The sequence below is a fragment of the Melanotaenia boesemani genome, chromosome 20 (assembly GCF_017639745.1).
Source record: "Melanotaenia boesemani isolate fMelBoe1 chromosome 20, fMelBoe1.pri, whole genome shotgun sequence".
Taxonomy (NCBI): domain Eukaryota; kingdom Metazoa; phylum Chordata; class Actinopteri; order Atheriniformes; family Melanotaeniidae; genus Melanotaenia; species Melanotaenia boesemani.
The window spans coordinates 17,665,212-17,781,896 of NC_055701.1; the positions used below are offsets into that span (position 1 = coordinate 17,665,212).

The window sequence follows — 116,685 nt, forward strand, 5'->3', positions numbered from 1 at the left end:
CAACCCAAAATAACTACTAAATAAATAAATATTGCTCTGTACATCATCATAATGCTCAATAATTCATATTTTTACTTGGAGTTGTAAACATGCAGCTTCTCCAGCAAGAGAAGCTGATTTGGGGCATGTAGGCGCCTTGTCACAGCAGAGAATTGCATCCTCCAAAATCCAAAGCAGTTAGACCACAAAAGAAAGAAAAAGAAAATGTTGGATGACATAAAGGCAGGCACATCAGTGAAAATGATCTGTTTGGCTTTGGGGGTTCTGCATTTGTAATAAAAGGTATTATGTTGCTTGCCTCTTTTTACATTTTTAAACTGCTGCTGCTGCTTTGACCAGGAGACGGAGAACTTTGAAAAATATATTTTAATCTCAGTGAGGTGTTTCCTGGTGACATGAAGATAAAAAAAAAAAAGAAGCTTTAAATTTATTATGAAGACTACATTACGTGATCTCTTATTTGGCCTGTCTTGGGTAATTACAAAGAAACAGGTTGTAGCTAATTACTTAGATGACCTTACTGTACTAGTTTTGCTGAGTGTTTTCCTCTGTTGTTTGCATCTGCCTCCATAGGGTGGCAGTGTTGTACTATTACCTGAAAAGAGTGGCGCATGATGAGGTCAAGTAAACTTACAATTTGAGCATAGTCTTCACAAAGTCTACTTTGCTGTGTATTCAAGAGTTCTCCAATGATTGTGTCACTTTTACTATCAATAATTATTTTATCAGTGAGATGAGATTTATTAAAATGTTTTGAGCTAGCGCTGCTGTGATTGTGTCTCTTTCTGGATTTTTTAAAATCCCCATCTGTATGTTGAAAACTGCTGATCTTTGACCAATTCCACATGGAGAATTTCTGCCTTGACTCGTGTTTTTTTTTCCATCTACAGCAAGTGTATATGTTTCATCATGACTGATTGGAGAAGAAAGTGCAGATTGACAAGAGCAGTGTGTGTGTGGGCAACAAAAAGAGTAGGATTGTTTTCTATTCTGGTTGTCGATGTGCCACACTGGTGTGTATTGATCAAGTCATGAAAACGTTCTGTTCTCTGAATCATTGTGTTTCCATCGCTCTCTGTATCCACGATCAGGGCTTCATCATCAACTCGGTGTTATTACAGTATGATACGGCTCCCTTCATTTCCTGTCTCAGCAACAGCACTGAATGCAACAACATGGGAGGTGGGGGTATGCTAGCTTTTTTATTTTTCTTTGTTGGCATGCATGTGTGTGCACACGGTCAGTTAAATGACTGCGGATGAGGCAGCACAATATGCTCCACCCTCAAGAAGATATTAAACAAATAGGATAGCATTTCTGTTAAAATGGAGAATAGCAATGGCATGTGGGATACTTGTTTTTCTAGTCTTTGAATAAATAGATTTTGTTTTCACTGCCCATAAGAATACTCTTATTACCTTTTTGCCTGTCTGTTCATTAAAGTTATTCAAAATTTTCAACAAGCACTGAACCCTTTTTTACACTGATATTGTGTAGAAGAGTCAGTGAAGTGAGAGTTGCCATAACACAGGTTTGTTCTATATGAAAGCTGGGCTGCCAGTGGGGCTAATGAGCGGGGCAGTTCAACAAGAGCTTGTTTATTTTTCCAGGAGAGAGTCAGAGAGAGGCAAAAATGAACAGCTTGTTAGAGAAGAACAAAGAAGAACCTGAAGGTAGCAATGACTTTGTTGACTGTAATCACTGTATTGTGTGCCAGGTGCAAGATCAGAAATGATAACACTTAAATGTGTATTGACTGCATCACCACTTGTCACACTCAGGCTAACAGCCTGTTTACCTCCTCTCACTATTCAAAGGAGTTGCGGTTGCATGTCAGAGGGATTTACAGAGGTTTTAATTAATTAATCTATTTATTTATTTGCTTATTTGCACAATCCTTTGACTTAATAAAGTAAATTGTCAGTCTTTTAAAACTTGGGTCTAATGTTTCCATAACTGTGGGTACAAAGGTATTAATCATAAAAGGATAAATATCTTGGAAATCTGACCTTCCTTCAGCATTATTCCTATTGCCAATGACTACTGCTGGGCACTCCTAGGGGGGAAGTTATACCACATCAGAGTAAAAGGCTTGTTTTGGCTGTTACAGGTTCACATAAGTAACTAAATGGTAAATACAGAAATTAGCTGCCCAGAGACCGTTCTCGTTCCAATAAATGAGTTCATATAGACTGACCCAGATCATATTGGTGTTTGAAAAATCTAGAGGTAATGAGAGAAACTGTCCATCCATCCATCCTTCCATCCACCCATCCATCTATCCATCCATCCATCCATCCATCCATCCACTTTCTATAACCACTTTATCCTCTTCAGGGTTCCAAAAATCTGGAGCATTTCCTGGTTGGGATTGTTCAGAGGCAAAACACACCTTGAACATGACAATATCACTAATTCATGTGGGTAATATTGGAATCATGTTTTATGATGTAGTTTTAAATCGGCAACGCTTACATTATATTAAACAAACAACAACAAAAAAAGGCCTTTGACAGATTTTTTTTTACACCAGAAAACATACATGGTCAGATGAAAACTGTTGTATTATTGCTTAGTGATTAATCAGTTTTGATTATGAGTTGTGTTTTATTTTCTTAAATTATAAGCAAACAGCAACCAAAGCAAATTTAGTCTGTGTAGCATTGCAAGAAGAAAAGCTGGTATTTTGGGTTTTGGCCTGCTTTGGACTTTAACTGCAAATATCAGATTTTCTTGGACAAATCTGGTGCTCTTAACTAAAACCCTAACAAAACAGTTTCCAGTCATACATGAACTAAATCATGAGTCCATTTTGGAGACCAAATAAAACTTTGATATCCTTATCATGATGCCATCACCCCTGAAAGAGACAAATTCACCGTTGCTTTGCCGTCTTATTACTGGGTAAGATATCATTTAGTTTGTGAGGGTCAGCAGGGGCAGTAAGGAAGAACTGATTTATTGTGCTAATGTGTTGTTGTTATGCATGATGTAGAACATTTGTTTCCAAACTTTTTGAGCCACAACCCCATGCACTGGTGTTTGCCACCCTCATCCCCACACGGCAACTTATTGATCAATTGTATGATGTATCAAATCGGTCATCTTGCAGCATCCTGTAAATGTAAGGCTGGAAAGCTGCCAGAATCGTCATAAATTAGGAGGATAAAGTGGTTTTTGATGATTTTACCACTGTGACAAAGTACCTACATAGCCCAAAATCAGCATCTCTTGTGGAGATAATGTCAAATTTTGATTTTTAATATAGCATGTGTACTAACTTTGTTGTTTATGAGTTAATGTGCTAAAAAATTAGTTGATAATTTCAAATATTTATCTCTTCATTAATGGTTTATAGTAAAAATCACAAATTTATTTGAAAAATTTAGGCTATATATTTTTCGGAATTATCTGGCGACCCCCATGAGGGACCCAACCCCCAGTTTGAAAACCACTGATGTAGACTACTGGGTGATGATATGTCTATGTTTAGCATTATTCAGTGCTCTCAGTCTGTATACAGAGATAGTATCCTGCTGACCTCACCTAGCAGATGGCTTGTTTGATGGGGCTGAAAAACATCATGTACCACCTGCTGCAGGAACATGCTCCTCCATGCTGCAACCTTCTAGTTTCTAAAGGTGACTTTATTACCTTTTCACCTGTGGTTATTTTCTACTGTCTAACACCCACCTCACGTTTCCTGACAACTCTACTGGCTTTCATCTCATTTGTTTTGCAGCTAAAAACAAATGCTGTGTCAGCTTCACCTCCTCTCCCTTTTCTGCAGGGAGTTGGATGGCGTTAGAAACTGCTCCTCCCCGAGCTCTGCCCTTTGCATTTGATTTCTGCCATTTACGAAGGAGTTCTCATTTAAGACGCCTTTTATCTGTCAGCTTGAGAACTTAACATAACTTTTCATCAAGGAAATGCCTAATTTTAAGAAAAATGAAAGAAAAATCTTGGCGTCTTCTTCATCTGAAACAGCTGACCCACATATTGGTGCCAAAAATAATTTACTGGAAGTGGAAGTGGCTGAACAGCAAACACAATAATGTAGATTTTTAAACCATGTCATTTTTGCATCAGATAATTAAAAGGTAAACATATTAGGTACTATACATGCAACATTTTTTTCTTTTATTTTCTCATTATGAAATTAAGGTCTCACGACAACTGTTAAAAACATATAATAGTTACACAGTGGTGTTACAACATTTTTAAATCTGATTAATTAATTATGTTTCTTATTTCTTGTTAAATAATGTCAAATGATAACATAACATTCCACTAGTGCACTCTGCATCACATCAAACATTCCTTTACTTTTTTGGTTTACAACCAAAAGTAAAAAGAATAAAAGAGGAATGTATTACATGTTGATGAAAGGGGGCTGCATGGCCGTGTAGTGGTTGGCACAGAAAATCTCTCGTCTGAACCTTGGCTGGGGCCCTCTCTGTGGTGTTTGCATGTTCTTCCTGTTGCAGCACATCTCTCCTGGAATTCTGCTTCCTCCCAGTGTCCAAAAATGTACATTTTACATTAATTGTTGTTTTTAAATTATCCTAAGGCTGAGTGTGAGTGATTGTTTGCTGGCTCTGTAATAGACTGGTGACCATGTCAGAGCGTACCATGCCTCTCGCTTAGCTGCTGGGGTAGGTTCCAGCCCCCCTGCAACCCTGCATTAGAATAAGTGGGTATAGAAAATGGATAAATGAATGTTACTGAAAGGTTTGAGGTATTATTTGCAAATCCGTTAACACTACAATTCACTAGTAGAACCATGAGAATAAAATAAATGTTAAATATATAAAACATTGAACTGTCTATAGCTGAAAGAGATGTGCTTATTGTGAATCTGAGCACAGTAAGTTGTTTAAAAGAGGTTGACGAAGACGTATGTTTCCACTGTGAGGTAATGTTTCACAAGGGGTGTATTTTCCAATCAGCACGTCACTGTGGTTTATGTGAAAAAGTCACTTCTAATCCATAACTTCATTAACAACAGTTACGCCAACCATTGAGCTCTGAAACACACTAAATGACTATTGATTGGCTGACTTCTTACACTTTGATTTTTCAAAATATTAAGTACCTCCTTGTAGCTGCAGCCATTAAAAGCCATTTTCAGAATGAAACAGTACATTTTTCCCCGAGCCAGAAAAAGATAAGTGATAGCTTGATCAGCATTTCGGCTTCTAAAATCATTAACAGTAGAAGAAAATATAATAAAATAGCAACAAGAAGTCAAAACATTTTTTATTTGTTTGGTTTTAACAAGCATACACAGATCAGTGCAATGCTTGTTGTTTAATGAATAAAAAGTCCAAATGTCCTCACAAAGAGTAAGAAAAAAAATAAATGTTTTTATTAAAAAGGCTTTCTGAGAACTGCAAATGCTTTCAGCTTTAGGCCTTTTCTCATCTTAAGTGCATAGCATCTCTCTTCATCTTTTTAGATTGTGGGAGGTCAGAAGAGCCTGCCTTTGAAGTATTTTTGTATTTTTATTCTCTTTTCTCAGAGAGCACAAAGATATTGCACACAGAAATAAAAATATAAATATAACAACATATAAAACATCTATCATATATAATCAGTTTGGAGTTAAAGTTGGCTGATGTGTATTACTTTATGAATGTTGCATCTAATACAAATTTGTTTGATATTTCACTTTCTTTCTACTGAGCTCTACTTTGATTTAAGTGAAAAAATAATCATACCACATATATTACTTTTATTTAGTCTGCTGGCAAATTTGTATCAGAGATAATAGTAATGTTAAAAAAAAACTATGTTAAATCTTATCTGCTTGTAAAGGACTAAATGTGATTGTGTGTGCATGCTATAAACATATAGACTTCAAATAATATGATACTGACACAAACTACACAAAAATGTATAAAACCTTCTGGTGTGTAAGTGGCGACAATGTGTCAATTGTTACAAAAGGATAGTTCCATCTACTGGATGCATATTAATCTTTCTTTTGCCAAGAGCTGAATGAGAAAATACAATCTTAAATCTGTCAAAGGATTCATTTTACGCTTAAATCCAACATCTTAAAGCTCAACCTTTATCATAGATTCCACCTCTAGCTCATGCTGATCATGGAGTTTATTTGTTGTTTTTTTAAGGGAAAAAAAGGAAGACAAAGAACCCAACTTACTTCTGCTGTCATGTATTTGTATCTGACTCATTCAAAGAACTTAATACCCTTACATCCACATTTGAGCTGAGCCACAGTTGGAGTTTGACCTGGCAAATTAGTTGTGCTGTGTCCCCCTTGTATACAAAAAGATGTGATTACTCAGTGTTGTTACTGACTTCTTCTTTTATGTACCAATCTGTTTCATTATTTTCACATTAAAGTGTGGGACTGGAACTGTGCGGCATTTGCAACAGTGCCAAGTATTGGAGTTTGGAGCATGCTGGAGTAAAAAACCCTCAACCACATTATCTTGATGGGCAAACTTTTATCTAAGTAAGCAGTACCAAGCACATCAAAAATGAACTTTCAGACCAGAAAATACAAACTCTAAAGAAAGAGGCACATCATTTTGCAGTTTGTACAATATCTGTGCCTCTTATTTCAAAACCACTTCATTTATTTATTTACACTGTGTTTCAATATCACTTGCTTACATGTAAAATAGACGATTGGTGAAAATTTTGCAGAAGGATGTTGTTGTGGATTTAAGTAAATAAATTAGTCAGACATTAGGAAAATAGATAAATAATCTAAAGAGATAAAACCCAGATTGCTACTGTTCCTGTCTGTGTACTATATAAGGAAGCGGATGAACAGGTTATCCAATAGAGGAGGCAATATTGCATTAAGTTCTAATTTAATGTCTTATGGAAATATATTTTATAGCAGCGATTTTCACCCTGTGGGTCAGGACCTCTAACAGTGCCTATAAAACACCTTCCAAATGTATATTCACAATGTAACTGAACTTGCATCAAATAGTATAAAAGAACTAAGTTATAAATATAATACACAAAATGAAACTGTTCATATAGATTTTCAAAAAATAAAAAAAAATAAAATAGAGAAAAGAAAAATTAGTTATACACTGATAAATGACGATGTGACTGTCCTGTCGTCTTTTGGTTCTAACTTGATCAATATGCTGCTCCAGGTGTGCCAATCAACAGGCCCCTGGATGGAACCGTGAGACTAAGCTGCTTCACAGTCTGCTGGCTGGCCTGTCGAGCCTCCTGCAAGGTCTCAGACATCTTTGACATGTCATGGTAGCTGTTGTTGGCATTAAATGATGAACTTGCTCAGATGTAATTATTTCTTAAAACCAGCAGAGATGAAGGAGTGTAGCACCTAGCTGTATACCCTCTTGGTATACATCACACATTTCTAATATGAGATTTGTTTAACGGGTTAAGTTGAAGCTGGCACAACAGGCAAAACTCGAGTGTGTTTAAGTTTTGGGAATGCATCAAGCTCCATCTTCACAGCCTCTGTTTTTCCAAAATTAAACCTAGCAGAACCTTCCCACTGTTTGTGGGAAGAGGAGAAGGTAAGGATGGTGAGGATGCAAAAAGAAATCCAGAGTGGGACCTATTGCAGGACTTCACGCAAGAGTTGTAAAGTTAGACAATATTTATGATGTTCGACAGGCAGTACATTGCATTCTTTTTCCTTTAAATGTACCATGACTGTAAATCATGCATAAAGCTGTAAAATGAAGGATTTTGTGATATTTTACTTAGAAGTAAATATAAGCAAAACACTGTGAATTCAAATACTGAATTGACTTTAATAAATTTTAAAGGAAATTATAAATAATTGGAACTCTTTTGCAAGCTTCTTACAGAAACAGATTTCACACAGCACATTTCTCTCTTCTCGCTCCTCCCTGACTACACTTTAAGGAAGTCCATTTGCCTGAGCCTCTTTCTGAATGGCTGCTTGGCCTCCTCTGCAGAGAGTGCAGAGGCCAGTAGTAGACAGGTCTGCTGCAACAACAAGGGGTGGAGTATGAGCACAGCCCCTGGAGTACAGCGACTATTAGATTGTATCACAGCCAGGCTGTTGCAGTCACACCACTAGGCTCTTCTTCCTGTTGCTGGATCAGTGGGCTCTTCCATTTATTTTCCCCTTTTTGCTGATGTTGAATTGGCTGATGATAACAGTATCAGTTCATCTCTGACTGATGTTACAAAGAACCAGCTTTACTGGTCCAGCATGTCTACACAGGAACAGCAATCACAGAACCAGGAAACACGAGGAATCAAATAGATGCAAACACTGGAAAAAAAAACTGTGTTGCGCACAAACACAAACCTATAAACTCTCAAAATTAAAAGGTGTTCTTTTCCACTCTTGGGAGATTTTGAGAAGAAAGGTTCTTGCCTGCCCGCCACTCATTGATACACAGATGCAATATTTACACAAGATATACAAGAACCAAGCAAGCAAAAAACATCTATTATAACACAGTCACCTCTCCAATGGCACACACCAGTGTTCTCCTTGTGCTGGTCCCGAGCCCAGATAAGGTTTGTCAAAACAATATGCAAATCAGTGCTTCATCTCCAATGTCTCTATTTCCAGTGTCTTGTAGATGGAGTCAGATGATTCAGTGTGGCGACTCCTAAGTAAACAACTGAAAGGTAAAGATGAAGAAAAATCCAATGTACTCTCTGAACAAAACAGAGCAAAGCACAGGTTATCTTTTTGTCAACTTATTGTGGTGCTGAATATCTTAGTTCATGTTATTTAATTTGGAATCAACAAAAACATTTCTATATTTACAAGCCAATAAATAAATTTACCAGTGACATCAAGGGTGAGAAGAAAAATGCGTGGTGTGTGACAGTGGCTCTTAAGAAAGTCTTTGTTCTGAAGAGTTTCTTGCTTTCATACATTTAATCAGAGATAAATTTTTTACTGAAAGATGTGCTTCTGAAACGAAATACCAGTCTGTCCTTCACTCAATCAGCAGTTGCTCTGACTCCTCTCTTCTGCACCTATGACTCTCTCAAAGCGTCTCTTCTCTTTCTTTGTCCAATCACAGTTCCTCATCCTCTCTCCTCCTCACTCTGCTTTATTCTCTGCTCCGCTCCACTCTGCTGGGGAGTTACTCGGGTCAGAAAACGGGCCGGCTGCCTGCGCTAATCTGAGAATACAGGTGGACAGAGACAGAGGCTGACATAAAGGCCAGCTTTGCCATGTTGATAAAAGACTGTGCTCGTGCTTCAAATCTGATACTATCCAACTTGACCTATAAATGTACTTGACCTGCCACAGTACAAGAAATGCATCATTTTTAAAGAGGCTCCATTGGCAGACATGAAGTTTAAATCACCCTGAGGAAATAAAAAACATAATTTGGCATTTAAGACCTCAGAGTGATTGGTGGTTTTAAAGGTGGTTATTGTTGTATTACCCTCTAGGGAAAAATAAAGTTGTCTTTGACTGATTCATGTTGATAGAAGAAATATTGTGTATTTGCTGTTTGGAGAATGAACAATGCATACCATCGACAGAGGAATAACACAGAGTATTTTTGTTTTTAATATAATTCGTAAATAAACAGCTTTTTTGAATGGGTAATTACATAATAGTACTTTACAGTATGTGTGGGAGTTGAGAATTTCTAATGTAAGTTTTGTTAATTCACCTTTTATCACCTTTTATCCCAGCAGTGATTTTTAATGTTTAGTGTCTCAGCTCTAAGAGTAGCTGTAAAACTTTAAAGAGGGAATCCTGCCAGGTATTGATTCACATAATTAAGCATTGATTTAAATATGTTCAGAAAAGCAGGCTTACTTCTTTCTTTCCACACTAATTAACCCCTGTGTTACTTTACAAACATTTCAACTTGTAAGAAAACTGTTTACCATTTGATGTTTTTTCATGCTTGAGTAGAAGCTCTCTGTGGAGATGGGAAATTAGCATTAAATCGTTTAAGAAAAGTTTAAGAAAGGCATTTCTCCTGGGATTTTGATGCCAGCTTGTGTGTGTTTTGGTGAGTTTGCATTTACTTTTTAAGCAATTTTTATTGTAAATACTACAGTAAAGTTAAACTTTTCATTTCTATAGTGATCTATTAGCTATACCAACATCTAGCCAATGTTAAGTGCCATAAAACCTTGTTCAGGTTGAATCAATCTGATGCTTGAGTAGATGTGTTTCTGTGCAACATCATCACAGAGGAGTAAATATAAACCTTCAGGGCAAAGTCAATGTGACACAGATAAACACATAAAAGACTCCCGCTACCATTTGTTGATGACATCCTATTTGCTGATATGTGGACTGCCATCAAGTTTAATCATTAATTCTATGGGTGGAGATTTCAACTTTAAAATCTGTACAGCATCACAGACAGCCTCAAAAAGGTGAGGTTTAGAAAGTTTGCATATTTTAGAATATCCAGTAATTTACCACCCAAGGTTTGGGCTGTAATGGAAAGAATAGGATTGTAGATGGAAGCATTTAAAACGAGTTTCCTCTGTAAAGTGCATTGGCTCAGCCTTAAAAATCAGGAAATCAGCCATCCATGTGAAGCCCAGAGCATTTGCTCCTGGCTTCCCTCAGAGAAAGCCAGCTGAGGTAGTTTTGGCATCTGATTGGGATGCCTCCTGTGCACCTTTTTTTGAAGGGTTTCCAGACACATCAAGCTGGGAGAAGGCCTTAGGATAGAACCCAAACTTGTTGGAAGGATTACATACTATATCTCATCTGGCCTGAGAACATTCCCCCTGGGAGAAAGTGAAAAGAAATTGCTAGGAAGAGAAATATCTGGGATACTCTGCTTAGCCTGTTGCCACTGTGTGATAAGTGGGGGAAAAATGGATGGATGTTGTACACTGAAGGCCTGATGGACATTTTGTAGCCTAGGATGAGCTTTCTAAAGGTGCAGGAGCTATGAAGTATTTATTGAAGCTGTCACTGGACAGCATAGGAGGTTATCTGTGGTTGGAAAAGTCCACACAGCTGTGCAATAGCAGCCAGGATGTCCATCTGTATGAGAATTTGAGCTGAAATTGAAGGAGCTATTGCAACATAGATAATAAAGCACAATGATTTACTAGAATCCAGAATGCATACACTTTAGGATCTCTTAGCTTTGATTGCCCTATAATTATAAAATACTGAAGTATTGCACATGTATAGCATGAAAGGAAATTGCCTCTGATCTTCTGATTCTCCAGATCCTCCAGATATAAGTCTTTCTTCCCTCCTCATGAAATATAAGAACACATTAAGACAACTGTGTGTATATGTGTGTGTATTATATCTGGCCTGTGAGTAAATGAACACTAATCCACTAGTATTGGCTATTTATGGATAAGCGTCAAAGCTCAATTCTTGATCCACAGACTTTGAAGACATCTGTTTTCAATAATTTGAACAATGAATTCTTCCCTGAATAAAGATGATTGCCATGCCTCATTCCATGTGAGTTCAGCTGTGGTTCATCTGCTCTAAACTAGATGGATCGCTGACTGGAACAGACAACCCCAGGGCTGTGTGTGCTTGTGTGTGTTTCTGTCTTAACTTTCCTCCATCCCCCCTCTCTTGTCTCACCTCAAAACAGTGCATTTTGTCAGCCAGAAGCTCCTCCGCATGGTTAACATTGTTGTTGAGTTGTTATGGCAGCCATTTTTGTATGTTCTTATATTTCTGTCTGTTTCTATTTGTGTTGCTTGTCTCCTTGGGTAAAAGTGTTCATGTATAGTATGTATTCGAGTCTATTCCATGTCAGTGTCATGACGATTCAATTCTCAATTATCTTGTATCTCTTATTTTTCCAACTCTGTCCCTCACATTTACTCTTACTGAGTAAACAAGAATGCATGTGTGCAAAAGAGGTTTAAAGGTTAATTTGTTCTTCTAAAGTGACTGCCCATTTCCTTCATGAAAGGCTTTACATACCTGTCATGTTTTTGCTAATTGCTGAAGCCTCTGTGATCAAAATGTTACAGGGACCCTTTAATATCTTGACCTTTTCCTGTGCAGCATTTCAGACTCATTCAAAGAAGAGACTATCAAAGGCTAATTATGACATGACAATGCAAAGGCTGCATGGCTCATACTCAAACTCCCGTACCCCTTCAAGTCTTTAAGTCATTATATCATAGTAATCTTAGTTCTAATCTATACTTCAAGTCTGACTTTTGATAAAAAAAAAAAATGCACCCATCTTCAAATGAGTTGCCACTGACGTGCTTGTTTCTTACTCTTCTTTTCTTTCTACATTCATCCAGTATTCAACATTTATTTCCAGCACCATATCACTAGGATAGGATAATGCTAAACTGCATCAAAGATCAAATGAAAATAATGTTGAGAGACAAATAGGAGACAAAGAGCATTTTGAAGAAATGTTTTCTAACTATTTAGTTAAGAAGTTGTGGGTTTTAAAGGTCACAATTATATTGCAAACGGGCCCTGAAAAGGTTTCTTTTTCTAAATTAAAAAAAGAAAAAAATCCATCCATATATCCATCCATCTTCTATAACCATTTAATCCAATGCAGGGTGTTGGTGGATGGAGCCCATCCTAGCTGCCAAGTGTAAATTAATAAATAAATAAGTTCTGAAATTAAAACAGAAAACAAGGGATGAAATATCTATGATGAATATACAGCATATTCCTATCTGTACAGTGATGGCATATTTACCAAAATCTTATGGCAATAGTGTAAACACACTGGATCTCGTTGAGCTAGTACCTGAGGAGATTTGTCTCGTTCACCAGTTAATTTTTTCACATCTGACACTTAATTACATGTGAAGTTGAATGTGCTACTGAACATGACATCACATAAAATAAAAACAACCTTTGTGCAAAAAACTGTTTTTACCATTTAATGATTATTATATAACATCCGAGAGATGCCACTGCTGGTTGTTCTGCATCTTTATAATATACTGCTCTATTGAAAAGCTACCATGGCAGCCATTCAGACAAGAACAACTGTTTATAACCAAAAGAAAGCTAACAGCAAATACCGCTAATGGCTGGGAATCAATAGCTAACAATTATAGCCAACATCTGCATTTTTGCTGAGCTTGCCTAAGACCAACAAACCAAATCCAGGACTCAAAAAATATTTTTGTTAGCAGTTAACACTAATTTCAATGTCACCTCTGATTTGGGACAAGAAAGTTCTGCATTGCTCAAAGCTAACACACAAAAAAAGCAAAAGAAGTACATGCTTTGAAGTGTATTATTGTTTGACACTGATTTACTCACTTCTCAGTTTGGCCCCTGATGCTATCTTCATATTTTTTAGTATCATGTTGTAACTGCTTTAGTCTGCCAACCAGGCTGCCCTGCTGCACAGAACTTTTTCCTCTGGCTCCATTTTCTTGCTTGGTTAACCTCCAGTCCAGTCTGCAACTTCTAGTACAGTCAGTGAAAAGTGCTTTCTCAGAGCTTTCTCAGAGCTCTGTGATGCTTTCTACAATATTCCACCCTATCATATGACGATTTTTAAAATCAACATGATGTACTATCATCTGTATATCTTATGGTTTACATTATGCATTCTGCACTACTGAGAGCTCTCTGGTCAATATGACAGAGGTTTGCAGAAAAGTTGCAGAGGTTCATGTGGTTTTCGCTCATGCCTTGCTGTTCTGGGTTCATACATTAATCATGAAGTCTGAAGCTTTGTTTGAAAAATGCGTTGGCTGTATTAGATGCACACAGGAGAGGGAAAATAACAAACAAGAAAAATAAATCTCTCAGATGATCCATCAACATTTGTACAGTTTAGAATACTTATACAAAGGGACTTTCAGGATTCGCTTGGTAAACTGATTCTTTCATCTTCCCTATTTAAAAGTATTTTACTAGCAGAGCTAGTTTATATTGAATAACAGTTTTATTTATTCTTCTTCTTGAGTAGTTTTATTATTTTTTATTTTTTTTCCTGGAAGAAAGAAGAATCCCATAAATCTTTATTTGTATTTAAAAAGCACCATGAAAACGTTTAGAATTAAACTGGAAGTATACAGTATATGAGTATGTTTATGAGTGAATATAGTATGTATGCCATAGATACCACACTGAAGATGCACATGTTTTAAACACGTGGATCTAGTGCAGTAGAGGGAGGCTTGTCAGATCACATCGTGTATGTTAACTGAAATGTCAGCTAGTTGTGCACAGTACTCTCTCCTAACTGCATAATTAAAATACAGTATCCTCTCTTTCTAGTCTGCAACACATCTTTTTCTCAGACTAGAGAATGTCAGGAATGATCATTGGAAAGCGTATCTCCAGCAGTGTTTGCACTTACAATGATTAGATCTTTGAGTTTTGGGGAACAGTGTAGCACAGTCTCACAGTTTATCATGGAATCCGGAGAAAACAAAAATCCTTTTATCGTTGCAGAATTGTCCTCTTCTTTTGTCGTTGTTGTGTGTCAAAACATAAAACAAAAAATAAAAACTTTAAGAAGTAAAGCATTTCTTTGGGCGTTGTTTTTAGTTTTATTTTTCAGAGAAAACTGGGATCATCATGTAGTAAGCCAGAAAAATGCAGCACATTGTTATGGTGTCAATTTCAAGGCAAGCCATAACCTGACAAATACATTTAAAGCCTTATCCTAACCATTAATGCTATCTCACCAACCAAAAGTGACAGAAGAAGTGATTGAATACAAAAGTGGATTTTTAAGCTATAAAGTGTGTGGCAAGCTTGGATGGTCCACAAACTAAAATTCAGCATGTTTGCTTTTTTAAAAAGAGCTACAAAGTAACACACTAAAACAGCAAACAATATGATGATCCCTTTTCATTTACATGTATTAAATCATTTTTAAAATAATAACAGATTATATTTATAAAACTCTTTTCATTGGATGACCTGCTCTACCACCTGAACCACTGCCCCATATTAAAGATGCATTTTGTGACTCTGGACTCGTTTGATAGCACGGTGACATGGTGACACAGTCTCTTTTTAAAATGTTAATAAAAAAAATTAAATTATTTAAACTAATATTTAATTTACATTAGAGCAGTCAAACACTGAAAGTGCAACATTTTACTATTTCATGGTAAATATTAGCTTTTCTTGAAGAAACAACATTTTTAGAAAAAAGTTGGGATGGGACAACAAAAAGCTGAAAATAAGTGGAAGATAAGTGGTCCTTATGGAGGAACTTCTTGCATCAGATCAATCTCATGGTTGGGTAAAATAAGTGCACTTTAAAGAGGCAGAGTTTCTCAGATATGAAGAGGTTTTTAGAGGTTCAAAACGCTGCCTCTATAAACTATGGATGAATTTCGGAATCATGTTCCCCAATTTAAAATTGCTAAGACTTTGAAAATTTTATCTACAATACATGATAAAAAAATTATGAAACTCAGGAGACATTTTTAGTTCATGAAAGAACGGCCGAATATTGGTGGTGATCTTTGCACATTTAGATGGCACTACATGAAAAAAACAGGCATTATTCTGTCTTGTAATTCCCTAATTGTTCTCAGGAACTCCTCTGTCAATCATTGTCAGTAAAGATTTGTCACTGTGTTATCCAATGCAGAATAAAGCAAATTTTTTAGCACTTCAATTGAAAATGTAAATAACCAGAAAAAATAACTAAATATTTTGAAGGTACTACACCTTATGTAATTTTATATTTATAAATGGGGAAAAAAAGGAAACTTCTATATTTTGTAACTGTCATCCTTTGGCTTGTTCAATTTATAGCTATTGTGCATGTTGCATATTGTCTGTCTGTATAAGATACTCTCTACCATGTACCTACTGGTTAGTAAAGTTTTTTTTTAATGAAAAACGAGAAAGAATAAAGCTATATGGACATGACCAAAGAAAAAACACTATGTTGTCTTTTCAGGCTAAGGCTGATCTACAATGAACTGGAGGAAAGTGGAAAAACTGCCTTCCCATCAGAAGATTAAAAATGTAAAAATTCTGTTTGGAAATCACAGACAGCCTCCAAACTAACCATAAGAGAGGCCGTCTGTATAAAAAAATGAGAGCACCATTCTTCTCACCAGCAGATGAAATGCTGCTGATCATTCTGTACGAAGCATACAAACATATTTTTACCAAAAACAGGCAAAACTAAGTCATAGATGGCAGAAAACTGACCACATGCATTAGTTATGTATATACTTTGTGACATGTTCAGTGGCAAGTGGTTCAGCAGGTGGATTAGTCCCTGGATGACCCAAGTTCAAGCCCCAGGACTAGTAACATAGGCTTACCATTGTGGGACTGGCATTACAATGTGGCAGCCCTCTCACTTTGATGGGTCACAATTATTGAAATAAGTAGGACTATCCCTTAATCCTGCCTCCGATCTTTGAACACTGAAAATATTTGGAGCAACAGTATGGCAACAGCAGTTGTAAATATGTCAATCAGGCAGTGCATATTAAAACATTTATCCATCCACACACCTGACATATGACATGTGGCATATGTAGAGGGGGGCTTAGGTCTTGATGGTTTATCAAACATTTATATCCTAGAATTCTTTCATTATAACCTTATGCTTAGTCATTAGAATGAATAAATCTCAGGTTTTATAAGAATTTTAGGATATTTTCAAGGGTGGGATAAATCTGTCTGCTCTGCTTGATAATTCTTCTGGCTTAGAAAAGCGTTGTGTGTTTGAGTTGTACCTTATCACCCTTTATCATCACGAACAGCATCTCTGGTACTCTGGTGTAATTATGTTTGTTTGCAGAACTGTCACTCACTCCATTCAGTTACCATCTTCTAGCATTTTCCTCTGCACCCCCTTTCAGCCTTCCTCTTTACACAAGTTGGGAAGTGACAGTTCCCATCTCATGAGGTTAAGTGCATCCTGACCTTTTGGTGTCACTGCTCAAGACGGCCTAATGTTACCTGGAGCATTCTCCAATCCAAGCTGATCTGAACTAACAGAACTGCTTTTGTCTTATTTTCTTCTTTGTTGGGATAAATTTTAGCTTTTCTTAGAATATAAAGGGGAGAAAGAGCAACCCGAAAATTGATTTCAACTCAAGATGTAGAGATTGTGTGGTAGGCTATTTGTCAGGCCAGCTAAACTGTCAAAAGGCTTTGTTTAATCTGACTTAGAGACTTCACTCTAATATCTTTCAAATTTTACTCTAGATACCTGGATAACTGGAACACATTTGCAGTTTTTAGTGATTTCCAGAGGCATAAATCAATATTTGGTTGTATGCCAGTGATATATTAAAAGCTGTATCCTGAATAATTTTATTTTTTTTTGTCTGACACTATCAAATGTGAACCCCCTATAAATTTAGACAGCAAATTCAGGCTTTCTTCAAAGTGCTTGGTACATTCAGTTTATAAGTAATCTGGCAATGTGGAGAAAACATTAGCCTTTTACAACAGCAGTTGGTGATTGATTTAAAGCATATAGTATTTTGAAGGAAAAATATACTATAATTAGTGGTCAATTTGCCACTGAGTAACATGTGAACTGTAGCTTACAATAACACTTAAACTTTTTCTTTCAGAGCATATGTTTGTGTATTTGACATAAATTTTTAGATTATTTTCTGTAGTATTAACTGGGGGTGGGATTTCAATTAATTAATTATAATTAATTCACAAGGGCAGATTACAAAGCATCTAATTAATTATGCAAATTTCTTTAATTGAGTCCCATCCCTACTATTAACAGAAAATTGTCACCAGCAGCTGTAAAATCTAATGGATTTAGGTGGCAAATATGCTGATAATGCTCTACCAGTTCTTTGTATAGTCTTTTATATCCTTTGGAATCTGACTTCTAATCTGAGTTCTAATTCATTCATTCATTCATTCATTCATTCATTCATTCATTCATTCATTCATTCATTCATTCATTCATTCATTCATTCATTCATTTTTCCAGTCAGAAGAGGGACATTACATTTTTTCCAATTTTCACATCTGCATCCTACTATCATCATAAGACCAGACTAAAAAAAGTAGTTAAAAAAACATAAAAAGCTGAAAAATGGGACAACAGTTGTGCCCAGGGTTGTGGAGCCAATGTGTGTCAGAGGAAATAGTACATACCTATTTTTTATCAAATCACCAGGGAATTACTAGTCTTTATTCCTTTTTAAGATAGCAGAGGAGGGATTTCAATATCTGAAATGAAAGTTTCCTTCAAAAACTTTCATTCATATGAAAGGTGGATCTGAAATGGTCCATTTACCACCTCTCTTTTGTAGGTTTAAAGATATTTTGATTCACATTCCTATGACGTTTTCTAATAATCTGACCTCATTTCTTTGATATTATAAACCTCCACATCTAAAGAAATCTACTCTCCAATCTCCTAAAACCAAAAGGGGGGAACGTCTGCAGCTCATTCTGGGACTGTAATATCGCAATGCTCATATACTGGGCACAAACAGAATTCCCTAATGCTTGTCACCCTGGGTTATTTTTGGGGGGGAATTGTCCTTGTTGCCCTTTTCTTTGTAATCAGTGGCTTGCTCAACCCATCTCTGAGAATTTGATTTCACTAAATCCAGTAGGCACCAACACTATTAAAATTTGGCTTCAGTTGAAGACTGAAACATTACGGCCTGCACAGAGGCTCAGCTTGCACTCCCATTCTGTACCATCTTCTTTTAAATCCTTTTCTGCCTTTAGAGTGTGGTTTTCCAAGGGTCTTAAGACACTCAATGACCTATACGATGAAGGAGTAATCTCCTCCATCATATAGTTTTCCCAACAGCCACCTGTTCTGATATTATCAGGTCTGACATTTTGTCCAAAAATTAATGCTGCACTTCCCCCAGAAACAGAGATAGATCAGCTCTTTTCTATGAACCCAGACCAGAAAAGGTTAGTCTCAACACTGTATAATAAGATGAATCTCTTCAATCAAAGCACAGTGAATGAACTCAGAGAATCTTGGGCTCGGGATATAAAAGACCAATATCTGACAGCAGGTAGAACAAAATCTTAACACAAGTTCATTCCTCCTCTATCTGCACTAGACATGGCTTAATGCAGTGTGAACTACTGCAGATGGATCATTTAACTAATGCCAGACTAGCAAAGATTTATCCTAATCACAGTGACACTTGCAATCAATGAAACTAATCACTTGCTGATCATTTGCACATATTCTGAAGCTGCCCAAAGTTGTCATCCCTTTGGGTTTTTTTAGACTCTGGAGCAGGTGTTTGGTATTAAAATGAACCCTGACCCTCTGACAGCCATATTTGGTCTGACCCTATCCAAAGACACACCAATTTCTGTGCAGTGTGTCATAACCTTTGCCACCCTGCTAGCCGGGCCATTCTTGTTAAAGTATTAAACTAAGTCAAGTATTTTTCTATCAGTTTCTTTTGTGGCAGTCTCCGCTTAGTTGACACACGATTACGCTGTGGTTATATTCATGACAAGAAGCAGAAGGATGATCTTTATTTTTGTTTGCTTTACTTGATTTAAACATATTTAGTTTCTTTTGCATCCACTCATCTTTAGTTGAATGGGAGACACATCCACAGAGAGCCATTAGGCTGCAATCCTGAATCAAATCATGACTCAATCAGTTAAAGACAGCCAGAAATATTCATTTCCATGTTTATCATCAGTATATTCCCTGTTAATCAAATGCATGTTCCAATGACACTTTCTCATATGAAGGTAAAATAAGCAGAAAGCAAACAAACATGTTAAATCTCTCCCATTATTCTCACTTAACATTCAATACCCAGTATATTTAGCCTTGTCTTATTAGCTTCAGCACATCGTCTTGCAAGAAATTTAGGGACAGCAGTTGTTGCTATGACATTGTGTAATATAAATATTCAGAAAGAGAATTTTGTTGCCCATTTCAGTTTCTGTAATGAAGAGAAATGCTTCACTGGAGAAAAGCATGTAGAAATGTAAAACACTTGACTACCTTCCTTTCTCAAAACAAGCATATATTACAGTAAGTATATCTAACACACACACACACACACACACACACACACAGCTCCCTCATGTATAATTTCTAATGGAAACAGATGCTTTAGAGTTTGTTGTCTTTCTAGTGAACTGTACCATGGATACATATGGGAGCAGCAACATACCATATCACATAGAGATTATGAAAACATTCAGTTCATGGCTTTTCATTTCCACAGTATTGACTTCAATCACTCTGAGTTTGCTCTTTTAACACAGTTACACAAGTTCTTGTTTGTTTGCAACTGTTGCATTCATCCAATAAACAACGGAAATAGCTGTTGTGACATGTAAAAGACTTCATCCCACATTAACTGTCCTTTGTGACTCTGAGTTCTACAAGTCATGTGAAAGACTCTTTAGGGATGCATGCTTAAGTCTTGGTGATGGATGTTTGAAGATCTATGCCACATAGAATGAAAATACATTCATTTTAGTAAGTGTAAGATGAGACAGTCAGAAGTTTAGGACTTTTATTGTCACATATTATCTTGTTTTGTTTGTTTTGTTGATTTTCTGTTTTCCTGTAGATGGCAGTTTAAATCAGTTTTAAGCTTTCAGAAGTTTCTTCTGCACTTGATGAGTTTTTGGAAGGCCTGCTTGAATTCATCATTGAATGCCGTATATATGACAGGATTGATAAGAGAGTTTAGGTATCCCAACCAGGTAAATATATCAAAGAGAACAGGATCAAACCAGCATTCTTTACATATGGCCATGACAAGTGTGACGACAAAGAACGGGAGCCAACAGACAATAAACGCTCCTAGGATGATGCCCAGAGTCTTAGTCGCTTTCCTCTCCCGCGCTGCACAAAGACGTTTCTTCTCCAGCACGCTGTCTGCCAGCTTCACTTTCACACTGTTCATGAACAGAGGTGATCCTCCCCCTCCACCACCTCCTGCACTGCCAGAGTGTAGGTGTGGGTCCTGGTGGGAGGAAGAATTAAGAGAACAGAGAGAGGAGCCTGCAGAGGTCTGGATGAGCTGTGCAGTTGTGAAGCGCTTCCCAGATGACGATGGGGTCTTAAAAATGCGAGATCGGGCAGCAACATAAATCCGTCCATAGAGGATAATAAGAAGCACTGAGGGAACGTAGAAGGCGCCGAAGGTGGAGTATATGGTGTACGAGATCTGATCTGTATTCACCACACACTCTGTCAGCTCCTCGTGGGCTTTGGCTTGCCGCCAGAAAAGTGGAGGCATGGAAATAGATATAGAAATCACCCACACTACCCCAACCATCATCCCTGCTCGGCGCATAGTGCGACGTTTTGAATACTCCAGTGCATCTGTGATGGCCCAGTAGCGGTCCAGTGCAATCACACACAAGTGCAAGATGGAGGCTGTGCAGAAGGTGATATCAGATGACAGCCATATGTCACAAACAATCTGCCCCAGTGACCAGGTTTTGCTGACAGTGTAGACAATGCTGATTGGCATGACCAAAATAGACACCAGCAGGTCTGTTACGGCAAGAGAACCTATGAGAAAGTTGGCAGGGGTGTGGAGCTTCCTGGTCAGAAAGATGGTTGCAATAACAAAGGCATTTGAAAGCACAGTAGCTAGGGTGACTACAGCCAACAGTGCAGACAGGGAGACCTGGAGGCTGAGGAGTGTGCCCTTACTCCAGGGTGGAGCTGCACTGCTGTCAGGAACCTCTGTGAAGTTACTGGTAAAGTAGTCCAGTGAGTTGTTATCCAACGCCATCTCACCAAAAGTCCTATAAACCTTTTTATATACAGTTTAAACCGGACTCATAATTATCATCTAATTGTATGTGTGGATCAGTTTATGATATACACTGAATAGAACTTTATGTCCATGTGGCGCCAATGTTGAAGCTTGTTTTTTAATCCTCTTTTTGGTGGCTGTAAAAGTTTATTGTTGTTTATTCCACTTTTTATATGCCTGTTTTTGTAATCAACCAATAAACATCAAATTCCATCATTTCAGTTCAAAACTGATGATCCTGATGATTTAATCACAGGCTTCAGTATTGACTGGCTTCTCTCGTGCAGCTGCTGGAAAGCCAGATCCTAATTTGTGTTTGGCTCTGGAGATATAGGCATTCTCTCATCTCACCTCCAACCAACAGCCAGCAGGCAGCCACACCTTCAGACCAAGCTTTTCTATCTATCAAATGCTTTAATGGGCTCCTCCTTTTCAATAAAGCTAAGCGGGGAGCTGCATGTAGGAAGACGATGACAACAGACACAAAGGTTTTCTTGTTTCTTTCTTATTTTTCCTGACGTCCACATGAGGCCATCCGAATTAAAGTCTTTACTGAAACTTGGTTGTGCCTGCTGTTTCTGATGATGCTTAGAAGGTAAAACATCGTAGTTAAAGGATCAACATCAAAACAAGATGAGGAACAATTGCAGTTATAATTTCTGCTCAGAGATAATTGCCTAGTGTCCAGGGGCTTTTTTAGGCAGTCATACTGAAATTTTCTTAATTGTGATGACCAGCAGAAGAATCTTTCTCAGCTCCAAGTGGTTTTCTATTAACTGTTCCTCTTCACAGTATTGACTCAGGTTCAGTTGTAGAAGTCAATGAGATTATAAAGTTAAATCAGAGATTAATCCAGCGTCCTCTGATGCATTTTCATCCTGCAAGAGACAAATGAGAGAGAAAGAAAAGAAGAAAATATTAGATTTATTCTTTCATGGCACCACCATCTGCTCCCCTGTACAAAAAAACCAACCCCCTGTATGATTCTGTCTACAATTTAGGAGAAATTAATGCACCTGAGCACAAAGTAAATTAAGTGTGTCTACAAATTGACATCACCATTTTGAAAAAGTTTTGGACAAAGTATCCACACAGGTCCTGATTTACTTCAGTTTTTTAAACGCAATTAAATTCCTAAAGATAATGCAAACTGAAAAAACTTATCATTTTGGAAAATTGCAATCAACCTGTTTGTTTTTCTTATTTCTACAGCTTGAAATGATCTGCAACACAAGCTCTTTACATAAAAATTCAGTTTAAATGCTCAACCCACCCAATATTCTGCCTTATAAGTATGTTCTGCCTAATATTACTTCTGAAAGTATTAACTACATGGAACTGGAGCAGTGACAGTGAGTCGGTAAGACACTGACAGTGTTGCCTCCAGGTTAGAGTCAGAAATTATTAGACTCACTTTCAAGTACAATGGAACAGAATGTAAGTGTAATGTGAAAATGTGTCATTTTTCACCCAGAGGGGAAGACTTCATGATGTCTACTAACCATATAAGACCCTGTCCAGCTTTACATCTTTATATTAGTTATTTATATATATATATATATATATATATATATATATATATATATATATATATATATATATATATATATATTAGAGCAGCTCAATGATTATTAACAGCGTATACTGCAGATATTTTGCTTGTTAGATATGTGTTAGCATTGCATAGACATATAATATTGGTATCAGCTGAAACACAACTTGTTGACTGCTGATGGAAAATAAGTAAATTGATAACATTAGCAGTTTTCCAGGAATGACCTGACGTGTCCTGGTTGTGTTGCATTAGCCTGCCCCTGAAACTTATTTACATTTAGTTCACATTAATTATTCTGATGGTAATGGTTTGACCAAAAAGTCTTTTGAAGCAGCTATTTTCTGAAGCAAGGCTAAACAGTTTGCCTGATATTAAAGGGCAAATAAAACAATCTGTATCAGCTGATTGGTCTGAATTTCTGTCAAAGCGGGACTCAAGTTTGCAAAAGAAATGGTTTTCATAAGTACACTGAAATCTAAATAATCAAATAGAGTAAAGTTTTTTTACTAGAATAAGATTTAATTAAATATTTGACACATTTGAAAGATATGGAGGGATGGAAAGTACCAAAAAAAAAAACTGTTAGAGTGGTTTTACCACTAATAATGTTTGCCCTTTCACACTTAACACATCCTTCTGCCAGCACATTCTGAGTGATAAGATTTCCAAGTGTAGGGGTGTTTCTGATACAACTGTGCAAATCACCTCCATAAATTGAAGGCTTGATTGACATCTGGGCTCTTGAGAGGTAATTATTGTGCTATGAACGTGACAATATCAAATCATAGCTTCAACTAAGAGATGGCTGCATGCGAAAGGCATATTAGACAGTTTATAAAGTAGTATCAGATGAAAATGTACATGCAGTAGAGTATTCATTTGTAAACATTTGAATTTTAGAAAGTTAGTATTGATTTGTATGCTTTTATAAAATGATAGTTTTTTTGAGAATCAAATTTAAGGCACTGGTTTGTTTTCAAAAATAATTCAGTGATTTTGACGTCTTAGAAAAAAATGAAACACCATCTGAAGAATTTTACGAGTTCCCCTCTCAAGGTGTTCCAAGCAGGATTTGTGGAGCTCATCAATGATTACTGGAAACAGGTTTGGCATACAATCCCTGGCCACTTTATTAGGTCCACCTTGTTAGAAGGTCCATTGGAGTACAGTGAACTCAGTGTTATGATCTGAGCTTAGTGACAAAATGTATTACCCTCCAGGAAGTAGCCATCTGAAGATGGGTGCACTGGTAATAAAGGGATAGACCCAGTCTATACATGAACATGTGAACACAGCAATCATCCGTTCCACAATAAGTCTTCCTGTCAAAACAGCATGTGCAGCGTGTTGGTACTAAGGAGCCAAAAGTACATCAGCAGCAGCAGCAGCATGAACTGTTGATCCCAGGTGGGATGGATCCATGCTTTCATGTTGTTTATTTACAAAATTCTGACCCTGCCACCTGCAGCTGAAATGGAGGCTCATGAGACCAGGCAATGATTTTCCAATCTTCTACTGTATTATTTAATTTTGGCGAACTTGTGTGAACTGTAGCCTCAGTGTCCTGCTCTGAGTTAACAGTATTGGCACCCAGGGTAAAGTTTTCTATTGCTGTAGCCTTCTGCTTCAAGGCTCAAAATGTTGCACGTTCAGATCTAATTGGGGGTTATTTAATTACGTTTTTATGTCACTAAGTGCATTGAGTTGCTGCCATGTGATTTGCAGATTAGCTTATGTGTTGATACGTGATTTAACAGGTGTACTTAATAAAGATCTGATCTTAATGTGAAGTTTCACTAGCTTTAAATAAATAATTTTGACTTAACGCCAGGTTTAATCCTGATGAAGTTAACAGGCTTTGCTCTCCCCTTTATTTACAACCACCAATCAAATTATTTAGGGCAAAGAGTGGCCAATAACAGTCAGTACCTGATCCGCTGGAGCACCCTTAGATCCCTCATTAAAATGAGATTTAGACTACTATAAAAGATGTGACAGATGTATGTCTAAGATAACACAAACATCAGCATGCTTGCATCTTCACAAAGCCAATAACAAAGTTGTCATTATGCTGATCATCTAAGTGGGCTATAGGGTGCAAATACTGCCAAGAAGCACTAAACAGATAACAGCTTAAAACCAAAGCATTAAGATTAATTTAATTTAAGCCCAATAATAGTGCCAAAAGTCATGGGATCAAATGTTCTAAGAAGTGTTAACTTGTGTAAAACATCCTTTAACAATCAGATGTTTCACTAAAACCACAAATTTCAACGGCATGGTTAGACATTGTCTTAGTGTAACAGACCCTGAACCCTTCCAACCCCTCACCCCGGCATTTGAAAGTGAGCAAATAAATTTAATAGAAAAAGTGTCAATACCAAAAACAAGACAAACCCTTTGCTGGATAATGCAAGCAGTCATTTTGGAAGCTCAGGCTCTATGTCTTACTTCTAGGCAGAGACAGTTTTCTAATTTAGTCATGTGAGAGAGCCAAGATAAGACGTCTTACACAGGAAACCACAGGAAGGACAATATTTTTCTTAGTCTCTTCGCACACCAAGATCAAAATGATCTGCACATGTATGAGCAGCATGAGACACAAATAACATCAGAGATTAAGGCTGGTGAAATTATACAGGTATAGATATTATGAAGCTTTATTTGGACTCTGAGGCTAGGAACCTTTGGAAAGTCCAATTTCCACTGCTGGGACCATGTACAAAATGTCTTACGGAGGTAGATATTTTAACCCCCAAAATACCCATGTTGGGAAATAATGGTTTTGTGACTACCTAAGAATTTTTCTGCTACAGCTCTGAAAATGTATTTAGTCTAACATACTGTAAAAGCTGTATTTGTTGATTAATCCAATCAAAGGAAAAACTGACTGTAACATAAGTCATGACAATCTGTTTGATATTTGTTGAGATATTACATACTGGACCAGTGGAACCAAATAAGACTAATATAGCTACAGAGTAATAACTTGGCTCAAAGGGAAACACTGGGAAGCATCAGGAGTTGTATTGACTCTATTGTGAAGGCTCAGTGTTTGTCTTCGCAAAAACACACCACATTTTAAAAGAACATGGTTTATCATTTTCTTTTTGTAGCCTACTCACATAAAAAGAAAATGTTAACTTAACCTTGGAACATGCTATTATGTTTCCTTTATCATTAGGCCAAGAAAACCGTAGCATAGTAATAATACACAGTTAGAAAGCTCAGCTCAGCTGTATGATAGGAACAAGTCTGATCATTGGATAATAATGCCGATTTTATCTAATGCAGATAAAATCTTTAGATACAGAATAATCTAAAGCCTTCTCACAACATTAAAATTAAAACATACATTATTTACTGCTTTATTCTGCTCCCAGTTTGCACTGTGGCATTTAAATGGCTACTGGCTACCCTCCATCAAAGACCTGTATGTACTGTTTGACAGCAAAGAAAAGGGCACAGGGTAGTGACCATTCCCACTCAGGTAAATGCACATAGAAAGTCTTTGAAATATACAAGTGTTGGTCTATCTGAGCCTTGCTGAACTGAACTGCAGTTTAATTCAAAATTAAAAAAGGTTAGTTTTATATGTTATGAGTGACACATTTAAAATAATCCTCAATTAACAGCTCCATGAAGGTGTTTGGTTTTGGGTGCTTTTTTTTTTTTTTTTTTTTTTGTTTGTTTGTTTTGGTTGGACTGAGATTCTTTTGCTCTCTTTTCTTGTCTGCAAGTAAAAAAAAAAAACTGCACACCGTTTTTGCTTACTATGAAACCACACATGAGCTATAAAAAAGTTACTAAAAAATGAAAGCAGTGATGGTGAAAATTTTATTTTATTATAAAAAAAATGAGAGACCACATGACATGTCATGCTAGGTCCAACTACTACTATATGGAATATTACAATTACAATTCATAAAACTGCACTTCACTGTACATCCATATACTGCTTTCTTAGAAATTAATCTCATGAAGACCACCAGTGATGACTAGGGAATGAAAAGATGGTGCATCCTTAGCATGCACTGCCACTTCATCTATATATAATTTGACTGCTGTACTCATTATAGTTGTTTCTGTACATTTAAAATTGCAAAACACAATATCATGTATCAGAGATGACTATGACCACTGATGAGTGAACGTCACACAGTTCACATTGCATGACTAAGCCACACTACACTGAGACTGATAAGTATCTGTTAAAAGTGCTCAGTTTTATTACTGAATGCCATGCTGTCAGCTGGCAATAAGGTTGTCGTGGATATCACTCATTTATTCACTCACTTGTCCCTGTTGTGAGCTGCTATCCTGTAATATGATTCTAGTGTGCATGACCAGAAATGGCTGCAGTAGCACGTTTGATAGATGGCTGAACAGTTTATCTGTTTACACATCAAAGAAGTCAAGACCAAGGCTTAACAAGATCAAATGGTCTGGTTTAAAGCACAATGAGTCACTGAGCCTCATAATGAATGGATAAGAGGATCAGATTTATCATCAAAAACAGGTGTAGACTAATGGGCTGGATGCTTTTAGTATGAAATATGTTATGGATACATCTGGCTTTGCACTTGAAGATCTAGTGATCCCCAACCTTTGTTCCCAAGGCCCACTGTTCTGTAGGTATTAAATGTTTCCTTGTTGCAACACACCTGATTTAAACTAAATGGATCTCTGACTAGCGCTGCACAAGTCTGCTACTGAGCCATTAATTTGAATCAGGTGTGTCAAAGAAGGGAAGCATCTAATACCTGCAGGACAGTGGGCCTTGAGGACCAGAGCTGGGAATCCCTGTAAAAATACAGTGAGGTTTGGCTCAAGCCACTACAGTGATATTTATCAACCTTACTAAAAGTGGTAACAACAAAGAAAACATGCACAAATCTTTTCTTTGAATTTCTCGGGTCTGAATTTCCTGCTCAGTAGATCCCATTGCATTATACACCATCCACTACAAATCCAATTCATTCCTTTCAGGTATAGGCCATATCCAAGTAGATGCTGCTGTGAGTGCAGTAGCCTGGTTGTTGGTCTGGGTGAAACAGTAATATCCTCTGAACTCAGCAGGCCCCGGTGGAGATAGGATAATTGAATCAGCTTAGAGAGGCAGAGTCATCCGCTGTCAGCTAATGACCGATGTTTACTAAAGCATGCTGTAAATGGTAGGTGAGCATGTATGAGCTCTGTGTTTGGATGGGGTGGAGTTAATATCTTTGGAGATGGACTGTGGGCTTTCAGGTTAATTTTAATTCTACAGTTCCTCTGGAAGTCAGTTATGTGAGATGACCTGAGTTGATAAAAATGTGAATAGGCTCATCTCAGTTGGTTGCAGCAAATACATTTTCCTGACATGAGATAACAACAACTGAGTGGGAGTTAGTGGCTGTATAAATCCTACACACTCCTTTATGAGGCTAAATAGGCATTTGTAAGCTTGTTTTATGTGGGTTAAAAACTTTATTTTTACTTAAATACTTTAATCGGTTTTAATGTCTAGCATGATTTGGAGAAAGTTATAGCAGTTAAGCACAGATCAACAGATTTCTTTTTTTTCTTTGAATTGGTTAATTGAATAGGTTTCATTTCATTGTTTAGTTAAGTTTGACTAACAATTTTCTTTTAATTCCCACTTTTTAAATAAAAAAATCAAGACTCACTGTTTAAACATCAAGTCCTAGCAATGGCTAGAGAGGGCTGGACTAAAGGGCACAGATGCGCTAATTATGGTAGCACAGGAGTAAGCCTTGCGTATCAGGGCAATCGAGGCCCAGATCTACCAAACCAGGCAGGATCTTAGGTACAGGCTGTGCAAAGAGACCCCTGAAACAATCCAGCACCTCACAGCAACTTGCAAGATACTGGCAGGCAAAGAATACACAGAACGCTATAACCAAGTAGCCGGCATGGTGTACAGAAACATCTGTGCAGAATATGGACTGGAGACTCCTAGGTCACAATAGCAAACACCTTCCAAGGTGGTGGAGAATGAGAGAGCTAAGATCCTGTGGGACTTCTAGATAGGCACAACAAAATGGTGGTGGCCAACCAACCGGGCATAGTGATCATGGATAAGCAGCAAAGGAAAGCCGTAGTGATCGATGTAGCCATCTCCAATGATGGAGATATCAAGAAAAAGGAGTACGAGAACCTGGAGAAATACCAAGGACTCAAGAAAAAGCTGGAGAAAGCCTGGAAGGTGAAGGCAACAGTAGTACCAGTGTTTATCAGAGCACTGGGGGCCGTGTCCCCCCACTGAAGAAGTGGCTCCAAAAGATACCTGGAGATCAATCAGACAGATCCATCTAGAAGAGCGCAGTCCTAGGAACAGCTAAGACACTACATAGGACCCCAAGCCTCCAGGACATTTTTTTTTTTTTGCTTGAGATGAACAGTGTACCCAGTCTACCTAGGGAAGATGGGAGGTTAGGTGTGTGTTTATATTAATTACCTGTTAATATTGATCAGTGGTCATTGGGTAGAACTAGGTAGAATGCTTTGAGCAGTCTTGCCAAGTTACCAATGCAAACTCCTTAACCTTAGTCTTAACTTTAATGCCATTAGCAAATCCACAAAGCTGTGCCCATTTATTTCACAACATCGTGTGAGAAAAATCAAAATTATACAACACAGATAATTATAATTATTTATATTTTATCATATTTTAAATAAATCTTTAAGCTAAAGTTCAAGCCTCCCAAATCTAATCAACAAAAATAAATAAATAAAAAAAAGCATGACTATAAAGATTATTATGAATAGAAACGTGTTTCATGAATTGCTGACATGTAATGGCAGCACGCCAGCATGTTATGCTGCATAAAGTAAATTAAATCATATAATTTCTAAAGGCTTTATTGATTTATCATTTTTCTGGTATGTGCAGCTTCTGGAGAGCATGAGAGTAGGTATTTTTGTCAAGCTGCGTGGGCTGCACATGCACAGAACATACTCCATCTGGACCACCCTCCAACCATATACACAAATAATTTGTACAAAGCAATTGGTTCCTAAATGAACTGGCTGTGGTGAGTGCTGGACTGGCTTACATGTTTCTGGGAATGTATGGTGATTAATTCCAGTGCAAGAAAATTAAAAGCAGTGGGAAGAAAAGGGATAGAAATTAACCAGTGGTAAAGGGACAGTATTCAGCTCGAATTGCAGGAGGTGTCTGCTTCTACATCAACAGTGGCTGGTGTACGGACATGACAGTGATCGCTCAGCACTGTTCTCCCTCTCTGGAATATTTTTTCATTCACTGTAAACCGTTTTACTCTCCCCGGGAGTTTGCCTCATTCATACTGGCCGCTGTTTACATCGTGCCAGACGCGGACGTGCACGTAGCTCAGTGTGCACTTGCGGACCAGATACTGTGCATGGAGCGGACATACCCGGACTCTCTCATCATTGTTCTTGGGGACTTTAATAAAGCCAACTTGAGCCAAGAACTTCCCAAATATAAGCAGTACATTAAATGCCCGACCAGAGAGGAGAACACATTGGACCACTGTTACAGCACGATCAGCGGAGCTTATCACGCAGTGCCCCGCGCTGCACTCGGTCTTTCTGATCACGAAATGATCCACCTGATCCCCGCGTACAGGCAGAGGCTGAAACTCTCCAAACCGGTGGTGAGGACAATAAAACAGTGGACCAGCGAGGCTGTGGAGGAGCTCCGCACGTGTTTGGAGACTACAGACTGGGACTCAATGAGGGCTGCCACGGACAGTTTGGATGAGTATACGGACACTGTGACCTCATATATCCACTTCTGCGAGGACAGCATTATACCATCACGCACCAGGGTGAGTTTCAACAATGACAAACCCTGGTTTACTCCTAAACTCAAACAGCTGTGGCTAGAAAAGAGGGAGGCCTTCAGGAGTGGGAACAAAGACTGCTACAAAGAGGCTAAATACAGGTTTAGCAGGGAAGTGGACACTGCTAGATCACAGCACTCTGAGAATATGCGACAGGAAATCTCAGAGAACGACCCGGCCTCAGCTTGGAGAAGACTTAGGCAAATGACCAACTACAAGCCCAAAACCCCCCACTCCACTGACGACCTGCGAACAGCCAACCTCTTAAATGGATTCTACTGTCGCTTTGATGTACCATCAGGCAGCCCTCACACCTCCACCAGCCCCAGTCCCAACAACAACAAAGACTCTTACCCCCCCTCCTACCCCGCCTCAGAGGAGAATGCATCATCAAGGACTTCCACAACGCCCCCCTCCTTCCCCACCCCCACAACCTTTTCAATTTTGGAAGAGCAGGTTAAGAAGCAGTTCGAACGTGTGAACCCCCGGAAAGCCCCCGGCCCAGACGGTGTCTCTCCAGCCACCTTGAGACACTGTGCAAACGAACTGGCCCCAGTGTTTACGGACATTTTCAGTGCCTCACTGGAGGCGTGTCACGTGCCGGACTGCTTCAAAAATTCCACTATAGTTCCTGTCCCCAAGAAGCCAAGGATCACTGGACTTAATGACTACAGACCTGTGGCACTGACCTCTGTGGTCATGAAGTCATTTGAGCGCCTGGTTCTGTCCCACCTCAAATCCCTCACGGCCCCCCTCCTGGATCCCCTGCAGTTCGCCTACAGAGCCAACAGGTCTGTAGACGACGCCATCAACATAGCCCTGCACTTCATCCTGCAGCATCTGGACTCACCGGGAACCTACGCCAGGATCCTGTTCGTGGACTTCAGCTCTGCCTTCAATACCATCCTCCCAGACCTCCTCCAAAACAAGCTGTCCCAGATGAACGTGCCTGATCCCATCTGCAGGTGGATCACTGACTTCCTGACGGACAGGAGGCAGCACGTGAGGCTGGGGAAGAACATCTCGGCCTCCCGGACCATCAGCACTGGCACCCCCCAAGGCTGTGTACTTTCTCCCATGCTCTTCTCCCTGTACACCAACTGCTGCACCTCGAGCCACCAGTCTGTCAAACTTATTAAGTTTGCGGACGACACCACCGTTATTGGACTCATCTCTGACGGGGATGAGTCTGCCTACAGGATGGAGGTTGAACGTCTGGTGTCCTGGTGCAGCCACAACAACCTGGAGCTGAACGCCCAGAAGACAGTGGAGATTATTGTGAACTTTAGGAAGCACACAGCCCCACTCCCCTCCATCATCCTGACTGACATCCCCATCACCACTGTGGACTCATTCCGCTTCCTGGGTACCACCATCACCCAGGACCTCAAATGGGAGCCCACCATCACCTCTGTCATCAAGAAGGCCCAGCAGAGGATGTACTTCCTGAGGCAGTTGAAGAAATTCAACCTGCCAACAAAGACAATGGTGCAGTTCTACACAGCCATCATCGAGTCCATCCTCACTTCTTCCATCACCGTGTGGTACGCTGGAGCCACCACCAGGGACGTACAGAGGCTACAGCGTATCGTGCGCTCTGCTGAGAAGGTGATCGGCTGTACTCTCCCATCTCTCCAGAACCTGTACGCCTCCAGGACACTGGGCCGTGCGGGCCGGATCGCAGCCTACCCTTCTCATCCTGGTCATGGACTTTTTGAGCCACTCCCCTCAGGCAGGAGGCTACGGTCCATCCGGACCAGAACCTCTCGCCACAAGAAGAGTTTCTACCCCTCTGCTGTTGGACTCATGAACAAGAACTCTAGGCCATAAACGCTCTGTCTCAGTCACAGGACCTGTGCTTCATGCAAAAAGAGACAAACATACCAAAGCTACTTTACTGTCACTTTAGCATACTTTCTGGATTATGCTCTAATTCCATACCCATCCTGTATATTTTGTAATTTTGTGTTAAAGTGTAGAGACTTTATTTTGTTTTAAAATTTTTATTTTATATTTATTGCATGCTTAAACTTATAACTTATATTGTTTTTATGTCTGCACCAAGTACCGCAGCATTTTCCTAATGATGTGAACCTGTTCACTCATATGGCAATAAAAAACCTTTCTGATTTCTGATTCTGATTCTGATTCTCATTATATAGACTGAGAAGGATAATCTCAGCTGTTCTGTAAGCCGATAGGAAGGGAACAGATTGTTAAAAATGGGAAAGTGTAGCTTCTTAGCAGAAAAATGACAATCTTCTGTTAATGGAAGATCCCTAATTTGTAGGAGTTTGCCAAGTTATACGACAGCTTGTTAAAAATGGATTAAATGCAGCTTCTTATGTCTTTTTGTCTCTTCATTGCAGCCAAAAATAAACTTTATCAACACATCAAACCCTACTTCAGACAGGCTTATAGCTTATAAATATATCTTTTTACCACTCCATTGTAGTACACTCCTCACTGTGTGTTTTTGACTCTGAAAGCAGAAAAGGTGCAGTGCATATCAAGAACACCTGAGAGATTATCTGGCACAACCTGCTATGTGTAAATATACATGAGAGTAAGGAGGAAAGAGGATACTGTGAGAACCAGACAGGACAAGTAGAGATCTGGTTTAAATCTAGGGAGATGATAGAAAGGCTTGTCATAAGAACACTGTTAGTGCTTATTTATTGGTAAAACAAAAGATAAAATTTAGGATACTGGTGGAGTTTAACAGCTGGAGATTTTCTTTCCTCCAGTGTCAACTTCACGAATAGTGCATATTCACAGGCTTTGTGTTGTTTAAACAAACATTTTTATTCCAGTATTTAAAGAGAACTATCCAACCTTGCAAAGACAGCTTCTCTCAAGGGAGAGCAGATGCAGTACGATACAGTAGTCTGTGCAAAACCACCATGAGGTTTTAAACTGTATTTTAGATATAAAGAAATGGATAGCAGAAAATTTTCTGAAGTTCAATCGGGAAAAAACTGAAGTTGTAATTATCGGTCCTGAAGACAAGTTGTTAATGTTTATAAGTTTATTTAATATTGTTTTTACTTTTTAACTCCAGAGTTTTCCTCCTGGGGATCCTCCACACCTGTAACTCTACCTGCTCTGGCTGCAGGGTTGTTGCTAGGTGACTGCCTTTGTCTTGGTGGCTGGGGGTCCCTCACTGCAGCCCTGTGGCTGTGGTGTGGACCCTAGCCTGCCTTGATTTGGGTGGTTCCTGTGGTGGCACCCTCTGTGGTCATGGATGGGCTGGCTTCTGGTGTAACTGGATGCCCAAAATACCATTTCCTCACAGCAAAATACACACTTTGTTTTTATTATGTAAAGCACTTTGTGTTGCTTTGTGCATGAAAAGCGCTTTAGAACTGTAGTATGTAAAGGTAAACCTAAATTAGGTTTAGATTTTATTGACAACGAGACAAAGAACTCTTTAAAAAAAACTCTCCAAATTGTCCAGAAAAGGATTTATCATTATACTTAAATATGTGTTTTGGCTGTGGTTGTATTTTATCCACATAAAATCCGATTTAAAGATGCGTGCCTTCAAGCAGGATTAGTAATATCACAACTACCAAGTCCAAACACACTCTCAAACTCCTGTTACAGTGACTCACTTAAGTGATTTCTATTCACATTGCTAAGAAAAAAAAAACTATCCCCAATATTTTCACTTGATCGTCTGAATTTTGGTAAGTTGCCTGCAAAACCCTTCCACAAGTGCATGGTCTTTGAGACACAAACAGGAGTGACCTAATTTCAAAAAGGCAGAAAGGTAAAGATGAAACACTTCCTTAATATTTTAAGTAAGATTACTTTTTCATATCCATCTTTTTTTTTAGCTTTAACCATCCTACCTTTACTGCTTCTTCGAGTTGTTCAGATATGGCAACCAGAATCCTTTAGGATGCACTTAGTGAGACTGTGCCTTTGACAGTGTGATTATGTTGTTTAACAGACACCATTAACTTAAGCATATCAGGGTCAAATAGGTTGGACTTAACGAGTGCAAAGAAAGATACTGAAGTGATGAAAAAACTTGTCTTTTTATTCAAAACACGATTCTGGATGAGTTCAAACTCAGGGCAGAGGAACTGAAAAACCAGTAGTCCACTGACAAACAGACAAGACTTTGTGGCACAGAAAGGAAGGGAAGGCAGCTTAAATAGCCGGGAGGGAAGGAAGACAACAGGACACAGGTGAAGACAGTTAGGCGGGGAGGGAATCACACAGAAGGGAAATCTGAACAGAGGCCAGTACGACAAGGCGAGATTAACAAACCCCAGATACCTCTCTGTTACCTTGATGGGAAGAGTTGACTTATCCAGATATTCAGGATTCAGGGGCTGGGGGGTGTTTTTGCCATTAGAGCTTCTAACTCAAAAATAATCATTGGTGTAAAATGTTCTAGTTTTCAGTGAGTTCTTTAGAGGCTCAGCACCCGTCTGTGAGCACATTTGTGTTGGAAAATTATTTCCACAATGGCACAAGTGGTTGTGCGTACCATAAATTCATAGTTCTGCAGATCTGCCATGTTCAGTGCCAAGGCTTTCTTCATCAAAAGGATGCATCTATACCTAAAAACTCTTTCTTTTCTGCACACCAAGGTCAACAGAATGGGCAGAATACTTGTTGATCTCTTATCCAGAACATAACCAGCTCTGGAGCAGGTTAGCCGTTCAACATAAGTTACCATGGTGATAGTAAGAAGATAACCAGCGTCAGAGTATGGAAAACCCCCGGTTAACCCTGAAGTTACCTCGATAAGAGAAAGTCCAGCTTTGTCATGCAGGCCTCTGGACATAGGGAAGAAAGATATTTCAAAATAAACAACGTTACAAAAAATAAAAGTTGTTGAAAGCAATTTTACAGATAATGTTGGCATCCACGAATGAATAGAATCCACTTTCTAGTGGCATGGAACTGTTCCCAGTGCAACTGGCTGCAACACAAGCCCAAAGCAACATTTTCAAACTAATCACACCCTTTTTCAAGGATGCATGAAAGGTTGAAAGGTTTAATTTTCTATTATTATGTTTATAAAATTATAATGTATTGTCTTTGTGTTTAAAAATCAGCCCATCTAATCTTATTCCAAGAACTACATCTCAGGGAAAAAAAAAAAAAAAAAAAAAGCTAAAAATAAGTTTTTCCACTCGTTGAGTCCTCATGCTGGGTCTAACAGCATGTATGCTTTTAAAAAGTTTGGTATCCTAACAGAAACACCAGTAACCTTGATGTGTGGCCAGTCACTAATATTACATAAACTGGTGGTATGCCTCTGTTAAATTTATAGAACACACAGTAAAGACAGAAACTGGGAGAGAGACTGAAATAGGAAATAGGATCTACAGATGAGAACAAACAGGGGCGCTTTCATCTTTATTGTATAATTTTGGTTGTGTGTGTGTGTGAATCATGAGGTGGAGGGCCAGTGAGTCACCAGAGGTTAGGAAATTATGATCCATCCAGAAGATAACAGCATACTGTATATTTGACAGAAGCCCTGATGAACATGAAAGTCTATTATAAGTTTAGTTGTCTGCTTACAGAAGCTGATGATGCACAGGTGAAGAAGTGAAAAAATAACTTATCTTAATATAGCAAGTGCCAACAATTTTTATACATGTATTTTATAAACATGTGATAGGCTATTAAAAAATTTATTTCATAAGTTCATTGAATAATGTATTAAATTATCAGAATATGAAACAGTTCAGTTACAAAGTTACCATTTAAAAAAAAGTCCAGCAAAAAAAATACAACCTAATTTTCAAATTCAATTAGTCTGGATCTCTTCAACAAAAAAAATCAACAAAAACGGAGCGTACTCTTTAACAGTAATCAGGGTGGCAGTGATATAACATGTGGAGATTCATTAGCCTAAGGTTAGCATGTACACATCAGATCAAAAACTGAACCCTGCAGCTCTCCGTGCATTGTGAGAACAAGCTGCATTGGTAAGAAATTCTTATGTAGCAACAGCAGGAGATGATTATGTGTTTGGGTTTTAATAGACGTTTGCTGGAGGCTGAGCCTGGAGCAACTTGTGCAGATAGTGAAGAAAATCTTCTCACTGTATGGTTTGTGCCACATGCACAAAACATGTTGTTTTGTTACAGCATTAAACAAAATGACAGGGTTTTAGGACATTAGGACATTTAAAAATGTTATTCAAATGAATCAGTTTCAGCTAGCTTTGATGTTTTTGTGCTAAAATTTCTACTCCTTGTACATGATGGATACACATATTAACACTTATTTTATTAGATTTTAAGCTTAACGCTTAACTTAACGCACTGTGATTAGACTGATGCTTTCTTGATTCCTTAGTAGCATTTAAAATTGCGTTGTTTCTAAACTATTTCATATATATATGGACATGGACTATGGATTTTGAAAATTAAACCAGTTAAGAGTCAAACAGTATTGCTGAACAATTTTGAAAATGTGTATTATTTAAGTTATTAAAATAGTAAGAACAAAAGATGCAGCTGTCAGTTTGCACACTAAGCTACTTTAAAAGTTTCAGAGAGGATATAACTACTCAGTGTTCAAAGAAAACAAAACTGTATACAATGAATAAAGATCCTATAAAATCATAACCAAAGCCACTCATTAAGGTCATTTCTCTGACCTTTGCAGCCTTTAACCTTACAAGAGTCTTCAAATCCGAGAAGGTTTTACTTTCTTAATTCATTTTAAATTTGCAAGTTTCCATTTAAGGAAAGCTATATATCTGCATCTACAGGGTTTTATTGTATATTGTCATTTAAAGTAGGTATTTATTATTATTTATTTATTATATTTAAAAATATTAACAAAACAGCCATCATAAAATGCCATTACAGCAGCTGAAACAAAATGTAACCAAAATATAAGCTTTTTTTGTGCCCTTTTCATTCTTTCTCTTGAAATAGGCACATAAATCCTAAAATATAGGACAAAGCATTTTTAAAAACTAATATAGATGTAATTACTAGTTTTAAGAGGTAAAAGAAAATCTTTGACTGTGTCACAGTGTGTGATAGTAGTGCTACACATCCAGGAAACCAAAGACCTACCTTCTGTTTAACAAACAGCTTTAGTGGAGAGAGTGCACATTGTAGAACCAACTTGTTAAAATTTTGCCTCCCCAAAGGAGAATGGGCCTCATTCACCAACCATTCTTACGAACAAGTTTGTTCTTAAATCCTACTTAAGAACATTTTCCAAAAATTTTGGTAGTCACCAAAATCTTTGTATCTTCGTATCACAAACACTCAGGAGTACTTTTATAAACATCTGAGTGCCGACATGTTTAAACAAAATCAGCATTTGTGTTGTTTTCTGCTGTTCTGTTCATTAAAATAATAAAACTAAAGCAATGTTTCTGTGAGATTTTTAAATAACTTTTGGTAAAGTACAAAACATTTTATTATTTAAGATAAATCGCAAGATAATCCAGATTCAAACCTTATGATTTCTTCAAGGAAAAAATGAACAATTTTTTACAAATTAAACTATTTTTCATCCATTTAATTAATTCACAAGTCACAGAAAAGACGGATCTAATTTTGTTGCTGGTCTTCCTAACACCATCAGTGCAAAAGACTGTACACATGCCAGATCTGATGCCTCTACCACAAGAATATCCCTCCATAATGTTCAAGTCACCTGTGACTTCCAGATCCACCTGCTGAATGTGGTCTTTAATACTTTACTACAAAGGTGTCTTTTATTATAATATTTTTTTAAGACATCAAGGATGTTTCCTGGTTAATAACACCTATCATACTTACCAGATGATTCATCAGACGCACCACTCTGCAGTAGGTGAACCTCATCTTAAAATGATGTCACAGCAGGTGGAAATCTGCTTCACAAACTGTGGAAGGTACAGTAGGCTGTGTAATGAAATTTCATTCTACAGTGCACTAACGTCTATGCATCTTGATGCATTCATGGGCCAGACTGCAGGGTGCTGTCCAAGTTCTGGAGTAATTAATAACCCATTTGTAAAGAAAGTCAATTTTATATTATTTGAAGCTCACCATGTGATTATATTATATATATAATCAAGTAAATACTTTAAAAATTAGGAAAATCAGGCCTAATTGCACATCTTTATTATTATTTTTTTTGTCATTATGTTTTTTTTTATTTTTTTCTCCTCTGTCTCATCTCTGTCTGTTTGCACAGGATCGAGAAATCTTGATCTTTTATGGGCATTTTTTGGGTGTTTACCTATGCAAAGTAGGACCGGCTGGTCCGTCCTTTCAGCTTCTTAAAGACTGGTATTCATCAATCAAGATACAAACATGTCCGTGAATTTCATGGTGGGTTTTTCATAAAAAAAACTTTGCAAGTACAACCTTAGAACAAATTTAAGAAGATTCATAAGAAGATTTTGGTGAATGAGGCCCAATGTCTTTAAAGGCAATGCTTCTGTGCTCATGATACCAACATTTCTGGTACTTTAGCCTTCCTGGCTTGAGGAAATGTTTACCTAATAATTCAATGCATAGTGGTAGCTTTGCTGGCTCTGCATTGTTAGTTTTTTGGAGAACTGCACATCTGTCTCTTTGAGTTGAAAAATTACCCAAAATCCCTCAGTTTGTGGGCACTGAGAGCTGCACAGATTGTTACATAGAGTACGACTCTCAGGTGCCAACAGCTGAGAAAAATGTTGTAAAAAACTACTTAAGCTGCATGAGGTCTTTAAATTTCATGAACCTAAATTATACTGGTGTTTTCTTTTACATTATTTCATAGTAAAAAGTGATTACTGTAATAATGATTATAATAATTCCACTGAAATTATTATTGATCATTAATTGTGAGTTTCTTCAGTATTTTCATTCCCTCTCCACAACAGCTGTCATCACTACATAATAAATACATAATTGCCTTTTTAGAATATTTAGGTTGTTAAACCCTTCCTGATACATCACACACTGTTGTATAAAACAAGCTAAATGAGAATTTGCAAATTAAAAATGTGAGATTCTTATAGTAGAATCTAAAACATCTACTTGCCTTAAGTGTTTTTTTTTTCATTCATTCATCTAACCTATCACCTTCACAGGCTTTTAGTCAACACATGGCAGATTCTTAAACAAAGCAATGCAGTAACCTCCCTGGGCTGCCTTCAATAAATGGAAATAGAAGCATCTTTCAACAAGTAGTCAATCTTGAAATATTGACCACTAATAGCCTGAGAGGCTACCGCTGTGAGCATGAGGAGAATAAGCGTGTATGGATTCAAATATGACCCCAAAATATTTCTTTGGATACAGCTCTAATTATAACTGCCTGACTTAAGATTAGTCAGAGATGGAGGCACACTGCAATGAAAAATAAATTAAATTCAAAGACCAGAAGATAAAGCGAGAAATGGGAAATGAGAGTGAGGAATGAGAAGAGAAGCCTAGGAAAGAATTAGAACTGATGGAATGGATGAATGGTTATAAAAACTAAAAAAAAAGACACAAACCTCAAGTCTCTGTGGTTAAATCACCATTAATTTGCAGAGAGAAAGAGTATGATTAGAATTTCCCTGACACAGCGCAATGTAGATGGTGGTGAAACAATAGTGTGAAAAGTTAGAAAAGGCAAGACAAACCTGACACTTTGAGGGTGACAAACAGCTTTCCTACATTAAGTCCAATCCCTGAAGAATTCTACACTAAATCCAATGGGATTTCCACCGATATACTCTCTATTTTCTGGTTGTGTTTAATTCAGTTAAGAGAAATCCAGCAGCATGAAGAATGACAAGAGAATCTGTGGAAAGAAGCAAAGCTTACAATAAACTACAGACCGAGTTGGTTGCTTGTATAGAGCCGTGTGTGTGTCTTCATGCATATTTACATGCACCTTCAAATGTTTATCTTCCTGTGGAGTCAAACTAATTGAGCTGAAGTTTCTCTTGTAAATTGTATTTTGGGAATTTTCACATTATATAATTCTATGTTGTCTGAACTTTAACTTTCAGGTTTTGTGCATGATAGGCTGCAAACAAAGAATGGGTTTTCTCCAGATTTCTCCAATAATGAAATCTGCAACAGAATGCACTGCAGGGCATAATTTTCAGAAAAGTTCATAAAATAAAAACACTCAAAAAAAACAAAAAAAAAAAACAAATCCAGGCTGGAAGATGAGCAGAAAAAAGAGCAGGTAACCAAAATGGTTGTAGGACTGATTTGGCAATGAACATATAAATAGTGAGAAGCGTAATAACCAACAAAAAATGCAATCACAAACATGGATGGCAAAACCAGCTGCAATGCACGAAGGAAACACGGTGTCAAGATTAAATGGATGCACAGCTAACTACAAAACATGAAAATCCAAAACCCAAATAAATAAAGTCAAAACAAAAACAAGGATCACAACCAAAACCCACAGAGCATGACAGCTGTTCTCTGAGATACTCGAGGAATCTTGTTACCCTGCCAGTTTTACTGTCAATATTTGGCACTGACAGCAAACATAGCCAGTGTTACACTGTCTGGGCTACCAGGCAAAAGGCAGGACACACCCTGGACAGGTATCCAGTCCATCACAGGGTCAAAACTTAAGCAATTCTTGTTAAAATAAACATGAAACAGGAATGATATTGGATTTAAGGAACTAAAATTAATATATGAGTATGAGGACTATGATTTCTGTAACTATCTTTTACAATGACTCATTGTATTAGACATAAGAAACCTTTAAAATAGCATTTTCTTGCCATAGATCTTAGATTTAAGGTCTAACACCCACTAATAAATTGATAGAGGCCAAACTTGACTGTAATGAAAATTCTGTTACATAACCAGTGAGGTAAAAGTGTTGGGTCTGATGCAACACCCAAAACAATACATACAATACAATTTGATCTTCATCAAGAAACTGAATCTACTTTTACTTTATTTAGCCATGCCTTGATATAGCGCTGTCTCAATTTCATCACCAAAAACTCTACAAACTGTATTATGACTAAAAAAAAGCACAGTTTATGCATGCTCATAGTGAGATCGCTAACAGGAAATTAATGCTCTCAGAGTAAGATATAAGATATACATTATGAGTTCTGTAATGCTTGCAGTAAGCCCAAGATCAGAAATCAGGATCAAGAGTTAGAAGATGTAGATCCCTCGATCCTTTATGCCTAACCCTAACCAACCGCTACTGACAGCAAAGTCAAAAGCTCAAACTTGGTTCATATGTCACAGTCTAGACATAATATAAAAAAAATCTCATTTTAAGTACAAAATATTTCATGTTGAAATAAATTATCCACACTTTTATTCCTGTTATTTTAACGTAACCCACACAGCTCTTTTTCACCTTACATTGCTGATTACTTATTGTACAGCTGTCCTGAAATGATTGCTCAGCCCGTGAGTCATACAGATTTATTTGCAACTCATGTCATTAATTAAAACAAGAGTGTCACATATTAATTCCATCCATCTTGATAAGGCTAAATTAATATGTCTCCACTTCAAAATGCTACAAGGGGAGCTGGATGAGACGACAAGCTCCCTAACAAGCTCTAAGCTTTGCATGTTAAGTAACTCTTACTTTCACTTGAGTTGTTTTTACAGCTTTCCAAATGATGTTAGCGTTGTTGTTTTTTTCAGAGGTGTCACATTATCTCATTGTGGACATGCAGTAAGATTAGTTTTATTTGTGTTCTGCCTGTAGTCAGCTGCTTTTCATGTCAGTAGTTGAGCCAGTTAATTAAGATGTTGTCAGTGCATGTCTTCCTCATTGCACTTCTAGTATTTCTAGATTATTATTGACAGTTCTTTGGTACTTGAGCAATCACCCTGGGAATATAACTTCCGCTGATACTTCTTAGGAAAGAGTGTTTTACAGCTGAGTGGTAAACTCATCTACAAAGACGCTGCCCTACCATCTGCTCTGCTGGGATGCAGCTTACAGCCAACTCACGTGCTGAACAGTACTATAAACGGTAGACTACAAGGCAAACAATGCTACACGGACTCAGTGTTAAATTAGCTCAAGTATTTTTGTGCATTTGCTGCATTATATCTTCTAGAAGATCCTGCAAAGGTGACATGCTAGAACAACACAGTTTATGTTAAGTAATGACAAATAATAAATTGTGGAACAAAGCTGTAATTTAGCAACAGATCTGCTTCTTGTTCTCTCAGTTTCAGTCCAACATATTGGCCAGTTACCTCCAAGTCTCACACTCATGAAATTCCTGACAGGCATTGCCAAGCCCAGGTAAACATGCAGAACATTACACAGACCGTGCTTTTCATTTCTATGGTACTGCCTGTGGATTAGAATAAAGATGCTTGGAGAAATCAGCTGTTCATGTCTTACTGTCTACACTGACCTTCAGACATGTTGTGTAAGTCAAAATTTGTCAACTATTTGCAAAGTTCTCACTTATTTAGCTGTAGTTGCATCCTTCTGTTGTTGCAAAACAGTTTTACAATGACAGGTCTGGTATAGTTTCCTCTCCAGTCCCCTGGAGTTCTAAGAAGACATAAATTAAACCCTAAAAACTTCTAAGTAAATAACAACAAGGATGAAAGCCCCTGAAGATAAAAAAAAAAAGAGTTACCAAGCTAACTTTGACAAATTCTAATGTTGCACTTAACAGCTGAGACAGTAATACAAAAATAATTTCATTCCCAGATTCAATATTTAGCATAACATTACTTCTTAAACAATGTGAATTGTTAAAGTTTGTAGTTTGCAATAAGGCAGTCCAACATATTTTTAATTAGTGTAAATTAAGCATTAAAGCCAACAGGACAACTGTACTAAAATGTCGCAAAGTAACATTGCCTTTCTCATGTTTGTTTTAATTGAAAGAATATAACACATTAATGTCCACTGACTGAACCAAGAGGAAACTTTGTGTTTACATTAAGAGTGAGCTCCATATGGTGACCCTGTGTAAGCAGGAAAGTCCCAGATTGGGGCTGCAATAGGGCCAATTTAGATGTGTAGCATGGCTGAACATCAGTGTGTACGTGTAGGGGTATCTGTTAGAGGCAGCAGTAAATTGCTGATGTTGTTGTAAGGATTGATTCTTATTACATTTATTTCATATAATCGTAACCTTAGGCATCCCTTTACTTATGCCTGGATTACATAAGTGATAGCCCCAGCATGGGGCAAGGATTCCAGTTTTAGCTCAATATTCTATAGGTGAAACTTAGATTCCAAGCACTTGAGGTTTCTTTTTATTTTTTTTCAGTTTTTTTTTTTTTGTTGTTGTTGTTGTTTTTCCTGAGTGCTTATATTCCCGTATGTAAGATCACATGTTTATAAGCTGTGTTTCTATTTGTATATTTGGTGAACCCTGAAAAGCATCCGATATTAATTGCGTCCTTCTCTCAGTTAATATTTTCTTTCTTTTAATACACTGCATATTTTAGCCACAACGGAGCCATTTTTATGGCATGTCTGAGGTAAAAAAGAAAATACCATTAATGTAAAGAAATTTACTAGTTTGATCAAAACATTATATATATATATATATATATATATATCACATGTAGAATATATTAAGTATTAAGTAGATATTAATATTATTATATGAAGTAGAATATATATATATATTCTACTTAAGTCACAGTTCAGAGGATTTGATTGCATTTCTGACATTTTAATAAGTCATTGATTCTATTCCCTGTTTACAGTCCCACCCTGGTGGTTAAGGTGTGTGCGAGCTACTCTGTGTGTGTCTGTGTGCACTTTTGGATGTGCAGAGCAGCTGAGTGGGAGAGTATGGGAGAAAAAAAGGTGTCAGTGTAAAAAAAAGCAATGGAGGTAACGCTTCGCGTGTGAGCCCTCCACGGAATTGGAGGGACAGTGTTAGCAAAAAAAAAAAAAGTAATTTTCATCAAAACACTGTGGTAGTGATTCTAATTCATTTTGCTTCATGTCGCTAGCATCAGTCAGCTACTTAAAGCGTAAATGCAGCACTCTCTCTGAGAAGAGATCCCAGGGTGGGTTTCTGAAAAGCTTGAGTGCACAGAAAACAAATCCCTTTCTTTCCACCAATTCGAAATGGACTGGATAGGGATGTTCACCTCTCTTCTTCACCTAATAGCAAAAGAAGAGTCTTCTTGTTATGCTCAAAAATTCTTCAAACTTTGGCAGACTACTTTAAATTATGGAAATATTTGCATGTGTTCATAAATATCCAGTTTTGGAATATTACCTTATCAATGCACAGAGTTCCACAGTCAGTTTGATGCTAAAATAGGACAGTATGTTCTCTAAATGGGTCCACCCAACAATGCATCACTTATAGTAGTGAAGTATAGTCTCTGTGTTAAATGAATTCAGCGGCATACTGTAAACTCCTGAAGGTAAAGATCCCCACTTGTCACCATCACAACCTGTCCATCACTAGATTTTCTCTTAATCCCCTGAAATGTTTATTGTGGCCTTAAATGACCAGTTTAAGCCCTTAAAATATATTGTTAAAAATCCCATACTGAACTTGGAGGGTAACACTGATGTAAAAAGCCTGTGTAGTTTGGCATTACAGAAAAAGTAAAGGGCAGGACTGTAAACATTTAGGAAGTTGTAATCAGTGAACAAAACAATATGCTCTAAATGATCCTTTTGAGACCATAAATCTTGAGTTTCTCCATCCTGTAAATCAGATTTGGCACAGTGGCGCTTCATACAGGCTGTTCTTTTTTATTTCCTGATGTCTCAGTTATTATAATAAGCAATTTTGTTTTATTTATTTTATTCCATGATCCATCTGCCACATCTTCACCCCGCGCTGTCATTAAAATAGACACTGTGGACACTGAGGCAGTGCCAGTGATGATACTTTCACACACAGTTACATATTACCTGTACGGATCGTTTTAAACCAAGTAAAACTTGTTTAATCTCTCTTATGTAGTTATTTGGCTTGTTAGGCTGAGATATTTGAGTTAATCGAGCTTTTCTTATGAGGAAAAAGATTTAACTAAACTGTCTTTCTTTTTTGCGCCCTAGGATCCGTGCGTAATGGTAACTATCCTGGCGCTCATGAATTTACTTAGAAAATGAAAATTATGCTAGACTTACCATGTTTGTTTCCTTGGCTGGCGATACTCTTCCCTTCTTTATTTTGTTACAGACCACAAGACAAACCAGGGAATTCAGGCAGTGGCGTTCTGCATTTACGCATGTCCAGTGTAAACACACGGATTGTAGATTGGCTTTATTCAAAGCGTATCAGTCTTGTGCATGCGCAGCTTTACTGTCACCTACACACTGAAACTGCTTCACTTTTTAAATGTCTAGAAATAGCGTTATTCCGATCCCATGAGCCGCGTTCAAAACCAGCTGTCCTGCAAACTTGAGCAATTCGAAAGTCGCAGCTTGTCGTGGGATATCTCCAGGTAGAAAGTCCGCGGTTCTGATCCCACGCTGCTCCGATATATACATATTTATACATACACACACACATATATATATAAATATGTCACAGAGATATCAACAAGGAGCGTTCAATCGTCATATTTAGTTTTAGAAACCTGGGAGGTCACACGTTGCAAGCCCGTCTCTCCGGACCTACAGACCACCAGACACACGCGCTCAGAAAAAGGGAGGCAGAGTGAAAAAAAAGAGAAGGGAGGGAAGGAGGGGGGAGGGGGGTATGCGATTCTTAACGATCGTACACTTTCATCTATACTCTACAGCCGTACAAATCCTTACTGTAAGAGCATTTGCATGCAATAGATTTATCAGTCTCAATATTTTGAAGCGTCACTGGAACATCATTCCTCAGCAATGCTGCTGCAACATAAACTGAGCATGTTGATAATAAATATGCATGTGAACAACATATTCACTTTTATAACTAAACATTACTAATTTAGCAGAAATCTGTGTGCCAGTCTTTATAAGAGTGTAAACTGAACAAACCAAACAACAAAATGTCTTTTTCTATTTGTTTGTGTGTATGCTTGTGTGTGGTTTAAAATCAGTTTAAAGCCACACTACTAAACTTGAGCAGATTATCAAAGTGAGTCACCCCCAAGGCATCCATCTTGCATCCCACCTCTACTCTGAGCTCTCTCCAGCCATTAAAGTCAGTCTGATGTTGACTCATCACTTTTTCTCTCTTCTTTCTCGCCTTCTTTTCCTTTCTTTCTCGATGACATCCTCTTGTGTTTCTTTGATGAACCTGTTAGATGTGCATTCAACGCGTCTAGTATGTTGATATCCAGTTGCTAGTGTGTGACATGGTGCATAAAGCAAAACTCAAGTTTACCACAACATAGCGTCCGAGAAGAAAAGTTGGGAAGTGTGGTTTCTCAGCTTTGGGACACTGCCATGCAAAGGCAGCTTCAGGAATGTGCATAATAAACGTCACTGTGCCATGAAAGTGAGTGAGTGAGAACCACATACTTTTAAGTTCAGAAAGTTACATTGTGCTGCTTTAAGCAACTCATTTAAAGTTAATCTGAATATTAAAATATTAACTGTTAAAGATGCAATCATCATTTAACAAATTAAGATTAAGCTTTTTGTGATGCTGCAAATGAAAAAAAAAAAAGTGAAATTATCATTATTATGTCCATTTTATTTAAACGTCCAAATCCAAAAGTCCAAACTGTGTGATAATTCCACACAAATGCAGCAAGCTGCAATTTTCAGCTCACATGTCCCCATCTTCCTCTTAAAGTGGGAGCTGTTCATTCCTGAGTCTGCAGTAACTTGGCTGTTAATGGATATTTACCACTTTGCAATAAACTCCACTTTTTTTTCCCCAAAAGTTGGAGAACAGGAGAAAAGAAATCATGAATGTCACAGATTGTTTAGTAAATGTGCATCTCAGCCAGTCCTAAATTAACTTTAGTACAGTGCTGTGGGACAACAATAATGAGCAGTCACAAAGAATAAGCAGCTGCCAAAAACAAACAATGCTTTGTTTGGATAGAATGAGGTACTGAAGAAAAAACTAACTTTACATGCAGCTATTGCACAGTCACAAAGTACACACAGTGCATGACTCTTGCCTTCACTAAAAGGAATCAAAACAAATTTACATAATGATATGTAGTGACCTTGTGAATTACCACCATGCAGTTTGATAAGTTTTAAATAAAAGCATTGCAAGGGCTGCATTTAAGAATTAAACATGTCTACATTTGCAATTCTAAATTAGCCTCTCTTTATGATTAATATTATGTAGACGTTTCACTCAGATATCAAATAATTCATCTCAACTGACTTGAGAGCTGCTTTTTAAGAAATAGTCTTAATAAAGTTATTCTATATGAACTATGAAGATAACTAAAAAGTGTTTTAATTAGTTCATTAAGTAGTTTGATCAACAGCTTTTCCCCTATCTTTATTCCAATAAATGAACACTAGCTCCTTGAAAGGTAATTAGGAAGGTCTTAGGAAGTGGTGAAAATGTTAATGGAGTATAAGATATGCACAAGTTTCTTATCTTCTTTTCTGTTTTTTGGCTTTTTCCTGTGAATGTTTTTGATTGACATGACCTTGAGGTTTGCAAGAAGAGCATTTTTAAATGAACTAATTGCTAAGGAAAGGTGTCTCAGTGCTTCCTTTCACATCTTAAGAAGCATCATTGAGGAAAGAAAAGGACATCACTATTCCACAGTTGCTTGTGATGCTAAATTATTATCATGGAGCACTGTTGAATGGAAAATAAGTAACTAGTTTTTCCATTACCTTGATTCTGAAGAGCAGAACATTCTTACTTTATTACTGCAGACAGTGTGAACTCAAGATATTTACCATTTTGTCTTGCAACTTCTTTTATCAAATGCATCAACTTGTGTTTTTTTTTTTAAAAAAAAACATTAAAACATTGAAGTTTATTCACCTTGCAGTGTTGTTGTTCTTTCAGATAAAACTTAAACCATGTTCTAGCATAAACAGTACTAAGAAATGAAGCACTTCATGTTTTTGTCTTATGGCATAGATAGCTGTTGTTAGGTTTGCTATTAGATTTTTTTGTTTCAAAATTCTTCTTATATTATTTGCTTGGTGCCGTTAAAGACTGAAGGCAAGCAAGTCCAATGCCCATAACCTCTTCTTCCTCATTGTGGCCTTGTAATGTGTGCAGAAAGTAGTTAAAGTATTGAGTTGTTAAAAAATGCATGAACTTCACTAAAAATATTTTGAATGCAGTAAAAACCTCAATGTTTTATTTTTCTTCTTTTGCATTAATGTGCTTTTTTGCATTAAGGCTGTTGTCCTTGTTGTTTCTGTCGAGCTCTTTGCCAAAAGCACTCATAACAAGCCACATAACAAATGACTGTCTTTTTGGAGACAATGTAGATGGCCCATTTCATCTTTGGTCTTGAGTATTTTGAGACTGTAGAGCAGCAATAAGATTTTAGACCAACATATGCAGTCTCGACACGTTTTTTTCAGGACTGTTTCATGCATTTTTAACATGGCAATACAAAACTATATTCTGCAGACATTACAAAGGTTTTGCTGGGAAAGAGGAGAGTGCAGTACTAGGTTGGAAGTTTGGCAAAGGGCAAAAATAATGACTCCATACTGATGCACACCTTGACTGCTGTCTGTTCTCTTAAGCGTTACAGCAGGAATGGCACTATTATAAAGTGGAAAAAGGTTTACCGTCTTGCCTATTTTTGGAATGCGTTGCTGACCTGAAATGCTGAAATGGATGTATATTAGAAAAGATTCTCAACCCCACTTCGTCACATAATGATGCCCGATCATGCTCATGTTTTGACTTCAGGTGTATCTATTTACTGTCATACTTCCACAGATAAGAATGTCCTGCGTGCTGCCAGCCATCCTTCTGCAGCAGTAAGTGATTTACTATCTGCCCCAATTATTTAAGGCAAAAGTAAAGCATTACTCTATGGTGTTAGCGTCTCAAAAAGAACTTACATAAGCATGTTGGCGCGTAAAGCATAAAAAATTATGTTTTGGAAAATGAAACATTGGGCTTCAGCTAGGTATTGGTATACGGCAAGTTAGAAACTGAGAACAAGTTCAATGAGACATTGAAGTTAAAGAGACAAAACATGAAATATCTTGAGTTCATACTCTACAATTAAGCAAAGGTAATAATCAGTAATAATCATTTAGTTTTGGGTTTGTTAGTTGTTTTTTTTTTGTTTGTTTTGTTTTAAAAATTTAAATTTTCACACCACACCACCTTTTTTCTGAATTGGAGTTGTACCAAGCACATGTGCAGTAACAGCCAGGTAAAGAACACTCCTTGGTGATGTCCATGGGTTGGAGTCACCACAAAGTATTATCAACAAGGTTTACTTGGTTATTATTATTTTAACCTCAGCCAAGGCGGCAGTCATGTTTTTCGACAGCATTCATCTGTCTGGTGAATCTCCAAAAATGATTGACAGTTCGACCGCAGCAGGACCTTCATCAGCTGTGGATGATGATGATGGTAGAGGCTGTGGTAAGCCACACTGCTTTCACATCACCGGGTTTTCTGAATAAAGAGACCCATTAAACCCAGTCTGATCTACATGAGCCAGTTAACAGTGAACATGCTAACTCTGTACAAAGTTATGGTGATGTAATGAAAACAAGCCAATAAAACAGCTGTTTTATTACCTGGTTAACTGGTTGTGTCCACAAGTTTGCTGGTTGTGTTCACTGGTTGAAACAGCAGATCTTAAATTTAGCTCTTCGATGTATTTCTGAACTAAATTGTCTTATTGAACGTGAAAACATTATTTTCTTGCCATCATTCATCCACATTAACGAGACATTTCAGAGTTTCTTTATTAGCCTATCTGTTATCCGTTGTGGGCTGATAGTCAGATACTTTTAGGTCAAAATGTTTTAGAGACAACTTCTGTGTATATTTTATGGACCATATACAGAAATAAACACTTATTTATTATTATTTATTCAGCCTACCCTTAAGTCCATATGTTAATACAGATTATGCCGTTTGTTTCTTTACCAGAAAACACAATAATTCTGAACTTGACCATTATGATAATAATAATCATAATAAAAAAGCATTCAATCTTTAGTTAAACTTGACTGAGATAACATAGAAGAGGAGAGCAGGCAGCAGACACAGAGACACTTTGTTACAACCCAATATAAGGGGTATGTTTGGGCGTAACAGAAAAGAACGTTTAGGACAGATGGTTAAGTAAAATAAGCACACTGTTATAAATAATGACACTGTTTCTAAACTTTAACTGTTTAGTTTTCATCTGATCATCATTTTTCATGTCTGTTCTTTCCATTTTCTTTCTCCATCAAACACACAGTTGGACGAATGCTGCTCTAACATCCATCCATGTGCTGGAGTAAAGATTTTAATTTTATTAACATTTACAATTTTCTGGCAGTATTTAACATGTCTACTCTCACTGATTCCTGCTAACTCACTGCATAGTTTTAGTGGAGCTGCATGATTGATATTCACATTTAAGGAAGTTCAAAGAGTAGTGGTGTGATTATGGGCCAGTCGGCCAAAATATTATAAAACACAGGAATAGACCAACTTCTGGTTACAGCTTGGGATTAATACTGCCTCAGCATCTTCTCAAGGATGTCTACTTCTAACTTGGTCCTATTGTAGTAAGAGGAGCTGAACATTTCTGCCCCATCTGAGTCTTTCTCATTCATTTGTTGCAGCAAAGCCAAAGATTATTCTGCATTTATTTTTCTGCTTCAGTTAATTTTTTTTTACCTCCACCAAGTCAAATGTTATGTTTTTGGGGGCGTACGTTTGTTAAAATCTGGCATATTGCTATTCTGGATTTGGTGATCTCTGGTTAAATCTTACACCTCTGGTTAAACTCTTCTTCATCCTCATCCTCCAGAACGATCATCTCTGCTTTACCATTCAGCAGTCTAGCAGACAAATGATCTGTTTTACCTTAGTACTGAGCAGCAGCTCAAACAGACTACTTTTAGTCACTTTAAATTTGTACCTTTTGCAACAGTAGGAGGGACTGTGATGCTGTACACATCACTTTTTGGTTCTTTTAAATTTAGAAAGTCCAAAACCACTAAATGTTTTAAATTTTGTAGAAAAAATACACCAGACATATGGAATAAACAGCCAATCTAGCATTACTATGACTATGCGTTAAGCTAATGACAACAAATGTTGCCTTACATTCACTCTTATGTGATCAAAATATCCATGCAAGCATGTAATTCTCATATAACTATAGTAGATCCTTTAAAAATATATCCACAAACTGCACATGTACAAAATGTTATATCCATTTATTATGGTATTTTACTTACTTTCTCTTTCACAAGTTTGAGGCAAATATCTCCTTCCTGAGGTTCAGACAGGATGTCAAGATGCCTGGTCATGTGGTCATTCAAACAAATTACATGAAACTAGAGCTGCAGCTGTCAATCATTTTTGTAATAGAGCAATCTAGCGATTATTCTGACAATTAATCGAGTAATCTGATAAAGAAATTGGACATTTTTCAGTTATTTACTTTTAACTACTTAAGCTTTTTCTAAGAGCTACACAAATACAAAGGGGAACATGATAATTAATAATATATACAACAAATAAAATTCCTTTAAAAAAATATTTTTATTACTGTAACATTGAAAATGCATGCCTCTGAAAGCTGCCTCTATGGTGAATTTTCCATTTCTTATAAATAAAATGAAGTACATTGCCACTGGTTAGTTATCCATGAAAAGCAGAAAGTAATGCATTTAAGTGCAAAATTACAATTTCTTTTTGGCAAAAACAAAATAAAAAAAAACACATTTCACCTTATAGGATATGCATCAAGCCTGCAATGAGGCATAATAATGAACATTGCAAACAAAAACTAGACTTTCTTAGAAAACATGTTACCAAAGTTATTCAAATACACCTTCCAAAATGTCTTGCTCCACTATGTCTGCTCACACATGCTTAAGGAGCTGATGGTTGCAATGGAGGAAAGTAAGCGTATCAACTTGCTCACAGTTGAGGTTTGCCCTGCGCTTTGAGGCTGCAGAAAACAAGCACTCTGATGGTGTAGAGCTTGTTGGAATACACAAGAAGGTCTTTGCCAGCTCTGCCAGTGTGGGATAATGTGCTGCATTGACTTTCCACCATGACAATGGACTCTCCTTCCTGGACAAGGCATGCTCTCCAAAGTTCATCAAGACCTCCTTCTGAACAGTACCATTCAACTGCCACTCTACACCTTCTTCATCGCTGGAGCTGGACTCTGACCCCAGTGTGTTTTGAATAAATGATGCAGCACTCCTTGTTCTGGCTTGCATCTCTTGTGCTGTGTTGGGAGCCTTGTTTTCATTTGCATTGCTCTGCCTTTTTGACAGTTAGTGCCAAAATCTGCACTGTGTTTTGCACCGTAGAAATATCATCAGGAGGAAGAAAGTTTAGTTTCCGAAACCTGGAACTACAGCAGCAGCAAGTAGGACAATGTTTGAGGAATCAGGTTGAAACATATATAGTTTTTTTCACCTTGCTGGGATTTGCTCGATCACATCAGTTTTATATGATTGGACAGGTGCAGTCTCCAAAGCTGGAGTCTGGATGGATTTTTTTAGGCTTTGTGTGAGCTGTGGAAGTGCAGAAATGGTGATATTTTGTTGCCCCCTTAAAAATACTGTTGTACAATCAAACAGCTCAAGAGCCTGGTTTAGCTCCTCAACTATATTCCACTGCTCAGACCTGAGATCAAGGAAGTTTTTTCCTCTTGGTGTAACTGCCGGGTCAGATAAAACAGCAATTACTGGCCATCTTTGCTCCACTAGTTTGGACAACATGTGGAAAGTGCTGTTCCAGTGAGTGCTGACATCTTGCACAAGCATGTGATGGTGTGTCCATTAACTACTGTTTACTCTTTAGTTTGGTGGAGGACAGCTCACTCCATTTAAAATGTTCAATAAGGCAGAAGCCACACACTTAGAGGCTGGTCTGGTTTTTATTTAAGACACTCTGGACAACTAAGTTCAGATCATTTACCTCGAGTAATTTTAGCTATGGAATTGCTCAATTTATTCAAGTAATCATTTCAACCATACATGAAACTGCTAAAATTTAAAGGAGACATTTAGAGGTTCCAGAAGCTAAAAAAAAAGAGACTGGAAACAAATACTGCCAGTCGGATTAAATGGGTTAATCAACTCTGACAAAGAAGAGATAAATAACTTTAACAGCAGAATTATAGCTTTTATTTCCTGACGAGTAGCCAGCCCCGGGACCTGTAAGTATATTTTGTTGACTTTAAACAGACTTTAAAGCTTTCAGCCAGGCTGAGCCACTTTGTAACCTAGTTTCTAATCATGACTAAGCAAAATTATAGTGGTTACATGCTTCAGATTTATGTTGTATTCTACATTCCAGACAAACAAATTTTTATGTGATTTCCACGAGAATATACTTTGAATACTTTACTGAGTATGCATGCAATGCAAACTCCAGCCTGCAAACATTCAGCAGGATACCGTCAAGCATTTTATTTTCAAGTGGGTGAAGTCTAATCTCCTTCTTGGTGAAGTTGTTAGCATAGCACTGTGAGTTAACAGTGAGACTGCAATAAATCCTGTCATATCTGTATTTGACAGAGATATATAGGCTATGAGTGGATGAGAAATGAAGCAAGATGAAAGCACACATTAGTCTTCTGGAGATCTACCAAGAAGGAACCAGATATCTTTATTGCCTCTCATATTTAAACAGTCAAAAGATCAGTCTTACAGCCCCTCCCTGTTAGTAAAGCACAGACCAGAAGCATTATCATGTTCTTAGCTATTTCACAAAGCAAAACACAATCTTCATTGCAAACTGCTGACACTCATACAGATTCTGATGTTAAAAATATGTAGCTTATTTTTTCATGATGTGAGTCATAAAAAGGAAGTCAATGTTTTAAATGGTCTCTCTTTTGGTTCAACAGGCACTGACATTATTGGAAAGAGTTCAGCTTTCATTATTTAGTTGCTTCCCCAGGATTGTTTTTACACTTTGTCTGACCAAATGCTTAAGATTAAAGCCAGGATTTCCCCAGCACATTTTTCTTCTTTTTGTTCATTTTTGGAGCAAAACTATTTTGCTCCTTGTAGAAAACAAAACAACACTATGCATGTGACAGGAAAGATTTCAGCATTAATGGGTTTGGGGGAAAATACAGGTGGGGGCGCCAGAAAGTTTTGACAGATGAACAAACTTACTGTTTGTTTGGTTTTGTTTGAGATTTTTTGAGAGTAGAGACAAATATATTCACAATTCCAGCAATTTCACATCAGCTACACACATTACTTTTTGCAAAGTCACAACTACATATCCTCTGGAGAAGCTACAACTGATAGCAGACTAATGGCAGTGTGTGTCAGCCACTGAGTTTGCTACTCTTCGCTGTAACCTTGAGGAAACTCACTTAAATGGCAAACAGTTCCCACTGTATTCCTCAAGGAATACTGATGCCATCTATTTTATTTATTTATTTTTATTTTTTTCCTTTTTATACCATGATGGTGCTTCTGCAGAGGCCTAAAACATTAGTGTTACCTTCATTTGTTGTTCATTAGGTCTCAACACAATCATTACTTTAAAATATATTTAGAAAGATATTTCTGTACGAATCAAAAATAGAAAAAAAGCTCAACAAACAAACAAAAACATACAGACACAGATGTACACAGACACAAACTCTCACACACACAGGCAGAGAAATGCAGATAACAAACACAAATTAATCTTTGCATTGTTTCAAGGACATAAAGATGTATACTACTGCATATCTGTTGAATATGGTTGACAAATGTAGGCATTTATACTCTCTTTACATATGTAAACAGATTTGTCCATTTCAAAGCACAATTTGACTTCTGAGTTTCAACAACAGTGTCAGAAAATAGCAAACATGGCAATGATAGAGGAGCTTATGATAATGTATATTCTCAGAAAGAGACTTAAAAGAAGCACACTCACAGAAAATGCAGTAATTGTACCTTTAGGAGTACAAAGGTTTGTCACTGGGTATTACACTCAAAGGTGCTTTTATTTGGACCTTATATAGACCAATATTGTACCTCTAGGAGCTGTTTGGTCATTATAAAGTTTAAACTGCACGGGAGAAGGTACAATAGCAGTAGGCACCACCGCAGTGACAATTCTTTGTACCCCTGAAGATACAATGACAAACTTTTTTTCTGAGAGCGTAGCACAGTAGACAACAGTGGTCCATAGAGCCATCAAATAAATTGCAGCTTCTTCTTTGTTTCTTTCACTGGTCACGCATGAGCTACATTTATGAATTATCTTTCTAAGCATTCAGTTATTATCAACTGTGAAGAGGGCTTTAAAAATGGAAATCAGTACTAGGCTGCCTTATAAAATATAGACAACTTCCTCCCAAACACTACCTTGGCTCATTTTTCACTTTTCCAGGAACTACACACATCATAATTTATTTTTTTTTTTTTCAATAAAAGACAAAGCTTGTTTGTCTTTACATAGATGCTCCCGATGATTGTCAGCTTTGTTTTCTTGCAGATGTTGCAGGTGGTTTTCTTACTATTGTAGCAGCTGGTTGTCTGTTTTTTACTGTTTACATTGAACAGCTGATGCTGTTACTTTCTGTCTGGTGTGTTGTTGTCTATTTTTCTTTCTTTTTTTTTCTTTTTGTTATTGTTCTTTTTTCTGTTCTTTTTACTTTCTCCTTTCTTCCCCCCCTGTCAGGTCTGGCATTCATATGTAAATTCAGCAGTAGACAAATCTAATAATAAATAAAAATACCTAAATTACCAAGAGGGGCCTTATATACATAAAGATCCCCTTGGCAAAGCAAATTTGGCAGAACACAGCAGCCAGACCATCATTCTGTTTTGCTATGATGTTGGACAGGACAACCAAAAAAATTACAATAAAGCATGACCTCAGTGTTGATGTGATTAAAGTTGTCACCACACTTTTTTTATACATTCAGGGACATAAAATATTGTATAGCATGCAGTGGCAGAGCTGGACTTTTTACACAAGGTGGTCAAATGATGAGCAGGAGGGCCATATAGTAAGAAAGCATGAAATTATTTTCAGCTTTTCTCTAACACACTTTTACATCTCCCGAAGGGGTGCAACCCGATAACCACAGACATCGTATATGGATAAAATGGTACATTTCTTTCATACACCAAAGTGTGAAGATTTAATAAAACCCATGGAAGAGGAAGGGATATGTTGTTCCAAATCAATATAACAAAAAAAGGCTTAACTCAAAAGCTACACTGAAAACCAAAAACAACAACAACAACAACAAAAAAACAAAAACAAACTCACCTGGTCCCCAGCCTCCCACTGCATACCTTTTCAAAGCTCAATTTCACAAAGGCACAGAGTAGAGAGAGAGAGAGAGAGAGAGAGGAAACTGGCTTCTTACTTTAAAATCAACAACCTGCCTCGCTAGCCTCCTGTTTAAATTAAACTGGATCCTGTAGCTCCAGCTTAGTCAGCACTAAGTAATGTTGATACTGAGGTACTCTTCTTACATTCCTCAGTTTATTTTCAGCTCCAATGTTAAAATCTCCTTTCCCATAATAAACTCACTAAAAACTAAATATGACACAATTTCCCCTCAGTATGTTAAAACTAATCTAGTTGCTGTGTTTTCTCAATGTTATCAATGTGGTTCTTTGTCATGATTTTGCTTTTGTTATTGTAACACAACAGAAAGGGCAGCCTTTAGAGTTTCCCACAAAAATGGTTGCTTATCCAAACAAAAACCCTGTATTTCAGTGTTGCTTTTGCCAACTGGTCCCTGGATAGAGAGAAAACACACACTTTAGTAAACACTCTCAAATGGTACAACACAAAGAGATATGCTGGCTGACATCTAGTACCACATGATCAGCACATGGCTGACCATGGCTTCAGAACACCATCACAAACACAGAGAATGGAGACGGATTAGAAACTCCCCACCGCTGCACTATCAGTCTTGTCTGGCACTATTTCGTGAACCATTTTATCCACCTTTCCCCCTGTTGTTGAGCCAGAACTACCCCCCATCATAATTTTGTGAACTACTATATCTGGTGTTTTATCATAGCACTGGGGATTGTTGAGGGTTTTCAATCCTCTGCAAATGCAGCACCACAGAGGCAGGCCAAACCGTGAAGGAAAATGCTGCTAATGCCAATACATTTGGCTGTTTTCAGGAAAATATCCATAAGATGAAGTAGAAAGAAAATTACAATCATAGTTTTAATTTGGTTTAAGTAAAAAAAAAATCATGCATACACAGTGTCAACTTATTGTGTTATATTACACATAAAACTTTACTCTCACTTACCCACTGCATGTAGATCAACATTTAATGGGATGCTTAATATGTGCAATTGAAAATCATAAACCATGGCTACCATAATCGGGCAAGTCATTAACTTGAAATAACATTCAGATTACAAAGTATTTTGTTATAGACTACTGACATTAACACTGACAAACATCATAGACACAAAGAATCCTAACATCCATGGGCGCCGTTAGACTTATTTTAGGGGGTCTGGAGCCACTCTAAAATGTTCTTAAGCCCCATTATTGACTATAAAGATTGTGGTATTAGCAATTTTTGAGCTGTGTTCAGTAATGTTGGGAACACAGTGCAGTGAAGTTTCCCATTTGAAGTCCCAACCAAAGCTAGCTCCACATTTTCATTTACATCTGCATGTAACACCATCAGTCCTTTATTGAAATGTATATATAGGCGGTTGTTGTTGTTTTTAAATAATTAAAATAAGTACAACTAACTTCAGCTCCTTAACAGCAATAATTTCATTGTTAATGATAAAACAGGCACTACTTGAGAGCTCTGTTAAGTTAAAATCTAACAGCATGAAAGATAAAGTTTCTCATCTTTGTTCTCTGGAGATAAGAACTTTATGTAGGTTATAGTCATACAAAATGGTTACAGATTTAACTCAATCAAATCAGTTCATTGCTTTGGTTGCTGAAAACAAACAAATTGTATTATACTGAGCTAAAGTCACACAGATGCTCTCCAGCTCACAAAGAATTAGACAGTTTATCAATCTGAAAAGGCCAGCTGTCAGAGCAGTTGTTCTTTGGCTTTATGCTTCAGTAGCTGAGGATTGGTTTTACAAAATAGTATAAATTAACCTTTCATAATCTGAGATGCTCTAAGGAATCTATTGAATTAAATAAGAGCAGACAATAGTAAGTTGCACAATGTAATGGTATTAATATATCTACTGTTAATGCATGTGTGACTGTGACTGCAGACATGCATTGTTAGAGCTGTCTCCAAAGAAAAGCAACTAATGAGTTTTCTTTGATAACAAAGAAAAACACCTGCGTTGCTTGAAACTTTCCACTTATAGTTTTTCACTGCTCTAAACTCCAAGTGAGATTCTCCTCCCTCCAGTTTGCCTCAGGATAATGTTGTTTCCACATGAGTCACCTGTCCAATGTAGTTAGCTCTGGAGCGTTCACTCTTTCATTTGCTCATGCATATACACATCTGGTGCACTCTCACACAAATATGTGCACATACTTTACTTAGACATTAAGTCGACTATAGTTTTCTTTCCTTGCTGTTGTGTTGCATGGTGGAAATGATGAAATCAGTATCAGCTTATTAATCCTCAAACCACATGCCACTGAAAGCTCCTTGAACTTGGCTGCTCATCTAAGGGCTCTCAGATCAAATCCCCCCAAGCAGACAGACCTTTAAGTGCTGACAAAGGATTGGATGTGGGCACAGCTAAAGGGGGTCTTGTTAAGGATCATTGTAGTGGAACTTGTGGCAGAGCTGAGCAGAAGACCATGTGAATGATTTTGACCCAGAAAACAAAAGGGAATGTCTATTTTGTCTGTGCTGCTGCCTTCATCCCATTTATGTGTCAGAGAATACATAAACTTATAAACTTATAAGCTTATAAGCTATGAACATAAACTTTTCAGGTCCTTCAAGGAGTTACAAACAGTTTCAGGTTCAATGTTGTGCAAACTGGCTTATCATGCATCAAAAGGTCCATGTCATTTTCAAATAACGTTGGTACATTATGCTAAATATGAATGCAATGATTTTCTAATCATGCATTTAAATGAAAATAATACAAAGGATGTTAAATGTTGAGATTGATTAATCCTATTTTGGACACACTTTTGACTGGTACTGTATATATAACTGTGGTGCATCATCTCTTCTCTCTCTTGCATAACACACATGTTATGCAAGTGTTTGATGAAGCTATATTTTTTAAAATATTAATATTTTCTGTGGGTGATGGATCTGACAAGGAGGCAAGCCATTTTTGCATAGATTATCTTACAATGGAGCTTAGTTGCTGTACTTTTTTGCAAATTGTAGTTTAACTTTGTATTGTCCAAGCTGTAGGAGTGAACTGTGCACTGACAATAAGCCAGATTTATTTCTGTCCCCTTTTGTTTGGAGGAAGCTGCTTCCATGATTTCCATAAAATTTGTTTGTCAGACCTCAAAATAGTTTTGCACTTAACCTCAGTTCATCTCAGATGAGCTACGGCCAGCAGCGGTTCATATCTTGTGTAATATTCTTTAAAATCTGTAAACAGTTATGCTGAAAGCGATTGTTTTTCACTTGCTAGACTACCAAGAACCCCTGTATTTAACACATGAATTCTAACTGAAGTTATCATTGATCGTGCAAGACCAGGGGTGTGCTCGGTTCTCGAGGGCCACATCCTGCAGGTTTTAGATGTTTCCTGTCAAGCACTTGACAACAAGCTGTTGAGGAAAGCCATTTAATTTTAATCAGGTGTGTTGATGCAGGGTAACATCTAAAACCCATAGGACTGCAGGTTTTAGAGGGAGCTGGGCACCTCTTGGACATTGCAATAAATTAAATCTAATGATTGGCCACCCCATTAAAAATATCCTGAATACAGCATCAGGTCTGTTATTGATACAGTGCTAAATATATATTCAGTACTGGTGTTTGGCCTTGATCCCTGGATTCAGAGACTTTTTGGTGAGATTGTCTGAATATTTTATCATATACAATGTACTGTGCCATACTAGCTGTGTCTATTATTACGTCAGAGAGATTTTCATTCAAAATGAGATCATAGTTTATTAAACATTTTTAAACATTTTTTAAAACAAAATAAGGTCTTTGTTTTATTTATCTAGTAATTTATTTATTTAAATAAATAATAGTAACAATTAAATGTCAGATTAAAATGGCATTTTGTTAACACAGTGCCCAAACCTTTTTGCTTTGCATAAAAATATCTATAAGCTGATGTTTTGCACGATTAAAGTTCCATAAAATGTGAAACCTGCTTTTTTTTCTACCTGTCTAGAAACAGGAACCCATTGTTTTTGATATACTAGAAATAAAGTCCCTTAAATAACTGAATGTGTTTGTTTTTGTTTTTTTAAAACCTGAAAATTGAGTGTTTATAAGGAACAACTGGCAGATTATACTTCACAGCTTTCATAAAGTCCCTATATAAAAGAATAAAAACAAAAACTGGTGATATTAAACCTAATCCTATATGATTAAATTTCTTTCAAATCTGAGAGTAAACATAGGGGAAAAGATCCGAGACCCACTCCACAAGTAAATTGAGGCATTGTTATTCTAGAGCACATGTTTCAGAACACATCACCTTGAAAATGCCAAATCCTTCATCTAAAGCTGTTATTGACTGAGAACATATCTACCAAGATGGAGCAGGAAGCAGGTAAAAACAGGAAAGTGCTTGTTTGCATTTCAGGATTGACAGGACCATTAGATTAATCACCTGAATCTGAATTGGTGATGATGAGTATAAGCATGTGTTTCAGCTGTGCTGCTCATGTTCATTGTACTTAATACCTGTAATGGTACTTTTGGCTGTTGTCCTTGAAGGTCTTTGTCAGCAGCTGCTCATTATTCCAGCCAGCGGCATTTCACTAAGCTGTGGGTATCAGACTTTTACAAAAACAATCTGCTCTCAGTTAACACTGTTGGTATTTTGTGCCTCTCCAAACATACAAATGAGCCTGAATTAGTAATTGTTTAGATTGTGCTTCCATCTGTGTATTGTTGAGTCAGTCAGGGTGGATGGGTTTTTGAAAATGTTTGGGTGACGTGCAGCAGTCTGTTGATTACACCTTTTGGTAATTGTTATTATTGTGATTTAAGAAAGCTACTAATTGTTTAGGTAGCTTTTTAGTAGCTTTATGGCACAGTTGTAAGGATACAGAAGTTTACAGCCTTCAGCAAGTGTCAGAAAAGACTGAGGGGGCAGTTAAAGATGGCAAGCTATAGAATTGCCATTAATGTACTAGATTTTTGTTGCACAGAACCATCTGGGAAACTATGTGTGCAAGATGTTTGGAAAAAAAAGAGGCACTTTCAATAAATATTTTGCAAGAGATTGAACAAAGCAATTCCTATTGTCTATCATGAGTAAGCTCTAGCTAAAAAAAAAAAGTGTGAAAACCACTTTTCAACAGGGGGAACCCTTCAGGTAATCATTTAGGTTTTTAATTTTAATTTAATCTTTTATTTGAATCAGCTTGGTCTAAAACAACTACACCTGAACCATAAACACATCACTGGGCAGCATGTTTGCTTTTCATGTTTACATTTCATCCTGTTGCTTTGCATGGTGGCATTAGTACATATATGTTTCAGTCTGCAAAATGAGGTCCTGTTTTCATTAGCAGTCCAATTACACAACTCTGAGGGAGTTCAATATAATACAATTTGTTTATCTTCATTTCTTGCTTTGCTATGTGCCTGTGATATAAAATATACTTAAATGAGTTTGGTCTATGCAAGAAATACAGGGAAAACTGCACCATCCTGCTGCGCCTTTGTAATTGTTCAGCAGGTGAAATCATTTTCACTCCAGGCAGTTGAAGATCAGCAGAAATGTGTGCGTGCATATGTGTGTGCATGTGTTAAACAAAGAATGTGTGTGATAGAGGGAGAAACCCAGGTATTATGATCAGAGTATTTCTACGTGAAAAGTTAAAGTCAGTGTCATGTCTTCTTAAGTTATTGATGCTTGACTGGTTTGTTTTTGCTAGGATCATAAGGTAAAAAAGAAAAAGAAAAAAAAATGTAGGTGAATGTCTCAAATGCTGTGGATATACACATTAAATGATGAGATTATGTACTTGCAAGTACCCTCACTGACATAATGAATCACCTCAGCCAAACTTTTGGCCCCAATTCTAACCATCACTCCAGCAATCTCATTTCTCTTCACTTCACTGACCACATGGCCATGTGTCAGTGTGATTAGTTTTCAATGTCTCTTTATTCATACTGGCAGCAACATCACAGACAGGCATTATGACATGATGTTAAAACAGCTTATAACCATATTAGACAGCATACTAAGAGCCCAGACTATTACAACGCACTTAGATACTTAAAATCTTCTTTTCTGCAGTCCAGACAGTTGGTACAGATCCCGTTTTTTTTAAGGCACGTTACGGGGCTGTACTACTAATAGTGCATTAAAAACAAATGGGAAATCAGAATTCCACATTTCTGACCGGAAAAAAATAAATTCTGATTGTGTGTGTTTTTTTTTTTTGTTTTGTTTTTTTGTCAGAATATGAAATCAAGTATTAACTAATTAACTGTTTGGGGATTTTGAAAGCAAAACAAAAACGAAAGAAAAAGCAAAAGTAAAACAATTTTGACTTCTTACCTTCAAGATACAACAGATGCACCATGAGTTGAAGTTGTGATTGGAAATAATGATGATGAAGTTAGATAATTCAACTACAAGTTGGTACTGTGACATAATTTGAGTATATGAAAAATTTTGAGAAGTGGGCAGCCCCAAACAAAGAGACATAGCTGTGTTTTGTAAGGTTTTAGAAGTAGTAGTTACGATTGAAACCCAACTATATGGTATAAAAGACAGAAAAGGGAACTGTTTTTGATAACAGGTCCCCCTAAAATTATTTATGTGTAAGATGTAAAATTATTTTCAGATCTGGTGTAGTTCCCTCTTTCATCCTCAGCTGTGGACTTAATATTAAAAGAGAGGCAACACTCAAAACACAACTGTTTCACAAAATGTTATGATGTGGTCTCACTTTTTATTTCTGTGTTAAGTAGCACAAAAAGCAACTAAAATCACATCTTAAATCAATAGATTGTCATGAATGGTAAACATTTTTAATGACAAGAGGTCTGATGATCAGAACCTTTCGAGTTTTTTGCACAACTTTTCATTTTTATCAGTATTAATTAAGAGACCAGTCTTGATATTTCTGGGCAACACATTTCCCTCTCTGTATTATCTACACATTAGAGTCACTGTGGTGTCAACGAAGCCTGCAGTTATACGCTGACTGTTACAGAAAGAGCTGAACTGTGCACAGCACACAAATCAAATGCGTCACAGGTGTAATTAGATATTCTGTTGCAAGATTAAAATTTTATTAGAGGGCTACTTTAATAATGCTCCAGTTGTTTTTATTCACATGAGAAACAAAGGTGAAGCACTGTGGCTAACAAAGATGTACTTTTGGAGCACATTTGCTAGCAACTTCTGGTGCTTACATCTTGCAGCTCACAACTTATTTAGATGTAAACTCGTGATTCACATAAAGAAAATCAGGGACCATTGTTTGTTAAAAACAAATATATTGTGAAGCAAAAAGTGCAAGCTTACCAGAGCTCTGCAACTAATTTAATTTTCAGTCTGTACACTGGCCCTTTTCTTCTCTACAGACCAGGAATAGAGAGATCATTTTGGCCAGCTCTATCTAAATCTGGTTCTATGTCACAACTCAGGGCTTATGATGATGAAATACTATAGAGTGATCTGTTAAAAACTTCACTTCTTCACTTTGTCAACAGAAAAGAAGTAAAATCTCCTTCATCTTCTGTCTCACATTTAAAAAATATTGAGCCCCTTAACTTGAAGTTGCAATTCTCCCCTCCACTTTCCAGCACAGCATAATAGCCCCAGAAATAGCAGGAGCCAGTCTTCATCCCAGCAGCCTCACATTTGGCTGCAAACAGCTGCAGAGCTGCTGAAAGTTGAAGCCTGATGAAACAAGCATGATTTTGTTATCTGCAAAAAAAAAAAAAAAAAATGCACACACACACAAAACAGAAATCCAGTCATCAGCTCAGCCTTGATGTGCAGTCCATCCAGATCAGGAACAGAATTATTCTGTTTTTTTTTTTTTTTTGTTTGTTTGTTTTGTTTTGTTTTTCTTTTTACTTGTCCTGTCCAGCATTATAGCAAGGAAAATGATAATCTGGTTGTTGTATCGTGCTGAACAAATTTGCTTGATAATCTGATTCATTTATTAATTTATTTACTTTGAATCACAGAATCTATGTAATTTTGCTGGACCTGACCGGAGGGGACAGAAAAAGATGGAAAATAGCAAAAAGATGCTAAAGGGAATGAAGAAAGGAGACAATTTCCTACAACTTTTACAATATACAAAAACAAAAAACAAACACACAAAAAAAACAGAAACAAAAGATAAAAAAACAAAGCTGCATTAAGAGTTTTTAAATAATAACCAAATCAAAAAGACATATCATGAAAGTAGCATAACAGCGACCAGATACTAACTCACAGGAAAAATAAAAAACAAAGAATTATTTCTTAGTATATAAACCCACTGGACAACTCAGTGACTGTGTCAGCATGCAGAGCATGAGGAATAAGGAGTGATCAGTGATGAAGAGTGGTGAGTGAGATTGCGCAAATGCGACCGACCACGCCTCTACGGAGGTCAGAGGCAGACTAGGGCAGCCCAGAGACCCGGGCCCTCAGCAGCAGCCCCGGAGCACTAACCCAAGCTACCCCACCACAAAGACGACCCAGGCGCCAGTGGCCTCACCCCCCGCCACGAGGCGACTCCAACCAATCTTAAGTAATCTTACTTTGCTTCTGCATGTTGAACACTGGCATTGATATGTACAGAATAATTCTGTTCTCTGTTCTGTTCCGGTTGGAGAACAGAATTATTCTGTGTAACCCTGTGTTACAACCCATATCCCTGCAGACTAGCCCACAAAATATTCCACAGCAACAAACTCAGACAATAGTTATAAAACATCTGTAGCTTGGAAAAGAAAATTCCCATGATCTCTCCAATATCCTTGCAAGAGTAAGGAGCTATACATGTGTTCTACACCCAGGGAACAAAATCCAGGTTGGATCCTTTCTTCCAACCCTCCAGCATGAGCCTTTGCTGGAAAGCTTGGACTTGACTGTTTCCCTAATCTCTAAACTGTTAAATTTCAAAGGTAGCATGACAATTATTTAACTAGAAGCACTTATATGGTGCAGACCTCTGCCAAACCATTGTTTTTTGTTTTGTTTTGGGTTTTTTTTTTTTGGACCAGTTATGTGCAGTTATCACTTTATTTTACATTGATAAATAATATTCAGACAAGTATATTGCTAGTTGGCTGTTTATATTAAGCATTTTTAAAAAGTAGAAAAAGATCAGGATGTAGACATATTGATGCACATGGTGGTGATTTAAGGGGAAAGAACCTAATTTCTTTTTTGTGTTTTTTTGTTTGAACTGGCTGCTTTTAGATGCACATTCAAGTGAAATACATTAAGATTGAAGGTGTCATTTATAAATGTGGACATTGCTCCATCACACATAAAGAAATTTAAATAACCATACCCTTAGTAAAATTCAGAGTTCTCCAGTAGACCTTGGCCTCCGTGTTTTGCCGCTTGAGAGCTTCATACTCTTGACAGTTTTGGTTCGGCCGTAAGCGATTGGGACTTTAAGTTCAAGGGGAGATGCTGCAGCTTTGGAGATGGATGAAGACAGGTGTAATCTGCACATTCAAGGCTGTCAGCTCAAGTCTGATGAATGGAGTGAACACAAGACAGACTATCACTGCTTAGTATCGACCCTCAGCCAGATACCATATCCAAATCCTGCTCGATATGGAGGAGGGTGCTGAGTTGTGTCTATGGTTTAGTTTAGGGTTAGACTGAAAAACATGGTGCCAGCTAATCCATGACCACAACTTAACATTTTGTGTAGGTTTGGCTCACAGTGTTAAGCTTATGCGAGCTAGCGTAAAAGTTGGTGTGAACTGATATTTAAAATATCACAAATATCACAAATTCTGATAGCAAAACTTTTCTATCCTTACCTTGTCTGGTATGTTCTGTGGGTTTGAATTCAATCAAAGATTTTATTTCTTCTCTGTTCAGCTGAGCTGTTTGAAGTGTTTATGTTTTATCTTATGTTCTGTTATCTGCAATTCCCTGCAATTAGCTCAGGGTACAACTAACAGCAGGGTTGGGTGACTAAATAAGCATCCTGAGTGTATTCTACTTATTTTTTCAATTACTCCAGAAACAGTAAAATGGAAACATATATAGTAAGATAAAAATTTCTCCATAAATGATGGATTGATGACATTTTAAACAACACATTTTATTAGGAATTACTCATCTTCCAAGATGCAGGCAAAAAACATTGAAATGGTAAAGTTTTTACGAGCCTCGGTCCTAAACTGTGGTAAAGGTGAGCAGTAGCGATGTGCAGCTCCTATTTATAATGCATTAAATTAAGATTTATTTTCAAACTGCATGCATTTTATTGTAAATTATACTTACATAACGAGGAAGTTCACATTTTTGCAAATGGAAAAGAAAATTGTTAAACACATAAGCATTTATGATGCAAAGGCCATCGCCTCTGGCTGTAGACAGAGAAAAAGTTGGCTCCAGATAAAGCCCTCATTTCATTCATTTGTAAATCAATCTCAGGGTTAAAAAAATTGCAAGCTACATCTGCTTCATTATGTAAACCTCATGTAGTTCTTCAGTGTATCATAAACAATCCTTATCTTTATATTCCCTAAATGTATTTTATCATTTAAGTATTAGATTTATTAAACATTACTGTTTTTATCTAAAACGAGTTTCAGTTTAAGAAACTTCACAGAACCTGAAAAGTGACAAAGTGTTGGTCATTGTGTGATCAAGCCTGAGCTTTCCATGTAAACGTAAAGAAAACGTTACCTTAAATTAATGTAAAAAGCCTGTTATTACACAGCTATAGAAGCTGATGCAAAAGTGATCATCATGAGTGACTTCCATTTATGTATCCTAACACCTGCTGGCAGTTTTTACCTAAATTTTATGTAAAGCATCTGTTTTCACCCTTTTTAACATTTTTATGACAGCAGGTTGCATGTTTTTCAAATGTGTAATTACCTAGAAAATAAATGGTGAAGGGTAACTGCTCATTTAATACATATGGTTAGAAAAATTAAGGAACACTACAAACCACACTGGGTAAAACAAATCTGAAATATCCATTACTCATAGAGTCATTGCTAACATTTAGAAATATGATATTTGTTGGACATTCGTTCATTCGGTTTATCATTAAAAAAGACAATTCCTGACATCAAAATATCGGTTGTTGCTGAGCCCATTTGGGTAGAGTTCAAACTGTGTTGTGGCTTAAATTGGCACAAATTAAAGTTTGGCTTTTTTCCACATTATATTTTTTTTAATAAATAACAGAAAAGCAAAGCATTATCTTCCAGTTTTCTCCACCAGTTTGAGTGGATAAAATTTGATTTTTGCAAACATGCATTGAAGATACGGTCTGTGCAGCTGTCAGCTGCCAATAGTTTTTTGTTGGGTGACTTCAAGGTCTTGATCTCAATCTGAGCCACCACAAGTTGAGGTGAAGAGGCTACCCTGATCTTCATATGGCTCAACAAGTAATAAGGAAAAATAAGAGATAAAAGAGGGGATACATCTCATTTACACCCCTAATAATTGGAATATGATCAGTAATTGGTATGTGATATTTTCAGGTCATGATTGTAATTAAAATAAGATGTGCAGCAAATATCTTGATGTGGTTTTGTATCAGAAATCTTTAGATACATAGAATGTGATTGAATCCAGTGTTAAAATGTATGTTTAAGCTGCCAGTGCTGTGAACACCTTTATATTCACCACACAGATAAAGTAAAACTGAAAAAGCCACTGTCTTATTTAAGTTCCAAGTTTATTTCTTTCATGTGTTGCCCTCTGTAGTTCTCAGTTTTGTCTCAATCCTCCTTCTTTCCTCCACCTTTGATTTTCATTTTGTTTTGTCATTTTTAGATCCCAGTTTTTCTCTACTTATTACATCACCCACATTTTCTCTATTTTCTTACCTGCATCGTGTGTCTCAGATGGGTGGGTTGAGTTGTCACATTTCATCAGAGTCAGTAAAGTGATCACCTCACACTGAAGCATTAGCTTGGTGCCATGAGGGGGACAAAAGCACAATTGCAACTAAATTAGTGTTGAGACTCTTCCAAAAGCATTACAATATTTTCTTTCCAAAGGAAAGTGGTGCTCCAATATTTATTAACAATGTATTAAGTTAACTACATTAATTTACCTTCATGGTTAAACTGCTTCTGTCAGGCAATTTGGAATGACAATTAAATTGTAATTTGATGTCATAAAACACAAATTAGTGGTTTTAGAAGAAGCAATCCAGCCAGTTTACTTCCATCCCACCTTGGAAACTGTCATTTACAGTACAATACAGTGTTTATGATATTATAAAAGGCAACTTTTTCTTCAGATGTTTCAACAATGAAACTACATTTACCACCCAGCTCTATGGAACCACTTTTAAGTAGAATGTGATCTTAAAGCTCCCACAGAATGGGTTGACCGTCTAATGTAGAGGCAGAAACTAGAGAGGGCACAACCCACCAAAAACCACTGCGAGTTCTGTTAGCTGAGCACTCACCTGCAACCTGTCTGCTTAACCCCTGACTGCTGTGCTGCATGTAAAGGCAACAGGAAAAGGAATTAAAAGAAAATGTGTTTTTTTGAGCTGTAAAAAACACAGTAATTGTGATAAAAACCACATTTATTGTTAAATTTTTTTTTATTTATTTATTTTTAAAACTGGATTTTGTGGGTAAAAAATGACTCATAATGCCCTCTACAGGGTAAAACCAGGTTTTGTTTTTTGTGACTTAGAGAGGTTATCTTCCTCACCAGAAAATTTAAAAAACCCCACAGCCCCTCCCTCTAGATGTAAATAGGCGGATCCTCGCCTAGCAGGCATAGAAAACCACGCCCACCAACACATATGAAGGGATGTGAATTTATATGGTGTAAATTTGCGAGTTTCAGACTTCTATTCTTTCACAGAGTTTTTGATGAAATATTCCTGCAATGGGACAGATTTGTGCTTTTGAGGGGTGTGAAAGTAACACCGGACTTTATTACTTGCTCATCCTCAACTGGCAACAGACAGCAGCTCAAATTGTAGCAGCGGGACTTCCTGCAACTGCCACAACCTGTCGTGAGTCTCCACAGCTTTCCAGAGCTGCTGGAGCAGCTGACAGGCCAGCGTAACAGCCCTAACGGCTCAGACTGATACGGTTCAGGGCCACCTTCATGTGTAGCAGAGGAGATTCAGGAGGGAAAAGTCTTCCACCTCAAAGACGCTCTGTGGCGTAGCTGCTTTGTGAATCTTGCTCTGCATCCTGCTAGTGAGCTGAGCTGCTGTCTGTTAATCATTTCTGTCTGAATTAGTGTAACAATAAGCACAAATTAAAGTAGGGGCTGAGTTTTTACAGTTCATCTTAAAAGGGACACAACTGACTTTTCATATCAATGCAGAACAGTTCAGCCAAATGTAGAAAGATTAACCAAACATTGTCATTGTTAAGGTCATGATGTAGCTATAAAGCACATATCAGTGGATTTATTCTCTGGAGTTACTGAACTGTGTGACAAGCTTTAATCTGATATAGTATTTTAATGTGAATTAAAGTAATGGGCAAGTCAGCGTTTCTATTCTGTCTCATGGTCTCATGGTAGGAAAAATAAATGACTTATATTTGAGTTACTGAGAGGTAAAACAGCTTTTTATGCACTGATGCCAAATTATATTCATACCTCTGCTGATGTCAGCCTCTACACCTCCCTTCCCTCCTCTCCTTTCCATTTCCTGCAGCACATTTATCACCTTCTGTTCTCACCCTCTTCTTCTGTTCTTCACTGCATCCAGTTATCTGTGTGAGTGGTTGTGGGAGGGAGAGTCCTCAGCTCCAGGCAGGTATGTACTCACTCTGCAAGCCTTATCAGTAATTCAGGAAGATCAAAGGTTATCCAGTAGAGGCCTATTTATTACAGTGACACCCTCTGTCAGCAGCAGAATGCCAGGCCGCCAGGCAAAGCTGGAGAAGGTGAGATGCTTCTGAGCAGTCTAAACTTTCACTCATAACAGAACCATCTGTAATTATTCTTTGTTTGGATCTATGACTCAACAATGTTTTACAAAGAGCAAAGCAATTTAAACATGAAAATACACTCATATTTACTGTTATGAATACCCACATTTACAATGTATTATTCATACTGTATGCCATGATGTTTAGAGCCTGCAGGTGATTTAGCATTTTTGAAGTCATAGAAGGTTAACCATAGCTCAGTGAACGCTCACTGTGACTGCAGGTGTGTTTGTTGATGGTCACTGCAGATGGAGCCACTCATCATGGTGGAGTCCTCAGAGCACAAAGAGCTATTCTTAGAATAGATCATTGGTTTTAAAGCATGTTGCTGAGTACATCCTAAATATACAATTCAAGATAGACTAGTACAACTACCTATAATAAGCTCAGTACAAATAACCCAGTAAATAACCCTTCCTTCATTCAGCATGCAATGTACATAAAACCTCACTGAGTGGAAAAATTACTTTAAAATACATTATTGTCGAAGCTTGACTATAAATTTCTACTTCTATTGCAGGCAACAGGGGAACATTTTCTGCAATGTGTTCAAGTTAACCAGCTTATGTAAAGTAGAGCCAGAAGGTCCAACTTAGCAAAGAAACTGATTGATTGTTATCTATTGTTTTTTATTTATTTATCTTATTTCACCACTAGAATCTGCTCCCTCATAGTGATCATTCAACAACCTCCATGCATAATGACCTGTTGGATAAATTGTTCTCTTCCTGCAGGAGCTCCAGTCCACTCCCTCACCTCACACTGATTTTTACTTTGTAAGAAGATGATAAGCAAAATATTGTAATTGCACTTATTAGCTCATCCCCTGCTAGGATTGTGTTCTCAACCATATTTAGTGACTACAATTCTTTAGTGTGATGGGTAAGAATTAACCAGTAGGTTGTGTTTTATTGGGGATAAACTAGATTTCACATTGACTCAATATCCCATTGAGTGGGGGATGTGAAAGACACCACAAAAGCGACAGACTAGCATCAGTTGGTTAGCACACAGACTTTATTACATTTTTTTTTTATTAGTTTTAAACTACTTCAAATTTAAAATAGTTTATTTTTCTACTTCAAGTCATAGAAACATAAACATTTATCAGATTTAAGTGAGGAACAACATGTGAAAACTGACAACTACTTTCCCAGTTTGATTTTAGATTAAAAGCTAATAATAACAGTTTTTCCACAACACGGTGAGAAAACATATTTTAATGAGGTCAAATGAATGTTACATAATAAAAAAATCCTTAATAGTTAGGATTTTTTTTTCTTCTTTAAAAAGTATTAATATTATAATAAACAATCAAAGCCATTGAGAAAAACAAGAAAATAAAAAGTGAAAAATCTAATGTGATACTTAAAATGCCATATTGAAAAAATAGATAAAGCATAAAATAAGCACAATATTCTGTAGAATCTGCTAAATAACATAGATAAATAAATTAATAAAAAAAAAAAAGAGAGAATGAAAACAAGTAAAAAAGTTGTAACCGAGAAGGGGAGCAATAAAAATCCAGTGGTGATAAAACAAACAAAAAAGCCAAATGTTGTGCAGGGACGATGCAAGACAGGTCAGGTTATTGTCAAAGTTTAAATCCGGGTTTGCACTCTAAATGTTATGTGAATGCATAAATGTTCAAGAAAAATGTCACCCATCAATTAACAGATATATTGACACATTCGGTACTTCAGACAAGCTTTTACACCACCAAGCAGATGAAAACCTGGGAAAGCTTTGAAGCACTTCTTCATGTAACTTGTTCATAACAAGTCCTGCAGTGTTTCTACTTGTGCTTTTTTTGGTATTTTTGTTCTATTATTGCTTTTGTCTTTGGTATTCTGTCATTCCTCCAGAGCCCAGTCTATGTTGTCTCCATAATAAAGACTTAACCCATTAATGCCTGAAAGAGAAAATGCCATTGTACTTTCTTTTTAAGAGGAGGTGAGACTACACTGAGTGTGGCCAATTGAGAAAAAAAACTGTCCTGGTATTAAAAAGGTTTTTGGGAAGTTCACTAATAATGAAAGCTCATTAAAATGTTAAATGCACTTGTCAAAACAAAAACACTCGCTAATGTTTTGTGATCTTTCTGAAATCCCATAGAGCTTATAATTCACACGTGCAGTCCCTGTGACCTCAGAACTGCCTTTATCTACCTCAGAAAAAGATCGATATGGGTTCTACTTCCTCAGTCCCTGCTGGGAGACACTTAGAAATACCAATTCTGAACCTTATTGGAGAGTCACCTTCAGATCAAAGGGAAGACCTGCACATTTAAGAGCCTATTCATTTATTTGATTTCAAAGAACTGAGCTGTATGACCTACTAAATATGGATATTTTATGCTGTTCTCAACTGATGCCTAATTGTGCACTGCGATGTATGAAGTAGTTTGCATTTACTGGATGAAAAGTATCTCTTTATTTTCCATCTGGCTTGTTTAACAATGATGGAATAAGAAACAAAAATCACTATTGGTAAGTGAATGTTCACAGCTCACAACCTGCTGCTTAAATGAAAGCTCTGTTTGCTGTTTCAACTCTCAAGCACATCTTTAATTTGATTTAATTTTGTCTTATAAACTACTTTTGTAGTTGGGTTTGAACTGCAAGTCAAGAAGTTAAAATAAAATGTTCACCATAGCATTTATGCAAAAGAATTCACATGAACACACCCCCATGCACACACACAAAAAATCAAATTTTCAAAAAGACACAAGCTTTTAAAAACAAAGCCATGTGGCTTCCTGTCATGAACACTGAGCGGTCTTTTAACAAACTGACTGAGAGGCAAGGATCTCTGTTTTTGGTTCTAGAGAATGGATGAGCTGGGTTTTCTTCTCTTTCATGCTGTCATTCGTCTTGGTCAGTGGTCATTTCAAGACACCTCTAGCAAGCAGTTACTGCATGCTGTTGCCCAGGCTATTTGGTCCAGTCAAGTAAAGTGCTGTGGGAAAGCAAACCAAACCAACTGAAGATGTAGCGTTTCTCAGCATCTCCCACCCAATTAGTCTGAGCTGGAGTGAAATCTCCTTTTCTCAGCTGGTATGTTCTATAATTTTTTACATCAGTCATTTTAATCCAAGTAATCCAGTGTTTCAAAAGAGAAAACATTTCAGCACTGCTCAGAGTTGATGGATGTTCATTAAGGCAAGTCACCTCCACGTTTTCCAAGATGTTCATGCATTAGTTGCTGATTGGACTATCCGGAACCAGATAGGCTCCAGGTTTAATATGTATATGCATTGTTTTTTTTGTTGTTTTTCTTTTTTTTTTGTTTTGTCACATTTTAAATAGTACTATTGCCACCAACAACAAATTGTTGGATAGACTGAAAATCAAACCACCCACCTGACAACATCAAGCTACAGCAAAGTGAGCATTCACATTGCATCAAAATGATGCTTGTCCTGGTCCATTTTTATTAATATATAATCCAGACTCATTACATGAAACTTTGTTGCATTTCCTCATTGTGCATAATATTTTTTTTATATTTAATGTTGTATGAGAACACTCATAATTTATATTCACCTACAGAAAACATGACAATGTATTAAATTATTTTTAGCTTGAATCTTAGTAATGAATAACTTTTGTCACCCCAGCTACTACCTCAGTTAAGATAATTGTTAAGGATAAGTTGTGTCATTACACAAGCTGATGTACTGCAAAGCATTTTCCACCCAACAAAATGAGTGGTACATTGTACACAGCTTTTCTTTTCTCATCTGGTCTCTGTAGAAAATGAATATGTATGCCTGTATTTGTATGCCTGGAGACTCTTAAATGCAGAGATTGCACAATGATGCAATTACCCTATGGGTGCTTGAGTTCAGAAATCAAAGGCATGTCAACAGCATCACTGTCCAGTGTGAAATGCCACTTAATGCAGGCTTTCCTTTCACAAAGACATAGTCCTGCTTTTTAGCTACATCCATTGTAGAAAATGACTGGGTTTCAGGTGGTGTCTGTATAAGTTTTAATAATGAAAGGCTGATTAATATCAGTCATCAGGGTATGCATGAGGCCCTTTGTGAACAACTGTATCTGGAAATTTAATGTGAAACTGCAGAGCTCACTCATTCAGTGATTAAGTGCTGAATACCTCCAAAGGCAAATTTTGATCTTCTTTAGCCGTCAACCAGACCCTTTATTAAGAACAAGTATAAGTCTAGTGCTGGCATATGTCCTTTGTGTTTGCAGCTGATTGTGAGCAGGCTGCAAAAGATACATCATCACTGCTTAGCTCCTTAGGAGCTCTTTACCTTACATAAAGAGTCTGTGGTCCATTAAAGGTGCAACAGTTCCTCCTTAAACAGATTGTATGAAAAAGATTTAGTGTTTACAACCACACCATCATAGCTCAGAGGCTTAAAAGCTTAGATAACATCCAGAAAGGCTTAATGATGGCAAGCCTTTTTAAAGAATTATTGCCATGCTAACATTTATTTAATAGCCCTAAACATTTGAGGATGCAGTAATAGTTATAATACTGAATGGCTTTGGGTGCACTGGTACATTAGTCATGGCATATACAAATTAACAAGGGTCATTTGTTGACCAACCCACACATTTCTAGGAGAGAATGACATGCAGAGTCAGCTAGCTGAGCTAGTATTTTGACTTGGTTTTAGGCTTTTATTTTTTTTTGTAACATGTTGCTGCTTCTGTAATTGCTTTGTCTCTTTCGCTATCCTCCAGCTTTCCACTTCCTCTGACTGTTCATTCAGCGGACAACTTGTTTACGTTCAAGAAGCAATAGATGCCACAAATCATGAAATTCAGCAACTCCTGGCTGTGAACAGCAAGCTAAAACAACCCTAAGGTCAAGGGCAAATGTATACAGATGCTCCCAACGGGCCCAGTCCACGAGCTGATGGACTGACAAGTTGAGCTTCTGACATGCTGACATGCAGCACCAACCCATCTAAAAAAGGCAATATAATAAAGATGATCTTTCTGATGAAAGCCCATATTTTATATGCTGTACACTTCTGCTCATAAAACTTGCAAATAATACTAGAAGACAATCCACATGCACTAATATTACAGCTGAACTGTAGCACTGTGCACAGCCATTAAAATTATGAACTCTGGTCCAGCGGTTATAAATAAGAAACATTTCGGGAACATATACATATACACACACACACATATACGTACATATACTGATTTATATATACATAAATCTCCTTTGGTTGAAGGTCCAATTTTTCTGAGACCACCAGTGGTCTTGATTCTTCTTGTGGCTCTGGAACTTCAGAGTCAGAGTCCACAGATGGTGTTGAGAAAAGTTCTGGTTTGCAATCTGCTTCCACTGAAGAACAAGCTGGTTCAGAAACCTGATCAGGGATCTGAGGACCATTGCTGGCTAGTGCCATTTGAGTTGGACAGTAAATTCTGCCACCTTCCACTTTAGATCTTGTATCCTCTCCTCCTGAGACCTCAGTTTGGATTTCATTTCTTGGTTGGATTTGATCTCCTTTTCCAAACATTTCTTTAACTTTTCCAGCTCATCGAGGTTCCCCACCCTGGGTTCTCCCTGTCTGAGCTCACTCTGACCTTCAGGGCTTGGTGCCCTGGATGATTGACCCAGTCCCTCAGCAATGTCCTTATTTGTCTTCAGCTTCTGTTCACAATGTATTCTTTTTCCCGTTGCTGGTCTGTCTTTGCAAACATTGTCTACGAGCTTTCAGAAACTTTCTTTCTGATTTTATACTTTTCTCTTTCTCCAAAGTGAGAAACTGGTTCTTCTTTTGCAACCTTGCTCTGAGATCCTCCACTTGATTTCTCAGATAGTCCCGTTGTGTTTGGTGGGCCATTTCAGTTTTCTTGGAGTCAGACTACTCAATGTTTCTAAAAACAATGTCCAAAGTCCCATAAAATTCTAGAAAATTGGAGAAATTATATCTTTCCCAAAACAATGTCCAAAGATCCTTTAAAGTCCTTGGAAAAGTTACTACTTCTTTAAGAATTATGAGGATAAGTCTAACTAACCAAATAAACCAGCAGCACTAAAAGCAAAATTTATTCTCGGTTTGTTGCTCTGCAGCGCTAAAGGTGCACTGTCTAACAATCAAACTTCAATGACAGAAAATTTTTATTTATCAGTAAAAACTGAGTTTCTCTTGGTATCTGCTAAAATAATGTTTTTATTTTCTTGGAATAAGCCATTTATATCAACTTGCAATGAGTCCATGTACATGGCAGCTGCCATATTTGTGCAACCATTTTTACTATGATGTCTCTGAATTGCGTGTGAAGTGAGAACCCTCTGACCTTTAAAACTGCAGCACCGACTTTGTTTGATAGATGCTAGGGCACCATTTAGGATAAGTAACGCCCCAAAACGACCACAGTAGAAGACAGTATGCACAAGATTTTGAAGTAGTTACCTGTAGTGAGGTCATTACTCCACCTGAGGCCACTGGATCCACTCACAGATGAAATCAAGTTTATATCAATTGGTGTGGTCACGTGACTTTTGTCCTGATAAATCAATGTATCAGAACAATGGTTGCGACACTTCCGTATCACATGCTCGACACATGCTAGAGCATACAGGCTCGAGCTAGATGGAGGTGACTGAGCAGTTCAGCTGAATGTACTGTATGTACTGCAACCCTTTCTTACCCTTACCAGATTTTGGCTGATTTTGCAGGGTGGTGGGCTGCGGATCACTGGTTGGGTTGTAGTCACCTGCAGTAAATGGCTTCACCGTTGGGGGTCGGCTGTTTGATGAATTTGATGGCTGATCAAGCCGACCACTGGGCGATTTCAAATAATCTTCCTGCAGGATCTCGTGCCTGCTACTCATTTTTTCGTCCTCTTTAGAAACGGCACGTGTTGGTAAGACTGTTGTCCTACTAATGTGATTTTAAGACAACCAAACTGATAGTAATATAGATTTGTGTGTTTGTGTTCCTGTGGGCTGGTGAATGAGTGCGTATTGTGGGCGTACTGACTGTTTTTAATAGGATCTGAGTGTAGTGGGTAATCCAAGATCAGACTTTCACTTTTGAATGTAGTCTGGGTTGTTTTTGTTGTATTTAGAGGTCTTTTGTGTGTGTGTGTGTGTGTGTGTGTGTGTGTGTGTGTGTGTGTGTGTGTGTGTGTGTGTGTGTGTGTCTCAGCTTGTGAGGTCTGGGGGAAAATGAAAAAAGAGATTTCCAGCTGAGGGTGCTTCTCTTAATTCTTCTATTGCCGTTTCTTTCCCATCCCCACAATATTGAAGACTGCTCAAGGCTGCAACGATAGAGTGTAAAAACCCTGTATCTAACTCCAGATGGGAAAATACACATCTCAAGCTCCACCAGCAGCAGAAGTGCTTAATGTGTGAATTTCTTCCTAAAGGTCCCCTTCAGACACTTTGCCTCAGGGACCTTCCACTCCAGCAGGATGGCATGTTTCAATAACCTGTGTCAGTATGACTGGTGTTGGAAATGGTAACTAAAATATTCTGAAAAATGTGAACTAGATTTTCTAGCTTATAAATAGCTAGCATGCTTGTTCAAAATCCAAAATCTGGTTTGTGCATCTCAAAACAGAGACCTTCCTTAATTCTGGCTAGGGTACCATCGACTATATTCAGTCATATCAAAGCAATGCTGGCTGGAGGTAACAAATTGTCAGTACTTTTTTTAAACATGGGTTTGGGATCAAAACAGGAAATCAGTAAAAAAAATATTTAATCGACATGTATTGGATGAAATATAGTTCAAAAGCCCTTGCTCCCAGTCTGAAGCCTCTTCATACACCAAAGTTATATCTGTGATAATTATTTTCTCTTCTAATTTATTTCAATAATGTCCAAGCACACGTTTGTATCGTATTTAACACTCACATGAATTTATGATCAGTACGTTAGTACATTTGAAGGGTTGAAAGAGTAATAGATGTACCCACAGAATTTTTAATGTACTCAACAATTCTGCAGAAAAAGAAATCTTAATCCTTATTTATGTTTGGCTTAATTGCTTTTTTATGATCCCTTTGAATACTTTAGCTTCAGTTAGATATTATCAAATACACTTAAGCTCCAGTTGACTCCAACAAAATTCTCATTAGCTGATGTAGATTCTCCTACATGTTTGGAAGGAAGATGAAGGAGTTGGGATTTATTAACTTGCAGTCTGTGACTTCCCCACTAGATATAACTGAATCTTCACCACTGTTTTTTTTTTTTTTTTCATAACTTTATAGCAACCATAAAGAAAAATCACATAAAGAGAGAAGAAAAAACAATCCTGGTCCCTGTGTCAACAGGAGTTGAACTGACCAAGATGCTGTCAAAAGAAATGAACTTGTGGTATGCATGTCTGTTAGGTTCATACCAGGATAGCCTAGGAAACCCATTTGAAATGGGAATTACTAACAATTTTGCACTTTCCTTTACTTTAGTTTGTTTTCACTTTATTCAACTGGACCGCACGACTGGGACATCGTCACCACTTACAGCAACTGCTCATTAGGGGTGATATTCCTCAAAATGATCTCTGAAGAAGAAAGAAAGCAGGAAGAAGAAGAAAATCAAGCTTACTGACTGGCCAGGAGGATAAACTAAAGTACTTCCCCTTCATCCGCCTCATCCACGGGCATTTAAATAACAGAGCAATTGCAGGTTCATGCAGTCTTCAGGGTTTCCTTTTCCTGTTTGGCTTTTATTACAGTAGTGATGGGCAGGGAAAGCTTCCGTAATCATTGAAGCGTTTCATGAAATGGGTTCATTCAAGAGCAAAGCTTCTTGATGTTTCATTTGCTCTATGAAGTCATCTAGTGGACACAGAATTTTACAGTTCAAGCTATCGAATTATCAGTAAATTACTAAATTAAATCAAATTTACTTTTCATGATGTTATGGGCATCTATAGTAAAAGTAAATATTTGTTTTTGTTGTCTGTATTGTATTATTTGTATAGCTTCTTAAAGCACACTGGTTACAAGGGAAAGTAGAAATAAAGTTTATGGAGATCAGGGTGAATGTTTCATTGCGTTGTGGGGCAGTAAATGTGCTTTTGGCTTGTGTAAAATACATTTATTGATTTTTGTTTTAAAATAATTTTAACACCTTTATCACTCAGGCAATTCCTTTTAGTAGGGAGTATTTTTCCTGCTTTTAAAAAAAAGGAAAAAAAAAGAACCACACATGGCAGAGAGGATGCAGGGGTGCTCAAAATTCCACATAGTTTTGCCTTTTCCCAGTACTCAAGAAATGGTGTCAGCTGTGACATTTTTGCTTTCATTTTAAATCACTCTGTCATCCAGATGACACCACAGTTCGCACAGTTACAGTACATAAATTTATATGCATAAAATAGCAACACACACATCACCTTGTGTCACAGGCTGAGTAACTGATGATGACAACGATGATCTGTGTTGCGTTACTGCAGCGCTTTCAGTAGTTAACTTCTTCATCCACCGTTTTGCTGAGATTGAAAAGGCCTTTGCTCTTAAATTGATGATCACAGACAGCAACATGATGCTCACTGACTGTAACGTGTGAAGCTCACCTGAATCGTAATTTCATGGTTTGTGGATGGATTGGACCCAAATGCAGGCTGACGAGGCAGGCAGGTGCAGAAATCCAAGGTGTTATAGAAGTAAAAGCCAAATAGGATTTGGAAAGCTGAAATTCACAAAAGGACAACCCAGGGAAATGACAACAATCTGGCCAAAAGAAAATGAAGCCAGGGGGTATAAATACGCTGAGGATAACTAACAAGAAACAGGTGAAGTGAGTTAGTAAATTAAACCAGGTGAGCTGATGAACAGGAAGCTAAATCAGAACACACAAGGGAATAAAAACTACAATATAAAACAGCTCAAATTGCCCAGACTAACAAAATCCCAAACCAGAACCCATCGATTATCACAAGACATATCTTGTCTGGGTATTACAAAATGTATTTAGTATGTACTTAGAATTAGGAACTGTAAATTGGGGACTGGAGGAATAAAGTGCCATTTGAGCATGCTATGGCTCTGCTATGGCAAGTAAGTTTACCAAGAGCAGCCTGGCACTACAAATATTGTTTTACCAGGTTTTTAGTGCTGCAGCTTGCAGATAACAGAAGGTGCAAGCAAGAAATACAAAGTTTGTTCATATTTGTTTTTATTTAATGGCAATTACTAACTCTTGAATTTTGTACATAAAATTTATCTGCAGTAATATACTGAATTTTTATATAAACTATATTTTTGAGTAGTCACAGAGAGATTATAGCTAACAATCCTTCTTTAGTCTTCCAGTAAGATGGAAGACGTGGAAAGTGCATTTCTTGACTCACTGTCCTAGACTTTGGAAGAAATCTGTCAGCTCAATCCCCTCAAGTCTGTGAGTGTGTGGGCACATTTATTCATCATACATGTTTTACTCACCTGTCATCATTCAACTGTGTGAGGCCACCAGCAGTGGGCTGCAGCTCTTCCCACGGATCTGCAAGTTTTTCTGCTTGTGTGGCTGCTTTGCTCCCTACAACACTAGTGTGGTACCAGTGATAAGAATTACAACATGCGGTCAGAGCTTCTGTTAACTATATGGTTGACAGACCCGGGGTGCCACTGAGACAGATCATTAAGTCTTCATAGAGAGGAGTGCTAAGCATTGCAATAATTAAATACCAGCAAATATCTATGGTTTTATTCCAGCTTGGGAATTGATATTTGAAACATTTGACTTATTTTCATAGGGTTTGGCTTAGTATGAATAAGAGCTGTATGATAGAGGAAACTTTGTCAAAGGACTGGTACTAACTACTGTATAAGCAGCTAACGTGAGATCACTGTGGACTGTGTTTTGGTAGCTGGTAGGACAAGTTTTGAAAAGAGGGAAGGTAAGCTGGCAAGAATGGTAAGATTAATATTATATATATATATATATATATATATATATATATATATATATATATATATATATATATATATGGGAAAAGGTACAAAAGGTTAAGAGTTTGAATAAAACAAATGTCAAAAGCCTTAAGTTTCTACCATGAACCAAACCTTTCGCAAGTCAACTCCAATGCAAAGTTAAAGTTTGTAAACTATCTGACATTGTATTTCATAAAGTTTTATTGTTTATGTTATGTCACAGAAATGACCATGTACTTCAGACACACACCACATTATTAAAAGCAATAAATAAAACTGCTTGTTGCATTGGTGTGTTTTGTTTGTTTCCTTTAAAAACAAATCTTGTTTTTGAAAAGTAGTTGTCCTCTTATCTGCTGTCAATACAACAAATACTGAAAATGCATCATGTAATTAATTTTATTAATTTTGTTGCAAGAGTAACAATTAAACAGTTATCCAGACCACTTTGCTGGCTGGTTACCACAGACTACAGCAGTGCTGGAAAGATAGGTTTCCTGCATGCGTGTGTGTGCGTGTGTGTGTGCATATGCACCACTCATATTGCTCAAGATATCAATCTTTTCAGTTTCTTTTTGCAGACAAAAAGAAACTTTACAATACCTGCACAGAAGGCAAGTGCCATTAAAAGTTGAACATGGAAATTTGGGGTGCTGTAGGTTAAAGTATGGAATGGTATGTAGTAGTTCTGGGTTAGGATTAAGGTAAGTCTGCAGGAAATTGATTTAAGTCAGTGCAATTTCCTCTGAATTTATAGCAAAGCAAATTTAAGTTGGGGCACCTGTACGAAAGATATTTTTAAGTTTTGTGGAAGTACAGCATGTAGATATGTCATGCCCTGTTGGTAATATGTATGTAACTTATTGTGCTTGGGGAATAATATCATGTCTTTCTGTTTATCTTTTTTTTTTTTTTTTTTTTTAGTCAGTGTTCAACACTCTCTAATATTGCTGGATAACTAAATTTCTCACACCAAGTCCAATAATAGGATCCTGTAGTAAAACAATTTAAATTAAAGAGAACTTTTTGTCTTAACTGAATATCTGACTCCTCAACATTTAGCTGCAACTTTCTAATCTAGAAACCCAACAAACCAGCCAGGTCTCTCAAAACTGCAGAAGAATAAAAAGTTAGTAAAGTTAGAAAGTTATGTGGTGCTAATTTAACCATTTGTGTAAGTAAACACTACTGAGATGTGGAAAGTGGACAACATAATGCCGAAACCCAATAGAGATACAGATATCAACATGTTGTCAGGGATTGACACAAAAGTGAATTTCAAGCTTCTTTAAACTTGAATATTTACAAATACAAATACAAAGTTTTCTTGTGTCCAAAATATAATATGTACAAATTTCTTTAATACTTTTACATGAGGCTGTGTTGATTTTAAGGCAAATAAGATTTGATTTTGCTGACAGAGGGGAAGAGTACTAGAGTGATGATTGGTGAGAAAATGCCACTGGTAAATCACTTATTTGTTTGTCAAACTTTTAACCTACTGCTTCAGTTAGATTTATAGTTAGAACCTTAACCTGGGAGACTTGGTGAAAACAGCATACAGCAAGACTAATTTTAATGACACTTTTCATTATGCTTTTTTCTAAATAATTGTGTGGTTACGGGGATTGTAAAATGGTGAACTCATCAGTGCAGACCAGTTTTCATATTTGGGTACTTTATGATGTCGACATGAACCATAATAAATCTCAGCTATTATCAACAGAAATATTTTCAATTATTTCTGTGTATCTGATCATCAGGATAATTTCATGCATGACTTAACAGATGTGTTACTAATTTGAATATGCTATACAGATTAAGCAGACATCATTATCATCTCGGAGTATGAACCATTTGTTTGGTGTCAGTATGTCGGCTTTCCCATCTTCTAAAAATTTGTCCCACATTTGTTACACAAGCGTAACTAAGTGAAAGCCGATGAATCATCCAGTGGAAAACAACTTTGTCGAGGTCCTTTGTGGACTGCAGTGACTAAAACTATGTTGTTTGCTAAACAGTTTGTAAATTACACTGACTTATCTACTCCCTGGTGGATCCCCAATTACTGAGCCATGTACCAGCTCCAGACTCCAGAGCATTTGTTATCGGGGCAATGGAGAGTCTGGCATTTTCCCACTAAAACTGTGAATGGTGTGTGGAAGGGAGAACATTTGACATGTTGAAAAGAGCGTGACAGATTATTACCACACATTTGTAAGAGTGCCCCTGCTGACCTGCACCTAGACTCCTACAGTTACTTCAGAACTCATGTATGTGGTGTGTTTGTGCATAACTGCATGTGAGAGGGAGAAATTATAATTAGGTGTGTGTTTTTTAATTGTTAGGTCATATACTTGGGAGTGTGTATATGTGTGTTTTTAATATAAATTGTTTTTCATGAAAAGCACTTTGTGCTACTTTTTGTATGAAGAGTTTCTAAATAAAATTTGAATTTGAACTTGAATTTGAATGAAGCCCATGGAATAGCTTTAGCGTTAACTTTCCAATTACTTTTGGCCCCTTGAAAAAGAGGCAGCTATATTTTAAAGAGCTGTAATTCATCAATCTTTCCTCCAATTTGGATGTGAATACCCTCAAATTAAAGCTGAGAGTCTTTAAGTCCATATGATTAGACAAATGTTTATTGAATATATTGTGTCAACAGCATTTCCTGACAGCAGAGGATGCTTCCAGCAGTATATTGTACACTTTTAGTCTGCAATAATTGTTCAATAATCTTTTGTACAGAAGCGAAGAGCTGTCACTCAAATAAAAAAAATTTAAGCATGGGACCTTATCATGTTATAACATGACAGTTGATTGTAAAATAAGTGATATGCATTATGTTATAATATGTTTTATTGTAAATATCTTAAATATATCCCATTATACCGTGATAAATGTTATTGTAAGAACATGAATCAAAGTAGCTACTGCATGCAGATGTTGTTGCAACCTAGATGTATTGGAGCGAAAAATCCAAGGGACCGTCACACATATTATGGAAATTATTCTCGTCAAGCAGAAGCATTTCAGTTCTTTTTGTTTGATTAATTGTTCTACTCTTGTTTATTGTTGTACACACAGAAATGTGGAACAGTTATGAGTAACGTCACTTGCCTGCGCACAGTGAGATGGTGCATGCATGTGTCTGAGTTGTATCAGTGATTACACGTATGTTATTCTGAAAATAAAAATGAAAATTATAAAGGCTAAATGCACCGCTGGGACTGGGAGAATTAAGATGCCGACACGAAGATGTAGTCCTGTCTGCTTTAAAGTGCAATGTCAACAACATGCTCCCTCCAAGCTTCACCAAAACTCTGCAATGAAATTCTATTTAGTCCTATTTGGTAAATTAGACATTTCTCTGACCATAGCATGCAGAGTTCCCCCATACAAAGTCAAATACAGTTTATATTCTACATTTTCACTACAAAACGTATCACTTTATAATTAATATGTTTATGTTTTTACAATAAATAATTATGTTATAACGTGAGAAGGTCCTATTTTTATTTATTTATTTACTTTTTTATTTGGGTGAGAACTCTACGCTTCCATACTTTTGAACAAACAAACATTTCAAAGTGCTTACTTGACTTTAAAATTCAAGTTTAAATTAAAGTCTGTGGGATTTGCTGAAGGGCCTCTCCTCATAATTTATTGGATTTAGCAGCTCTGCTACTAAAACCAAGATCACAGGACACCATCAGAGCTCTTATGGTGTCCATATCGCTAGGAATGAGGTCTCTTAGGTGACACAAGGAAGATAAATGCAGTGCAGTCCTCTATATAAATGAGAGGATCGTGCTACACTCATTTTTACCAATATAAAAAATGTTGACATGAGTGTTTTGTCTCCAAGCTAAAATATGAACATGAGGTTTTTCTTTATATTACCAACTACTGTCATGATCTGTGTGTTTGGTTTAGTTTAGTTTTAGTTTAGTACTGTGTAGTTTCCTGTTTTTATGTTGTTGGTTTATTCCCTTTTGTGTTCTGTTTACTTCCTGATCATCATTGCATCTAGTTTCATTTGCTAACTTTGTTAGTTTATACCAGTATATTTTTGGCTTCATTTATTCACTGCCAGATTGTCATAATCTCCCAGTGTCATCTTTGTCTTGTTTATGTGAGTTTGCTTTTTAGTTTTGGCTTTGCAGCACCGTTGTTCTTAGTTACCCTGCCTGTGCAGAGCCTTCAGTTATTTTCATTAAACCTTTTATTTTCAACATCTATCTGCCTCCTGCCTCTCCACCCTGCATTTGGGTCCTTATTCACAGATTAATTAAATATTTTTCCTATTTAATTAAGCTTTGTTTCATTTCAACACTAAAGCATAGGGAACAGTTTATAATCAAAGACTTTCCGGAGGCAAACGGGCAGGCTTGTCTGTGGCAGGTTATTAGTGAGACTAGGCTTGTAATCCGGGTTTGTAGCTGCAACACTTGTGTTTTACTTTCAGTTGTTGTGGAAATTTCTCTTCTGAGTTCATTAAATATTCAACTACAGAGCTGCTGACAAAAATGTCCCCAAAGCAGGAGAGTAATGTGCATTTACACACGTAATACAACACCAATTATTATTCATGAGTACTGCTTATCCTTGTCACAGAGACAGGATCTGTCAGGACCCATCAGTAATTAACCGTCTACAGTTTTCTACACACACAAAGTCAACATTTTACAGTCAAATGATCTGTTACACAGCGACTGAACTCAGGTTGAGGCCGGAGCTGTTTGCTTCGTTCCAGCTGTTAAAGATTTTACTCGGTAAATGTAGTGTAAAATTAAAAGCAAATGCTTTACTTGTCAAGTTTAGTACTTTGTTTTTCTACCTAAATTCAGCAATGCTTTTTAGATTGTTGTTGTGTGAACTGTCAAAGCCATAGTTGCTGTCTCCATCTTACCTGTAAACCTCTAACTTTTAGAGAATTGTGAAATTTAACATTATAGTTTGCAAGATACATTCTTCCTGGATAACTGGTGAGAGCTGGCTACAAATGTTAATTAATGGTAATTAATATCCCTCTTAGTGATTAAATATGATATTACAAAAAGCAAAAACTCAGATTATTTAAGTTTAAGGAGGAACAAAAAGCTCAATCAGTCTGAAATTTTCAGTTAAGAAACTTGTTTTTATATTTGCTAATTACAAATTTTCTGCATACAACAAAAATGTATATTGGTGTGTGGGATGCTGCAGAGACATTAAAAGACCTTGGCTTTGGTAAGTCATGTCAGTCATATGGTACTGCCTACAATAAAAAATAAAAAATAAAAAAAAGCGAAGAAAGTGTAATGGAAAACTGCTAATCAACCAAACTAGCATACAACTGATGCTGTGGGAAACATACATGTATTTACTAAATACACAGTAATCAAAATTAGACTAAGGCAGAGGATATACTTGCTTTTTGACGTTGCTTATGCATAAGAAACTGGCTCGTTCATAAATGTAATTGTTCACGGACATGCTGTGTAAAGAAAATGATAATCATGGTGACCATAAAGGAGGTTAGCATTTGGTCAATTTTGAGATCACGGCAGAAAAAGAACCATGGAAGCAGATATAGGAATGAAACGTAAAGCCTCAAAACCAAGCAGACCATTTCTTGCCTTTAAAATATTCCATTTTTTACTGCTGTTGACCGTGTGACATTACATCTGGTCAAATTGATCCCAACAGTGTTCCTAGTTATCTTATTGCAGTTTGCAAATAATGTAATGTTCAATTCTGAGGAAGTGCACAAAAATCCAGTCAAATGCTCCTAAAATGTCTGAAGCATCCATGAAAAAAAACACACATACACATGATTAAAAGCCTAACTGAACTTGTTTGTCTTGCCAATGAAAAGTTTTGGATCACTAAAATAATTAGGATATTTTAAGTGGAAACCATGACTGCAGTTTTGCATCACCAGCGTAAAAGAAAAAAAAATCCGTACTTATGTCAATAAAGCCTGTAACTAAATTCTTGCCTTCTGGTAATCTTAATTGTTTAAAATTTTATGAAAGTAGAGTGAAAAGTTGTGTGTTATATCAACCTACTGGTTGATAAATAGTAAAATAATAAACGGATCCAGTTAATTAATTGTAAGACTAAAACACTAGCTGTATTTTTTCCACTTGTGTCTGTGATCACAATAGCAGCATGTTTTATACAAAAAAAAACAATGACAGCAGCCTGTCATAAGAAATATGTTAAAGTAAGCAGATGTGTTGACATCTTAAAGTTCCTCTTTTAAGCTTGTGCAATGACTCGCAGTCTTGCCTGTTCTGCAGGACACAGGATGTGGCTGCAACTGCTCTTCATGATAAAGGCTATGAAATGATGAATGCTGTGTTTTTCCATTCTGATTGACTTGCTTTACTGGTTCATGTGACTTGCATAATTTGCTCAATAAAAAGGCTGCGCTGGGGCTAGAGCTTTGGAGTTGACACCAGATACTCTCTGAGTGCTGAACCACTGTCTCTCCCCATCGCGATGTTGAAAAGCCTCAACCTGAGTTCTTTGTGTCTTATTTCTTGATAGAAAAATGCCCATCGTAATATATTAGTGTAAATTTTGCCACTAATTATACTTAGCAGGAGCAAAAGTAATAGATTTCAGCTCAGTGTGAAAATTGAGGTTGTACTTAAATTTAGCACAACTGCTCCCTCAAATCTGTGGAAGAAATAGCAGATTAGGTGGTGAGAAGGAAAATTAATGTTCTACTTCTGTAATTGCTCAGTTTGGTTGTTTTCACTACACTGACCTTCATTAACCAACAGATACTTGCTGTCATTATAGCTGCTCAAGTAGGAGTCCTTATTATGCAGATAATATTTCAGCTGTTACTGAGAGACTGTTGGAAACAAAAGTTCACAAGCTGGAGTTACTTTTATAGCTGAAGAGAGCATATGTGAAACACAAAGCTAATCAATGTACGTAGAGGTAGTTAGGTTAAGTGGGTCTAATGGGATAAATGTACAGTTTAGCAAAGTTCAAATAAGCAAATAGAGAGTAGTTAAACACAGAAAGGATATGCTGCTTTAATGAGAGCAGGCAAAAAGGACCAGTCATTTCCATGGTTGCAAGATGAAAGTGATTTAAACACAGGACTAACAGACAGGAGGCGGACAGGTGAATAAAAATTCAGTCTTTATTGTAAAATAAACTAAATACATTGGAAAGCAGAACAAGAACACAGACCTGGATGATGCAAGGAAGTTACAAAAGCAAACCGAAAGAATCTGGCACTGAGCAAATTAAGCCAAAGGTTATTTTTGTAGAGGTAGCTCATCACTTAATGGTGTGGCAATCAGGATAAAACAAAGCAACAGAAAGCAAAGCTGACAAGAATGTTGAAAATGGAAAAAAGAATTAGATATAGGCTACACCTGTATACAGGAGCAAAATGAAAAGCAATGAATATGATACGACCAGGACTAATCATATAACACAATATCGATCCAAGACACCGACAGACAAATTCAAACTGAAAAAAGAGAAAAACTATGATCCGAGTGATAACAACAAATGTTTGAAGTATGTAGAGATGAGCAAAGCAGAGGGGGCTGGTAATCTGCTGCCTGCAGCATGAAGTAATATATAGAGCAGCTGAACAGGAGTCACCACTCCTCAGGGAATTCTTACTTAGTTTTATAAACATCTTGACGCGTAGAAATAAGGAGGGCTGTAAATCTGCCAAATTCAGCCTAAGAGAGGAAAGGAGGATAGGAGACACAGAGCAGTGTCAAGTGTTAACATCTATAAACTGAAACCCTGCCCTTACAGTTTGACTTTTAGTTACTGGACATCAAGAACAGAATTCATCTTAACTTATTGCATTTAGGCTGTAAAATTTAATTCTATTGACTTCCTTTACTGTTTCTATCCATTACGTTTAGTTAGTTACTTCTCATCATCTGCATGCTGGTCATCTGGGAAGAACACTGAACAAAATACACCTTCATGAATGGTGAATGGTTAAAAATAAACATTGACTGAGAGTGGGACACTTGGTGTTTGCATCGACTACAGTTTTTAGCCAGTTATGTGATGGAAATGTGAGTGATGCAGACAGAGCATATCATTACCATAGTAACTCACATCCTGCCTACCTTTGAGCAGGCCAGGCAAGGAAGAAGAAGCTGCAGCTGCAAGGCTGACTGGATTTCCCTGAGCAGAATATACAGGTATAAATCCTAGATTTATAGATGCAGAAACATTTGACATCAATGGAAACATTAGAGAATGGGTGAGGTATTTAATTTTTCTGTCATGATATATTAAGTCAATCTGAGCACAATGAAACTGCTAATTAAAGACAAATAACTGCTAATTAAGTGTTTACTGAATAAAGATGGAAACATAGCCCAGTTGCAACACATTATACATACACATAAATAATGGAACTAGCTATTCCAGATATCAAACATGTACACAGAAAATACTTATTTCAGTGCTGCTCCATTTGCACATGCAACCTCCTGTGAAATTCCCATGAAAACATGTCATAGCCTTTGACTTTCTTACAGCATATACAGGACATAAAGATACCATCTGTCTTACTCTGGTTGCCAAAGAAGCAAAATGCAAACTCTGGAAAAAGCTTACAGGCTTGGCCACTTTCAGATGAAAAGGTGCTAGGTTGACACTTGTGTGGACTAAAAGTAGCTCATGGAGATTGGAAGCACATGGCAGAGGGAGTTAACACTGCACCTCCAAAATATTAAATAGTTGACCTTTCATTGTTAATGAGCAACTAGCATCAAATTTGGACAATGAAGTGAAATGTTTTCCTGCAAGTTTGGAAGCTAGCTACACAGTTTCTGAGGCATACAGCTCCAGTAAATGAATAAACTAGCTGTCATTTTCAGTGGATCTTTTACACTTTCCTCCTGACTGTTCTGAAAACTTTGTTGTTCCTGCATAGTGCTGCTCTGTCTTGTCCCTACATCAGCTGTCAGTCTCCTCTTTTTGCGCAGCTTCATCATGAATAAGTCACAAGTTTTTCACTGTATGAGAAAAGTGTGAATTTCACAAGTCTCATTCCTAGTGCAAAACTAACTTAATGATGCAGCAACAGCAATGCTAAAAGGGAGGTAACTCCATTTGTCAGAGGATGCACATTGCCCTCTTACATCATCAGAACAACATTTCATCTTGACCACAATTCAGCACATCATTAAAAGTATTTTAACATGTTTGATATTATACACATACAATAGCCAACATTTACATGCAAATATTTAAATAAGATTTGGATTTAACCAGTGATCATCATGTTGGTAACATCATTATATATTTCTATGCTTGAAGTTTATTTTATACGTCATGATTTAAGAGCTGCCAAAAGACAGATTACCTATAAGCAATGCTGACAAGGAATGCGTGAAACAGTAGAAACAGAAGTGCTTTTAATGTAATCGTCTTCTTCTTTTCTTCAGGTTCTGTGAACGGTTTATTAGTCTTACAGTTTTTCTCAATTGCTAAAACATTAAACCCTATTGTCTGAACCAAATGCTCGGTTGCCTGAACCCACTGATTTAATCAGTCACTCATTTGGCAAAAACATAAGCACTTTTCACATGTTTAGACACAACTTGCCAACACATTTTCATTATGATGCACCTGTGTTGCATAATGGTGAGCACAGGTGGCAAAAGTCAAACACAATTAAAGCACAGATGTCACCGGTTGAATACAATAACTCAAAATTGATCACACTTATGGCTAATAATGTGAGGGAACATATATAAGCCTCACTGTGCCAATGTACTGTAGTAATGTAATGGAGGGTTAGTCTAACTGTTTGTAGGCCTAGTATTCCATGTATATTTCTATAACTGCATGTTCTCTTTTTGTAGAATTGAAAGACTGCCAGATGGGAGTGGGAGGACAGGTCTGTTCTCCCCACACCAAGAGACCCTAATTGTTGATATGGTCTGTGAGAACAATACAATTAAACTGTGTGAAATTCAGCAGAAGATCATTGAGGACCATTTAAAATTTGAGGGTATCAGTGTCAGCCTCTCTAGTCGACCGTGTCAAGTACAACAGACCGCACATGAAACAGCTTTACAGAGTGCCCTTTGATCACAACTCAGAGTCAAAGAGCAAAGATTCCAGTTTGTACAGGTTAGTATATATCCAGACACATCCAATGTTAATTACTGTAAGTAGTGGCCTAAATCACTTTCTGTATCATTTACAAAACTTTATCTATTTTTACAGAGTTTTCAACTGGATGCAATGGAAATACCTCATGAATACTTCTACATGGATGAAGCCGAGTTTAATTTACCAAAAGGAGAAGAGGAGGCCGCAGTGTGATTGGCCAATTGTTGGTGTCCCCAGGCAGCGTGGTGGCAATATCACATTGTGTGCTGCCATCAGCAATCATGGAGTTGTCCACCATCATGCCAACCTGGGGCACTCACCTGCTCATTTTCCTCATCACATGCAAGATGCTCTGTTAGGGCAGCAGGATGAGCATCCCGTCTGTGTTGTTTGGGAAAATGTGAGTTTTCACAGTCCCCCCAGGTTAGAGTGGTTCAATAGGAACCAAGGTTTTATCAATCTTTGCCTTCTACCGTACTTTCCTTTCCTTCTCATGGCAGTGGAAGGTATATGAACGCCAACCTTACACCAGGGTAAATCTAGCCTGTGGTGTGGGTGTGGAGGTATTCCAAGCCTAGATACAGCATGCCAGGGGTTTTTTCCCCCCGTTGCCTGGCCTGACTAAATGTGGCCTGTGATGTGGATGAAGTCCTGAGGCCTGACCCAGTCCAGAGAAATGATGCTGTGGCTTCTCATTTGTGTATGTTTGTACTTTATTTTTATGTGGGCGTACTGTATACAAGTGCTAAATGCACAGATTATTTGTTTTGCAACATGCATTTAGCCTAAAGTGAACACTTTTTCTGAGCAGTGTTTTCTATTTTTCTATGTAGTGTTTAGTGACTGCTCAGTCATGTTTTTTTTAATTTTGATTGATTTGGGACAGGAATTGACAACATAGTTCAATTATGGGCACAGATTAAACCGTTTTGAGGGGAGTTTGGTTTTGCAAGAAGAGTCTGAGGTTGTGTGAATGTAGCTTAAATTTGGTTTTTTGTTCAGAGTTTGGAGCAAAGGAGAGAAGCTTTGGAGAAATGTGTCTTAACAGTCAAGAAACTGTATTACCAAAACCTGATCGCTAAGTCATCACTGCAGTATGTGACAGGAAGAAAAAAAAAAAAAAAAAAAAAAACACTTCATGGTACCATGTAATATTCATGTTTTTATATACATGTTGAATAAATTCCAAGATAACCTTTGAAAGGTGACAAACACAATGATTTATAAAAATATTGGGGGTTTTAAATTTGGTGTGAAAATAAACTAAATTGTGCAAAATGAAAAAACGGAAATGTGAAAAAAACTTTTTGGGGATTTTTTTTTTATATTATTATTTATTTTTTGTTTTGCAAAATAGTTAATGTAACAGTTTCTGACTCTACTGACGACCTTCAACAGAGCGTTGAATGATTTATTGTTAAAAAGTTGGAGGATTCCTACTTTTTAGGTAACAGCAGCAGCAGTCAGCTTCAATTAATGTCAGATGCAGTGTGTTAAAAAATTACAAGTGTCTACTGAGGACAAAGTTTCAGAAGTCTATAAAAACCTCTGAACCATAATCACCCTCCTCACTGTCCATATGGTCAGTAGTAAGCACTGCTGTTTTTAACAAAAATGGCTGAATATATTTTTTTAACAAATGGTACAGACGCACACTGACAGCAGAAGTTTTGAATTTTTAAGAATTTCACTTTATTTTAAATATAAAGAGACATGTAGTGTCCTATCAGGAAATGTAAATGTAATGTGGACATAAAGCTTTAGATCATTTATATGTGCTTTGATAGCTTTCCTTTTGAATCTAAATTATGTCATGACAAATCACCTGTGACAATCAAACACTTTTCTTTTAATGTGATTAAATACAGGTGTCAAACTTCAGATGCGCTATCCTGCAGGTTTTTGTTGTTTCCCTGCTCCAACACACCTGACTGAAATTGATGGGTCATTATGAACAACTTGACAACAAGCTGTTGGATCCATTTGATTTAAATAGTAGCCCTCGAGGACCGAACTTTGACGTCCTTGGATTAAAGTTGTCAGGATTGTGTTTGACTGTTATGTTGTCATATTTTGTTTTTGCACCTTGTGATTCAGAGATCTTACTGGGCATGGTGGTAATTGGAGATTCTCCTCACCTGGTGGTAATGGGAGATGCCACACACCTGCTGCTGTTTGGCGCTACCAGCCTATTTAAGAGCCAGTTTGCAGTCAGATCGTTGCCTTACCCTAGTGGTATAACGCCAGCCATTAAGAGATTCATAGAGTTTTTGTGTACAGTCTCACTCGTAACAGTTTTGTCTCGTTTACCTACCTTACAGAGGAATGCTGCTTTCCAGTTTAAAGGACCAACCACAAGCTGTTCATTCTGGCCTGCTGCCCTGCCATCACCCCCTGCCTCAGTAACTTTCAAAGACTCTGTAACCACTCAAAAATAAACTTGTCACCGCTTTCCAGAATCCACCGTCTGCTCTTCCTGGTTCCTGCCTGTCTTCCCACAAACTGTAACAAAAGTCTCAGTGACAGTGGGAAGGAAAAGTCAGTATCACATTAACAGTGGAGTAAAAATAATGAATAAAACGTTAAGTTTAATCCTCTCAACCATCTGAGAGTAACCTGAAAACAGGACAGTTTGGCTAAAATAAAGTGGGATTTACAACCGACACGATTTAGTTCAAGGCACTCAATAAGAGGCTTTAAAAAAAAAAAAAACTTAAAAAAAATAGGATTACTGATTAAAATTTCCACCTCATACATAAGTTTGAGGTTTAACTAAGAATACTTTAAGTTACCATGAAATCACATCTCTCTAGAGTAGCATCTTAAGGTGAAATAGAATCACAATTAATCTGAAGTAATTCAGTGCTTCTACTTCACTGCATTAACAACAACCTTGATTCAGGACTATTGTCTCTACAGGACACATTTCAAAGTCCACTTTCATTTTAAATGTTACTTAAAGGTCATTGACAATACTAAACAATAGAAATGGATGAATCAGCTAAACTTTGTTTTTTTGTTTTTTTTGGGTGGGGGGGGGGTTATAACATTATTATAAGTCGGTTGTTTTGACTGATACGGCAAGGTTAGCACTCTTTCAGTTTAAAGGAACTGGTAGTTTGTGTGAATTCACTCCAGCGTGTGTCTACCTTAAAGGATTTGTTCAGATACCCAACCCAGAACAAGACTGAGATGATATGGAAAATGAACAAACACAGATTATTGTATCAATTTTACAGTCCTTGAAATACAATGTTATTAAAATTCTTGAAGCCAGAAAATGCATGCTTGTTCCTCCAAAGCATAAAAATAAATAAAATTACATGAAATAAAGTGGAAATTAAATGAAAGACTACCTTATGAATCCCTGAAGGAAAATTATAGAATGAAATGTAAAATATGGAAAATGAATTATTTAAGGAATCATTGACTGAAATCCACTTTAAAGATATTCCAATGTTAAGTTTTGAACTAAAGCAAATGTACTGTATTCACAATGGTCGTTTTACTCTTTTAGCCTTTTTCCTTGATACTCATTTTTATGTAGAAATAGTCAATTGTGTCTCCTCATCTTTTTTTCCCCTTCTTCTTTTTAATGAACTAATGTCTTCCAAAGTGATTCCACCTCCACACTCAATAATCGCAAGCAGTAAAGAAAAGTTTTACTGTGCTAAAACATGTTAATGTGGGTTAAGGTTTGTCTGATGTGGAGACAGTTAGCTTCACATTCTCATCATTTTTTTATCCTACACAAATTACAAAGATAGATATCTGCAGAACATTACAAAACTCACGATGGTTTTTCTAATATCTTTTCAATATGATTATCTAGAACATTAAAGCAATGGGACTTTAAATTTCCATCATAAATGAAAATTGCTTCATGGACTCATGGATACTTCTGGAATTTCACCTTTTGCAAATAGTTATACCTCAGGTCTGAGATTCTGCTCTTATTATTTTCCAAAGAAACTCAACTGCACATAACACAGGTTAGAGAAACAGAGAAGAAAGCGAGGTGGTGGAGAAAGATGTTGTATGGCTCAATGATCAAAAATGCTTCATGTGGCAGGTGCACAGGGTGAAAAACAGTGAAGCTCTTACTGACAGCATGTCACACTCCAGTTCAGAGGAGAGACAAGAATTGTCAGAAACAAAGAAATATATCCAAAATAATGAAAAAATAATGGATACAGAGGTAGACTGAAGCAGAATGATGAATGCAGTAAAAACAAAACAAATAAAAGAGGGGGGGGTGCTCAGTCCCACTCCACTGCCTCTCATTTTAGTTTTGTACTCCAGTCAGACTGTAAGTAGATGACAAGTACAGTAAACATATGGTGAAGTGTTTTTTCTCTGACAGCAGCAAGTCACACTGAATGAACACATTTTCATCAAATAGCATGTTGTCAATAGAAAATTTGCCGTCGGTTCAGTTTTTTTGTGCAGCATGACAGTCTGTCCACCTGTCTGTATGCCTGTCTCCTTCCTTTTAGGGCTGTCTGTGTTTCTGAAGTTTTGTTTGTGGCTTCCTTTCAGCTTAATGTTAAAAGTCATTCAGAGATTAAGTAAAATATATGGAAACACCCTATAAAAGACTTAAGCTATATGCTGCTGGTGGGGTGACACCCCATTATATGGACAAGTGGAGCAAATCACAGCGCTGTGTCAGCACAAGAAAACTACTCAGAAGCACATTGCTATCATCAAAGAAAGAAAAGGGGTTCCTTATGGAAACGCATGGGAAACTAATGTGTTTCTTCAGGTGTAAAATGAAATTATATTTGTTCTGTCTACAGAAGGAGGGGCTGCTAATGGAAGATATTTTGGTCCAATATAATTTATACCATCCTTCAAGGTTTGTTCTACAACTGGATCATTTTCTTTGTATTACACAAAATGCAAATATCCAGCACCTTCTCTCTGAACCATTTAAACACACCATTGCAAAGTTTTCTTCTTAGCTACAGCGTTAATCAGACCACTTTGTCACAGGTGTAATTGCATCACTAATGGTTTAAATTAAATTCGTGCTTCAACAGGATAAGCTCTGGTCCTCTGTGACCTTGAATATGATAAGCACTTTGGAAAATTGATGGAGGGTTGTGCATTTCATTTTCTATTAAATATCCCATCTTTTAATTTGAGGCTCTCATCTTTATGTCTGTAAATCAAGGCTCTATATTTTAATGAGCATGAAAGCAAACTGGACAATTCTATCTTAACAGTCATAGTGATAATTTAGATCCACAAAGTTTTATTAGCAGAAATTATTAACAATATTTACGTTTCATGAGGATTTCATCAGGACATATGGTTTTGATCAATTTTTAATGTTAACATCTTTCCAAACAGACACAAGCTTTAATAAGTAACTGTTCTGTGGTTTTTGTAAACTGACAAGAACTGATCATGAGAGATGACTGAATTCCAAACCAACTGGTTTTTCACACTAAAAATCCAAGATCAACCACAAACTTCAAATATGTACTGAAATAAACATAAATAAATCCATGTATTCTTTTAGGAATTTGGCTGAATTATCATGATATTCTGATAACATTATTAATGGAGAAGCCAAAGACTGCCTCATAAAACGCAGTTGAGTCTTTTTAACTTTATTTTATTTTTCCAATATATGTTAGCAGACATGGGTGATCATGTCCACTTTAGAACTGTGCAGAAATGAAAATATCCAAATCCCTAATTTAAACTCCCATCTGCACTCTAGCAGCAGGTTTTGTTTCACATTAGCATTTACTAGCATTTACCAGCACATAATTAGCTTAGTGCTAATGTAGTCAAACAGAAGGCTCATTAACTGTGTACACTTTATTAACTTCATCTAAGGATGAGAGCCTCTCTGGCAGTTTTACTATGTTTCCTGTATGTTTGTGCACATTTGTGTTTGTGCTCTTTGCACTGTTGACTCGTTATGGCGTGTCTCCGGTTGACCCATCCTTAGTTTATCCTCCCTCTGGAACCCCCTGCAGCCTTGTGGTGTCTCTTTCTGTAACACATGGCAGATTGTGATTACAGAACAGCATTTTCTCACCCTGGAAAGTCCAAATATTTCAGTGGACAAATATGAGAAATTAACTAAAGTAAACACAAGCAAAGCAAAGCAGAGATCTGTCATGTTGCTGATCGGGAAATCTTCGGAAAGTGTGATTTTGCCTGCTGAACGGATAATATATATGCCTAGAAAAAATCATGCCTTTCCATGTGCATTTATAGTACAACAATGTAAAGAATCTAAAAACTATATGTACTGTAACTACTAAAAGAAATTAACAACTGGCATATTTTCAGTTTTTCCTCAAAATGCAGTTTGAAGTTATGCATTTTTTAAAAAAGCTGTTCTCACCCTAAAAAAATAAAATTTAAAAATATCTATTCACAGCAGCCTGTGCAGGACAAGAATTACTCCAAACAAACTCTGCAACAAATACCTGGTTTAGAGTCAACAAGATTATTTCTCTTTTCATTGTCACATGACACCTGCTGACTTTAATATTAACATGTTATTAGCCTAGGGATTCTACCTGAATACACTTAAATTAAACTGCTTATATTTGGGAAATGTCTTGAAACACAAGGACAAAAAATACTTAACGCTTATTGATTAAAAGATGTAGACAGACATCAGACATTTATGTGCAAAGAGCTTTTTTTTTGCATGATGGTTACAGATTCACTGAAAAGATGTAGCATCATCCCTCTGAAGTTCTTTTTGCAGTGCACTGCATTAAATGCATTAACAGTTACATTCCTATTAAAACAATTTAAAACTAAATTATAGAAATCAAGGTGGGCCAGTTTAATCTAAATTTAATGCCAATGAGAACAGGTGGGTTTTCAAAAGTGTCTTGAAAGGATAAGTTGAATGGATAGATCAATAGATTAGCAAGAATGTGCATATTCAAAACCAGACCTCATGAAAGATATAACAAGGGAAAGAGTCTTTTCATTAAGGCAAACCCTGCCACTTTCAGAGAGGCTAAGCCAAGTTTGAAATATGGAGAATGTTTAAGCTGATCCTCACATAAATATAAAGCTTGTGCTTCCCCCAGTTAAAGCAGGAAAACTTTGAAATATTTTCCAAAAGCAGTGAAGTGAAAATGAAAAAGCAGGAGGAAAATAATTGCATCAGTGTCTACTCTCAAATAGATGAATTGAGCAATTCCTGCAGGACAAATTATACAAATGGGAGAAAGAAAGGCACTAATTTATTTACATTTACATGTCAAAGCCATATGTTGTATTGTCACGTGTGAGTGTGTGCAAGCATTCCTACATGTCAGTGGTGGTGTTTGCATGTATGTGTTTTGACAGCTTTTTTTTTTTTTTTTTTTTTGTTCTTTTTGCTGGCTATACCAACATCTCATTTATGTGGTATCTCACTGGCTTCTTGGTACTGCCTCCTAAATGCTGTTAACTCCCTCCGAGCTCAACTATTCATCATTTACAAGGTTTCCACAGGGTGCTTTCCTTTTACTTTTTAATCAAGGGTTGGATCCCACATTGGCAGGGTCATCAGCTGTGAAACAAGGCACTGTTGTCTCTGGCTAACGATACCCATGCCTAGCAGAGTGAGCTGCTTACTGACAAATGAGCCTTGCTGCACACCAAGAGGATAACTGTCAAAAAATGAATGTGGGGACAGAAATGAAAGGAAGGAATAATAGTTGATAGATAAACAAAACCAAGCTCCAAATGGACTAGCTTTATTGTTAATCACGCACCAATCTTAGGCTTATGATTGTGCAGGAAATTCTGTTTGCCAAAAAGTAGAAGGGCTTAAAATTAAATTCTTTCTAAGTCATTTTTTACAAAGCCCAGTAGTGATATTGGTATTAAAAATATGAATGCATGCCTGAAAGATTAATAACTTATGGTCACAAGTTAGTAAGACATGGGAATGTTATGACTAAATTGTAGCCACATTTTAATAATGTGTGGTCACAGGACTCCAATGTATTATTTACTGACAACACCTTGAGAGCTCCTAAGGGTTTTAAATAACACATGAAGGATGGATTAAGTTGGATTTAGTTTTATTTTGACCTTGGGGTGAGTTTTAATAATATTCAGCCATCCCTTGTGATGGAACTCAATGAGCCGTATTCACCAACAGTTCTTAACTCTTACAACTCCAAGCCATGTTTTGCTATTTTTGGTCCATCTGCTTTTTTCTTATGTAAAAACACATGAAGTAGCTCAACCCTTACAGACATGACTTTTTTCAGTACAGTCTGAGTTGCCAGACTAAAATGATGTAAAATTAATGTATCATTGGATACAGCATTATAAAACTAAATAGAGTATTATCACTAACAGTACTTTGTAGAAATAACACACAACAGTGACCAATCGGGGAAAAGAGGGGAAGAAAATGAGCTTCTTAAACTGTTCAATTGTTTACATTTATCTGTAAAATTAATGAAGACTTTGGAGTCAGAAAAGGGGAAATTTTATTTTTCTCTAATTAAGTCTGAACATGTATCATTTTTACATTTTATTTATTTTATCTGATTTTTCAATTTTGCCCAATTTTTTGATTTTGTAAGGAGAACATCATCATTCATATAAATTCAGTTTTACGTTACTTAAAAAAAAATATCTACCAAATTTTTTTATTGTTTGTATTGAATTCATTTAATTACATGCAGATGATGATACAACTATTAAGCTACATAAATTTAATCACATTGAATTGTTAAAAAATGTGATTTTCTGGACCTTCAAGAAATTTTCTCTAACTGGACCTACTCAAATTTTAATTAAATACAGCAGTTAACTATTGTTTACCTAGATATTAAAGCATGTAAAGCATCATTACCATGCTGTGCAGTGGACTTCAGGAACATAATTTCAGGAATACAACCATTTTGGCATGATGGCCAGGTTGTAGCTGCTGTGATGAGCTTCCAAGGCATTATTTAAATTTGTCATCATTTCTTCTGCAGGCTTTTTTTCACGCTTCTCTTTATGAAATATTTATTAACTCTGAAACAGCAAGCATACTTCATACTAGATATAATCACATTTCAAATGGGAGTGTATAGGGACTTTGTGCTGTGTACTATACTATATAAGATACTACTGTGCCAGATGTCTACATGCAACATTTACAATAACTTCAAAGACTTCAAAATCATTAAAGAGGTTTAAGAAGCAGTTTGAACTAAATTATATCATATGAAACATCTAAATCCAGATATTGTACTGCACTTATATGAAAACTCATATCTGCAGATGTTTTTATATATAAGTAGCTTATAATAGCTTCTCTTTACTCCATTTCCTGTCTGCCTACATTTTATTTAACGAAAAAACCTTAAAGCAAAGCCTCCTACTGTGTAAAGGAAAACCTGTTTCCCTTCTGGGTCATTGAAAACTACCACTACAATCAGGGTCAAAAAGTAATGTTTTATTAGTTTTCAAATGCTACAGCTACAATTTTGTATTACTTTTACTTTTAGTACTTTTTAGTACTTTAATTTATGTTTGTCCACTCTTTCACTAAAGCTGATCACTTCAACTGCTTATCATCACCATTAATTATACTTCAAATATAAAATATGTCAGATTTATTACATACAGTCATTTAAAATGGTTAGCTTGAAACATACTAATAAGTTCGTGCAAAATAAAAGTTATAAAATGCACAACAATGTACATTTACACTGACATTTACTCCAAGAGGTGTGCATAAACAGGTCTTGCCAAAGTGACCTTTTTCACCGTGTTGAACTGTTTAATTTTTCTTTAAAAAAACAAAACATATGTACTTATTTTGTATTCCTTGACCATTGATGAATTGTTTCCACCTTCTTCTGTTTTTAGCCACCTTCTCTATCTCTTTCCACATCCACCCCATCTTTTTTACCTCTTGATTACTCCTCCATGTCGTTTTTGAGTCTTCCTCTGCCTCGCTCGCCCTGTGGATTCCAGGTTAGAGTCTGCTTGGTTATTGCCTTTTTGTTTCTTCTTCTTAGTGTGAGACAAATTCATCTCCACTTTCTCCTCATCAGCTGGATCTCTTGTTTGGTTCCCACAGGGCAATGTTAATTTTATTTAGCCAAAAGATGCAGAGGATTCGTTTCAGGCAGTGTTTGATGAAAGACTGCAGTTTATTGGTGATGTCATTAGTGGTCCTCCAAGTTTCAGATCAATACAGCAATACAGTCTTAACATTGGAGTTGAAGTTTTGATCTTGGTAGCTATTGAGTGAGATGTTTTGTAATTTTCCAGATCCCAATTTAACATGTTGCTCTTGCTTTTCCTATTCTTGTCTTTACATCCTCTTCTTACCACAGTAGTTACACTAATCAGGTGCGTCAATTTGTCAACCTCTTCCAATATCTGGTCCCCGGGGATTAAAGGATTCATGCTTTTGTTGTTGATCTGCATGATTTTAGATTTTGATCTGTTTATTTTAAGTCCAAGTCCAGCTGCAGTTCTTAGATTAAATATTTTTTATAAAATATACACTACTAGTTTGGGCGCATTTTTCTTTTGGAGTTAATGGAAAAGTGTGTCCAAACTTTTGATGCTTTTTTTGTTTGTTTGTTTGTTTGTGGGTTTTTTGTGCAGCATCCTTAAGCAGCAGCATCCACAAGATTTCCACAATGAGCAAAGATTGCCACCCTGATGCAACACACCTGACTCAAATCACTGGGTCATTAACAGGCTTGTGCAGAGGTGTGTTGTAGTAGGAGACATCTGAAACCAGCAGGACAGTAGCTCACGAGGACCGGAGTTGGAGACTCCTGAACTGTAGACTGAAAATTCACTCAATAGTTACCCCTGTGCTAATGTAATGATGGATGAAGATCTTCAGTTCACAAAACATTCCTGAAGCCCTAACAGAAAATACTGCATTTGGCTGCAAGGCTGTTTTCTGCTGAGACTCCAGCAGTTTTTGTAAACTGAAGATCTTCATCCATCCTCACATAGGCACAAGGGTGAGCTTATAGAATGAGTTTTCACTCTAAAGTAGGGCTGGGCAATTAAAACCAACATTCAGAAACAATAACTGATGTAATCTTGCCATGTCAGTTGTTTAAATTATTCCTCTTAAATATTTTTTAAAATTATCTTTTTTTATTATTTGCTTTATTATACTTTATTAATCCTAAACTGGGAAATTCTTTCTCTGCATTTAATCTATCCTAGGAGCAGTGAGCTGCCAGATTCCAGCACCCGGGGAGCAGTTTGGGGTTGAGACCATATACAGTTAAACTGTGATCTTTCTTTCACCTGTTTTAAAACCAATATCTGTTTTTCTATTAAAATATTTGCAGCAAAAACTTTGAGTTAGTTATGAGGGCTAAAAATAAAACAATACTTAGATAACTGCTAATTATAATCAATAATTGCCAATTGTGTTCAATTAACCGCAACATTGATTTGAGGTCATATCGCTCAGCCCTACTCTGCGGTGTGGTGAAGTTGTAATAATATATTTTAAAAGGACAAAAGTAATAAAATGCACTGGGATTGTTTTTTATTCAGTTTCCTAGCACCATCAATGTGTGTGTTTTTTTTAATGCCAATTTAACTATTTTTAACTGAAGTTCTATATTGTCTTGTATAGAGGAAGCACAAAAGTTAGCTGAAGAAATATAGTGAACTGACTACAGCAGCCTGAAAGAGAAAATATGAGGGTGGGACATCTTTTAAGAATCTCAAACAGATGAAGCTTGAAGACACAAAGCAAGTCTCTCAGAAGAGTCGAAAAGGCAGTACTCAACTTTGTAGTTCACGTCTCTAGCCCTTCTCCCTTGTTGGGCAGCCAGCATTTCAGAGCCTTGCCCAAGATCTGCAGCCAAATTGCTTCATCATGTCTCAAACTACTGTGCAGCACAAGCTTGATCAAGCCACATCAACGATGAAGCAGCAGGTGAAGGAAGCAATGAGGAAGATGCCATACATAGCCACAACAACTGATTGCTGGACTGCGAGGGGGAGGGGTTTTATTGGTGTTACAGCCCATTGGCTGCATCCAAGTAGCTTTGAGAAGCTTTCTGCAGTTAAAGGGCACTCACACATTTGACGTCTTGGCAAATGCGACGAATGACACTCTCAGAATATGAAATCCGTAAGAAGATATTTAGAACCACAACTGATAATGGCTCAACCTTCATTAAAGCATTTAGAATGTTTGGAGAAGATGAAAACAACTATGTTACTGCTGAGGAGGTAACTGATGAAGATCCAACACAAGATGATCAGGATGTGGAGGTGGAATTCATTGATGTTGGCACCATTATGACTGAGGAAGATGGTCTCCAATACCAACTTCCGAAGCATGATTGGTGCGCTTGTCATTTGTTGAATCTGGTTTCTACAGTGGATGCAAATAATGCAAACAAGGTGGAGGCCTACAAGAAATTCTTAAGGTCTGTCTTCTCCGTCAGGTTCTCTGGAACAAGACTGCAAGGTCCACTACTGCTGCTGCAGAGGTGGTTAAAGAACATTGCAAACCTACACTGGTGCAACCCAATGCAACAATATAGAACTCCTTTTACTTGGCTTTAAAGTGGTTCCTGAAAAGCCTCAAAGAACAAGGAGAGGGGGCTGTGATAGCTGTGACTGCACTTTATGGGCCAATGTAAGAAGTAATTATTTGTTTGGGTGTTTCATTACCTACACTAATACTTAATGATTATCGCCTATGCTGAACCCATAAAAATAATTCCAAATGAATCTTGGAATTTGCCAGAAAAAAAGTAATGGTTCATTTTTTTAAATGGTACACACATAAACATTTTTGGGCTGTTTTTTGTCCCGATTTTGCCTCTTCCCGACCTGGGATGGCAAACACCTGATCATCATGAGATTTCCCTGTCCAAATATCATGTGGTGTGTTACGAGCTGTTTTGTCCTGATAATCCGCTCCGTAACGGGTCATAGCTGACAAACGGGACTATTGAATATGTTTAATATTTTAGAGCCGATTTCTGAGGAACGTCGACAACTCGTGCATTGTGACTGCATGGATGGTGACATGGTACAGAATGTAGCCAATCAGAGAGCGAGCTGGCTGAGGAACAAGGAAGTAAATAAAGTCCGTGTTCACGCTGTCTTCAGTCTGTTATTTTTTTCAGTTCTGGCTTTTTTTGTTAACAGTAGTCCCAAGACCACATCATTCCCTCGTCCTATATATCCTCTTCCATACTTCCACGTTTTCCGATTGTTACTATGTTTCTTCTTCTTCGTTTTTTGCCGGTTGTTGCTATGGTTCTTCTTCTATGTTTCGACATTTGTCCGGCTAAGAGGACTAGACTGTAAATCAGTTGAGGAACAGCATTTTTATGTGTGTGTTGTTCTGTGATTACATTTTGGGAGCACACCACACACAATATGATCAAAACTGATTGTTTTATCTTCACGTGTGAGGTCTCAAACCTCATAAGATTAAAAAAAATCCTTATGTGTGTACCAGGGCTTACATTCACCCAAACATTTTTTTGTTTTTGTGTGCGTTAGGTACAGTCTAGCTGACATTGCCAACACCATGGCTCCACTTGCAAAGGCAATAAACATACTTCAGGGGAAATCCAACATTCAGATGGGATGGCTGCTCCCTACAATCAACACCCTCATGTCCAAGCTTGACAGAACCAGAGTGTTAGTGAGATTCTGCAAAAGCTGCGAATCGATGCCCTGCCAGATGGATTGAAGAAACATTTGGGGAAATGATGTCTGACCCAGAGCTAGCTGCTGCAGCCATTCTTTATCCAAAGCTTAAAAAAATCCTGGACTGCTGATGAAGAGGTCCTTAAACCAGGTAAAGAAAACATCTACCATTAAATATTCAGTCATGTTTGCATTTCTGCTTTTTTTAAAGTTAAATCAATCAGTCAACTTTATATTTATACACAGAAGACCTGCTGGTTTATTCCTTAAAAGCAAAATAACTTAGAGCAAGTTTAGGAGTTTTACTCCAACAGGCTGACAATGCATTGATTTTTTGGAAACTGGTACACATGCGTACCCTGATAATGAAAACTATTTGTTTTTAGCTGTTAGTTACATCAAGGTGTATCTTCCTGATCATGATGAACCTCCTCTGCAGCAAACTGACTCCTCATGCATTTCTAAGGATTTTTTCTCCAACATGAAGCACATACACACCCAGGAAACAACAACCAAACAACTTGATGCATACCTGGCATCCACAGCTGGAGGTATAGATATTTTAAGATCTTACCCAGCTGTATCTAGCCTGTCACTCCAGTTAAACACTGCCCTACCAGCCTCGGCTGTGTCGCTGGATCAATCTTTAGCCCAAGAAGGAGAAGAATTGATTCACACAACTTTGAAAACCAGTTTCTACTGAAAGTGAATAAGGACTTCTTCAAGTTTGAATAGTTTGGACTACATTCATTTTCTAAAACCTGAGTGGATGTTATTTCAGTGTAAAATGTTGTAGTTCCTTGTCCTTTGATTTATTTTTCTTAACTGAGTTTGTCTTACTAAAGTTTTGTTGTGAGAGGATTTAAGCTAGATTTATCTATGGAGAACAGTCATTGCCTTGTAAGCTTCTATGTTGAATTATGAAAGTATATTCTGTTATCAGTGTTATAAGTGTTGAAATAAAAATGTTTTGATTTCTTTTTTAGGCTGAAGTTTTTAAAGGTGGTATACACTGTTTTTTTTAGCAGAGTTCTACATGTCAGGATATCATTAGGTAGTTTCAGAGTGGAAAAGCACTCAAAAGCGGTATACTGATATTAGAAAATGTACTTTATATACACGCTCTTTAGTAAGCATATGACACTTTACTAGTCTGATCATGAGCACGCTGAGGTTTGTCACATGGAATGTACATGGAGCTGGTTCCAAGGAAAAGAGGTTGTAAAATTGAAGGATTTACAGGCAGGCATTGTTTTGTACAGAAGAGTCACTTATTAAAAGCAACAGCTAACATGCTATCTATAGCACAGTTTTCTCATGTGTATTCAGCCCATGTAATTCCAAGCAAAGAGGAGTAGCTATTCCAATAAACAGAAAAGTTCATTTTACCAATAATAGCACAATTATAGATCCCAAAGGAATGTGGTAGGAAAGGCTTCCACCCTTTCATCTAGACTACAACCTGTTTTTACCAGGTTGCGGCCTTCCTCTGTCTCCTTCTGTCTGGAAGCGTGGCCGGTCCTGCGGTGGGCTGTTGCGGTTCTGGTCTCTGTGGTGGCTGCTGGTTGTCTGGGGCTTGGGGTCCTCTCTGTCTGCCTCTGATCCTTGGAGGGGTCACGGTTGCATTTGCATGATTAATCAACACAACTCCCTCTTGATGCTTAGTACACACACACCTCTACACACAGAAACATACACACATACAGACGCACCCACACACATATACTAGTTGTTGTTGTGTTTGTTGCTGTTCGTGGTTTTTACAGTATTCCTTCTCACAGGTGCCCCTATAGATTGCTGTGTTCTCTTAGAAGACTTTGGGATGTTTACTGTTTCTTTACAGCTGTAGCAGTACTTTTGAATACTTGAGTATTTTAAAATGCATGTACTTTTGAATATTTAAGTAGGACTGTTTTTAAAAGTAAGTACTTCAGTACTTTAACTTGAGTAAAATATTGACCGAGCTACTTTTACTTGTAGTTGAGTATGATTTGACTACGAGTACCAATACTTTGACTCAAGTATTGGAGACGAGTACTTTGTCCACCACTAGCGTACTCTGAAAACTGGAGGACAAAAAAATGTTACATCAATCTACATTAAGAGAATAAATCAAAATATTAAAGTTGGACCAATTTCAGACTACTATTCAGATTTACTCACCCAGTTACCGCAACTCGTTCAACGATTTTTTTTAGCTTACTATCAGTTGTTTTAGCTCAAAAACATGAATATCTAACTAAATTATGTTAAATTTAACATTCTACTTTGAGCTACCCTCCTACTTTATGTTCAGGCAACACCAGATCCTCACAGTTTAGTTAACTCAATAAAGTTTTGAAGCTGGATGCCTTATTTTTTTAAAAGTTCACTTACCCTTTTTTTTTCTTTCTTTTTAACAGTAAAAAGATTTTAAAGGAACAAAAAGGTTCAGGGGAATAAAAGAAAATAAAAAAACTGCTGTATAAGCCTGGGTAGACAGAGGGAGAAGGAGATACAAGACACACAGAAGCTAAAGATAATGAGAAACAGGTGGTAACAATCAAGACAATCAAGGGGTCTTATAGGAAACACTGAGCAAAACAAGGCAAATTACAAGGTACACAACCTTTGAAAAGAACTAAGATAAGACTTTTAGAAGATGTGTATTTAAAGATTCGTTGTTGCATATGAAATTGATTTATTGTCTTTGGTGTATTCGTTTCCAGTGTGTGCATATATAGGTGTGGAGCCTATATATGAATTGTGCATGTGTGTGGTGTTTACAGCACACCCAACAGGAAATTAACTGACTGCTGATCAGTGGACAAGCAGGAAAAGAAAAGATGACTGTGTTATTAAAAATGTGTCAGATGCCGCAGGTGGTGGATTCGGGACCGACTTAACCGAAATGACAGCACAGTTTGTCTTTGCCAGCATCTGTTTTTGTTTAAACTATTTCAAATGATTGATTCCCTTTTGTCTTTCTTTTTTTTTTAGGTACACATTTGTTTAGCAGACACATGTGATCTTCGGTAATCTGATTGCCAACCAAAGCAGGAAAGATGTCAGCAATACAGAGAAATTAGCTCTGCAGTCTTATCGAACTGCTCTTCTGTCAAGATGGATAGTTGGCTTGTTTTCAAAATGGGGAAAATACTCTCCTGCAGTTAAAGCAACCAGTGCAGACTTGAGTATATCAATGTATTTGTATTCTTTCCCACAGCAGTAAAAAAAAAATTTTGAAACTATGCAAAATAATCTAGTTAGTGAAACTTCTACTAACTTTTAGGGTTAGTGAAAGCAGCCTTGTAGCACTGACAGCTATACAAAATTTATAGGATTTATTGATACCACTCTGCAAAACTGTTGATACAACTGTTATAGGGATAGACACCATTTCACAAACTGTAGGCCTGTAGGGGTCAGTGTTAGGTCCAAAATTATTTATAACAATATATTAGTGACGTATACAAAGTATCAAAATGACTGAAATTTGTATTGTTTGCAGATGACGCAAATATTTTCTGTTCTAGGGAGAATTTGCAGCATATTTGGAGATGATTACAGCACAACTAAACTAACAAAAATTGTAGTTTAATAGAATTAAATTATCATTAAATCTGAGCAAAACAAATATTATACTGTCTGTCTGAATAACACAGAATCACATGTAGAATTGATAATTGATAAAAACAAAGAGTAAATAAAATTAAATAGTAAATATCAAATATTAAATTAAAAAAAAGAGTAAATGAAATTCCTTGTGTCATCTTGGACCAAAAAATCTGCTGGAAACCTCAAGTAACCCATGTAAGAGCAAAGTTGGCAAAATGCACTGAAATTCTTAAAAATAAGTCACATTCTGGATGCAAAATCCTTACATATAGCACCCTAAAGCCGATATGCACACTGCAGAGAGAGCAATAAGGACAACAAACAAAGCAGGATACAGAGAACACACAACCCTCCTTTACACAAAACCACACACATTGAAATGTATGGATTTGATTACATTTAAAACAGTGGAAATAATGTAAAAAGCAAGAAATAATCTACAACCAAAAAATATCAAAAGAATGTTCACAGAAAGAGAAGGAGACTATAATCTTAGGGGAGGTCTAAATTTTAAAAAACACAAAGTAAAAACAGCAATGAAAAGTATACACACAGCATGCTGTGGGGTGACTTTATAGAACAGTCTGGAGCCAAACATATGGGATATTATAAGTTGATTTGAATATCTATGTAGTATATATATATATATATGTGTGTGTGTGTTTCACGAGTTTATTTTTTTAAATAATTCTGTCAAAGCATGGTTGAAAAGTAATGTCTGACTTTCATTGGTTAAATTTAATAGAATTTTCATTTATTATTACTTTTGTCATATTCAAGTTATTTCTGTGACCATTGTGAGTTTTTCTTTCATTAACCGAAGGGTACCAACAATTTTGTCCACGTCTGTATATATACCAAGTAGTCTAGAGTGTGGACCGGTATATTTCCAAGAACCCAGGTTGTCAAAACATTAGTTTTTCTGCTACGTTTTCCAAATCCCAATCATGTTTCTGCACCAGTAATATGTACAGTATTATCACTATGACAGAAAAATATAAATGTAGTGCACAGTGCTAACGCATAACAGTGGATGTTGTTGCTATATGGAGGAGTTGTACAGTTTGATGGCCACAAGTAGGAATGATTTCCTGTGTCATTCAATGGAACATTTAAGTGGTATCAGTCTCTCACTGAATGTGCTCCTGTGACTGATCAGCAGGTTGTGAAGCAGGTGGGAGGTATTGTTCAGTATTGTCTTTATTATGGATAACATTCTCCTCTCCAACACCACCCTCAGTGGGTCCAGCTCCATCCCCACAACGTTACTGGCTCTGCTGATCAGTTTGTTTAGTTTGTGTCTGCAACCCTCAGCCTGCTACCCCAGCGTGCAACAGCATAGAGGATAGCACTGGCCACGACAGACTCATAAAACGCCCTAAGCAGTGTTTGGCAGATGTTAAATGACCTTAGAAAATAGAGATGGCTCTGGCCCCTTCTTGTAAAGTGTAGTATTCTTAACCCAATCCAGTTTACTGTCAATATCACTCCAAGATATTTATAATCATTCTTTCAAATTGACGCCCTGTATTGAAACAGATGTTGCTGGTGTTTTGGATCTCCTAAAATCCACAACCAGCCCACATCCACAAATATTTATATATATATATGAGGGGGGAGAGAGAGAGAGAGAGATCTAGATGTGTGTATGTAGAAAGAGGTGGGAAATACAAATAAAGTGTTTACTTATCCCCACTCTTTTTTTTTTTTTACTTCTTTCTATTGTGATTTGATGATGCAATATCATTATTATTCTTTATTTTCTTTTTCATTATTTTCTTTTTGCATGTAGTTTTTTCCCTTTGTACAGTCATTCAGTTGAATTTCATTCATTCATTAATGAAAGAACGTCAAACGTTCTATTGAACGTTTGACAGACAGCTCATTCAGCAACCCGAGGGAGGAAAAAAACATCCAAGCGCGCAAGAGTTGAGAGAGCAGAGAATATGTCTGAGTGTGAGGGAAGGAGACCACGCTTGAGTGCAGGAGATCTGAACCTGCAGCACTAAACTTGAGAAGAGGAGCAGAGTTTTGAAAGGAAGAACGATATATCTGAGAGCAAGAAGGGTCTTTTCAAGTGTGAGAGCAGAGTTTTGTGAAAGAGCAATGTGAGAATTTTTATATATTTATGCTTGAAAACAAGATATCTTGCTCTCAAATCAAACAATTGTGCTCTTGATTAAAGCTAGAGAAATACCCCTATATGGAAATGGATGGGGGAGAACAGGAGGAATACAAAAACCAAGGGCTCATGCCACCGCTATTTCACAAAACAATAGATATGACGATTTCTTTGCATCATGCAAAGAAGTGTGACTACTCTAAAAGTCCAGTTTTTAATGTTTTTAAAAACTTGTCCATGAGATTTTTTTATGTGTTGTTTCAAGTTTACCTATTGGTAAAAAAAAAAAAAAAAATTGTTAGTAGCAATGTTAAGCCTTGACATTGATTATTAAACCCTGCCTTTAGAAATTTTCACTCATGCACTGCATACAAATACTTCTTCATGGCTCTGGCCCATCACCCAATCATCATCATTATAATTCTCTGCAGGGGGTTGACTTATTTTCTGCCCTGAAGCTAAAATAGTATTTACTAAAGAGGTTATCTTACTGCACATGCTGTTCATCCTTTAAACATATTTTTAATGCTCAAGTTTAATCTTTCATCTTCTCATTTGTCGCTTTTATTGGCAATATGCTCACAAGGTAATGCACATTGTAATAACTACACTCAGTATCTGTTTATACCTGGAGCTGGTAATTCTGTTCTCATTTGCCCTTTTGAAAAGTTTGTTTCTTTTACACATTTGGCGCCATCACCCCTTAGGGCCTCTTGTTTATACATGTGTGCTTTTCAGCCCCTCTTTATTTTCTCCTTTTCAGACAGCTTTTTACATAAAGGAATGAATTAAACCAACGTGTGAATCCAAAGCAAGACTGTATGGTCTTATCCACAAGAGAGGGAATTGCTTCAGGTAGCAGCAACCATCCGATTTATCGCTAACCTTAGGCTCCACAGTAATAAGTGTGAAAAGCCAATTAATTTGAAGCAAATTAACTGGCAAAGGAGCCCTTTTTTCTAACTGGAACAGCACAAGGAATGCTCCTGATTGGTCACTGTAGCTTGCTAGCTTGGTACATGCATGCATGTTGATTAGCCCTGTGGGAAACTAAAGGAGGCAAAGTGATTCACTAAATTACATTTGCAAAACCAGCTTTCTTATTTTCTTCCTTTCCTTTTTAATGATATTTTCATTTCTCTGAAAATGTGTTTTTTCATATAGCTGCACAGCCACAAGAGGCTACAACGAGCCAATCATACACTCCAAAAAGAGCTTCAGCCAGAAACATTAAATAAGATTTGTATTTTAAAAGAATAAAGTGTTTCCAAATAGTATTTCAGAATTTTATATAAAGACTAATTGATAAAATGTCATCAATCATTTTACAATCTGCACATATCTGCAGACAACAAATGTGTCTGTGATTCTATTTATCTCATTTCATGTGTTGCAGGCTCAGAATAAACATAAATATGACAAAGCAAGCTATAAATTGACTTTCATACTCTGGCTTCTCCACTTGCTATAATGAAGATAAGGGGAAAATACAGCCATAAGATGAGTGTTTTTACACAATGTAACTGTGCAATCATTAAAAAAAATAATTAAAAAAGTATTGGAGTCTAGCTCAGAGAACAAATCTTAGGATTCACAGAGAGCTCACTTAAACCTTCATCTTTTAGCTTCACTAAAACAATCTAATAATGAGGATCATTATCTGCATTAGTCACTTCTTGCAGTAGTTGTATGTTTCTTTTGCCCTTTAGAGTTTTCTATGTGTTTCAATCTATAGATAATTACATAATTTAACATTTAAAAAGTAGGACAACCGACAAACATATGTAGAAAAAATAAGTTTTCTAAAAATTGATGCAAGAAGGAATAATTCAACAAGGGAAAGACATGCTGAAATTTATCTGAGATTCCTGGCAGGGGATCCTCAGCCACTTGCAGCAGTGATCTTTTCTATAATTTCTCTGTGATTCAACTATTACCTAAGTGTGCCATACTAGAGTGGCCAATTAGGAACTTCAGGAGCATTCCCAATGGGGGTCACTTAACAGTCAGCCCAGTCTTCTGGTTAGACTTTTTTTTTTTAATGGTCCTCTTTTTTTTTCTTTTCCCTTAACGCCTGTGACTTCTTTCACCTGTTCCCAACCAGTAGAGAGGCTAATGATAGAAAGAAGTATTAAGTGCTCCACTTTTAACAAATGGTGTTGTAGCCATCTCTACCTCAATCATGTAGACAGAAATTGTTGCCCCCAGAAACCAGTAAAATGTCAGTTCTAGCTGTCAACTCTGACCTGGCTTTGAAGATCCATAAGACAGAAATCATTACATGTACAGAAAAGCTGAATGGCATACAAAATGGCTTAGACACTGAATGTAAGCTCTGAGCTGTTTTCACCATTTCTCTGTTCTGCTTTCTGACAGATAAAAACATTTAAAGTAGACATGCACTTCTTATTACGTCACTTAACCTGATCACCATATGTAATTTTTGACATGTCGGACTAAATGCTAACAAGAGGACCTACACCCATTCATGCCGATGTTTATTGAAATCTGTATCATTGTGGACAATGACACAGAACAAAAAAAGCTTCAGAAATAGGTTAAGTAATAAAGTTTTATTAATAATAAAAAAAAAAAACTAGCTGAAAAATTTGAAGCATTCAGTATCCGCCACATTAAAAAGAACGGAGCTGGTCTTGGTTATGAAACATCAGGAGTCAAAATTGGTCCCACTTAGTCCTGGAGGTCTGTGTGACCAAAAGAGTTAGATCATGGATTCATGGGGGGAGACATGGGGGTTTCCTGTTCTCTGAGTCTCAGCTCACCCATGAGAAATGGATAAAGCTCCTCTACATCTCTTGAAAAGTAAAAAAAAAAAAAGCCACATGAGTTGGTTTAGACCCATGAAACCTTCACTGCAGGATGTACTGCAGGCATTTTTAATGGAGAGAGAGCCCTGGGTAGACCAGCACTCTGGTGGGATTACATTATTCTGCAGTTGTGTTTAATAATTCATAAACATCTTAGAATCTCCTATATTTCTATATTTAAAGAGCTTAAAGCATCTTCTGACTGTCACACTTGTCCTTGCAGTGGACAAAAAAGTCCAATTAAACAAGTGAGGCAAAAATGTTATCTTGTCATTGCTTTACCTGAAGGCTGGAAGAAAAAAGCATAACTCCTAAAGAAGCAGAAAATAGTCAGTTCTAATCATCTCACAGAAAATAAAAAAAAATATGAAAGAAAATTAACATGCTGAAGGAGACTTGAAACCTTCAACTCAATAAGGTACTCACTTTTGTCTCAGCAGTATTTACCTTGTCGCACTGGAGAGGATAAAGACAAGGACCATGTAAAATTGCTTACAGAGCAAAGAAAAAAGTCTTCCCCATAAAAATAGCTTGCCCTAATGGTGTAGATGGTCCTTGGCCACTCTATGACCTTTGTGATAAAGCATGTTGGATGAGGAGATGGTACCATAACCCATACTGGTCTATGGTACCAGTTCGAAGAAGCTCCATGGTCACATCCTTGCCTTGAGACAAAAAGTTTTCTGGAAAAGTAAAATTATACAAACACTTAACCTCAAGAAAACAGTGGTTATCTACAGATGACAACCAAAGTCATTTATGTGGTGCTAAATCAGTTAAAGTAAGAGGCACTTATAAAGCCAGAGATGCTGGGGAAGATGTTAAGTCCCTGGCTTATCTCCCTATTGATCTAAGTGGAGTTTCTAAAGCAGCTGAAAAGCTTTCACTGCAATTTGAGTAGCACAGCTTCCCACAAAAGGGAGGAGCTTCTCATCAAATACTCCAACATCGTAAATTCACCTATGGCAAATAACACGAATAACCAGGAAAATAAATCCTAATTATTTTTCAGAGTATTGACATGCTTCTGCAATATAGTAAAGAAGACGGAGCATAAATTCCCTGTATTGCAATTAGTCTGAATCGTTCAGCATGGATTAAGTGGATTCTTTTATTTAGCTTCATGTTAGACTCATGTCCTTATTGCCTAAGTCATATTTTGACCAGATTAGGCTTAAGTTAATGACTAGCTTTATTAGTTGACATTGGCATGCAAAAACTAAGGATTTTCTAATATTTTTCAAGACATTACCAACAATAAAATGGTGGGTCATAAATTCCATAAATACCAGACTGTTTTTTACTGACAAGGACTCACTATACTAAATCAAATCAGTTTTATTTATAAAGCGCTTTTCCTGCCAAAGGCAACAGAAAGTGCTTTGCATGGTAAAAATAATTTATGCATAATAAAGTTAAACAAGCCTTCACACACCAAAGTAAGAGACACACACATGCACAGACAGAGCAGTTACCCCCCTCTACACAAACAAGAACTCCCTAATTTCTGTCTCTTAGAATAAATATTAGGAGTAATAAAAATCTGGCTGTGAGGAAATGATGTCTTGGGGATCCTATCACACCTGGAGCCAGCCCACCCATGTCCACAGAGGCCGCCACCACAACCACCCAGATCAAGGCAGGCCAGAGTTCACACCACAGCCATAGGGCTGCAGTGCAACACCCCCACCCACCAGACAAGATTGGTCACCATGGCAACAACCTCCAGACTGAGGAGGCAAAGGATCCCAGTGCAAAGGATCCCCATTAGGAAAACACTGGAATTAAATAAAGTTAAAACCAAGATTAAATAGCCCTATAAAAACAATAAGAACAAATAACAGCAGCAATCTAAAAAAAAAGAAAAAGAAATACACATAAAGGACTTGCTAAATAAAACATGCTAAAAAGTAATAGCAAAATAACATAAAAATAAAACATGAATTAGATAAAGATCAAATAGAATTCAGTTAAAAGCTAAGCTACAAAAGGTGGGTCTTAAGCCTCTTTTTAAAACATCAACAGTCTCTGCAGCCCTGAGGTTCTCTGGCAGGCCGTTCCATAGTAATGGAAAGAAGCCTTGACAAATGTTATATGGTGAGGGCTGTGGGGTGGGGTATCATGCATGATATAATATCATGCTTTTAGCACACATATCCAAATACCTTGGCCCTTTTCATTCTAAGAATAGTCTGAATAAGATGGTGCAGAATGGCTTGATTGCACCCAATGTCATTTTTCCCACCATTCACAAT

At 37.0% G+C, this 116,685-nt stretch overlaps 1 protein-coding gene and 1 long non-coding RNA gene across 3 annotated transcripts; both read right to left on the reverse strand.

The window, feature by feature from the left end:
* Nucleotides 1-19,399: 19,399 nt before the first annotated feature.
* On the reverse strand, nt 19,400-80,891 carry htr1d (5-hydroxytryptamine (serotonin) receptor 1D, G protein-coupled). 2 transcript variants are annotated; one of them, XM_041972889.1, is made up of 3 exons: nt 80,767-80,891; nt 80,587-80,682; nt 19,400-22,538 (listed from the first exon to the last, which is right to left on the reverse strand). In XM_041972889.1, exon 3 carries the CDS (start codon nt 21,634-21,636, stop codon nt 20,485-20,487), a length of 1,152 nt encoding a protein of 383 aa, XP_041828823.1. In that variant the 5' UTR covers nt 21,637-22,538; nt 80,587-80,682; nt 80,767-80,891; the 3' UTR covers nt 19,400-20,484. The 2 variants fall into 2 exon arrangements, with proteins under 2 accessions (XP_041828823.1, XP_041828822.1); XM_041972888.1 differs by lacking the exons at nt 80,587-80,682; nt 80,767-80,891 and adding an exon at nt 46,093-46,564.
* Nucleotides 80,892-89,468: 8,577 nt separating this feature from the next.
* LOC121631531 lies at nt 89,469-108,365 on the reverse strand. Its single transcript, XR_006008759.1, has 4 exons — nt 108,169-108,365; nt 107,356-107,487; nt 90,235-90,292; nt 89,469-89,829 (listed from the first exon to the last, which is right to left on the reverse strand). It is a non-coding gene; the product is annotated as an uncharacterized LOC121631531 (long non-coding RNA).
* Between the last annotated feature and the right edge of the window lie 8,320 nt (nt 108,366-116,685).

Coding starts and splice junctions, on each gene's coding strand:
- htr1d (XM_041972889.1), bottom strand. CDS start 21,636: ATGGCGTTGGATAACAACTCACTGGACTACTTTACCAGTAACTTCACA.